A 121,682-nucleotide genomic window follows, 5' to 3' on the forward strand; every position below is an offset into this window, starting at 1 on the left:
ATCGTTTCCTTCTCAGCTTCTACAAGCGCTGCAACAACATCTTCCCAGACTAGTTCCACATCAACAACGTCACCAACTAGTACAAGCGAAACGTTCCCGACAACTACTTCCTCTATAGCAACAAGTAGCAGCCCAACAAGCACGTCGACTCAGTCTACAGGCACTACAACACAGGAGACTAGCTCTTCAGCGGCAACAACGAGTACAATTGGGACTACAACTACAGGTACGCCAACAACGCTGTCGGAAAGTACAACGTCAGAGACAACAACGCCAACGATCTCATCTACATTGGAAACCTCAACAACTTCGGTTCCATCCACAACGTCTCCAAGTACAAGTACACCATTGACAACAAGCACGTCGGCGACATCTACTGCATCTAGTACTACTTCCATACCAAGCGAAACAACAACTAGTAGTAGCAGCACCACCTCATCGACTCCAGAGACTGCCTCTACCACAGCTACAACAGGTACATTGTCTTCTTGATATGCTTTTCTATTCTTCATTGAAATCGACCAACCCACATTTGCCCACATTGAACATGATTTAATGAAAATGATAGCACCATTCAAAGCTTTCCTTTGAAAACCTCTTTTTGGCATCTGTATGATAAGTATAGAGCTTAATGCGACTTCCCACAATGTCGGTAATTCTCCCTGAATAAGCCGTTCGAGCCCAGGCTAAAGATTTGAAAATAGAAATTACAAACACAGAGATTATTAACATGGCATCATAGGACATTGATGTCTAGATATCACACAAGGGGTCAACAATAAGGGCAGAAAGACTAAATATGCATACAATGTTAGTCCAATCGAATCGATCTGGAAAGGGGATCGCACATGTTGGTGACTGATGCGGACATATACAGACTTAATATTTTTATGGAATACATTCGTCACAAAGGTCATCGAAGATATTTCTTTTTAAAGTAGCTTGACTCATACTTACGACATATTGTTTGTATGAACAAGCAAGAGAAAAGCTTGTCTTTAATCTCTGTATTAATATAAACCTTTGGAAAAGTAAATATTTACTACGTTAGCTTTCATAAGCCATTTTCTTTGTTCTATCGAAACGGCACAATACTTGAATGGTAAGCATGATGAAAAGAATGTGACTTTAACTAGAGCGAATGGATAGTTAAAATTAAAAGAAATTTAATTTAAATCGCGCAATGCATGTATGAATGGAATCGATGTAAATTAGTAATATCAAGACCTGAGCTGTCATGTTCGACTTTGATAGAATGAACAAATCTCATCACTCGTTAGAACCTTACAATGTTTCAGAATTTTCACAGGAATTTAAGCTTTCATTGTATCATGGAGCTTACTGACATACATTGAGAAAATAGAAACGACTTTATATGTCTTATGAAGATTGAGATCACCAACATTTTCCATCTTAGGAGTGAATGGGTGTAGTGAGCACAGAAATGCATATCATTTATAGACAGTAATGAAATGGGCATTTTGAGATGCTTAAATATAAAATAAATTTGCCTAATTGAAAGTCATTCAAGATTCAGTGGTTGCAGAACACGTCATTGCAAATTGATCGTCTCTTTCACAGTTTCTACAAGTGCTGAAACAACTACTTCTCAGACTAGTTCCACATCAACAAGTTCACCAACAGCAACTAGCACAATCGAGACGTCTACAACATCGTTGCCGACAACAACGTCCTCTATAGCGACAAGAAGCAGTGCAACAAGCTTGTCGACTCAGTCTACAGGCACTTCCACACTGGAGACTAGCACTTCGACGGTAACAACGAGTACAATTGGGACTACAACTACTGGTACGCCAACAACGCTGTCGGAAAGTACAACGTCAGAGACAACAACGCCAACGACCTCATCAACATTGGAAACCTCAACAACTGCGGTTCCAACCACATCTTCTCCTTTAACGACATCTACTAGTCGAACAACCGTCTCTTCTCCAAGTACAAGTACAGGTACACCACAGACAACCAGCACGTCGGAGACGTCCACGACATCTAGTACTACTTTCATACCAAACGAAACAACAACTAGTAGCAGCGGCACGACCTCATCGACTCAAGACACTGCCACTACCACAGTTACAACAGGTATATTTTCTTCTTGAGATGCTTGTATATTCTTCATTGCACTCGACCTGCCCACCTTTGTCATTGTTCACATTGTACTTTATTTGATGAATAATTTAGCACTATTCTAAGCTGTAGGTTGAAACTCTTGTGTTCCTATCTGTTATTTTGGAAGAGAGTTGAATGCGACTTACATCGATCGCAATAATGCTTCTTACACAAGTCCCTTCGTCCTTCTACAATACAAACTAACGATCTGAAAATATTAAATTACAAACAGAAATTAGTAAAGTTGCATCCAAGGATAGTACCTGCCGACATATCACACGGAAATCGCCAGTTACGGCAGTATGGAATGACATTCAGACAATCTTTCTCCAACTGAGTCGATCTGACAAGGGGAACGCTGAAATTAGTGATCGATGTGGACATAGATAGAGCTTCATTTTCTTTGAAGGGTCTCGTCACAAAAGTCATCGGATGTATTTCGTGGTAATATATTTTGAGTCTAATTTGTGATCTATCGTTTGTAAGTTTGCAAATGAGACGCGCAAAAATGAATTCTTTCATTAATATAGATCTTTGGAAAGGTATGTTTGACCAAATTATCTTCATCAATGCAGGTCTTCTAATGTGAAGGGGACGAGAAAGAACACTCGTAGGAACAATAATAAGAATATGACACTAATTAGAGTGCATGGATGCTTTAAATAACAGGAAATATACTTTATCTCTTGATACGCATGTATGAACGAAGGACTGTAATTTAGGAATATCCAGATCTTAGCTGTGGAGTTCGGTTTAATTTCACGTTTCTGTGAGAGAGAACGAAAAAATCTTCTCCGTCGGAAAGTAATAAGGTTGTTACCATAGGGGCACAAGAATACAAGCTTTCAGTATAATCTTGAGACAATTATAGAAAGTTAGAAAATAGAAAATAATTAAAATGTGTATTGAAGATTAAGAACACCAAAATTTGTTAGCTTAGAAGTGAATAGGTGGAGTAGGGCATATAAATAGGCATCATTTAATCGACACTAATGAAATCGTCAAGGTGAGATACTAAATTCTTAAGCTAATTTTCCGAAATGAAAACCATTAAAGACGCAGATATGATGTTTGCTGAGGCAGTCATTCAAATATATCGTTTCCTTCTCAGCTTCTACAAGCGCTGCAACAACATCTTCCCAGACTAGTTCCACATCAACAACGTCACCAACTAGTACAAGCGAAACGTTCCCGACAACTACTTCCTCTATAGCAACAAGTAGCAGCCCAACAAGCACGTCGACTCAGTCTACAGGCACTACAACACAGGAGACTAGCTCTTCAGCGGCAACAACGAGTACAATTGGGACTACAACTACAGGTACGCCAACAACGCTGTCGGAAAGTACAACGTCAGAGACAACAACGCCAACGATCTCATCTACATTGGAAACCTCAACAACTTCGGTTCCATCCACAACGTCTCCAAGTACAAGTACACCATTGACAACAAGCACGTCGGCGACATCTACTGCATCTAGTACTACTTCCATACCAAGCGAAACAACAACTAGTAGTAGCAGCACCACCTCATCGACTCCAGAGACTGCCTCTACCACAGCTACAACAGGTACATTGTCTTCTTGATATGCTTTTCTATTCTTCATTGAAATCGACCAACCCACATTTGCCCACATTGAACATGATTTAATGAAAATGATAGCACCATTCAAAGCTTTCCTTTGAAAACCTCTTTTTGGCATCTGTATGATAAGTATAGAGCTTAATGCGACTTCCCACAATGTCGGTAATTCTCCCTGAATAAGCCGTTCGAGCACCAGGCTAAAGATTTGAAAATAGAAATTACAAACACAGAGATTATTAACATGGCATCATAGGACATTGATGTCTGGATATCACACAAGGGGTCAACAATAAGGGCAGAAAGACTAAATATGCATACAATGTTAGTCCAATCGAATCGATCTGGAAAGGGGATCGCACATGTTGGTGACTGATGCGGACATGTACAGACTTAATATTTTTATGGAATACATTCGTCACAAAAGTCATCGAAGATATTTCTTTTTAAAGTAGCTTGACTCATACTTACGACATATTGTTTGTATGAACAAGCAAGAGAAAAGCTTGTCTTTAATCGCTGTATTAATATAAACCTTTGGAAAAGTAAATATTTACTACGTTAGCTTTCATAAGCCATTTTCTTTGTTCTATCGAAACGGCACAATACTTGAATGGTAAGCATGATGAAAAGAATGTGACTTTAACTAGAGCGAATGGATAGTTAAAATTAAAAGAAATTTAATTTAAATCGCGCAATGCATGTATGAATGGAATCGATGTAAATTAGTAATATCAAGACCTGAGCTGTCATGTTCGACTTTGATAGAATGAACAAATCTCATCACTCGTTAGAACCTTACAATGTTTCAGAATTTTCACAGGAATTTAAGCTTTCATTGTATCATGGAGCTTACTGACATACATTGAGAAAATAGAAACGACTTTATATGTCTTATGAAGATTGAGATCACCAACATTTTCCATCGTAGGAGTGAATGGGTGTAGTGAGCACAGAAATGCATATCATTTATAGACAGTAATGAAATGGGCATTTTGAGATGCTTAAATATAAAATAAATTTGCCTAATTGAAAGTCATTCAAGATTCAGTGGTTGCAGAACACGTGATTGCAAATTGATCGTCTCTTTCACAGTTTCTTCAAGTGCTGAAACAACTACTTCTCAGACTAGTTCCACATCAACAAGTTCACCAACAGCAACTAGCACAATCGAGACGTCTACAACATCGTTGCCGACAACAACGTCCTCTATAGCGACAAGTAGCAGTGCAACAAGCTTGTCGACTCAGTCTACAGGCACTTCCACACTGGAGACTAGCACTTCGACGGTAACAACGAGTACAATTGGGACTACAACTACTGGTACGCCAACAACGCTGTCGGAAAGTACAACGTCAGAGACAACAACGCCAACGACCTCATCAACATTGGAAACCTCAACAACTGCGGTTCCAACCACATCTTCTCCTTTAACGACATCTACTAGTCGAACAACCGTCTCTTCTCCAAGTACAAGTACAGGTACACCACAGACAACCAGCACGTCGGAGACGTCCACGGCATCTAGTACTACTTTCATACCAAACGAAACAACAACTAGTAGCAGCGGCACGACCTCATCGACTCAAGAGACTGCCACTACCACAGTTACAACAGGTATATTTTCTTCTTGAGATGCTTGTATATTCTTCATTGCACTCGACCTGCCCACCTTTGTCATTGTTCACATTGTACTTTATTTGATGAATAATTTAGCACTATTCTAAGCTGTAGGTTGAAACTCTTGTGTTCCTATCTGTTATTTTGGAAGAGAGTTGAATGCGACTTACATCGATCGCAATAATGCTTCTTACACAAGTCCCTTCGTCCTTCTACAATACAAACTAACGATCTGAAAATATTAAATTACAAACAGAAATTAGTAAAGTTGCATCCAAGGATAGTACCTGCCGACATATCACACGGAAATCGCCAGTTACGGCAGTATGGAATGACATTCAGACAATCTTTCTCCAACTGAGTCGATCTGACAAGGGGAACGCTGAAATTAGTGATCGATGTGGACATAGATAGAGCTTCATTTTCTTTGAAGGGTCTCGTCACAAAAGTCATCGGATGTATTTCGTGGTAATATATTTTGAGTCTAATTTGTGATCTATCGTTTGTAAGTTTGCAAATGAGACGCGCAAAAATGAATTCTTTCATTAATATAGATCTTTGGAAAGGTATGTTTGACCAAATTATCTTCATCAATGCAGGTCTTCTAATGTGAAGGGGACGAGAAAGAACACTCGTAGGAACAATAATAAGAATATGACACTAATTAGAGTGCATGGATGCTTTAAATAACAGGAAATATACTTTATCTCTTGATACGCATGTATGAACGAAGGACTGTAATTTAGGAATATCCAGATCTTAGCTGTGGAGTTCGGTTTAATTTCACGTTTCTGTGAGAGAGAACGAAAAAATCTTCTCCGTCGGAAAGTAATAAGGTTGTTACCATAGGGGCACAAGAATACAAGCTTTCAGTATAATCTTGAGACAATTATAGACAGTTAGAAAATAGAAAATAATTAAAATGTGTATTGAAGATTAAGAACACCAAAATTTGTTAGCTTAGAAGTGAATAGGTGGAGTAGGGCATATAAATAGGCATCATTTAATAGACACTAATGAAATCGTCAAGGTGAGATACTAAATTCTTAAGCTAATTTTCCGAAATGAAAACCATTAAAGACGCAGATATGATGTTTGCTGAGGCAGTCATTCAAATATATCGTTTCCTTCTCAGCTTCTACAAGCGCTGCAACAACATCTTCCCAGACTAGTTCCACATCAACAACGTCACCAACTAGTACAAGCGAAACGTTCCCGACAACTACTTCCTCTATAGCAACAAATAGCAGCCCAACAAGCACGTCGACTCAGTCTACAGGCACTACAACACAGGAGACTAGCTCTTCAGCGGCAACAACGAGTACAATTGGGACTACAACTACAGGTACGCCAACAACGCTGTCGGAAAGTACAACGTCAGAGACAACAACGCCAACGATCTCATCTACATTGGAAACCTCAACAACTTCGGTTCCATCCACAACGTCTCCAAGTACAAGTACACCATTGACAACAAGCACGTCGGCGACATCTACTGCATCTAGTACTACTTCCATACCAAGCGAAACAACAACTAGTAGTAGCAGCACCACCTCATCGACTCCAGAGACTGCCTCTAAAACAGCTACAACAGGTACATTGTCTTCTTGATATGCTTTTCTATTCTTCATTGAAATCGACCAACCCACATTTGCCCACATTGAACATGATTTAATGAAAATGATAGCACCATTCAAAGCTTTCCTTTGAAAACCTCTTTTTGGCATCTGTATGATAAGTATAGAGCTTAATGCGACTTCCCACAATGTCGGTAATTCTCCCTGAATAAGCCGTTCGAGCACCAGGCTAAAGATTTGAAAATAGAAATTACAAACACAGAGATTATTAACATGGCATCATAGGACATTGATGTCTAGATATCACACAAGGGGTCAACAATAAGGGCAGAAAGACTAAATATGCATACAATGTTAGTCCAATCGAATCGATCTGGAAATGGGATCGCACATGTTGGTGACTGATGCGGACATGTACAGACTTAATATTTTTATGGAATACATTCGTCACAAAAGTCATCGAAGATATTTCTTTTTAAAGTAGCTTGACTCATACTTACGACATATTGTTTGTATGAACAAGCAAGAGAAAAGCTTGTCTTTAATCGCTGTATTAATATAAACCTTTGGAAAAGTAAATATTTACTACGTTAGCTTTCATAAGCCATTTTCTTTGTTCTATCGAAACGGCACAATACTTGAATGGTAAGCATGATGAAAAGAATGTGACTTTAACTAGAGCGAATGGATAGTTAAAATTAAAAGAAATTTAATTTAAATCGCGCAATGCATGTATGAATGGAATCGATGTAAATTAGTAATATCAAGACCTGAGCTGTCATGTTCGACTTTGATAGAATGAACAAATCTCATCACTCGTTAGAACCTTGCAATGTTTCAGAATTTTCACAGGAAATTAAGCTTTCATTGTATCATGGAGCTTACTGACATACATTGAGAAAATAGAAACGACTTTATATGTCTTATGAAGATTGAGATCACCAACATTTTCCATCGTAGGAGTGAATGGGTGTAGTGAGCACAGAAATGCATATGATTTATAGACAGTAATGAAATGGGCATTTTGAGATGCTTAAATATAAAATAAATTTGCCTAATTGAAAGTCATTCAAGATTCAGTGGTTGCAGAACACGTCATTGCAAATTGATCGTCTCTTTCACAGTTTCTACAAGTGCTGAAACAACTACTTCTCAGACTAGTTCCACATCAACAAGTTCACCAACAGCAACTAGCACAATCGAGACGTCTACAACATCGTTGCCGACAACAACGTCCTCTATAGCGACAAGTAGCAGTGCAACAAGCTTGTCGACTCAGTCTACAGGCACTTCCACACTGGAGACTAGCACTTCGACGGTAACAACGAGTACAATTGGGACTACAACTACTGGTACGCCAACAACGCTGTCGGAAAGTACAACGTCAGAGACAACAACGCCAACGACCTCATCAACATTGGAAACCTCAACAACTGCGGTTCCAACCACATCTTCTCCTTTAACGACATCTACTAGTCGAACAACCGTCTCTTCTCCAAGTACAAGTACAGGTACACCACAGACAACCAGCACGTCGGAGACGTCCACGGCATCTAGTACTACTTTCATACCAAACGAAACAACAACTAGTAGCAGCGGCACGACCTCATCGACTCAAGAGACTGCCACTACCACAGTTACAACAGGTATATTTTCTTCTTGAGATGCTTGTATATTCTTCATTGCACTCGACCTGCCCACCTTTGTCATTGTTCACATTGTACTTTATTTGATGAATAATTTAGCACTATTGTAAGCTGTAGGTTGAAACTCTTGTGTTCCTATCTGTTATTTTGGAAGAGAGTTGAATGCGACTTACATCGATCGCAATAATGCTTCTTACACAAGTCCCTTCGTCCTTCTACAATACAAACTAACGATCTGAAAATATTAAATTACAAACAGAAATTAGTAAAGTTGCATCCAAGGATAGTACCTGCCGACATATCACACGGAAATCGCCAGTTACGGCAGTATGGAATGACATTCAGACAATCTTTCTCCAACTGAGTCGATCTGACAAGGGGAACGCTGAAATTAGTGATCGATGTGGACATAGATAGAGCTTCATTTTCTTTGAAGGGTCTCGTCACAAAAGTCATCGGATGTATTTCGTGGTAATATATTTTGAGTCTAATTTGTGATCTATCGTTTGTAAGTTTGCAAATGAGACGCGCAAAAATGAATTCTTTCATTAATATAGATCTTTGGAAAGGTATGTTTGACCAAATTATCTTCATCAATGCAGGTCTTCTAATGTGAAGGGGACGAGAAAGAACACTCGTAGGAACAATAATAAGAATATGACACTAATTAGAGTGCATGGATGCTTTAAATAACAGGAAATATACTTTATCTCTTGATACGCATGTATGAACGAAGGACTGTAATTTAGGAATATCCAGATCTTAGCTGTGGAGTTCGGTTTAATTTCACGTTTCTGTGAGAGAGAACGAAAAAATCTTCTCCGTCGGAAAGTAATAAGGTTGTTACCATAGGGGCACAAGAATACAAGCTTTCAGTATAATCTTGAGACAATTATAGACAGTTAGAAAATAGAAAATAATTAAAATGTGTATTGAAAATTAAGAACACCAAAATTTGTTAGCTTAGAAGTGAATAGGTGGAGTAGGGCATATAAATAGGCATCATTTAATAGACACTAATGAAATCGTCAAGGTGAGATACTAAATTCTTAAGCTAATTTTCCGAAATGAAAACCATTAAAGACGCAGATATGATGTTTGCTGAGGCAGTCATTCAAATATATCGTTTCCTTCTCAGCTTCTACAAGCGCTGCAACAACATCTTCCCAGACTAGTTCCACATCAACAACGTCACCAACTAGTACAAGCGAAACGTTCCCGACAACTACTTCCTCTATAGCAACAAGTAGCAGCCCAACAAGCACGTCGACTCAGTCTACAGGCACTACAACACAGGAGACTAGCTCTTCAGCGGCAACAACGAGTACAATTGGGACTACAACTACAGGTACGCCAACAACGCTGTCGGAAAGTACAACGTCAGAGACAACAACGCCAACGATCTCATCTACATTGGAAACCTCAACAACTTCGGTTCCATCCACAACGTCTCCAAGTACAAGTACACCATTGACAACAAGCACGTCGGCGACATCTACTGCATCTAGTACTACTTCCATACCAAGCGAAACAACAACTAGTAGTAGCAGCACCACCTCATCGACTCCAGAGACTGCCTCTACCACAGCTACAACAGGTACATTGTCTTCTTGATATGCTTTTATATTCTTCATTGAAATCGACCAACCCACATTTGCCCACATTGAACATGATTTAATGAAAATGATAGCACCATTCAAAGCTTTCCTTTGAAAACCTCTTTTTGGCATCTGTATGATAAGTATAGAGCTTAATGCGACTTCCCACAATGTCGGTAATTCTCCCTGAATAAGCCGTTCGAGCACCAGGCTAAAGATTTGAAAATAGAAATTACAAACACAGAGATTATTAACATGGCATCATAGGACATTGATGTCTAGATATCACACAAGGGGTCAACAATAAGGGCAGAAAGACTAAATATGCATACAATGTTAGTCCAATCGAATCGATCTGGAAAGGGGATCGCACATGTTGGTGACTGATGCGGACATGTACAGACTTAATATTTTTATGGAATACATTCGTCACAAAAGTCATCGAAGATATTTCTTTTTAAAGTAGCTTGACTCATACTTACGACATATTGTTTGTATGAACAAGCAAGAGAAAAGCTTGTCTTTAATCGCTGTATTAATATAAACCTTTGGAAAAGTAAATATTTACTACGTTAGCTTTCATAAGCCATTTTCTTTGTTCTATCGAAACGGCACAATACTTGAATGGTAAGCATGATGAAAAGAATGTGACTTTAACTAGAGCGAATGGATAGTTAAAATTAAAAGAAATTTAATTTAAATCGCGCAATGCATGTATGAATGGAATCGATGTAAATTAGTAATATCAAGACCTGAGCTGTCATGTTCGACTTTGATAGAATGAACAAATCTCATCACTCGTTAGAACCTTACAATGTTTCAGAATTTTCACAGGAATTTAAGCTTTCATTGTATCATGGAGCTTACTGACATACATTGAGAAAATAGAAACGACTTTATATGTCTTATGAAGATTGAGATCACCAACATTTTCCATCGTAGGAGTGAATGGGTGTAGTGAGCACAGAAATGCATATCATTTATAGACAGTAATGAAATGGGCATTTTGAGATGCTTAAATATAAAATAAATTTGCCTAATTGAAAGTCATTCAAGATTCAGTGGTTGCAGAACACGTCATTGCAAATTGATCGTCTCTTTCACAGTTTCTACAAGTGCTGAAACAACTACTTCTCAGACTAGTTCCACATCAACAAGTTCACCAACAGCAACTAGCACAATCGAGACGTCTACAACATCGTTGCCGACAACAACGTCCTCTATAGCGACAAGTAGCAGTGCAACAAGCTTGTCGACTCAGTCTACAGGCACTTCCACACTGGAGACTAGCACTTCGACGGTAACAACGAGTACAATTGGGACTACAACTACTGGTACGCCAACAACGCTGTCGGAAAGTACAACGTCAGAGACAACAACGCCAACGACCTCATCAACATTGGAAACCTCAACAACTGCGGTTCCAACCACATCTTCTCCTTTAACGACATCTACTAGTCGAACAACCGTCTCTTCTCCAAGTACAAGTACAGGTACACCACAGACAACCAGCACGTCGGAGACGTCCACGGCATCTAGTACTACTTTCATACCAAACGAAACAACAACTAGTAGCAGCGGCACGACCTCATCGACTCAAGAGACTGCCACTACCACAGTTACAACAGGTATATTTTCTTCTTGAGATGCTTGTATATTCTTCATTGCACTCGACCTGCCCACCTTTGTCATTGTTCACATTGTACTTTATTTGATGAATAATTTAGCACTATTGTAAGCTGTAGGTTGAAACTCTTGTGTTCCTATCTGTTATTTTGGAAGAGAGTTGAATGCGACTTACATCGATCGCAATAATGTTTCTTACACAAGTCCCTTCGTCCTTCTACAATACAAACTAACGATCTGAAAATATTAAATTACAAACAGAAATTAGTAAAGTTGCATCCAAGGATAGTACCTGCCGACATATCACACGGAAATCGCCAGTTACGGCAGTATGGAATGACATTCAGACAATCTTTCTCCAACTGAGTCGATCTGACAAGGGGAACGCTGAAATTAGTGATCGATGTGGACATAGATAGAGCTTCATTTTCTTTGAAGGGTCTCGTCACAAAAGTCATCGGATGTATTTCGTGGTAATATATTTTGAGTCTAATTTGTGATCTATCGTTTGTAAGTTTGCAAATGAGACGCTCAAAAATGAATTCTTTCATTAATATAGATCTTTGGAAAAGTATGTTTGACCAAATTATCTTCATCAATGCAGGTCTTCTAATGTGAAGGGGACGAGAAAGAACACTCGTAGGAACAATAATAAGAATATGACACTAATTAGAGTGCATGGATGCTTTAAATAACAGGAAATATACTTTATCTCTTGATACGCATGTATGAACGAAGGACTGTAATTTAGGAATATCCAGATCTTAGCTGTGGAGTTCGGTTTAATTTCACGTTTCTGTGAGAGAGAACGAAAAAATCTTCTCCGTCGGAAAGTAATAAGGTTGTTACCATAGGGGCACAAGAATACAAGCTTTCAGTATAATCTTGAGACAATTATAGAAAGTTAGAAAATAGAAAATAATTAAAATGTGTATTGAAGATTAAGAACACCAAAATTTGTTAGCTTAGAAGTGAATAGGTGGAGTAGGGCATATAAATAGGCATCATTTAATAGACACTAATGAAATCGTCAAGGTGAGATACTAAATTCTTAAGCTAATTTTCCGAAATGAAAACCATTAAAGACGCAGATATGATGTTTGCTGAGGCAGTCATTCAAATATATCGTTTCCTTCTCAGCTTCTACAAGCGCTGCAACAACATCTTCCCAGACTAGTTCCACATCAACAACGTCACCAACTAGTACAAGCGAAACGTTCCCGACAACTACTTCCTCTATAGCAACAAGTAGCAGCCCAACAAGCACGTCGACTCAGTCTACAGGCACTACAACACAGGAGACTAGCTCTTCAGCGGCAACAACGAGTACAATTGGGACTACAACTACAGGTACGCCAACAACGCTGTCGGAAAGTACAACGTCAGAGACAACAACGCCAACGATCTCATCTACATTGGAAACCTCAACAACTTCGGTTCCATCCACAACGTCTCCAAGTACAAGTACACCATTGACAACAAGCACGTCGGCGACATCTACTGCATCTAGTACTACTTCCATACCAAGCGAAACAACAACTAGTAGTAGCAGCACCACCTCATCGACTCCAGAGACTGCCTCTACCACAGCTACAACAGGTACATTGTCTTCTTGATATGCTTTTATATTCTTCATTGAAATCGACCAACCCACATTTGCCCACATTGAACATGATTTAATGAAAATGATAGCACCATTCAAAGCTTTCCTTTGAAAACCTCTTTTTGGCATCTGTATGATAAGTATAGAGCTTAATGCGACTTCCCACAATGTCGGTAATTCTCCCTGAATAAGCCGTTCGAGCCCAGGCTAAAGATTTGAAAATAGAAATTACAAACACAGAGATTATTAACATGGCATCATAGGACATTGATGTCTAGATATCACACAAGGGGTCAACAATAAGGGCAGAAAGACTAAATATGCATACAATGTTAGTCCAATCGAATCGATCTGGAAAGGGGATCGCACATGTTGGTGACTGATGCGGACATATACAGACTTAATATTTTTATGGAATACATTCGTCACAAAAGTCATCGAAGATATTTCTTTTTAAAGTAGCTTGACTCATACTTACGACATATTGTTTGTATGAACAAACAAGAGAAAAGCTTGTCTTTAATCTATGTATTAATATAAACCTTTGGAAAAGTAAATATTTACTACGTTAGCTTTCATAAGCCATTTTCTTTGTTCTATCGAAACGGCACAATACTTGAATGGTAAGCATGATGAAAAGAATGTGACTTTAACTAGAGCGAATGGATAGTTAAAATTAAAAGAAATTTAATTTAAATCGCGCAATGCATGTATGAATGGAATCGATGTAAATTAGTAATATCAAGACCTGAGCTGTCATGTTCGACTTTGATAGAATGAACAAATCTCATCACTCGTTAGAACCTTACAATGTTTCAGAATTTTCACAGGAATTTAAGCTTTCATTGTATCATGGAGCTTACTGACATACTTTGAGAAAATAGAAACGACTTTATATGTCTTATGAAGATTGAGATCACCAACATTTTCCATCGTAGGAGTGAATGGGTGTAGTGAGCACAGAAATGCATATCATTTATAGACAGTAATGAAATGGGCATTTTGAGATGCTTAAATATAAAATAAATTTGCCTAATTGAAAGTCATTCAAGATTCAGTGGTTGCAGAACACGTCATTGCAAATTGATCGTCTCTTTCACAGTTTCTTCAAGTGCTGAAACAACTACTTCTCAGACTAGTTCCACATCAACAAGTTCACCAACAGCAACTAGCACAATCGAGACGTCTACAACATCGTTGCCGACAACAACGTCCTCTATAGCGACAAGTAGCAGTGCAACAAGCTTGTCGACTCAGTCTACAGGCACTTCCACACTGGAGACTAGCACTTCGACGGTAACAACGAGTACAATTGGGACTACAACTACTGGTACGCCAACAACGCTGTCGGAAAGTACAACGTCAGAGACAACAACGCCAACGACCTCATCAACATTGGAAACCTCAACAACTGCGGTTCCAACCACATCTTCTCCTTTAACGACATCTACTAGTCGAACAACCGTCTCTTCTCCAAGTACAAGTACAGGTACACCACAGACAACCAGCACGTCGGAGACGTCCACGGCATCTAGTACTACTTTCATACCAAACGAAACAACAACTAGTAGCAGCGGCACGACCTCATCGACTCAAGAGACTGCCACTACCACAGTTACAACAGGTATATTTTCTTCTTGAGATGCTTGTATATTCTTCATTGCACTCGACCTGCCCACCTTTGTCATTGTTCACATTGTACTTTATTTGATGAATAATTTAGCACTATTCTAAGCTGTAGGTTGAAACTCTTGTGTTCCTATCTGTTATTTTGGAAGAGAGTTGAATGCGACTTACATCGATCGCAATAATGCTTCTTACACAAGTCCCTTCGTCCTTCTACAATACAAACTAACGATCTGAAAATATTAAATTACAAACAGAAATTAGTAAAGTTGCATCCAAGGATAGTACCTGCCGACATATCACACGGAAATCGCCAGTTACGGCAGTATGGAATGACATTCAGACAATCTTTCTCCAACTGAGTCGATCTGACAAGGGGAACGCTGAAATTAGTGATCGATGTGGACATAGATAGAGCTTCATTTTCTTTGAAGGGTCTCGTCACAAAAGTCATCGGATGTATTTCGTGGTAATATATTTTGAGTCTAATTTGTGATCTATCGTTTGTAAGTTTGCAAATGAGACGCTCAAAAATGAATTCTTTCATTAATATAGATCTTTGGAAAAGTATGTTTGACCAAATTATCTTCATCAATGCAGGTCTTCTAATGTGAAGGGGACGAGAAAGAACACTCGTAGGAACAATAATAAGAATATGACACTAATTAGAGTGCATGGATGCTTTAAATAACAGGAAATATACTTTATCTCTTGATACGCATGTATGAACGAAGGACTGTAATTTAGGAATATCCAGATCTTAGCTGTGGAGTTCGGTTTAATTTCACGTTTCTGTGAGAGAGAACGAAAAAATCTTCTCCGTCGGAAAGTAATAAGGTTGTTACCATAGGGGCACAAGAATACAAGCTTTCAGTATAATCTTGAGACAATTATAGAAAGTTAGAAAATAGAAAATAATTAAAATGTGTATTGAAGATTAAGAACACCAAAATTTGTTAGCTTAGAAGTGAATAGGTGGAGTAGGGCATATAAATAGGCATCATTTAATAGACACTAATGAAATCGTCAAGGTGAGATACTAAATTCTTAAGCTAATTTTCCGAAATGAAACCATTAAAGACGCAGATATGATGTTTGCTGAGGCAGTCATTCAAATATATCGTTTCCTTCTCAGCTTCTACAAGCGCTGCAACAACATCTTCCCAGACTAGTTCCACATCAACAACGTCACCAACTAGTACAAGCGAAACGTTCCCGACAACTACTTCCTCTATAGCAACAAGTAGCAGCCCAACAAGCACGTCGACTCAGTCTACAGGCACTACAACACAGGAGACTAGCTCTTCAGCGGCAACAACGAGTACAATTGGGACTACAACTACAGGTACGCCAACAACGCTGTCGGAAAGTACAACGTCAGAGACAACAACGCCAACGATCTCATCTACATTGGAAACCTCAACAACTTCGGTTCCATCCACAACGTCTCCAAGTACAAGTACACCATTGACAACAAGCACGTCGGCGACATCTACTGCATCTAGTACTACTTCCATACCAAGCGAAACAACAACTAGTAGTAGCAGCACCACCTCATCGACTCCAGAGACTGCCTCTACCACAGCTACAACAGGTACATTGTCTTCTTGATATGCTTTTATATTCTTCATTGAAATCGACCAACCCACATTTGCCCACATTGAACATGATTTAATGAAAATGATAGCACCATTCAAAGCTTTCCTTTGAAAACCTCTTTTTGGCATCTGTATGATAAGTATAGAGCTTAATGCGACTTCCCACAATGTCGGTAATTCTCCCTGAATAAGCCGTTCGAGCCCAGGCTAAAGATTTGAAAATAGAAATTACAAACACAGAGATTATTAACATGGCATCATAGGACATTGATGTCTAGATATCACACAAGGGGTCAACAATAAGGGCAGAAAGACTAAATATGCATACAATGTTAGTCCAATCGAATCGATCTGGAAAGGGGATCGCACATGTTGGTGACTGATGCGGACATATACAGACTTAATATTTTTATGGAATACATTCGTCACAAAAGTCATCGAAGATATTTCTTTTTAAAGTAGCTTGACTCATACTTACGACATATTGTTTGTATGAACAAACAAGAGAAAAGCTTGTCTTTAATCTCTGTATTAATATAAACCTTTGGAAAAGTAAATATTTACTACGTTAGCTTTCATAAGCCATTTTCTTTGTTCTATCGAAACGGCACAATACTTGAATGGTAAGCATGATGAAAAGAATGTGACTTTAACTAGAGCGAATGGATAGTTAAAATTAAAAGAAATTTAACTTAAATCGCGCAATGCATGTATGAATGGAATCGATGTAAATTAGTAATATCAAGACCTGAGCTGTCATGTTCGACTTTGATAGAATGAACAAATCTCATCACTCGTTAGAACCTTACAATGTTTCAGAATTTTCACAGGAATTTAAGCTTTCATTGTATCATGGAGCTTACTGACATACTTTGAGAAAATAGAAACGACTTTATATGTCTTATGAAGATTGAGATCACCAACATTTTCCATCGTAGGAGTGAATGGGTGTAGTGAGCACAGAAATGCATATCATTTATAGACAGTAATGAAATGGGCATTTTGAGATGCTTAAATATAAAATAAATTTGCCTAATTGAAAGTCATTCAAGATTCAGTGGTTGCAGAACACGTCATTGCAAACTGATCGTCTCTTTCACAGTTTCTTCAAGTGCTGAAACAACTACTTCTCAGACTAGTTCCACATCAACAAGTTCACCAACAGCAACTAGCACAATCGAGACGTCTACAACATCGTTGCCGACAACAACGTCCTCTATAGCGACAAGTAGCAGTGCAACAAGCTTGTCGACTCAGTCTACAGGCACTTCCACACTGGAGACTAGCACTTCGACGGTAACAACGAGTACAATTGGGACTACAACTACTGGTACGCCAACAACGCTGTCGGAAAGTACAACGTCAGAGACAACAACGCCAACGACCTCATCAACATTGGAAACCTCAACAACTGCGGTTCCAACCACATCTTCTCCTTTAACGACATCTACTAGTCGAACAACTGTCTCTTCTCCAAGTACAAGTACAGGTACACCACAGACAACCAGCACGTCGGAGACGTCCACGGCATCTAGTACTACTTTCATACCAAACGAAACAACAACTAGTAGCAGCGGCACGACCTCATCGACTCAAGAGACTGCCACTACCACAGTTACAACAGGTATATTTTCTTCTTGAGATGCTTGTATATTCTTCATTGCACTCGACCTGCCCACCTTTGTCATTGTTCACATTGTACTTTATTTGATGAATAATTTAGCACTATTCTAAGCTGTAGGTTGAAACTCTTGTGTTCCTATCTGTTATTTTGGAAGAGAGTTGAATGCGACTTACATCGATCGCAATAATGCTTCTTACACAAGTCCCTTCGTCCTTCTACAATACAAACTAACGATCTGAAAATATTAAATTACAAACAGAAATTAGTAAAGTTGCATCCAAGGATAGTACCTGCCGACATATCACACGGAAATCGCCAGTTACGGCAGTATGGAATGACATTCAGACAATCTTTCTCCAACTGAGTCGATCTGACAAGGGGAACGCTGAAATTAGTGATCGATGTGGACATAGATAGAGCTTCATTTTCTTTGAAGGGTCTCGTCACAAAAGTCATCGGATGTATTTCGTGGTAATATATTTTGAGTCTAATTTGTGATCTATCGTTTGTAAGTTTGCAAATGAGACGCGCAAAAATGAATTCTTTCATTAATATAGATCTTTGGAAAAGTATGTTTGACCAAATTATCTTCATCAATGCAGGTCTTCTAATGTGAAGGGGACGAGAAAGAACACTCGTAGGAACAATAATAAGAATATGACACTAATTAGAGTGCATGGATGCTTTAAATAACAGGAAATATACTTTATCTCTTGATACGCATGTATGAACGAAGGACTGTAATTTAGGAATATCCAGATCTTAGCTGTGGAGTTCGGTTTAATTTCACGTTTCTGTGAGAGAGAACGAAAAAATCTTCTCCGTCGGAAAGTAATAAGGTTGTTACCATAGGGGCACAAGAATACAAGCTTTCAGTATAATCTTGAGACAATTATAGAAAGTTAGAAAATAGAAAATAATTAAAATGTGTATTGAAGATTAAGAACACCAAAATTTGTTAGCTTAGAAGTGAATAGGTGGAGTAGGGCATATAAATAGGCATCATTTAATAGACACTAATGAAATCGTCAAGGTGAGATACTAAATTCTTAAGCTAATTTTCCGAAATGAAACCATTAAAGACGCAGATATGATGTTTGCTGAGGCAGTCATTCAAATATATCGTTTCCTTCTCAGCTTCTACAAGCGCTGCAACAACATCTTCCCAGACTAGTTCCACATCAACAACGTCACCAACTAGTACAAGCGAAACGTTCCCGACAACTACTTCCTCTATAGCAACAAGTAGCAGCCCAACAAGCACGTCGACTCAGTCTACAGGCACTACAACACAGGAGACTAGCTCTTCAGCGGCAACAACGAGTACAATTGGGACTACAACTACAGGTACGCCAACAACGCTGTCGGAAAGTACAACGTCAGAGACAACAACGCCAACGATCTCATCTACATTGGAAACCTCAACAACTTCGGTTCCATCCACAACGTCTCCAAGTACAAGTACACCATTGACAACAAGCACGTCGGCGACATCTACTGCATCTAGTACTACTTCCATACCAAGCGAAACAACAACTAGTAGTAGCAGCACCACCTCATCGACTCCAGAGACTGCCTCTACCACAGCTACAACAGGTACATTGTCTTCTTGATATGCTTTTATATTCTTCATTGAAATCGACCAACCCACATTTGCCCACATTGAACATGATTTAATGAAAATGATAGCACCATTCAAAGCTTTCCTTTGAAAACCTCTTTTTGGCATCTGTATGATAAGTATAGAGCTTAATGCGACTTCCCACAATGTCGGTAATTCTCCCTGAATAAGCCGTTCGAGCACCAGGCTAAAGATTTGAAAATAGAAATTACAAACACAGAGATTATTAACATGGCATCATAGGACATTGATGTCTAGATATCACACAAGGGGTCAACAATAAGGGCAGAAAGACTAAATATGCATACAATGTTAGTCCAATCGAATCGATCTGGAAAGGGGATCGCACATGTTGATGACTGATGCGGACATATACAGACTTAATATTTTTATGGAATACATTCGTCACAAAAGTCATCGAAGATATTTCTTTTTAAAGTAGCTTGACTCATACTTACGACATATTGTTTGTATGATCAAGCAAGAGAAAAGCTTGTCTTTAATCTCTGTATTAATATAAACCTTTGGAAAAGTAAATATTTACTACGTTAGCTTTCATAAGCCATTTTCTTTGTTCTATCGAAACGGCACAATACTTGAATGGTAAGCATGATGAAAAGAATGTGACTTTAACTAGAGCGAATGGATAGTTAAAATTAAAAGAAATTTAATTTAAATCGCGCAATGCATGTATGAATGGAATCGATGTAAATTAGTAATATCAAGACCTGAGCTGTCATGTTCGACTTTGATAGAATGAACAAATCTCATCACTCGTTAGAACCTTACAATGTTTCAGAATTTTCACAGGAATTTAAGCTTTCATTGTATCATGGAGCTTACTGACATACATTGAGAAAATAGAAACGACTTTATATGTCTTATGAAGATTGAGATCACCAACATTTTCCATCGTAGGAGTGAATGGGTGTAGTGAGCACAGAAATGCATATCATTTATAGACAGTAATGAAATGGGCATTTTGAGATGCTTAAATATAAAATAAATTTGCCTAATTGAAAGTCATTCAAGATTCAGTGGTTGCAGAACACGTCATTGCAAATTGATCGTCTCTTTCACAGTTTCTTCAAGTGCTGAAACAACTACTTCTCAGACTAGTTCCACATCAACAAGTTCACCAACAGCAACTAGCACAATCGAGACGTCTACAACATCGTTGCCGACAACAACGTCCTCTATAGCGACAAGTAGCAGTGCAACAAGCTTGTCGACTCAGTCTACAGGCACTTCCACACTGGAGACTAGCACTTCGACGGTAACAACGAGTACAATTGGGACTACAACTACTGGTACGCCAACAACGCTGTCGGAAAGTACAACGTCAGAGACAACAACGCCAACGACCTCATCAACATTGGAAACCTCAACAACTGCGGTTCCAACCACATCTTCTCCTTTAACGACATCTACTAGTCGAACAACCGTCTCTTCTCCAAGTACAAGTACAGGTACACCACAGACAACCAGCACGTCGGAGACGTCCACGGCATCTAGTACTACTTTCATACCAAACGAAACAACAACTAGTAGCAGCGGCACGACCTCATCGACTCAAGACACTGCCACTACCACAGTTACAACAGGTATATTTTCTTCTTGAGATGCTTGTATATTCTTCATTGCACTCGACCTGCCCACCTTTGTCATTGTTCACATTGTACTTTATTTGATGAATAATTTAGCACTATTCTAAGCTGTAGGTTGAAACTCTTGTGTTCCTATCTGTTATTTTGGAAGAGAGTTGAATGCGACTTACATCGATCGCAATAATGCTTCTTACACAAGTCCCTTCGTCCTTCTACAATTCAAACTAACGATCTGAAAATATTAAATTACAAACAGAAATTAGTAAAGTTGCATCCAAGGATAGTACCTGCCGACATATCACACGGAAATCGCCAGTTACGGCAGTATGGAATGACATTCAGACAATCTTTCTCCAACTGAGTCGATCTGACAAGGGGAACGCTGAAATTAGTGATCGATGTGGACATAGATAGAGCTTCATTTTCTTTGAAGGGTCTCGTCACAAAAGTCATCGGATGTATTTCGTGGTAATATATTTTGAGTCTAATTTGTGATCTATCGTTTGTAAGTTTGCAAATGAGACGCGCAAAAATGAATTCTTTCATTAATATAGATCTTTGGAAAAGTATGTTTGACCAAATTATCTTCATCAATGCAGGTCTTCTAATGTGAAGGGGACGAGAAAGAACACTCGTAGGAACAATAATAAGAATATGACACTAATTAGAGTGCATGGATGCTTTAAATAACAGGAAATATACTTTATCTCTTGATACGCATGTATGAACGAAGGACTGTAATTTAGGAATATCCAGATCTTAGCTGTGGAGTTCGGTTTAATTTCACGTTTCTGTGAGAGAGAACGAAAAAATCTTCTCCGTCGGAAAGTAATAAGGTTGTTACCATAGGGGCACAAGAATACAAGCTTTCAGTATAATCTTGAGACAATTATAGAAAGTTAGAAAATAGAAAATAATTAAAATGTGTATTGAAGATTAAGAACACCAAAATTTGTTAGCTTAGAAGTGAGTAGGTGGAGTAGGGTATATAAATAGGCATCATTTAATAGACACTAATGAAATCGTCAAGGTGAGATACTAAATTCTTAAGCTAATTTTCCGAAATGAAAACCATTAAAGACGCAGATATGATGTTTGCTGAGGCAGTCATTCAAATATATCGTTTCCTTCTCAGCTTCTACAAGCGCTGCATCAACATCTTCCCAGACTAGTTCCACATCAACAACGTCACCAACTAGTACAAGCGAAACGTTCCCGACAACTACTTCCTCTATAGCAACAAGTAGCAGCCCAACAAGCACGTCGACTCAGTCTACAGGCACTACAACACAGGAGACTAGCTCTTCAGCGGCAACAACGAGTACAATTGGGACTACAACTACAGGTACGCCAACAACGCTGTCGGAAAGTACAACGTCAGAGACAACAACGCCAACGATCTCATCTACATTGGAAACCTCAACAACTTCGGTTCCATCCACAACGTCTCCAAGTACAAGTACACCATTGACAACAAGCACGTCGGCGACATCTACTGCATCTAGTACTACTTCCATACCAAGCGAAACAACAACTAGTAGTAGCAGCACCACCTCATCGACTCCAGAGACTGCCTCTACCACAGCTACAACAGGTACATTGTCTTCTTGATATGCTTTTATATTCTTCATTGAAATCGACCAACCCACATTTGCCCACATTGAACATGATTTAATGAAAATGATAGCACCATTCAAAGCTTTCCTTTGAAAACCTCTTTTTGGCATCTGTATGATAAGTATAGAGCTTAATGCGACTTCCCACAATGTCGGTAATTCTCCCTGAATAAGCCGTTCGAGCACCAGGCTAAAGATTTGAAAATAGAAATTACAAACACAGAGATTATTAACATGGCATCATAGGACATTGATGTCTAGATATCACACAAGGGGTCAACAATAAGGGCAGAAAGACTAAATATGCATACAATGTTAGTCCAATCGAATCGATCTGGAAAGGGGATCGCACATGTTGGTGACTGATGCGGACATATACAGACTTAATATTTTTATGGAATACATTCGTCACAAAAGTCATCGAAGATATTTCTTTTTAAAGTAGCTTGACTCATACTTACGACATATTGTTTGTATGATCAAGCAAGAGAAAAGCTTGTCTTTAATCTCTGTATTAATATAAACCTTTGGAAAAGTAAATATTTACTACGTTAGCTTTCATAAGCCATTTTCTTTGTTCTATCGAAACGGCACAATACTTGAATGGTAAGCATGATGAAAAGAATGTGACTTTAACTAGAGCGAATGGATAGTTAAAATTAAAAGAAATTTAATTTAAATCGCGCAATGCATGTATGAATGGAATCGATGTAAATTAGTAATATCAAGACCTGAGCTGTCATGTTCGACTTTGATAGAATGAACAAATCTCATCACTCGTTAGAACCTTACAATGTTTCAGAATTTTCACAGGAATTTAAGCTTTCATTGTATCATGGAGCTTACTGACATACATTGAGAAAATAGAAACGACTTTATATGTCTTATGAAGATTGAGATCACCAACATTTTCCATCGTAGGAGTGAATGGGTGTAGTGAGCACAGAAATGCATATCATTTATAGACAGTAATGAAATGGGCATTTTGAGATGCTTAAATATAAAATAAATTTGCCTAATTGAAAGTCATTCAAGATTCAGTGGTTGCAGAACACGTGATTGCAAATTGATCGTCTCTTTCACAGTTTCTTCAAGTGCTGAAACAACTACTTCTCAGACTAGTTCCACATCAACAAGTTCACCAACAGCAACTAGCACAATCGAGACGTCTACAACATCGTTGCCGACAACAACGTCCTCTATAGCGACAAGTAGCAGTGCAACAAGCTTGTCGACTCAGTCTACAGGCACTTCCACACTGGAGACTAGCACTTCGACGGTAACAACGAGTACAATTGGGACTACAACTACTGGTACGCCAACAACGCTGTCGGAAAGTACAACGTCAGAGACAACAACGCCAACGACCTCATCAACATTGGAAACCTCAACAACTGCGGTTCCAACCACATCTTCTCCTTTAACGACATCTACTAGTCGAACAACCGTCTCTTCTCCAAGTACAAGTACAGGTACACCACAGACAACCAGCACGTCGGAGACGTCCACGGCATCTAGTACTACTTTCATACCAAACGAAACAACAACTAGTAGCAGCGGCACGACCTCATCGACTCAAGACACTGCCACTACCACAGTTACAACAGGTATATTTTCTTCTTGAGATGCTTGTATATTCTTCATTGCACTCGACCTGCCCACCTTTGTCATTGTTCACATTGTACTTTATTTGATGAATAATTTAGCACTATTCTAAGCTGTAGGTTGAAACTCTTGTGTTCCTATCTGTTATTTTGGAAGAGAGTTGAATGCGACTTACATCGATCGCAATAATGCTTCTTACACAAGTCCCTTCGTCCTTCTACAATTCAAACTAACGATCTGAAAATATTAAATTACAAACAGAAATTAGTAAAGTTGCATCCAAGGATAGTACCTGCCGACATATCACACGGAAATCGCCAGTTACGGCAGTATGGAATGACATTCAGACAATCTTTCTCCAACTGAGTCGATCTGACAAGGGGAACGCTGAAATTAGTGATCGATGTGGACATAGATAGAGCTTCATTTTCTTTGAAGGGTCTCGTCACAAAAGTCATCGGATGTATTTCGTGGTAATATATTTTGAGTCTAATTTGTGATCTATCGTTTGTAAGTTTGCAAATGAGACGCGCAAAAATGAATTCTTTCATTAATATAGATCTTTGGAAAAGTATGTTTGACCAAATTATCTTCATCAATGCAGGTCTTCTAATGTGAAGGGGACGAGAAAGAACACTCGTAGGAACAATAATAAGAATATGACACTAATTAGAGTGCATGGATGCTTTAAATAACAGGAAATATACTTTATCTCTTGATACGCATGTATGAACGAAGGACTGTAATTTAGGAATATCCAGATCTTAGCTGTGGAGTTCGGTTTAATTTCACGTTTCTGTGAGAGAGAACGAAAAAATCTTCTCCGTCGGAAAGTAATAAGGTTGTTACCATAGGGGCACAAGAATACAAGCTTTCAGTATAATCTTGAGACAAGTATATGCCTTACCCATAGAAAGTTAGAAAATAGAAAATAATTAAAATGTGTATTGAAGATTAAGAACACCAAAATTTGTTAGCTTAGAAGTGAATAGGTGGAGTAGGGCATATAAATAGGCATCATTTAATAGACACTAATGAAATCGTCAAGGTGAGATACTAAATTCTTAAGCTAATTTTCCGAAATGAAAACCATTAAAGACGCAGATATGATGTTTGCTGAGGCAGTCATTCAAATATATCGTTTCCTTCTCAGCTTCTACAAGCGCTGCAACAACATCTTCCCAGACTAGTTCCACATCAACAACGTCACCAACTAGTACAAGCGAAACGTTCCCGACAACTACTTCCTCTATAGCAACAAGTAGCAGCCCAACAAGCACGTCGACTCAGTCTACAGGCACTACAACACAGGAGACTAGCTCTTCAGCGGCAACAACGAGTACAATTGGGACTACAACTACAGGTACGCCAACAACGCTGTCGGAAAGTACAACGTCAGAGACAACAACGCCAACGATCTCATCTACATTGGAAACCTCAACAACTTCGGTTCCATCCACAACGTCTCCAAGTACAAGTACACCATTGACAACAAGCACGTCGGCGACATCTACTGCATCTAGTACTACTTCCATACCAAGCGAAACAACAACTAGTAGTAGCAGCACCACCTCATCGACTCCAGAGACTGCCTCTACCACAGCTACAACAGGTACATTGTCTTCTTGATATGCTTTTATATTCTTCATTGAAATCGACCAACCCACATTTGCCCACATTGAACATGATTTAATGAAAATGATAGCACCATTCAAAGCTTTCCTTTGAAAACCTCTTTTTGGCATCTGTATGATAAGTATAGAGCTTAATGCGACTTCCCACAATGTCGGTAATTCTCCCTGAATAAGCCGTTCGAGCACCAGGCTAAAGATTTGAAAATAGAAATTACAAACACAGAGATTATTAACATGGCATCATAGGACATTGATGTCTAGATATCACACAAGGGGTCAACAATAAGGGCAGAAAGACTAAATATGCATACAATGTTAGTCCAATCGAATCGATCTGGAAAGGGGATCGCACATGTTGATGACTGATGCGGACATATACAGACTTAATATTTTTATGGAATACATTCGTCACAAAAGTCATCGAAGATATTTCTTTTTAAAGTAGCTTGACTCATACTTACGACATATTGTTTGTATGATCAAGCAAGAGAAAAGCTTGTCTTTAATCTCTGTATTAATATAAACCTTTGGAAAAGTAAATATTTACTACGTTAGCTTTCATAAGCCATTTTCTTTGTTCTATCGAAACGGCACAATACTTGAATGGTAAGCATGATGAAAAGAATGTGACTTTAACTAGAGCGAATGGATAGTTAAAATTAAAAGAAATTTAATTTAAATCGCGCAATGCATGTATGAATGGAATCGATGTAAATTAGTAATATCAAGACCTGAGCTGTCATGTTCGACTTTGATAGAATGAACAAATCTCATCACTCGTTAGAACCTTACAATGTTTCAGAATTTTCACAGGAATTTAAGCTTTCATTGTATCATGGAGCTTACTGACATACATTGAGAAAATAGAAACGACTTTATATGTCTTATGAAGATTGAGATCACCAACATTTTCCATCGTAGGAGTGAATGGGTGTAGTGAGCACAGAAATGCATATCATTTATAGACAGTAATGAAATGGGCATTTTGAGATGCTTAAATATAAAATAAATTTGCCTAATTGAAAGTCATTCAAGATTCAGTGGTTGCAGAACACGTGATTGCAAATTGATCGTCTCTTTCACAGTTTCTTCAAGTGCTGAAACAACTACTTCTCAGACTAGTTCCACATCAACAAGTTCACCAACAGCAACTAGCACAATCGAGACGTCTACAACATCGTTGCCGACAACAACGTCCTCTATAGCGACAAGTAGCAGTGCAACAAGCTTGTCGACTCAGTCTACAGGCACTTCCACACTGGAGACTAGCACTTCGACGGTAACAACGAGTACAATTGGGACTACAACTACTGGTACGCCAACAACGCTGTCGGAAAGTACAACGTCAGAGACAACAACGCCAACGACCTCATCAACATTGGAAACCTCAACAACTGCGGTTCCAACCACATCTTCTCCTTTAACGACATCTACTAGTCGAACAACCGTCTCTTCTCCAAGTACAAGTACAGGTACACCACAGACAACCAGCACGTCGGAGACGTCCACGGCATCTAGTACTACTTTCATACCAAACGAAACAACAACTAGTAGCAGCGGCACGACCTCATCGACTCAAGAGACTGCCACTACCACAGTTACAACAGGTATATTTTCTTCTTGAGATGCTTGTATATTCTTCATTGCACTCGACCTGCCCACCTTTGTCATTGTTCACATTGTACTTTATTTGATGAATAATTTAGCACTATTCTAAGCTGTAGGTTAAAACTCTTGTGTTCCTATCTGTTATTTTGGAAGAGAGTTGAATGCGACTTACATCGATCGCAATAATGCTTCTTACACAAGTCCCTTCGTCCTTCTACAATTCAAACTAACGATCTGAAAATATTAAATTACAAACAGAAATTAGTAAAGTTGCATCCAAGGATAGTACCTGCCGACATATCACACGGAAATCGCCAGTTACGGCAGTATGGAATGACATTCAGACAATCTTTCTCCAACTGAGTCGATCTGACAAGGGGAACGCTGAAATTAGTGATCGATGTGGACATAGATAGAGCTTCATTTTCTTTGAAGGGTCTCGTCACAAAAGTCATCGGATGTATTTCGTGGTAATATATTTTGAGTCTAATTTGTGATCTATCGTTTGTAAGTTTGCAAATGAGACGCGCAAAAATGAATTCTTTCATTAATATAGATCTTTGGAAAAGTATGTTTGACCAAATTATCTTCATCAATGCAGGTCTTCTAATGTGAAGGGGACGAGAAAGAACACTCGTAGGAACAATAATAAGAATATGACACTAATTAGAGTGCATGGATGCTTTAAATAACAGGAAATATACTTTATCTCTTGATACGCATGTATGAACGAAGGACTGTAATTTAGGAATATCCAGATCTTAGCTGTGGAGTTCGGTTTAATTTCACGTTTCTGTGAGAGAGAACGAAAAAATCTTCTCCGTCGGAAAGTAATAAGGTTGTTACCATAGGGGCACAAGAATACAAGCTTTCAGTATAATCTTGAGACAAGTATATGCCTTACATATAGAAAGTTAGAAAATAGAAAATAATTAAAATGTGTATTGAAGATTAAGAACACCAAAATTTGTTAGCTTAGAAGTGAATAGGTGGAGTAGGGCATATAAATAGGCATCATTTAATAGACACTAATGAAATCGTCAAGGTGAGATACTAAATTCTTAAGCTAATTTTCCGAAATGAAAACCATTAAAGACGCAGATATGATGTTTGCTGAGGCAGTCATTCAAATATATCGTTTCCTTCTCAGCTTCTACAAGCGCTGCAACAACATCTTCCCAGACTAGTTCCACATCAACAACGTCACCAACTAGTACAAGCGAAACGTTCCCGACAACTACTTCCTCTATAGCAACAAGTAGCAGCCCAACAAGCACGTCGACTCAGTCTACAGGCACTACAACACAGGAGACTAGCTCTTCAGCGGCAACAACGAGTACAATTGGGACTACAACTACAGGTACGCCAACAACGCTGTCGGAAAGTACAACGTCAGAGACAACAACGCCAACGATCTCATCTACATTGGAAACCTCAACAACTTCGGTTCCATCCACAACGTCTCCAAGTACAAGTACACCATTGACAACAAGCACGTCGGCGACATCTACTGCATCTAGTACTACTTCCATACCAAGCGAAACAACAACTAGTAGTAGCAGCACCACCTCATCGACTCCAGAGACTGCCTCTACCACAGCTACAACAGGTACATTGTCTTCTTGATATGCTTTTATATTCTTCATTGAAATCGACCAACCCACATTTGCCCACATTGAACATGATTTAATGAAAATGATAGCACCATTCAAAGCTTTCCTTTGAAAACCTCTTTTTGGCATCTGTATGATAAGTATAGAGCTTAATGCGACTTCCCACAATGTCGGTAATTCTCCCTGAATAAGCCGTTCGAGCACCAGGCTAAAGATTTGAAAATAGAAATTACAAACACAGAGATTATTAACATGGCATCATAGGACATTGATGTCTAGATATCACACAAGGGGTCAACAATAAGGGCAGAAAGACTAAATATGCATACAATGTTAGTCCAATCGAATCGATCTGGAAAGGGGATCGCACATGTTGATGACTGATGCGGACATATACAGACTTAATATTTTTATGGAATACATTCGTCACAAAAGTCATCGAAGATATTTCTTTTTAAAGTAGCTTGACTCATACTTACGACATATTGTTTGTATGATCAAGCAAGAGAAAAGCTTGTCTTTAATCTCTGTATTAATATAAACCTTTGGAAAAGTAAATATTTACTACGTTAGGTTTCATAAGCCATTTTCTTTGTTCTATCGAAACGGCACAATACTTGAATGGTAAGCATGATGAAAAGAATGTGACTTTAACTAGAGCGAATGGATAGTTAAAATTAAAAGAAATTTAATTTAAATCGCGCAATGCATGTATGAATGGAATCGATGTAAATTAGTAATATCAAGACCTGAGCTGTCATGTTCGACTTTGATAGAATGAACAAATCTCATCACTCGTTAGAACCTTACAATGTTTCAGAATTTTCACAGGAATTTAAGCTTTCATTGTATCATGGAGCTTACTGACATACATTGAGAAAATAGAAACGACTTTATATGTCTTATGAAGATTGAGATCACCAACATTTTCCATCGTAGGAGTGAATGGGTGTAGTGAGCACAGAAATGCATATCATTTATAGACAGTAATGAAATGGGCATTTTGAGATGCTTAAATATAAAATAAATTTGCCTAATTGAAAGTCATTCAAGATTCAGTGGTTGCAGAACACGTGATTGCAAATTGATCGTCTCTTTCACAGTTTCTTCAAGTGCTGAAACAACTACTTCTCAGACTAGTTCCACATCAACAAGTTCACCAACAGCAACTAGCACAATCGAGACGTCTACAACATCGTTGCCGACAACAACGTCCTCTATAGCGACAAGTAGCAGTGCAACAAGCTTGTCGACTCAGTCTACAGGCACTTCCACACTGGAGACTAGCACTTCGACGGTAACAACGAGTACAATTGGGACTACAACTACTGGTACGCCAACAACGCTGTCGGAAAGTACAACGTCAGAGACAACAACGCCAACGACCTCATCAACATTGGAAACCTCAACAACTGCGGTTCCAACCACATCTTCTCCTTTAACGACATCTACTAGTCGAACAACCGTCTCTTCTCCAAGTACAAGTACAGGTACACCACAGACAACCAGCACGTCGGAGACGTCCACGGCATCTAGTACTACTTTCATACCAAACGAAACAACAACTAGTAGCAGCGGCACGACCTCATCGACTCAAGAGACTGCCACTACCACAGTTACAACAGGTATATTTTCTTCTTGAGATGCTTGTATATTCTTCATTGCACTCGACCTGCCCACCTTTGTCATTGTTCACATTGTACTTTATTTGATGAATAATTTAGCACTATTCTAAGCTGTAGGTTGAAACTCTTGTGTTCCTATCTGTTATTTTGGAAGAGAGTTGAATGCGACTTACATCGATCGCAATAATGCTTCTTACACAAGTCCCTTCGTCCTTCTACAATTCAAACTAACGATCTGAAAATATTAAATTACAAACAGAAATTAGTAAAGTTGCATCCAAGGATAGTACCTGCCGACATATCACACGGAAATCGCCAGTTACGGCAGTATGGAATGACATTCAGACAATCTTTCTCCAACTGAGTCGATCTGACAAGGGGAACGCTGAAATTAGTGATCGATGTGGACATAGATAGAGCTTCATTTTCTTTGAAGGGTCTCGTCACAAAAGTCATCGGATGTATTTCGTGGTAATATATTTTGAGTCTAATTTGTGATCTATCGTTTGTAAGTTTGCAAATGAGACGCGCAAAAATGAATTCTTTCATTAATATAGATCTTTGGAAAAGTATGTTTGACCAAATTATCTTCATCAATGCAGGTCTTCTAATGTGAAGGGGACGAGAAAGAACACTCGTAGGAACAATAATAAGAATATGACACTAATTAGAGTGCATGGATGCTTTAAATAACAGGAAATATACTTTATCTCTTGATACGCATGTATGAACGAAGGACTGTAATTTAGGAATATCCAGATCTTAGCTGTGGAGTTCGGTTTAATTTCACGTTTCTGTGAGAGAGAACGAAAAAATCTTCTCCGTCGGAAAGTAATAAGGTTGTTACCATAGGGGCACAAGAATACAAGCTTTCAGTATAATCTTGAGACAATTATAGAAAGTTAGAAAATAGAAAATAATTAAAATGTGTATTGAAGATTAAGAACACCAAAATTTGTTAGCTTAGAAGTGAATAGGTGGGGTAGGGTATATAAATAGGCATCATTTAATAGACACTAATGAAATCGTCAAGGTGAGATACTAAATTCTTAAGCTAATTTTCCGAAATGAAAACCATTAAAGACGCAGATATGATGTTTGCTGAGGCAGTCATTCAAATATATCGTTTCCTTCTCAGCTTCTACAAGCGCTGCAACAACATCTTCCCAGACTAGTTCCACATCAACAACGTCACCAACTAGTACAAGCGAAACGTTCCCGACAACTACTTCCTCTATAGCAACAAGTAGCAGCCCAACAAGCACGTCGACTCAGTCTACAGGCACTACAACACAGGAGACTAGCTCTTCAGCGGCAACAACGAGTACAATTGGGACTACAACTACAGGTACGCCAACAACGCTGTCGGAAAGTACAACGTCAGAGACAACAACGCCAACGATCTCATCTACATTGGAAACCTCAACAACTTCGGTTCCATCCACAACGTCTCCAAGTACAAGTACACCATTGACAACAAGCACGTCGGCGACATCTACTGCATCTAGTACTACTTCCATACCAAGCGAAACAACAACTAGTAGTAGCAGCACCACCTCATCGACTCCAGAGACTGCCTCTACCACAGCTACAACAGGTACATTGTCTTCTTGATATGCTTTTATATTCTTCATTGAAATCGACCAACCCACATTTGCCCACATTGAACATGATTTAATGAAAATGATAGCACCATTCAAAGCTTTCCTTTGAAAACCTCTTTTTGGCATCTGTATGATAAGTATAGAGCTTAATGCGACTTCCCACAATGTCGGTAATTCTCCCTGAATAAGCCGTTCGAGCACCAGGCTAAAGATTTGAAAATAGAAATTACAAACACAGAGATTATTAACATGGCATCATAGGACATTGATGTCTAGATATCACACAAGGGGTCAACAATAAGGGCAGAAAGACTAAATATGCATACAATGTTAGTCCAATCGAATCGATCTGGAAAGGGGATCGCACATGTTGGTGACTGATGCGGACATATACAGACTTAATATTTTTATGGAATACATTCGTCACAAAAGTCATCGAAGATATTTCTTTTTAAAGTAGCTTGACTCATACTTACGACATATTGTTTGTATGATCAAGCAAGAGAAAAGCTTGTCTTTAATCTCTGTATTAATATAAACCTTTGGAAAAGTAAATATTTACTACGTTAGCTTTCATAAGCCATTTTCTTTGTTCTATCGAAACGGCACAATACTTGAATGGTAAGCATGATGAAAAGAATGTGACTTTAACTAGAGCGAATGGATAGTTAAAATTAAAAGAAATTTAATTTAAATCGCGCAATGCATGTATGAATGGAATCGATGTAAATTAGTAATATCAAGACCTGAGCTGTCATGTTCGACTTTGATAGAATGAACAAATCTCATCACTCGTTAGAACCTTACAATGTTTCAGAATTTTCACAGGAATTTAAGCTTTCATTGTATCATGGAGCTTACTGACATACATTGAGAAAATAGAAACGACTTTATATGTCTTATGAAGATTGAGATCACCAACATTTTCCATCGTAGGAGTGAATGGGTGTAGTGAGCACAGAAATGCATATCATTTATAGACAGTAATGAAATGGGCATTTTGAGATGCTTAAATATAAAATAAATTTGCCTAATTGAAAGTCATTCAAGATTCAGTGGTTGCAGAACACGTGATTGCAAATTGATCGTCTCTTTCACAGTTTCTTCAAGTGCTGAAACAACTACTTCTCAGACTAGTTCCACATCAACAAGTTCACCAACAGCAACTAGCACAATCGAGACGTCTACAACATCGTTGCCGACAACAACGTCCTCTATAGCGACAAGTAGCAGTGCAACAAGCTTGTCGACTCAGTCTACAGGCACTTCCACACTGGAGACTAGCACTTCGACGGTAACAACGAGTACAATTGGGACTACAACTACTGGTACGCCAACAACGCTGTCGGAAAGTACAACGTCAGAGACAACAACGCCAACGACCTCATCAACATTGGAAACCTCAACAACTGCGGTTCCAACCACATCTTCTCCTTTAACGACATCTACTAGTCGAACAACCGTCTCTTCTCCAAGTACAAGTACAGGTACACCACAGACAACCAGCACGTCGGAGACGTCCACGGCATCTAGTACTACTTTCATACCAAACGAAACAACAACTAGTAGCAGCGGCACGACCTCATCGACTCAAGAGACTGCCACTACCACAGTTACAACAGGTATATTTTCTTCTTGAGATGCTTGTATATTCTTCATTGCACTCGACCTGCCCACCTTTGTCATTGTTCACATTGTACTTTATTTGATGAATAATTTAGCACTATTCTAAGCTGTAGGTTGAAACTCTTGTGTTCCTATCTGTTATTTTGGAAGAGAGTTGAATGCGACTTACATCGATCGCAATAATGCTTCTTACACAAGTCCCTTCGTCCTTCTACAATTCAAACTAACGATCTGAAAATATTAAATTACAAACAGAAATTAGTAAAGTTGCATCCAAGGATAGTACCTGCCGACATATCACACGGAAATCGCCAGTTACGGCAGTATGGAATGACATTCAGACAATCTTTCTCCAACTGAGTCGATCTGACAAGGGGAACGCTGAAATTAGTGATCGATGTGGACATAGATAGAGCTTCATTTTCTTTGAAGGGTCTCGTCACAAAAGTCATCGGATGTATTTCGTGGTAATATATTTTGAGTCTAATTTGTGATCTATCGTTTGTAAGTTTGCAAATGAGACGCGCAAAAATGAATTCTTTCATTAATATAGATCTTTGGAAAAGTATGTTTGACCAAATTATCTTCATCAATGCAGGTCTTCTAATGTGAAGGGGACGAGAAAGAACACTCGTAGGAACAATAATAAGAATATGACACTAATTAGAGTGCATGGATGCTTTAAATAACAGGAAATATACTTTATCTCTTGATACGCATGTATGAACGAAGGACTGTAATTTAGGAATATCCAGATCTTAGCTGTGGAGTTCGGTTTAATTTCACGTTTCTGTGAGAGAGAACGAAAAAATCTTCTCCGTCGGAAAGTAATAAGGTTGTTACCATAGGGGCACAAGAATACAAGCTTTCAGTATAATCTTGAGACAAGTATATGCCTTACCCATAGAAAGTTAGAAAATAGAAAATAATTAAAATGTGTATTGAAGATTAAGAACACCAAAATTTGTTAGCTTAGAAGTGAATAGGTGGAGTAGGGCATATAAATAGGCATCATTTAATAGACACTAATGAAATCGTCAAGGTGAGATACTAAATTCTTAAGCTAATTTTCCGAAATGAAAACCATTAAAGACGCAGATATGATGTTTGCTGAGGCAGTCATTCAAATATATCGTTTCCTTCTCAGCTTCTACAAGCGCTGCAACAACATCTTCCCAGACTAGTTCCACATCAACAACGTCACCAACTAGTACAAGCGAAACGTTCCCGACAACTACTTCCTCTATAGCAACAAGTAGCAGCCCAACAAGCACGTCGACTCAGTCTACAGGCACTACAACACAGGAGACTAGCTCTTCAGCGGCAACAACGAGTACAATTGGGACTACAACTACAGGTACGCCAACAACGCTGTCGGAAAGTACAACGTCAGAGTCAACAACGCCAACGATCTCATCTACATTGGAAACCTCAACAACTTCGGTTCCATCCACAACGTCTCCAAGTACAAGTACACCATTGACAACAAGCACGTCGGCGACATCTACTGCATCTAGTACTACTTCCATACCAAGCGAAACAACAACTAGTAGTAGCAGCACCACCTCATCGACTCCAGAGACTGCCTCTACCACAGCTACAACAGGTACATTGTCTTCTTGATATGCTTTTATATTCTTCATTGAAATCGACCAACCCACATTTGCCCACATTGAACATGATTTAATGAAAATGATAGCACCATTCAAAGCTTTCCTTTGAAAACCTCTTTTTGGCATCTGTATGATAAGTATAGAGCTTAATGCGACTTCCCACAATGTCGGTAATTCTCCCTGAATAAGCCGTTCGAGCACCAGGCTAAAGATTTGAAAATAGAAATTACAAACACAGAGATTATTAACATGGCATCATAGGACATTGATGTCTAGATATCACACAAGGGGTCAACAATAAGGGCAGAAAGACTAAATATGCATACAATGTTAGTCCAATCGAATCGATCTGGAAAGGGGATCGCACATGTTGATGACTGATGCGGACATATACAGACTTAATATTTTTATGGAATACATTCGTCACAAAAGTCATCGAAGATATTTCTTTTTAAAGTAGCTTGACTCATACTTACGACATATTGTTTGTATGATCAAGCAAGAGAAAAGCTTGTCTTTAATCTCTGTATTAATATAAACCTTTGGAAAAGTAAATATTTACTACGTTAGCTTTCATAAGCCATTTTCTTTGTTCTATCGAAACGGCACAATACTTGAATGGTAAGCATGATGAAAAGAATGTGACTTTAACTAGAGCGAATGGATAGTTAAAATTAAAAGAAATTTAATTTAAATCGCGCAATGCATGTATGAATGGAATCGATGTAAATTAGTAATATCAAGACCTGAGCTGTCATGTTCGACTTTGATAGAATGAACAAATCTCATCACTCGTTAGAACCTTACAATGTTTCAGAATTTTCACAGGAATTTAAGCTTTCATTGTATCATGGAGCTTACTGACATACATTGAGAAAATAGAAACGACTTTATATGTCTTATGAAGATTGAGATCACCAACATTTTCCATCGTAGGAGTGAATGGGTGTAGTGAGCACAGAAATGCATATCATTTATAGACAGTAATGAAATGGGCATTTTGAGATGCTTAAATATAAAATAAATTTGCCTAATTGAAAGTCATTCAAGATTCAGTGGTTGCAGAACACGTGATTGCAAATTGATCGTCTCTTTCACAGTTTCTTCAAGTGCTGAAACAACTACTTCTCAGACTAGTTCCACATCAACAAGTTCACCAACAGCAACTAGCACAATCGAGACGTCTACAACATCGTTGCCGACAACAACGTCCTCTATAGCGACAAGTAGCAGTGCAACAAGCTTGTCGACTCAGTCTACAGGCACTTCCACACTGGAGACTAGCACTTCGACGGTAACAACGAGTACAATTGGGACTACAACTACTGGTACGCCAACAACGCTGTCGGAAAGTACAACGTCAGAGACAACAACGCCAACGACCTCATCAACATTGGAAACCTCAACAACTGCGGTTCCAACCACATCTTCTCCTTTAACGACATCTACTAGTCGAACAACCGTCTCTTCTCCAAGTACAAGTACAGGTACACCACAGACAACCAGCACGTCGGAGACGTCCACGGCATCTAGTACTACTTTCATACCAAACGAAACAACAACTAGTAGCAGCGGCACGACCTCATCGACTCAAGAGACTGCCACTACCACAGTTACAACAGGTATATTTTCTTCTTGAGATGCTTGTATATTCTTCATTGCACTCGACCTGCCCACCTTTGTCATTGTTCACATTGTACTTTATTTGATGAATAATTTAGCACTATTCTAAGCTGTAGGTTGAAACTCTTGTGTTCCTATCTGTTATTTTGGAAGAGAGTTGAATGCGACTTACATCGATCGCAATAATGCTTCTTACACAAGTCCCTTCGTCCTTCTACAATTCAAACTAACGATCTGAAAATATTAAATTACAAACAGAAATTAGTAAAGTTGCATCCAAGGATAGTACCTGCCGACATATCACACGGAAATCGCCAGTTACGGCAGTATGGAATGACATTCAGACAATCTTTCTCCAACTGAGTCGATCTGACAAGGGGAACGCTGAAATTAGTGATCGATGTGGACATAGATAGAGCTTCATTTTCTTTGAAGGGTCTCGTCACAAAAGTCATCGGATGTATTTCGTGGTAATATATTTTGAGTCTAATTTGTGATCTATCGTTTGTAAGTTTGCAAATGAGACGCGCAAAAATGAATTCTTTCATTAATATAGATCTTTGGAAAAGTATGTTTGACCAAATTATCTTCATCAATGCAGGTCTTCTAATGTGAAGGGGACGAGAAAGAACACTCGTAGGAACAATAATAAGAATATGACACTAATTAGAGTGCATGGATGCTTTAAATAACAGGAAATATACTTTATCTCTTGATACGCATGTATGAACGAAGGACTGTAATTTAGGAATATCCAGATCTTAGCTGTGGAGTTCGGTTTAATTTCACGTTTCTGTGAGAGAGAACGAAAAAATCTTCTCCGTCGGAAAGTAATAAGGTTGTTACCATAGGGGCACAAGAATACAAGATTTCAGTATAATCTTGAGACAAGTATATGCCTTACATATAGAAAGTTAGAAAATAGAAAATAATTAAAATGTGTATTGAAGATTAAGAACACCAAAATTTGTTAGCTTAGAAGTGAATAGGTGGAGTAGGGCATATAAATAGGCATCATTTAATAGACACTAATGAAATCGTCAAGGTGAGATACTAAATTCTTAAGCTAATTTTCCGAAATGAAAACCATTAAAGACGCAGATATGATGTTTGCTGAGGCAGTCATTCAAATATATCGTTTCCTTCTCAGCTTCTACAAGCGCTGCAACAACATCTTCCCAGACTAGTTCCACATCAACAACGTCACCAACTAGTACAAGCGAAACGTTCCCGACAACTACTTCCTCTATAGCAACAAGTAGCAGCCCAACAAGCACGTCGACTCAGTCTACAGGCACTACAACACAGGAGACTAGCTCTTCAGCGGCAACAACGAGTACAATTGGGACTACAACTACAGGTACGCCAACAACGCTGTCGGAAAGTACAACGTCAGAGACAACAACGCCAACGATCTCATCTACATTGGAAACCTCAACAACTTCGGTTCCATCCACAACGTCTCCAAGTACAAGTACACCATTGACAACAAGCACGTCGGCGACATCTACTGCATCTAGTACTACTTCCATACCAAGCGAAACAACAACTAGTAGTAGCAGCACCACCTCATCGACTCCAGAGACTGCCTCTACCACAGCTACAACAGGTACATTGTCTTCTTGATATGCTTTTATATTCTTCATTGAAATCGACCAACCCACATTTGCCCACATTGAACATGATTTAATGAAAATGATAGCACCATTCAAAGCTTTCCTTTGAAAACCTCTTTTTGGCATCTGTATGATAAGTATAGAGCTTAATGCGACTTCCCACAATGTCGGTAATTCTCCCTGAATAAGCCGTTCGAGCACCAGGCTAAAGATTTGAAAATAGAAATTACAAACACAGAGATTATTAACATGGCATCATAGGACATTGATGTCTAGATATCACACAAGGGGTCAACAATAAGGGCAGAAAGACTAAATATGCATACAATGTTAGTCCAATCGAATCGATCTGGAAAGGGGATCGCACATGTTGATGACTGATGCGGACATATACAGACTTAATATTTTTATGGAATACATTCGTCACAAAAGTCATCGAAGATATTTCTTTTTAAAGTAGCTTGACTCATACTTACGACATATTGTTTGTATGATCAAGCAAGAGAAAAGCTTGTCTTTAATCTCTGTATTAATATAAACCTTTGGAAAAGTAAATATTTACTACGTTAGCTTTCATAAGCCATTTTCTTTGTTCTATCGAAACGGCACAATACTTGAATGGTAAGCATGATGAAAAGAATGTGACTTTAACTAGAGCGAATGGATAGTTAAAATTAAAAGAAATTTAATTTAAATCGCGCAATGCATGTATGAATGGAATCGATGTAAATTAGTAATATCAAGACCTGAGCTGTCATGTTCGACTTTGATAGAATGAACAAATCTCATCACTCGTTAGAACCTTACAATGTTTCAGAATTTTCACAGGAATTTAAGCTTTCATTGTATCATGGAGCTTACTGACATACATTGAGAAAATAGAAACGACTTTATATGTCTTATGAAGATTGAGATCACCAACATTTTCCATCGTAGGAGTGAATGGGTGTAGTGAGCACAGAAATGCATATCATTTATAGACAGTAATGAAATGGGCATTTTGAGATGCTTAAATATAAAATAAATTTGCCTAATTGAAAGTCATTCAAGATTCAGTGGTTGCAGAACACGTGATTGCAAATTGATCGTCTCTTTCACAGTTTCTTCAAGTGCTGAAACAACTACTTCTCAGACTAGTTCCACATCAACAAGTTCACCAACAGCAACTAGCACAATCGAGACGTCTACAACATCGTTGCCGACAACAACGTCCTCTATAGCGACAAGTAGCAGTGCAACAAGCTTGTCGACTCAGTCTACAGGCACTTCCACACTGGAGACTAGCACTTCGACGGTAACAACGAGTACAATTGGGACTACAACTACTGGTACGCCAACAACGCTGTCGGAAAGTACAACGTCAGAGACAACAACGCCAACGACCTCATCAACATTGGAAACCTCAACAACTGCGGTTCCAACCACATCTTCTCCTTTAACGACATCTACTAGTCGAACAACCGTCTCTTCTCCAAGTACAAGTACAGGTACACCACAGACAACCAGCACGTCGGAGACGTCCACGGCATCTAGTACTACTTTCATACCAAACGAAACAACAACTAGTAGCAGCGGCACGACCTCATCGACTCAAGAGACTGCCACTACCACAGTTACAACAGGTATATTTTCTTCTTGAGATGCTTGTATATTCTTCATTGCACTCGACCTGCCCACCTTTGTCATTGTTCACATTGTACTTTATTTGATGAATAATTTAGCACTATTCTAAGCTGTAGGTTAAAACTCTTGTGTTCCTATCTGTTATTTTGGAAGAGAGTTGAATGCGACTTACATCGATCGCAATAATGCTTCTTACACAAGTCCCTTCGTCCTTCTACAATTCAAACTAACGATCTGAAAATATTAAATTACAAACAGAAATTAGTAAAGTTGCATCCAAGGATAGTACCTGCCGACATATCACACGGAAATCGCCAGTTACGGCAGTATGGAATGACATTCAGACAATCTTTCTCCAACTGAGTCGATCTGACAAGGGGAACGCTGAAATTAGTGATCGATGTGGACATAGATAGAGCTTCATTTTCTTTGAAGGGTCTCGTCACAAAAGTCATCGGATGTATTTCGTGGTAATATATTTTGAGTCTAATTTGTGATCTATCGTTTGTAAGTTTGCAAATGAGACGCGCAAAAATGAATTCTTTCATTAATATAGATCTTTGGAAAAGTATGTTTGACCAAATTATCTTCATCAATGCAGGTCTTCTAATGTGAAGGGGACGAGAAAGAACACTCGTAGGAACAATAATAAGAATATGACACTAATTAGAGTGCATGGATGCTTTAAATAACAGGAAATATACTTTATCTCTTGATACGCATGTATGAACGAAGGACTGTAATTTAGGAATATCCAGATCTTAGCTGTGGAGTTCGGTTTAATTTCACGTTTCTGTGAGAGAGAACGAAAAAATCTTCTCCGTCGGAAAGTAATAAGGTTGTTACCATAGGGGCACAAGAATACAAGCTTTCAGTATAATCTTGAGACAAGTATATGCCTTACATATAGAAAGTTAGAAAATAGAAAATAATTAAAATGTGTATTGAAGATTAAGAACACCAAAATTTGTTAGCTTAGAAGTGAATAGGTGGAGTAGGGCATATAAATAGGCATCATTTAATAGACACTAATGAAATCGTCAAGGTGAGATACTAAATTCTTAAGCTAATTTTCCGAAATGAAAACCATTAAAGACGCAGATATGATGTTTGCTGAGGCAGTCATTCAAATATATCGTTTCCTTCTCAGCTTCTACAAGCGCTGCAACAACATCTTCCCAGACTAGTTCCACATCAACAACGTCACCAACTAGTACAAGCGAAACGTTCCCGACAACTACTTCCTCTATAGCAACAAGTAGCAGCCCAACAAGCACGTCGACTCAGTCTACAGGCACTACAACACAGGAGACTAGCTCTTCAGCGGCAACAACGAGTACAATTGGGACTACAACTACAGGTACGCCAACAACGCTGTCGGAAAGTACAACGTCAGAGACAACAACGCCAACGATCTCATCTACATTGGAAACCTCAACAACTTCGGTTCCATCCACAACGTCTCCAAGTACAAGTACACCATTGACAACAAGCACGTCGGCGACATCTACTGCATCTAGTACTACTTCCATACCAAGCGAAACAACAACTAGTAGTAGCAGCACCACCTCATCGACTCCAGAGACTGCCTCTACCACAGCTACAACAGGTACATTGTCTTCTTGATATGCTTTTATATTCTTCATTGAAATCGACCAACCCACATTTGCCCACATTGAACATGATTTAATGAAAATGATAGCACCATTCAAAGCTTTCCTTTGAAAACCTCTTTTTGGCATCTGTATGATAAGTATAGAGCTTAATGCGACTTCCCACAATGTCGGTAATTCTCCCTGAATAAGCCGTTCGAGCACCAGGCTAAAGATTTGAAAATAGAAATTACAAACACAGAGATTATTAACATGGCATCATAGGACATTGATGTCTAGATATCACACAAGGGGTCAACAATAAGGGCAGAAAGACTAAATATGCATACAATGTTAGTCCAATCGAATCGATCTGGAAAGGGGATCGCACATGTTGATGACTGATGCGGACATATACAGACTTAATATTTTTATGGAATACATTCGTCACAAAAGTCATCGAAGATATTTCTTTTTAAAGTAGCTTGACTCATACTTACGACATATTGTTTGTATGATCAAGCAAGAGAAAAGCTTGTCTTTAATCTCTGTATTAATATAAACCTTTGGAAAAGTAAATATTTACTACGTTAGCTTTCATAAGCCATTTTCTTTGTTCTATCGAAACGGCACAATACTTGAATGGTAAGCATGATGAAAAGAATGTGACTTTAACTAGAGCGAATGGATAGTTAAAATTAAAAGAAATTTAATTTAAATCGCGCAATGCATGTATGAATGGAATCGATGTAAATTAGTAATATCAAGACCTGAGCTGTCATGTTCGACTTTGATAGAATGAACAAATCTCATCACTCGTTAGAACCTTACAATGTTTCAGAATTTTCACAGGAATTTAAGCTTTCATTGTATCATGGAGCTTACTGACATACATTGAGAAAATAGAAACGACTTTATATGTCTTATGAAGATTGAGATCACCAACATTTTCCATCGTAGGAGTGAATGGGTGTAGTGAGCACAGAAATGCATATCATTTATAGACAGTAATGAAATGGGCATTTTGAGATGCTTAAATATAAAATAAATTTGCCTAATTGAAAGTCATTCAAGATTCAGTGGTTGCAGAACACGTGATTGCAAATTGATCGTCTCTTTCACAGTTTCTTCAAGTGCTGAAACAACTACTTCTCAGACTAGTTCCACATCAACAAGTTCACCAACAGCAACTAGCACAATCGAGACGTCTACAACATCGTTGCCGACAACAACGTCCTCTATAGCGACAAGTAGCAGTGCAACAAGCTTGTCGACTCAGTCTACAGGCACTTCCACACTGGAGACTAGCACTTCGACGGTAACAACGAGTACAATTGGGACTACAACTACTGGTACGCCAACAACGCTGTCGGAAAGTACAACGTCAGAGACAACAACGCCAACGACCTCATCAACATTGGAAACCTCAACAACTGCGGTTCCAACCACATCTTCTCCTTTAACGACATCTACTAGTCGAACAACCGTCTCTTCTCCAAGTACAAGTACAGGTACACCACAGACAACCAGCACGTCGGAGACGTCCACGGCATCTAGTACTACTTTCATACCAAACGAAACAACAACTAGTAGCAGCGGCACGACCTCATCGACTCAAGAGACTGCCACTACCACAGTTACAACAGGTATATTTTCTTCTTGAGATGCTTGTATATTCTTCATTGCACTCGACCTGCCCACCTTTGTCATTGTTCACATTGTACTTTATTTGATGAATAATTTAGCACTATTCTAAGCTGTAGGTTAAAACTCTTGTGTTCCTATCTGTTATTTTGGAAGAGAGTTGAATGCGACTTACATCGATCGCAATAATGCTTCTTACACAAGTCCCTTCGTCCTTCTACAATTCAAACTAACGATCTGAAAATATTAAATTACAAACAGAAATTAGTAAAGTTGCATCCAAGGATAGTACCTGCCGACATATCACACGGAAATCGCCAGTTACGGCAGTATGGAATGACATTCAGACAATCTTTCTCCAACTGAGTCGATCTGACAAGGGGAACGCTGAAATTAGTGATCGATGTGGTAATAGATAGAGCTTCATTTTCTTTGAAGGGTCTCGTCACAAAAGTCATCGGATGTATTTCGTGGTAATATATTTTGAGTCTAATTTGTGATCTATCGTTTGTAAGTTTGCAAATGAGACGCGCAAAAATGAATTCTTTCATTAATATAGATCTTTGGAAAAGTATGTTTGACCAAATTATCTTCATCAATGCAGGTCTTCTAATGTGAAGGGGACGAGAAAGAACACTCGTAGGAACAATAATAAGAATATGACACTAATTAGAGTGCATGGATGCTTTAAATAACAGGAAATATACTTTATCTCTTGATACGCATGTATGAACGAAGGACTGTAATTTAGGAATATCCAGATCTTAGCTGTGGAGTTCGGTTTAATTTCACGTTTCTGTGAGAGAGAACGAAAAAATCTTCTCCGTCGGAAAGTAATAAGGTTGTTACCATAGGGGCACAAGAATACAAGCTTTCAGTATAATCTTGAGACAATTATAGAAAGTTAGAAAATAGAAAATAATTAAAATGTGTATTGAAGATTAAGAACACCAAAATTTGTTAGCTTAGAAGTGAATAGGTGGAGTAGGGTATATAAATAGGCATCATTTAATAGACACTAATGAAATCGTCAAGGTGAGATACTAAATTCTTAAGCTAATTTTCCGAAATGAAAACCATTAAAGACGCAGATATGATGTTTGCTGAGGCAGTCATTCAAATATATCGTTTCCTTCTCAGCTTCTACAAGCGCTGCAACAACATCTTCCCAGACTAGTTCCACATCAACAACGTCACCAACTAGTACAAGCGAAACGTTCCCGACAACTACTTCCTCTATAGCAACAAGTAGCAGCCCAACAAGCACGTCGACTCAGTCTACAGGCACTACAACACAGGAGACTAGCTCTTCAGCGGCAACAACGAGTACAATTGGGACTACAACTACAGGTACGCCAACAACGCTGTCGGAAAGTACAACGTCAGAGACAACAACGCCAACGATCTCATCTACATTGGAAACCTCAACAACTTCGGTTCCATCCACAACGTCTCCAAGTACAAGTACACCATTGACAACAAGCACGTCGGCGACATCTACTGCATCTAGTACTACTTCCATACCAAGCGAAACAACAACTAGTAGTAGCAGCACCACCTCATCGACTCCAGAGACTGCCTCTACCACAGCTACAACAGGTACATTGTCTTCTTGATATGCTTTTATATTCTTCATTGAAATCGACCAACCCACATTTGCCCACATTGAACATGATTTAATGAAAATGATAGCACCATTCAAAGCTTTCCTTTGAAAACCTCTTTTTGGCATCTGTATGATAAGTATAGAGCTTAATGCGACTTCCCACAATGTCGGTAATTCTCCCTGAATAAGCCGTTCGAGCACCAGGCTAAAGATTTGAAAATAGAAATTACAAACACAGAGATTATTAACATGGCATCATAGGACATTGATGTCTAGATATCACACAAGGGGTCAACAATAAGGGCAGAAAGACTAAATATGCATACAATGTTAGTCCAATCGAATCGATCTGGAAAGGGGATCGCACATGTTGGTGACTGATGCGGACATATACAGACTTAATATTTTTATGGAATACATTCGTCACAAAAGTCATCGAAGATATTTCTTTTTAAAGTAGCTTGACTCATACTTACGACATATTGTTTGTATGATCAAGCAAGAGAAAAGCTTGTCTTTAATCTCTGTATTAATATAAACCTTTGGAAAAGTAAATATTTACTACGTTAGCTTTCATAAGCCATTTTCTTTGTTCTATCGAAACGGCACAATACTTGAATGGTAAGCATGATGAAAAGAATGTGACTTTAACTAGAGCGAATGGATAGTTAAAATTAAAAGAAATTTAATTTAAATCGCGCAATGCATGTATGAATGGAATCGATGTAAATTAGTAATATCAAGACCTGAGCTGTCATGTTCGACTTTGATAGAATGAACAAATCTCATCACTCGTTAGAACCTTACAATGTTTCAGAATTTTCACAGGAATTTAAGCTTTCATTGTATCATGGAGCTTACTGACATACATTGAGAAAATAGAAACGACTTTATATGTCTTATGAAGATTGAGATCACCAACATTTTCCATCGTAGGAGTGAATGGGTGTAGTGAGCACAGAAATGCATATCATTTATAGACAGTAATGAAATGGGCATTTTGAGATGCTTAAATATAAAATAAATTTGCCTAATTGAAAGTCATTCAAGATTCAGTGGTTGCAGAACACGTGATTGCAAATTGATCGTCTCTTTCACAGTTTCTTCAAGTGCTGAAACAACTACTTCTCAGACTAGTTCCACATCAACAAGTTCACCAACAGCAACTAGCACAATCGAGACGTCTACAACATCGTTGCCGACAACAACGTCCTCTATAGCGACAAGTAGCAGTGCAACAAGCTTGTCGACTCAGTCTACAGGCACTTCCACACTGGAGACTAGCACTTCGACGGTAACAACGAGTACAATTGGGACTACAACTACTGGTACGCCAACAACGCTGTCGGAAAGTACAACGTCAGAGACAACAACGCCAACGACCTCATCAACATTGGAAACCTCAACAACTGCGGTTCCAACCACATCTTCTCCTTTAACGACATCTACTAGTCGAACAACCGTCTCTTCTCCAAGTACAAGTACAGGTACACCACAGACAACCAGCACGTCGGAGACGTCCACGGCATCTAGTACTACTTTCATACCAAACGAAACAACAACTAGTAGCAGCGGCACGACCTCATCGACTCAAGAGACTGCCACTACCACAGTTACAACAGGTATATTTTCTTCTTGAGATGCTTGTATATTCTTCATTGCACTCGACCTGCCCACCTTTGTCATTGTTCACATTGTACTTTATTTGATGAATAATTTAGCACTATTCTAAGCTGTAGGTTAAAACTCTTGTGTTCCTATCTGTTATTTTGGAAGAGAGTTGAATGCGACTTACATCGATCGCAATAATGCTTCTTACACAAGTCCCTTCGTCCTTCTACAATTCAAACTAACGATCTGAAAATATTAAATTACAAACAGAAATTAGTAAAGTTGCATCCAAGGATAGTACCTGCCGACATATCACACGGAAATCGCCAGTTACGGCAGTATGGAATGACATTCAGACAATCTTTCTCCAACTGAGTCGATCTGACAAGGGGAACGCTGAAATTAGTGATCGATGTGGACATAGATAGAGCTTCATTTTCTTTGAAGGGTCTCGTCACAAAAGTCATCGGATGTATTTCGTGGTAATATATTTTGAGTCTAATTTGTGATCTATCGTTTGTAAGTTTGCAAATGAGACGCGCAAAAATGAATTCTTTCATTAATATAGATCTTTGGAAAAGTATGTTTGACCAAATTATCTTCATCAATGCAGGTCTTCTAATGTGAAGGGGACGAGAAAGAACACTCGTAGGAACAATAATAAGAATATGACACTAATTAGAGTGCATGGATGCTTTAAATAACAGGAAATATACTTTATCTCTTGATACGCATGTATGAACGAAGGACTGTAATTTAGGAATATCCAGATCTTAGCTGTGGAGTTCGGTTTAATTTCACGTTTCTGTGAGAGAGAACGAAAAAATCTTCTCCGTCGGAAAGTAATAAGGTTGTTACCATAGGGGCACAAGAATACAAGCTTTCAGTATAATCTTGAGACAAGTATATGCCTTACCCATAGAAAGTTAGAAAATAGAAAATAATTAAAATGTGTATTGAAGATTAAGAACACCAAAATTTGTTAGCTTAGAAGTGAATAGGTGGAGTAGGGCATATAAATAGGCATCATTTAATAGACACTAATGAAATCGTCAAGGTGAGATACTAAATTCTTAAGCTAATTTTCCGAAATGAAAACCATTAAAGACGCAGATATGATGTTTGCTGAGGCAGTCATTCAAATATATCGTTTCCTTCTCAGCTTCTACAAGCGCTGCAACAACATCTTCCCAGACTAGTTCCACATCAACAACGTCACCAACTAGTACAAGCGAAACGTTCCCGACAACTACTTCCTCTATAGCAACAAGTAGCAGCCCAACAAGCACGTCGACTCAGTCTACAGGCACTACAACACAGGAGACTAGCTCTTCAGCGGCAACAACGAGTACAATTGGGACTAAAACTACAGGTACGCCAACAACGCTGTCGGAAAGTACAACGTCAGAGACAACAACGCCAACGATCTCATCTACATTGGAAACCTCAACAACTTCGGTTCCATCCACAACGTCTCCAAGTACAAGTACACCATTGACAACAATCACGTCGGCGACATCTACTGCATCTAGTACTACTTCCATACCAAGCGAAACAACAACTAGTAGTAGCAGCACCACCTCATCGACTCCAGAGACTGCCTCTACCACAGCTACAACAGGTACATTGTCTTCTTGATATGCTTTTATATTCTTCATTGAAATCGACCAACCCATATTTGCCCACATTGAACAAGATTTAATGAAAATGATAGCACCATTCAAAGCTTTCCTTTGAAAACCTCTTTTTGGCATCTGTATGATAAGTATAGAGCTTAATGCGACTTCCCACAATGTCGGTAATTCTCCCTGGATAAACCGTTCGAGCACCAGGCTAAAGATTTGAAAATAGAAATTACAAACACAGAGATTATTAACATGGCATCATAGGACATTGATGTCTAGATATCACACAAGGGGTCAACAATAAGGGCAGAAAGACTAAATATGCATACAATGTTAGTCCAATCGAATCGATCTGGAAATGGGATCGCACATGTTGGTGACTGATGCGGACATATACAGACTTAATATTTTTATGGAATACATTCGTCACAAAAGTCATCGAAGATATTTCTTTTTAAAGTAGCTTGACTCATACTTACGACATATTGTTTGTATGATCAAGCAAGAGAAAAGCTTGTCTTTTATCTCTGTATTAATATAAACCTTTGGAAAAGTAAATATTTACTACGTTAGCTTTCATAAGCCATTTTCTTTGTTCTATCGAAACGGCACAATACTTGAATGGTAAGCATGATGAAAAGAATGTGACTTTAACTAGAGCGAATGGATAGTTAAAATTAAAAGAAATTTAATTTAAATCGCGCAATGCATGTATGAATGGAATCGATGTAAATTAGTAATATCAAGACCTGAGCTGTCATGTTCGACTTTGATAGAATGAACAAATCTCATCACTCGTTAGAACCTTACAATGTTTCAGAATTTTCACAGGAATTTAAGCTTTCATTGTATCATGGAGCTTACTGACATACATTGAGAAAATAGAAACGACTTTATATGTCTTATGAAGATTGAGATCACCAACATTTTCCATCGTAGGAGTGAATGGGTGTAGTGAGCACAGAAATGCATATCATTTATAGACAGTAATGAAATGGGCATTTTGAGATGCTTAAATATAAAATAAATTTGCCTAATTGAAAGTCATTCAAGATTCAGTGGTTGCAGAACACGTGATTGCAAATTGATCGTCTCTTTCACAGTTTCTTCAAGTGCTGAAACAACTACTTCTCAGACTAGTTCCACATCAACAAGTTCACCAACAGCAACTAGCACAATCGAGACGTCTACAACATCGTTGCCGACAACAACGTCCTCTATAGCGACAAGTAGCAGTGCAACAAGCTTGTCGACTCAGTCTACAGGCACTTCCACACTGGAGACTAGCGCTTCGACGGTAACAACGAGTACAATTGGGACTACAACTACTGGTACGCCAACATCGCTGTCGGAAAGTACAACGTCAGAGACAACAACGCCAATGACCTCATCAACATTGGAAACCTCAACAACTGCGGTTCCAACCACATCTTCTCCTTTAACGACATCTACTAGTCGAACAACCGTCTCTTCTCCAAGTACAAGTACAGGTACACCACAGACAACCAGCACGTCGGAGACGTCCACGGCATCTAGTACTACTTTCATACCAAACGAAACAACAACTAGTAGCAGCGGCACGACCTCATCGACTCAAGAGACTGCCACTACCACAGTTACAACAGGTATATTTTCTTCTTGAGATGCTTGTATATTCTTCATTGCACTCGACCTGCCCACCTTTGTCATTGTTCACATTGTACTTTATTTGATGAATAATTTAGCACTATTCTAAGCTGTAGGTTGAAACTCTTGTGTTCCTATCTGTTATTTTGGAAGAGAGTTGAATGCGACTTACATCGATCGCAATAATGCTTCTTACACAAGTCCCTTCGTCCTTCTACAATTCAAACTAACGATCTGAAAATATTAAATTACAAACAGAAATTAGTAAAGTTGCATCCAAGGATAGTACCTGCCGACATATCACACGGAAATCGCCAGTTACGGCAGTATGGAATGACATTCAGACAATCTTTCTCCAACTGAGTCGATCTGACAAGGGGAACGCTGAAATTAGTGATCGATGTGGACATAGATAGAGCTTCATTTTCTTTGAAGGGTCTCGTCACAAAAGTCATCGGATGTATTTCGTGGTAATATATTTTGAGTCTAATTTGTGATCTATCGTTTGTAAGTTTGCAAATGAGACGCGCAAAAATGAATTCTTTCATTAATATAGATCTTTGGAAAAGTATGTTTGACCAAATTATCTTCATCAATGCAGGTCTTCTAATGTGAAGGGGACGAGAAAGAACACTCGTAGGAACAATAATAAGAATATGACACTAATTAGAGTGCATGGATGCTTTAAATAACAGGAAATATACTTTATCTCTTGATACGCATGTATGAACGAAGGACTGTAATTTAGGAATATCCAGATCTTAGCTGTGGAGTTCGGTTTAATTTCACGTTTCTGTGAGAGAGAACGAAAAAATCTTCTCCGTCGGAAAGTAATAAGGTTGTTACCATAGGGGCACAAGAATACAAGCTTTCAGTATAATCTTGAGACAAGTATATGCCTTACCCATAGAAAGTTAGAAAATAGAAAATAATTAAAATGTGTATTGAAGATTAAGAACACCAAAATTTGTTAGCTTAGAAGTGAATAGGTGGAGTAGGGCATATAAATAGGCATCATTTAATAGACACTAATGAAATCGTCAAGGTGAGATACTAAATTCTTAAGCTAATTTTCCGAAATGAAAACCATTAAAGACGCAGATATGATGTTTGCTGAGGCAGTCATTCAAATATATCGTTTCCTTCTCAGCTTCTACAAGCGCTGCAACAACATCTTCCCAGACTAGTTCCACATCAACAACGTCACCAACTAGTACAAGCGAAACGTTCCCGACAACTACTTCCTCTATAGCAACAAGTAGCAGCCCAACAAGCACGTCGACTCAGTCTACAGGCACTACAACACAGGAGACTAGCTCTTCAGCGGCAACAACGAGTACAATTGGGACTACAACTACAGGTACGCCAACAACGCTGTCGGAAAGTACAACGTCAGAGACAACAACGCCAACGATCTCATCTACATTGGAAACCTCAACAACTTCGGTTCCATCCACAACGTCTCCAAGTACAAGTACACCATTGACAACAAGCACGTCGGCGACATCTACTGCATCTAGTACTACTTCCATACCAAGCGAAACAACAACTAGTAGTAGCAGCACCACCTCATCGACTCCAGAGACTGCCTCTACCACAGCTACAACAGGTACATTGTCTTCTTGATATGCTTTTATATTCTTCATTGAAATCGACCAACCCATATTTGCCCACATTGAACAAGATTTAATGAAAATGATAGCACCATTCAAAGCTTTCCTTTGAAAACCTCTTTTTGGCATCTGTATGATAAGTATAGAGCTTAATGCGACTTCCCACAATGTCGGTAATTCTCCCTGGATAAACCGTTCGAGCACCAGGCTAAAGATTTGAAAATAGAAATTACAAACACAGAGATTATTAACATGGCATCATAGGACATTGATGTCTAGATATCACACAAGGGGTCAACAATAAGGGCAGAAAGACTAAATATGCATACAATGTTAGTCCAATCGAATCGATCTGGAAATGGGATCGCACATGTTGGTGACTGATGCGGACATATACAGACTTAATATTTTTATGGAATACATTCGTCACAAAAGTCATCGAAGATATTTCTTTTTAAAGTAGCTTGACTCATACTTACGACATATTGTTTGTATGATCAAGCAAGAGAAAAGCTTGTCTTTTATCTCTGTATTAATATAAACCTTTGGAAAAGTAAATATTTACTACGTTAGCTTTCATAAGCCATTTTCTTTGTTCTATCGAAACGGCACAATACTTGAATGGTAAGCATGATGAAAAGAATGTGACTTTAACTAGAGCGAATGGATAGTTAAAATTAAAAGAAATTTAATTTAAATCGCGCAATGCATGTATGAATGGAATCGATGTAAATTAGTAATATCAAGACCTGAGCTGTCATGTTCGACTTTGATAGAATGAACAAATCTCATCACTCGTTAGAACCTTACAATGTTTCAGAATTTTCACAGGAATTTAAGCTTTCATTGTATCATGGAGCTTACTGACATACATTGAGAAAATAGAAACGACTTTATATGTCTTATGAAGATTGAGATCACCAACATTTTCCATCGTAGGAGTGAATGGGTGTAGTGAGCACAGAAATGCACATCATTTATAGACAGTAATGAAATGGGCATTTTGAGATGCTTAAATATAAAATAAATTTGCCTAATTGAAAGTCATTCAAGATTCAGTGGTTGCAGAACACGTGATTGCAAATTGATCGTCTCTTTCACAGTTTCTTCAAGTGCTGAAACAACTACTTCTCAGACTAGTTCCACATCAACAAGTTCACCAACAGCAACTAGCACAATCGAGACGTCTACAACATCGTTGCCGACAACAACGTCCTCTATAGCGACAAGTAGCAGTGCAACAAGCTTGTCGACTCAGTCTACAGGCACTTCCACACTGGAGACTAGCACTTCGACGGTAACAACGAGTACAATTGGGACTACAACTACTGGTACGCCAACAACGCTGTCGGAAAGTACAACGTCAGAGACAACAACGCCAACGACCTCATCAACATTGGAAACCTCAACAACTGCGGTTCCAACCACATCTTCTCCTTTAACGACATCTACTAGTCGAACAACCGTCTCTTCTCCAAGTACAAGTACAGGTACACCACAGACAACCAGCACGTCGGAGACGTCCACGGCATCTAGTACTACTTTCATACCAAACGAAACAACAACTAGTAGCAGCGGCACGACCTCATCGACTCAAGAGACTGCCACTACCACAGTTACAACAGGTATATTTTCTTCTTGAGATGCTTGTATATTCTTCACTGCACTCGACCTGCCCACCTTTGTCATTGTTCACATTGTACTTTATTTGATGAATAATTTAGCACTATTCTAAGCTGTAGGTTGAAACTCTTGTGTTCCTATCTGTTATTTTGGAAGAGAGTTGAATGCGACTTACATCGATCGCAATAATGCTTCTTACACAAGTCCCTTCGTCCTTCTACAATTCAAACTAACGATCTGAAAATATTAAATTACAAACAGAAATTAGTAAAGTTGCATCCAAGGATAGTACCTGCCGACATATCACACGGAAATCGCCAGTTACGGCAGTATGGAATGACATTCAGACAATCTTTCTCCAACTGAGTCGATCTGACAAGGGGAACGCTGAAATTAGTGATCGATGTGGACATAGATAGAGCTTCATTTTCTTTGAAGGGTCTCGTCACAAAAGTCATCGGATGTATTTCGTGGTAATATATTTTGAGTCTAATTTGTGATCTATCGTTTGTAAGTTTGCAAATGAGACGCGCAAAAATGAATTCTTTCATTAATATAGATCTTTGGAAAAGTATGTTTGACCAAATTATCTTCATCAATGCAGGTCTTCTAATGTGAAGGGGACGAGAAAGAACACTCGTAGGAACAATAATAAGAATATGACACTAATTAGAGTGCATGGATGCTTTAAATAACAGGAAATATACTTTATCTCTTGATACGCATGTATGAACGAAGGACTGTAATTTAGGAATATCCAGATCTTAGCTGTGGAGTTCGGTTTAATTTCACGTTTCTGTGAGAGAGAACGAAAAAATCTTCTCCGTCGGAAAGTAATAAGGTTGTTACCATAGGGGCACAAGAATACAAGCTTTCAGTATAATCTTGAGACAAGTATATGCCTTACCCATAGAAAGTTAGAAAATAGAAAATAATTAAAATGTGTATTGAAGATTAAGAACACCAAAATTTGTTAGCTTAGAAGTGAATAGGTGGAGTAGGGCATATAAATAGGCATCATTTAATAGACACTAATGAAATCGTCAAGGTGAGATACTAAATTCTTAAGCTAATTTTCCGAAATGAAAACCATTAAAGACGCAGATATGATGTTTGCTGAGGCAGTCATTCAAATATATCGTTTCCTTCTCAGCTTCTACAAGCGCTGCAACAACATCTTCCCAGACTAGTTCCACATCAACAACGTCACCAACTAGTACAAGCGAAACGTTCCCGACAACTACTTCCTCTATAGCAACAAGTAGCAGCCCAACAAGCACGTCGACTCAGTCTACAGGCACTACAACACAGGAGACTAGCTCTTCAGCGGCAACAACGAGTACAATTGGGACTACAACTACAGGTACGCCAACAACGCTGTCGGAAAGTACAACGTCAGAGACAACAACGCCAACGATCTCATCTACATTGGAAACCTCAACAACTTCGGTTCCATCCACAACGTCTCCAAGTACAAGTACACCATTGACAACAAGCACGTCGGCGACATCTACTGCATCTAGTACTACTTCCATACCAAGCGAAACAACAACTAGTAGTAGCAGCACCACCTCATCGACTCCAGAGACTGCCTCTACCACAGCTACAACAGGTACATTGTCTTCTTGATATGCTTTTATATTCTTCATTGAAATCGACCAACCCATATTTGCCCACATTGAACAAGATTTAATGAAAATGATAGCACCATTCAAAGCTTTCCTTTGAAAACCTCTTTTTGGCATCTGTATGATAAGTATAGAGCTTAATGCGACTTCCCACAATGTCGGTAATTCTCCCTGAATAAGCCGTTCGAGCACCAGGCTAAAGATTTGAAAATAGAAATTACAAACACAGAGATTATTAACATGGCATCATAGGACATTGATGTCTAGATATCACACAAGGGGTCAACAATAAGGGCAGAAAGACTAAATATGCATACAATGTTAGTCCAATCGAATCGATCTGGAAAGGGGATCGCACATGTTGGTGACTGATGCGGACATATACAGATTTAATATTTTTATGGAATACATTCGTCACAAAAGTCATCGAAGATATTTCTTTTTAAAGTAGCTTGACTCATACTTACGACATATTGTTTGTATGATCAAGCAAGAGAAAAGCTTGTCTTTTATCTCTGTATTAATATAAACCTTTGGAAAAGTAAATATTTACTACGTTAGCTTTCATAAGCCATTTTCTTTGTTCTATCGAAACGGCACAATACTTGAATGGTAAGCATGATGAAAAGAATGTGACTTTAACTAGAGCGAATGGATAGTTAAAATTAAAAGAAATTTAATTTAAATCGCGCAATGCATGTATGAATGGAATCGATGTAAATTAGTAATATCAAGACCTGAGCTGTCATGTTCGACTTTGATAGAATGAACAAATCTCATCACTCGTTAGAACCTTACAATGTTTCAGAATTTTCACAGGAATTTAAGCTTTCATTGTATCATGGAGCTTACTGACATACATTGAGAAAATAGAAACGACTTTATATGTCTTATGAAGATTGAGATCACCAACATTTTCCATCTTAGGATTGAATGGGTGTAGTGTGCACAGAAATACATATCACTTATAGACAGTAATGAAATGGGCATTTTGAGATGCTAAAATCTAAAATAAATTTGCCTAATTGAAAGTCATTCAAGATTCAGTGGTTGCAGAACACGTCATTGCAAATTGATCGTCTCTTTCACAGTTTCTACAAGTGCTGAAACAACTACTTCTCAGACTAGTTTCACATCAACAAGTTCACCAACAGCGACTAGCACAATCGAGACGTCTACAACATCATTGCCGACAACAACGTCCTCTATAGCGACAAGTAGCAGTGCAACAAGCTTGTCGACTCAGTCTACAGGCACTTCCACACTGGAGACTAGCACTTCGACGGTAACAACGAGTACAATTGGGACTACAACTACTGGTACGCCAACAACGCTGTCGGAAAGTACAACGTCAGAGACAACAACGCCAACGACCTCATCAACATTGAAAACCTCAACAACTGCGGTTCCAACCACATCTTCTCCTTTAACGACATCTACTAGTCGAACAACCGTCTCTTCTCCAAGTACAAGTACAGGTACACCACAGACAACCAGCACGTCGGAGACGTCCACGGCATCTAGTACTACTTTCATACCAAACGAAACAACAACTAGTAGCAGCGGCACGACCTCATCGACTCAAGAGACTGCCACTACCACAGTTACAACAGGTATATTTTCTTCTTGAGATGCTTGTATATTCTTCATTGCACTCGACCTGCCCACCTTTGTCATTGTTCACATTGTACTTTATTTGATGAATAATTTAGCACTATTCTAAGCTGTAGGTTGAAACTCTTGTGTTCACATCTGTTATTTTGGAAGAGAGTTGAACGCGACTTACATCGATCGCAATAATGCTCCTTACACAAGTCCCTTCGTCCTTCTACAATACAAACTAACGATCTGAAAATATTAAATTACAAACAGAAATTAGTAAAGTTGCATCCAAGGACAGTACCTGCCGACATAGCACACGGAAATCGCCAGTTACGTCAGTAAGGAATAACATTCAGTCAATCTTTCTCCAACTGAGTCGATCTGACAAGGGGAACGCTGAAATTAGTGATCGATGTGGACATAGACAGAGCTTCATTTTCTTTGAAGGGTCTCGTCACAAAAGTCATCGGATGTATTTCGTGGTAATATATTTTGAGTCTAATTTGTGATATATCGTTTGTAAGTTTGCAAATGAGACGCGCAAAAATGAATTCTTTCATTAATATAGATCTTTGGAAAAGTACGTTTGACAAAATTATCTTAATCAATGCAGGTCTTCTAATGTGAAGGGGACGAGAAAGAACACTCGTAGGAACAATAATAAAAATATGACACTAATTAGAGTACATGGATGCTTTAAATAACAGGAAATATACTTTATCTCTTGATAGGCATGTATGAACAAAGGACTGTAATTTAGGAATATCCAGATCTTAGCTGTGGAGTTCGGTTTAATTTCACGTTTCTGTGAGAGAGAACGAAAAAATCTTCTCCGTCGGAAAGTAAGAAGGTTGTTACCATATGGGCACAAGAATACAAGCTTTCAGTATAATCTTGAGACAATTATATGCCTTACCCATAGAAAGTGAGAAAATAGAAAATAATTAAAATGTGTATTGAAGATTAAGAACACCAAAACTTGTTAGCTGAGAAGTGAATTGGTGGAGTAGGCATATAAAAAGGCATCATTTAAGAGACACTACTGAAATCGTCAAGGTGAGAGACTAAAATCTTAAGCTAATTTTCCGAAATTAAAACCATTAAAGACACAGATATGATGTTTGCTGAGGCAGTCATTGCAAATATATCGTTTACTTCTCAGCTTCTACAAGCGCTGCAACAACATCTTCCCAGACTAGTTCCACATCAACAACGTCACCAACTAGTACAAGCGATACGTTCCCAACAACAACTTCCTCTATCGGAACAAGTAGCAGTCTACCAAGCACGTCGACTCAGTCCACAGGCACTACAACACAGAAGACTAGCTCTTCGGAGGTAACAACGAGTACAAATGGGACCACCACTACTGGTGCGACAACAACGCCGTCGGAAAGTACAACTTCAGAGACAACAACGCCAACGATCGCATCCACATTGGAAACCTCAACAACTTCGGTTCTATTCACGTCGTCTTCATCTACTATTTCACCAATGACAACAAGCACGTGGACGACATCTACTGCATCTAGTACTACTTCCATACCAAGCGAAACAACAACTAGTAGTAGCAGCACCACCTCATCGACTCCAGAGACTTCGTCTACCACATATACAACAGGTACATTGTTTTCTAAATATGGTTTTATAGTCTTCATTGAAATCTACCGACCCACATTTTACCACATAGTACAGGATTTAATGAAAATGTTAGGACCATTCAAAGCTTTCCTTTGAAAATCTCGTTTTTGCATCTGTATGATAAGAATAGAGCTTAATGCGACTTTCCACTATGTCGGTAATACTCCTTTGATAAACTGTTCGACCACCAAACTAAAGATTTGAAAACAGAAATTAGAAACACAGAGATTATTTAAGTGGCATCATAGGACATTGATGTCTAGATATCACACAAGGGGTCAACAATAAGGACAGAAAGAATAAATCAGCATACAATGTTAGTCCAATCCAATCGATCTGGAAAGGGGATTGCACATGTTGGTGACTGCTGCGGACATAGACAAACTTAATATTTTTATTGAATATATTCGTCACAAAAGTCATCGAAGATGTTTGGTTGTAAAGTAGTTTCACGTATAGTTATGACATATTGTTTGTATGTTCAAGCAAGAGAAAAGCTTGTCTTTATTTTCTGTATTAATATAAACCTTTGGAAAAGTAAATGTTTACTAAGCTAGGTTTCAGAAGCCTTGTCTTTGTCCTGTGGAAATGGCACAATACCTGACTGGTGAGCATGATGAAAAGACTTTGACTTTAATTATGGCACATGGATGGTTAAAATGAAAAGAAATTTAATGTATCTCCTGGATGGCATGTATGAAAGAAATTAATGTAAAATAGCAACTTCACGACCCGAAATGTCATGATTGTCATTGATAGAATGAGCAAATGTCATCAGTCGTGATTCTTTTATCTTCCTCATTGCAATCGACTGGCCCACCTCTGTCTTTGTCCACATTGCACTATACTTTATGAATATGTTAGCTTAGCACTATACTAAGCTCTTGTTTGGGACTCTTGTGTTCCTTTCTGTAATTTTGGAAGATAGTTGAATGCGACTTACATCGATATCAATAATGCTCCTTACATAATTCCCTTCGTCCTTCTATCATACAAACTTACGATTTGAAAAAATTAAATTACAGACAGAGATTAGTAAAGTTGCATCAATGGACAGTAATTGACGACATATCCCACAGGAGGTAGCCAATTACGACAGTAAGGAATGACATTCGGGCAATGTTTCTCCAATTTATCCATCCGACAAGGGTAACTCTGAAATTAGTGATCGGTTATATCTTACATAGATTTTCATTTTCTTTGAAATCTCTCGTCACAAAAGGCATAGGGTGTATTTCGTGGTGATATATTTTAAGTCTAATTTTTGATGTATCGTTTATAGGTTTGGAAATGAGACGAGCAAATATGAATGTTTTCTAACATTACTGATCTTTGGAAGAATAAGTTATGCAAATTTTCTTCGAACGTAAATGGCAGGATAAAAACATTCACTATAAATTGCCATCGTTGTTAAATGACTCAGATTGTTATTGTTAAGTTAAAATTCCACGACAAACACAGACTGCTTTATCTCTTCAGACTCTTGTGATCCTTTCTGTAATTTTGGAAGATAGTTGAATGCGACTTACATCGATATCAATAATGCTCCTTACATAATTCCCTTCGTCCTTCTATCATACAAACTTACGATTTGAAAAAATTAAATTACAGACAGAGATTAGTAAAGTTGCATCAATGGACAGTAATTGACGACATATCCCACAGGAGGTAGCCAATTACGACAGTAAGGAATGACATTCGGGCAATGTTTCTCCAATTTATCCATCCGACAAGGGTAACTCTGAAATTAGTGATCGGTTATATCTTACATAGATTTTCATTTTCTTTGAAATCTCTCGTCACAAAAGGCATAGGGTGTATTTCGTGGTGATATATTTTAAGTCTAATTTTTGATGTATCGTTTATAGGTTTGGAAATGAGACGAGCAAATATGAATGTTTTCTAACATTACTGATCTTTGGAAGAATAAGTTATGCAAATTTTCTTCGAACGTAAATGGCAGGATAAAAACATTCACTATAAATTGCCATCGTTGTTAAATGACTCAGATTGTTATTGTTAAGTTAAAATTCCACGACAAACACAGACTGCTTTATCTCTTCAGACTCTTGTGATCCTTTCTGTAATTTTGGAAGAGAGTTGAATGCGACTTACATCGATATCAATAATGCTCCTTACATAATTCCCTTCGTCCTTCTATCATACAAACTTACGATTTGAAAAAATTAAATTACAAACAGAGATTAGTAAAGTTGCATCAATGGACAGTAATTGACGACATATCCCACAGGAGGTAGCCAATTACGACAGTAAGGAATGACATTCGGGCAATGTTTCTCCAATTTATCCATCCGACAAGGGTAACTCTGAAATTAGTGATCGGTTATATCTTACATAGATTTTCATTTTCTTTGAAATCTCTCGTCACAAAAGGCATAGGGTGTATTTCGTGGTGATATATTTTAAGTCTAATTTTTGATGTATCGTTTATAGGTTTGGAAATGAGACGAGCAAATATGAATGTTTTCTAACATTACTGATCTTTGGAAGAATAAGTTATGCAAATTTTCTTCGAACGTAAATGGCAGGATAAAACATTCACTATAAATTGCCATCGTTGTTAAATGACTCAGATTGTTATAGTTAAGTTAAAATTCCACGACAAACACAGACTGCTTTATCTCACAGGCGTTTGAACGTGTATACATAATTCACACTGACGAGAGTATGACATTGACAAAAACCGGTTTCCTCGTGTATATAGCTAACCGACTACAACTATTTATTGTTTTCCTTGCTTTAACTAATTTAGAATGAGGAAAGTACGGTGTTTTCACCAGCTTTGCATGAAATAATGTCACTTAGTACACTTTGTGAAGTCTTTCTTGGTTTTTTAATACTTTCAGGGCTCCGCGAATTATGTGATGCTGAAATCAATAGCCTAGATTGTACATAGAATCTGACAGCTACGTTTTACCGAAAAATTCAGAAAATAAAACTTTGGAAAATGTGGTATTCAAAATTGGCAAAAATATAATTAAAAAGTCCGTTTGTTTGTTTAGTAATTGGTATAAAGAACTCTGAACATTCTTGTTAATTTCTTTATGCACATTCTTTGTTTCTGCATGATTTCAAAGAGACTCGGTTTCCCTCATTAACAGTTTCATTTTGTTCCTATATTGGATTTTGATCTTCTTGTAGCTTCCTTCATACATTAGCAAGTAACTTCTGATACAGAGAATCCACCAAAAATTGGTTTATGTTGCTTCTATTTGTCATACGTGCTAAAACAGTATATTTATACAGTATGCTTCTACTTGCAAATCCAAATCCCTTTAGTAGTTTAAACTATGTTATTCATTCTTTAGGGGGTTTTTTTTCTAAGATTTTCCATATGTTAACCAAACACATAATTATTCATCAGTTTACATAAATCTTTATGAATCTTATTGGCTGCTTTTTGTCTAATAGATTTATTTAGCTCTTTGTATAGTTATAAATCATGTTTTATTTATCGAATGCATTTAATCAGCTTTATTACTTAACATACAACTTTAACTACAACACCCGATATCTTATAGATCGTTGATATTTTAACGTGCACAACAATTTAGCTAATACAAGTATTTTGCCCTTTCGTGCTTCTATCGGCTTTTTGTCATTTAGTAATACAACAGATCAATTAGGATTTTTATATTATGGTGCTAAATGGTAATCTTTATAATATTCAAACTAATAAGCTGATATTTCAAACCTACCTTAAAATTCCTCCAAACTTTTCATAATCATTCAAAGACGAAAAATCGTGTTCCAATATTTGTAAGTGTTGCCCGTTGGCACATTTGATGGGGAAGGGATAATTAATATTATTTTCCATATGGAATAGCCATGTTCAGAATTTCATTATTGCAGTTACAACTTATCCTACTACATCAGCAACAACCGACCATACACCATCAACAACTACTATCGCAACTATAAGAACCGCGAACACCACAACAACATCTAGACCTACGTCAGGGTCGTCATATTCAGCTACTTCAACACCTACTATCGCAACTACAAGTGTGAACACTACATCAACACCTAGACCTACGTCCGTATCAACGTATTCAACAACATCAACACCAACTGTCACAACTACAGTAAGTGCGAACACCACAATTACTACGTCCGGATCAACGTATTCATCAACCTTAACACCTGCTGTCACAAATTTAACAAGTGCAAGTACCATAACTACCACTAAACCTACGTCCGGAACAACTTACTCAACTACCTCAAAACCTACATCCCCGCCATCAACAAGTCAAACACCTACTTCAACAACGACGTCTATCCCGCCTGCCAGCGCTACAGGTAAATTATGTGTGTGTCTGTAAATCTATCCTATTTCCTATTGTCGACTTATTTGTGACATTCATATCACTATTGTTGTTGTTGGATTTTAACGATCATCGCGATCGACGTCTTTTCAGAATTGTGTGTCGCATATATATTTTATATAACAAATATTATGAACAGGTGCATAACAATCATACAACGGAATAGAAATGTATTTTCATAAAATATTGATTGGCGGGGGATTAGTTGAAAATTGGGCCTGAAGCTAATTTTTGAGTATCTTTACCTTTTAACAATCGGAGCATTCGCTTTTGAAAACAAAAATATTTTACTGTCAGTCTTATTAATGTAGCTACATGATGCATGCTGAAGAAAATATAATATTGAAGGAAACAAGTTTCCTCTTTTCTATACCTATTACACTGCAAGTATTTGCGGTTACCTTTTATTTTAACTAATTCAGAAAGAGAGAAACATCGTGTTTTCATCTGCTTTCCATGACAAAGGTCACTTAGGGCACTATGCATAGAGTTCATTAGTTCTTTTATACTTTCAGGGATCTATACCAATTATTTGATTACTTACATATTCCTTGCGCATTACATCATATCAGTCATAAAGTTTATACAAAATTCCATTGACTAACTTCAACAAATGTACAATAGTCCTTTCGAAACTAAAGTGTTGTCCAAGTATTATCACATATTCTAAATTGTTGTTCAATCATTATTATTTATTCTTCTCTACAATCAAGCAATAATTAAGTTTAAATAGATCAGATCTGAATTGTTGTGTCTGAACATAAACACATACATATAAAATGTGTTTTCGTATAACTTGATGCACAGTTAGCTATTGAAATATTGATATCATTTTTGGCATTTTTATACATTTGAATGAGTACTTATGTTTTGGGATATTCACAGTGTAATTATTCCATTGTATTATTAATACTAGTTTCTTATTATACATTATATGCCTCCTTAAAGTTCCATTGCTATCGTCATTTATTTCGGTACAAATTCTTGTTTCTAATGTTAATGATTTCAATTCAAAATTCCTTGCAAGCGACATTAATTTTAAGTTACAGTTCCATTGCAATCGTTATTAATTTGAATTTAAAATCCCACTGATAATATCATTACTTTCAATTCAAAGTCCCATTGCTATCATCATTAATTTGATTTCAAGGTCCCATTGATATTTCGTCATGAATTTAAATTTATTAGCGTAGTATGGGGTCAAAATGCAAAGTCATGGATTTGTGTTGATATGTATAATATCTTTGTCATCATTTTGTTAAGACTAAATGGGAAAATGTTGAGGTGTGAAGTGTTAAATATTCTGCATGATTCTGATAGTTGTTCTCACTGGGACAGCACTCCGGAAACTCTCTGAAGTACTTGAATTTATGCATGTTGGGCATGTTGGTTAGTCGTTATGTGTTTAACGCCATTTTGTGTTTAACGCCATTTCGCAGAACATAAAAGGCAGTTCTCAAGTGAAAACAGACGATTGCCTGTATACGGAGCGCCACCGTGTGGACAAAGTAGAAGTAATTCAAGAGTTACGTCCCTTTGTATATACAACGTATAGACAGAGACTTTTATGATAGTAGGGACACAGAGCAGAAGCTCGAAAACGATACGTGCGTCTATTTTGGTACGCCTTTTATAACTACAATCCAATTATCCGCCCACAAACTTTAACAGGTGGTGAAGGACAGTTTTCATAAAATCGTTCACAAAATCTGGCAGCAACACCTCACTGCTTATTTTAAACTAATACCGGTGTTTTTCGAGGCTACTGAGTAAAGATTAGATGAAGGTACCCTTCAGAGATATACGCATAATACATTTAGAAGAAATCCAATAGTTAAATTGTAATTGCAAATTCATATGGAATAATACAACCGTACCTCTTGTCACCATTTCGAATTTCACGTCTACATCAAGATGTTCCATCGGACCCAGCCACCTAGCAAATGCGACTTTTGCCCATTTGACAAAATCGCTTGATTTGTTCATGTGACTCGACCTTACAAATAGTATCAGCCATATTTGTATCAATTTTGTCCGATATAGATTTAAATGAACTGAATGAGAAATCTACTAAAACGGGTAATGTGAAATATATTCACCTGTTGTCCATATATTCTTGCTTCCTAGTGCAGAGGAGTCACGTGACAAATTAAACAATGCCCGATCTGAGTTATATGATCAAGGCGACCTGTCATATGCATATATTTATGTCAATTATGTAGTGGCACATCAGCACAATCCTGAATATTTAGTGACTATTAAACGTACATATAAAAACATGTAATACACTGTAAATATACAGCCTTAGTCTTGAATGACAAACAACTGAACTTAGTAGGAATCATACACACAAGCATTCAGGACTTTGGACTTAATAGTGTTGATTATTACTGAATGTTAAGAGAACCTGACCTTTTTTACTATTATCAGAACTTGTTGCTTTTGGATTGACGGAGGGTGATACATTATTGGTCATGGAAAATAATGGATTCTCGATAAGATTATCTACTCCCATTGGAATCCGATGCTCTTCACAGTGTACGGAAGCCGTATCGCATTCGATTTATGTAAGTAGTGCATTGTATATCCGAAACTGTTTAGGAAAGTGAATGTATTTGTAACTTTATATACGAAGAAATTATTTATCTGTGAACTTATTCATGTAAGCACTATGTTAAGGTACCTTACAACTTTTATGATTGCTTGTATAATCATAGTCCACGTGTGGTTAAATAGGTTGTACGGTTGGAAAGCTTACATGTGAGATACCTTGCGAAGGCTTAGAAAAGAAAATAATTAGCAATTCTCAGTACGTTCTCAAGTAGATGAGTTTTATGAAAGTCGTATACCACTGATAATAGCGACGTATAACCAATCAGAAAGTGTGTAACATTATAGATGTGTTAAAACATAAGCAGTTTGACGTTTACTATGTCATGTTCATTTTGATTATCAAGTCTATATAGCTTGCAAATATCCCTAATTTCTACCTACAGGTTCATCAGAACATGTTTGTCATACTCGACGATGGTGATTTTGTTCCACCATATTATGTCCCTGATGATATTCCGTTCAGGAAAAGCGATGGAACAATACCAAAGATCATCGCACCTTTATGGACCCGAGTTGGGACTTCCTCCTTCACAAAAATCTGGTACCATTTGTATTACAAAAATAGCATCACGAATTCTACATTTCCATCATCAATTAACAGGATATTCAAGGCTAGCAACAATCGAGTGGACCAGTTGCTGGAAATACTTCAAGCTATTGTGATAACCTGGGAAAAGATGGTGCCCTATGGTGCAACGAATAATTTAGAGGTAATGGAGAGCCTATACAATACGTTGTAATATTATACAGTGTTTACGCCAATAATACACACATACAACCCAAAGATTGTATTTTTCATACTCAAATTTAGTCTCACTCGTAATTTTGACTGTTTGTTCGCCAATTGTCAAATCACCGTCCAAGCATACGTCACATTGTTCGGTGAAGGTTCACTTTGAGTATGATACATTTTTGCGTTCTTTTGTAACTTATCTACATCGCAGAATGGATTTATACTCACTGCATTAAGTTTTGGATAAAGCGAAACACTGGCACTCATATATGCCTGTCTATGTTAGGAAGAGCGCACACCCATTTACGCAGGTTTACTATGCATATGTGGAAGATCTAGATCTGCCAGCGTAATATGCAAAAAGGGTAGACCCATAACTGCCCGGTTTATCATTGGAAACAGCATAGTTATGCTAATGTCCGTCTGTTTCTAAGCCCTTCAGATTTAAGCCAAAGTATGCACTAAAATATATAGTAATTCTGCCCTCTACCACCTTGTCTGTTTTAGGAGATTGAGTGCTAAAGGCAACCTGCAATTGCCAGTAATTTTCTTTCCACGGTAGTATCTTTCTTCAATACTGAGCTATTTTTAAACATTTGTTTAAAAATGTTGTATTTGTCTCAAAACGGTTTGTTACGTATGTTTCGCCCCAGACTCTGCTCGCAATATTTTGAACTATATGGTCGTAATTTTTTTATTGTTTTGTTTTGCAGTGCAAAATTTGTCATCCTCATTAAGTTAAAGGGTTAGTGGCAGTATTAGTAGTTGTAGTAGTAGTAGCAGTAGTAGTAACAGAATAATTGCGAACACATATAAATAAATAGTTTTCTATATTATGTCGATTTTTTAAGGTTGCCACGATACAGCTTGTTATCATCACAACCTCTATTGAGACCTACGTAAATTTTTACGCCAAGGACGTAACCTGGCAGGAGAAACAGGTACCGCAAGGCGCAATATTTTTCCAGTGTGACAAATATATGTACTACAGAGAGGCAGGATCTAACACTCGACAAATATTCACCAGGATTAAAACTCACAAAAATTCCGGTACTGTATGTTTCTATGCCAGTGTGTTATTGTGTTTTGTCTTTTCATAATGTAAGGTGAGGCTCAATAAACCTAGACTTTTGATATTCCTTAAACTTTCTGAATTCCTCAGCTCTGCTTTTCGAAGACACTTCCACAGTGAGTGTGTTGCCTTGGACATATCGTCGTAAAATGTATTAAATTAAGGACACTATAGCCCAACACATTCTTGAATGTAAAAGACGTTCATCTAGTTTAACTTACAAGCGCAGCTGATTAATAACGGATAGTAAATTTATTTACTTTTGACGAACTATGTTTTTTCTTTGCAACCGAGACCAAATGTTTCAATTTTCATTCAAAAGACAAACGAAAACAAAACCCATAGGAATACAAATAATTCAATAAATCAATATAAGTAAAATGACCAAATTACACATTTTGTAGAAAAACTGTATACAAGGGATTCTAAATCTACCCCATATTTTGTCTTATGTTGTTGTCATTTATACAGACGTTGAAATGAATGTGGGACAAAGGTTATATAATGATGTTGTGAAAGGTTTAGTCTCCGCCATCCAAACAAGAAAGATTATATCCACTGTTAGCCAAGTGTGTCTTCTGAATATTTGTAATAATGCGCAATAATACGTACGTGTTTCTTTATGATCAGGAAGGAGTCTGATAAGGTACGACATAGAGATACGTTCAAGTCATCATGTCATGACTTATTCATGCGCCGTATGAAACGAGTTCTTTTCTCTGCCTTGAACAAAACACATGCGTTATATATATATATATATATATATATATATATATATATATATATATATATATATATATATATATATATATAATCTGCATGGAATTTAAAACGGTTTGGGAATATAAAATTCATCGAGTTAATCTTTCTATGGATAAGGAACGTAAAATATTTACCTTCTGAGTGTCAGATATGGCCATGTGGATTGAATATACATATTGAAAGTCTGTCAACCATCCCAGATTAATGAATTTCTAATAAAGATAACAAATTCTATGTCGGATGCATTACTTAGTAATTAACTGGTTTTGTTTTACAAACTCATACAGGACTCCGTCGGAATCAATCACAGTGTCCCATGCTTATCCTTGACAAGAAATGTTACGGAGATTACAGGAATGACCGCGTAATTTACAACATTATCATATGACAAGAATACGCTGCAGCTTTGTACTGAAATTTTATACTAAATTTTCTTACATGTTTGTAGGATTCTTACATATGGCGATTTTATTTGTTTTTTTAGATTCAAGGGTGCCTGGAACGTGGACATTTAAAATCGACACCTGCTCTGAGTCAGTCCTTTCAAACCTGCCTAATGACGAGGATAAATGTAATGTGTGGATTAAAAAAGAGAGGCAATTGCCTCCTCTTTCTTATATCCCATGTCCATGTAGTTATTTCCAGGCCATCTGGGATCCTCGATTCATTTGGTATCAGAGTCCGCACAGCAATTCGTTTTGTTACATGCATATAGCTTGGTGGACAACTCAAGGGCGGGTGAGTACATTATCTATGATGTGTCGGCTGTCAAGTAGAAAGATAGACCTAGATGCCAATTTTACATACTACGGCCACATCATATATTTTGACAGTACAAGCTTAATAATTATGCAATACACATCTTTGCGTGTTTTCATGTACGTAGCTTAATTTCGTATTATTGCTCAATATGGTTTCATATAGAGACATTTAATGGGTATATCTTAATGAGAACATATAATTATCTGTGTTATTTGTATGTTTAATAAAGTTTGAAGCTAATTTATAATGTCCAACCACGGTTTCGAACCAAATGGTTTAGTATAACGGGTGCGGGGTAGATATTTGGGATGGGGCAGAGGTTGTGGTATTTAAGATCTGTACTTACCTAGCTATGGATACGAAATTTAGAAAGCACGGGGATGTTGCTGTGTAGTAAAATTCGTCTCATAACATATTAGTCATACATCAGCGGCAGTATTCTTAATTCTGTAAACAATTTTCACGTTTTTCAGAAGGATTCACTTTATCTTCGAAATAAAAGAAATTGCTCTTAAAATAATTTCTTTCGAAATCCAAATATTATGTATCTGCAAAAGTATAAATTGTAAAAGGTATATGTATGTATGTATGTATGTATGTATGTATGTATGTATGTATGCATGCATGCATGCATGCATGTATGTATGTATGTATGTATGTATGTATGTATGTATGTATGTATGACTTCTGACGCTGAATATTACTTTTCGCATTCATATTTTTCATAATAACTCCTGCTTCATTTGTTATATTTTTTAACTACAGGAATGTTGTTATAACTTGCAAACGTATACATTGGACACCAGTCTCACGGGTGCTGGCTTTATGAGCAGATATAATCCAATATTTAGTTTCTATGACGATGACTTTCAAAGAAATGATTTACAACCATTCCATAACTGTCGGAAGGCAGGAAACTTACGAGCCTTTTTCGCACACCGTCGTATCAACTCGTGCACAGGCTATTTCCCAATGTTTTTTGGTACGTATTAATCTGTCTATATTCATATGTCTGTAATGTACAATCGTTCTTGCAGAATTAGGCATGTGACGAAGGATGTACAAAGTTAATATAAAAGCAAGTAAGTAAGTACATGAATAAGGAAGTAATACATTATTTTAAAGGAGAAATGAAATTCTTATATTACATGTTTAGGCCGAATAAAATGTAACACAAAAAAGTGAAAACAACAATCTTTTAAAAAATATAATAATTTGTATCCCTGGAAATAGTCTGTACAAATGAGAAATAAATGAAAATGAACTTACGGTTTTAAGAATCAAATCTAAAAGGAATTTCCAAAAATAGACAGCGAATAAAATTTTAGAAATCCTAATAAAAAATGTTCTAATGATTTGAAGTTCGAGTCAAGACGAAAAATCCAAGATGGAAGACGATGAAGTGTGATGTAACCTGTAGTGTTGAAGTCCATAGTTTTGGAAATCTGAATAAATTTGTATAATAGCTGTCTTTGTTCAAGAATCTCATATGAGCACACGTATTTTTTAGGAACAATGAATGAATCCTTTTGAATCCAAATAATCTGAAATAATTCCAAACAGCACAACAGTCACTTTCCAGTTTAATAGCCCAGCTGAGATTATTTCTATAAAACAAAGGTTATATCGTATTCTACAATGCAGCTTCGAAAATCCTCAAGTTGTGAAATCGAAAAAGATGGCCACGTGGTCGTGTTTATATCACGTACACCTAACATGACCCTGACGAAAACCAGTCATTTTACTCTAGAAAATAAAATATAAAACATTGTTTACTTTTTAATCACGCAGTCCCTCATAAACTTGACAGCAACCAATTATTTTAAAATAAAAATAGACCTTAGTACGTGGCTGCTACTAATTTTGAATCAGGTTTAAGATCCAGGTCAACAGCTGGTGTTTACTAAAACGAACTGTCAAGGTCAATCTATTCTCTGGGAAAAAGTATTACAATAGCATGTGATGAAAAATAAAATAAAAACTTTTAAACTGGCAAACAAACAATTAAATTGAAATAAATATATATTAAATCAGATATATTTAAATAAAATATACACAGCAAAAAATAAATGTATATGTTTGAGTAGCTATGAAAGGATGCGTGAATTACTGATATGTCTGTAAATCAATCTTAATTCTTTCCATGCCAAAGAACATTGTAAGGTTATGTTGATACTGACTCTATCATAAGGATATAAAACGCGTAGTCAATAGTGATTTGAGCATTTACTACATACGCCGAAATTAGCGATTTAAGAATAATTATGTTTAATATTTCAACGTTGGCGCTTAGTAATATAAGGGAATATATATATATATATATATATATATATATATATATATATATATATATATATATATATATATATATATATATATATATATATATATATATATATATATATATATATATATATATATATATATATATATATATATATATATATACACTTGCTAACATAATATTTTTAAGGTATATGTGTGCGATGTATGCGACTTATGCAGTACGCCTTACATAAATGAAAACAAACCTGTGATATATGGACAGGTCTCACACAAAAGCTTTTCAGAGAAAACACCAGGTGCTCATAACATCTGTTCAGTTGTTTTAAACTTTTAAAATTTAGCCTAACTAAACAAACAAACTCTGAAACGCCCTGAAAGTTCTATCAATTTGATAGCAATTCCAGCGAATAAAGACGGATACAAGTTTTCAGTGGATGTCTTGTTTATTTTTCAGTCTAAGTTATTTCAATATCAGCTAGTGACAGTCGAGAACAATAAATACAGCAACAAGTTTAAGCAGACAAGTTGAGAACATAAATTAGTTAACGTTTCTAAGGGAATGGGCTTCGAAGATCTGCATACCGATCTGATTATCAGTTACTTTTAATTTATCTCGTCCGTACCCTGAACAATACACATCGGTTGGTACATGCGTGCAAACCTTTTATCCTCTATTTAATATTTTTCACAGGATGGAGCTGGGGGGATCCACATATCGTTACGCTAGATGGGTTCCAGTACACATTTAACGGTTTAGGAGAGTACACGCACATGCTTATCACTAATCCGGACGGTTCCAAAGTTTTTGAGATCCAGGTGAGAACGGAAAAAGTGACAAATTCTGCTGGAAATGAAATTGACGCCACGGGTTTTTCTGCAATAGCTGCCCATGACTATGCAAATGAAAATGCTCATTTCCAGGCTTCAGTCAATAAAGATAAAGATGGTATGTTTGTGACTGATCTAACAAATTCATTCAACGAAACTTGCATACATACGCACGTAAAAGAAATTCAAGTAGTGCTGAAGTGTGTTTCATTGTATTTAATTTATTTTCTAATGGAACAAGTCAATAATAGTTGATTATTAAATTTATTTTATCTGTTTCTTCCAAGCTTTATATTACTCAACAGTTTTTTGAAGATGTGATTCGTTTTTTTTTTTCTTTACGGCAGATTAGCAGATTCCATGCGGCGAAAGATTTCGGCAATAAATGTTATGGAAGATACAATGTTCTTAAAGGATGTTTTATGACGTTTGGTGAAACTATTGACCCCTTTGATGGATCAATGCAAGAGATCTAAGTCATATACTTGCTGCTTGACGCAAAGGATAACACGTCAGAAACTCAGTCGAAAAAAAGTTACTTTAACAAATACTAGTGCAAAAAAATCAGCCTATATACGTTTAATCGATATCTCACCCCAATGTTTACCAGGAAAGTATATTTACCGCAAACATGGTATTCACTGATGCAATACAACGTTATAAAGTAGGGATTATTACTGATATGTTATTGTGGGTGCTAGATGACATGTTCATAAAATGGGAATACGTTTTTATTTTTACAGGAATGCTGGTTTGGGCGAATGAAATAGACCAGACGAATAATTTCATCAATACATCGTTTCTCTATGTATCACCTAATAAAACGTTAACTGTATCGAAAACAGCGCCAGGGAAATACCTGACGTCTTTCACTAGCGGTAAGATGTTTCGTTGACTAATGCAAAGATTTTATCGTTCACTGATTGTAACAAATTTCCAATATTTAATTTTTGAATAGATGTATTATCTTTTTAAGCGGGTAGTTGATTCTTGAAAAATAATGCAATAGATATTTATATTATAAACATTATTTATATTATTTTAATCCAATACATTGAAATAAATCCAGATTTTATGCGCAGAATGACTTCTTCATTGTTGATTATCTAAGCTAATTTGGTTTACATTATTATACATAAATAATAGGTACTTTTGTATATACGTATAAATTGTTTTGTTTCTGTTTTGCTTTTTGCGTTTAGAAAATGCATTGTTAATACTTGTCTATATGGCAGAGGATGAATGCGTGACTTGCGGTGACTACATTACCCGGGCAAAGGCACTTAACGCACATGTCATCTGTCCTGTCCATCTGTACTTATTTATATCCGTCTTTTCGTCCGTCGGTCACTCTGTCCGTTAGTTAGGTGCTGCATCTCCTACAGCAATAAAGATGGCATTCAGTCATATTTCTGATATGATTGGAGGTTGTCGTGTATATGTGTATATTAAAAACAACGGCTTTGAAATTCTGAAATAAACAATCTGATTGAGGCAATGGGTGTACTGATATCGATTTTTAAGTATCTTATTTTAAAATCTCAAACAATTTATATAGCAATGTTCGTAGATATCTGAACGTTTGTGTTTTTTCGTCAAGACCATGGATATACCATATATCTCATGATATTACCCTCGAGTTTCACCCCAGGCACGTTGGAACAGTGTATTTAGTTGATGCTGGGAAACAGATGAGATGCCTATCATAGATATGTCTAAAACTTAGACAAAAATAGTTGCTGTTTCGTACAAGGATAATCTACTGCATATTAACTCTAAGCAGAAAAGTAAGGGGGTAAGTGGGTATTTACGTTTGATAATTCCCGACTCATGATTGCATATACACCGAACTACTGATATAGGTAAGCTCGCTCCTAAATAATGTCTTTAGCTCGAAGTAACTTTTACTCGATTGCATCCTAAACTATCTGGGGGCTTAGAGTTGTAGGAAAGGTGAGACTTAAGACCAAGGGAGACGAAAATTTACAAGATCTAATATCTCATGGTGGAACTCGTTACCCTAATTGCATATTGCATTGGCATTTATTGATTGCGTTGTTCTTATCGTAACTATTAAATGAACAGAAGCAAAAGAAGTAACATTATCTACTAGATAATGTTATTACTTCTTGTATGACTGCTAGCAGTAATTTTGACAAAAAGGCCCGATTCAGTGGGGCTGGGGGGGGGGGGTGAGAACGAATTGGGACACAATTCCATTGGTCACCTTGGTTACCTTGGATAAAGGTAGATGTGTTTAAATAAAGGACATATCAGACTAAAATGTTTGCTACTAAGCATACTCGTGCTCTAATAATTGTACACAGGTAAATTAAATTTTAAGTGCTGATTTCATTTCGAATAATTATCCACAGGTAAAGGAAATTTTAAGGGCTGATTTCAGCTCTAATAATTATATACAAGTAAAGGATATTTAATGACTGATTTCAAGTCTAATATTTATAGACAGGTAAAAGACATTTTAAGGGCTGATTACAGAATGTATCTTTAGATTTATTGGGGCCTACTTTGTTAAGTGATTCGGGTCATATTTTCCTTTTTGATTCAAGCGAAACGATAATGGGCATTATCATAGCACGGTTCTTGTATATATATATATATATATATATATATATATATATATATATATATATATATATATATATATATATTAACATACCTTCGTTTAGGAGCACGTCAACATGTGTACAATAGCTAAGTTCGATATAACTCATTCCAGTTATAACCCTTATTAGCGGTTAGATAGACTCATGGACGAAACATTTTTTTTTCTGTTTGATATTTCTGCATCTGGGGAGACATAAATTCACAAGAAAGATAAAACTATATATCGATTCAAAAATAAATATCTTCACCCAATGCCTTATATACATATCGTTTGCCTTATCGCCTGATTTTAGATCACCCTATAATCGCGCCAAATTTATTTGCTTGAATAATCTCATTATTTCATATAAATTAATAATGTTTCTGTTCTGTTATGTTCGCAGGGGTTGCTATTGAGACATCCTTTGCTTTTAGATTTCTCTCCATCAACATACGTGTCAGTCCAAGTTTGGTACAAAATCGAACCCTCAGAGGGCTAATGGGAAATATGGATAATGATAAAACTAACGAGTTCGTCAAACCGTCAGGTGAAATACTCCCAGCAAATTCTAATGAGTCAACCATATTCAGCAATTTTGGGGAGCTATGTAAGTAAAACCTAAAAAATTTGTCACTATAGCCTATATCTATCTATCTGTCTATCTATCTTGATAGATAGTTATATCTATATATCTGTCTGTCTTTATATATATATATATATATATATATATATATATATATATATATATATATATATATATATATATATATCACGAGATTAGATAATGTTAAGTGTAAATACTAGAAAATACCAAAGAACAGCTACTGACCCAAACACCGAGATTGCTGCGAAATTCTTTGCCATCTTGAAACAGCGCCAAAAATATATCAAAGAATTTTGTTTTAAAGTATGAGTACCCGTTACTTTTGTTGTCCCGCTACTACTGTTTAGAATAATGAAGTTAATATGCTACATTCTTTTTCTTCCAGGGAGAACAAACCTTAACGACAGCATCTTCGTTTATGAAAATGGAGCAAATCACGCCTCATACCAAAATACGTCGTTTCTTCCTATATTCAAGGACTCCTATAACAGTACACACATAGCCGCTGCTGAAAAGACGTGTGGGGGACCAGAATACGTAGCTTGTGTTTATGATTATTTAACAACAAACAACACAAAATTTGCAGAAAACACAAAGGAAACAAATGAAACATTTACAGTTTCATCAGCTTTGGCAGGTACGTGATGTTGATTCTTTTTGCTGAGCAAATGGTTTGAATAAAGCACTTTAATCAAATGGTTTACTCTCAAATTGGTTATATATACGTACGTGTGTGTGTGTGACGGAACTACAAAAATAAATGACATTAAAATACAAAATTACAAAATACTTTTCTCTGAATTATCGTTTTACAAGTATTATCAGCTCTGAAAAGATAGGGCGCGAAAGTCAATAAATATTTAATATGATTATAACGCATAGCTATCATTTTATATTGCTAACTGAATATATCCAAATGTATGATGCAAATGACGATACATGTAATGTGAACTAATAACTACTGTCAACATCATGTAACATCATCGTCTATACAACGACAGTACGCAAATTGACAATTTTGCCAATGGAATTTAAGAAAAATTCGTTAATTTTTGGAAACCATTTTGACGTAGTGACTATCACTCTGATGGCGTGACGAGGAGGGTTGTATATTATGCTGATTTAAACAAAGAATTATCAGTAGCCATTTAGAATGGGGATGGAGAATTTGTGTTTTAATATATGAGGTCAGTAATGACGGTAGGAGTGTAGGAAATATTAGGGGGCAGGGTCCAGTTTTTATGTACAAATTTAATGCCGCAATCAGCGACCTAGTATAAAAAAATCATAAAAAATCAAATACACAAGTGAGGTCAAAAAGGTCCATATTTTTAGATACCTATATTAAAACAAAGCATAAGAATAGTATTCACTTGACCAGAGAAGTCAATGTCAGTTCATAGCAGAAGAGGTTTATGCACCCCAACCCCTATTTTATACATGCATTTTTCACATCCAAATGACATTTTTGACAGCATGTGGTGCTCACAGTGCAAACGCAAGCCCTTTCCCTGTATGAAAATTTTGAAAAACATTGTCTACTAAATAGTTTGATGCAATTCAGAATAGTTGTCATCCAAGCCGTTTTTGAGATACTCTGCTTGCCTTGAACCCATGTGTCTACTGCTATGGGAGGCTAGCTCTTCTTCCTAGCCAACTATTGGTATTTCACTATCAACATACTGCAGAGCAACTATGGAAGGTGTACATGACTGACATCAATTTCAAGAACAACACAAGCCCAAAACACCTATTTCACAAATATATCCATATCTATAAATAGTAAACAATAATTGCTGAAAAAGTCACACCATAGCCTTAAGTTAAGAAATTTGCCAGGGATCAATTTACGAAACTGGACCCTGCCACCTTAATTTCTCCCGGTTCAGCTGACGCGCCACCAATAACACTGGAAAGTATAGGCATCATTCGGTAACATCCTAAAAGGCTGAATTCAAAAGATATTAACCCTTAAAATAAGCCAAACAAACTAAATGTATAATTTGTATTGGCTTAGTAATAGACCTTGAGACACTATCCGATGAGTTACTTATTACTACGTGCCATGGGTCCTTCTTCCTCATCTCATATCTACCATTACATTTTATAGATATTGCCACCGTAGAAAAAGAGAACATACTGTCAAAACAAAGTCTATCAGTCTTCCCATATTTGTTTTATAACGTATTAGAACTAAATGAGAGGGCAGTTTTGGCGCGAAAACTAAAAGCAATGGAGTAGAAAAGGATATAATAGCTTCAGACAGAAAAAATCCACACACAACTCTCATCCCTCCCTCACAAACTGGCTCTCTCATTCTATATATATGCTACTGTCTCCATATATATATATATATATATATATATATATATATATATATATATATATATATATATATATATATATATATTTGTGTGTGTGCATTCTAAAGTAAAATGTGTCTGATCATCAAAAGTAACCATGCATCAAAGTAACCATGCATCAAGCCAAAGCCGATTAGCTTACACATATTTTGTTTCATAAGTTTGTACTTATAAATACACAGTGAATGAAGGATCAGAACAAATGGAATTGTCTTATAATTTTATTCTTCATAGGCCATACACACATGTAAAAAAAAAGTGAATATATGACAAAATTATTAAATTCTTGAATAGTTAAAGTGACAAGTCTTTTATTCAAGACAGTTTAGCAAATGTACATAAACAGAATTTTTTTTTGACTGTGGTACTAACCATACTGATTAATGTTTCAGAAAACAATGTGCCAACTGTTACGTCTTCATTGGAAAAGATTGAGGCTGTGACTGGGCAGAACATTAATATTACAGGCACTGCAACTGATGCAGAAAATGACCCAGTTATAATCTATCTGGATGGAGCGCATATAATGTCTTATAACGGAAAAGGGAATGCATCCATCACGTATTCATTGACAATAAATGACACCAATCCGTTCAATCTCAGGTAATCAATCATATCCAAACGTTGATCTATTTTATTATTCGATTTTATATTCAGTGATATAGAGAGTTTGGGCAAATGTGGCCATGCTCATGGATAGATTACTATGTATTGTCAAATAATATTTTACGTCTTGCGCACACATAATGTATAGATTTTTTTCAACGATAAATCTTTTTAAGCTTCGCTTTCATTTTAACTAATGCTGGTCTTGTGATGATTTATTTTGTTATACATTTACATTTGATGTCGTCTCATGTAGTTACTCTACGATCAATAAACCGCTAAAATGTCTTATATCTTAACTGATATATAATATATTTGATCTTTACATATTACAATTTTATTCAGAGCAGCTACAGCTTCAAATAACATTAGTATAGCCTTGTATTGCGTCATAACGTGTTCATTGTGCTCTGTATTTAATGGAAAAACGAGCTGATTTCGACAAACCGATTGCACTAATCGATAATATGAAGGTAAGTCGATTTTGACCAATGTTTGGCTTCATCACACGTGTCAGGAAATGATTCTCAATTTTCTCGCATAAGTGGAAACGTAACCCAAGCGCGAGACATACGATGTAATTACATTTGCGAACTCTACACTTGTAACAGCAATAACTGATCTTACTTGTGACATGCGGTCGTTGATTTAAGTTTTACAAGATGACGGTACAAAGTAACTCGAAGTTTTCATAGTTGTTAGAATGATCGGATTTAATATGGATGTTACGCGATTTTGCCTGAAAAAAATAATTACATCGTAAGAGTATCGCAGTATCCTGATAACATTTTGAATTTACACAACGACAATACCGCACTATAGTGAAATGCAACATACACACAATGGATAAATTGCATCTAAATAGACTGAGAGACACGAAGAGTTAGATCGTTGGATACATGTTACAATATACAATGCGAAAAACACTTCCGTAGTTAGTGCCGTTGTTTCTAAGAATATGACAGGCATGTTGTCCTATGCAAACACAATTTACCAACGCAAACATGCGAGTTCTGACATTTGTTTTACACAAGTAAAATTTATATTCACAGTAATAAAATTCATAAAATGAGAAACAATAGAATGACTTACACACAATTTAATCTTCTTTCTCCTAATACGTAGCAAAAGTTAACAGTTTTGGCTCGTTTGTTAGGTAGCGTGTTGAATACAACAACTTTATAAAAACAGTCCAATATCTACATTGATCTTCTAGCACGCCTACAACGCGAAGCAAAGCTCTCGGCCACCGAAGGTTTGACGCAGTTGTTGTCGAATCTCCATATCCAAATAAGTGTATATCCATACCTCATATTAGTAACTGTGTTGATGCAGATGTATGGACTATTTAGATAGCTGGTATGCAAAATAGCTACTGGCCTGATCTGTGCATTGAATAGTATTACACATATCCGAATGCGTGAAATGTAAAGACATGACATGTTATTCAAATGACAGTTATCTTAAAATGTTTCAACATTTCAGCTTCTACGCAATAGATGCCAAGAACGGTACGTCCTCGTCTCTTAGTATTCCAGTATTTGTGTGTTCGGGGTGTTCCAATGGAAATGGTAAATGCGATTACTCCGTAGATCCGGGCACGCGCCAGTTTGTTGTCGTTCCGTGTATCTGTGACATAGGATGGACAGGCAAGAAATCAAAACATTTTCTCATAGAACAGTTGATATCTCATCCATTATTTTCCAGGGTCAATGTTCTTTAGTCGAATCTATATTGGTTATAGATGGTATATGATGTAGAGGTAATTAAGTCAAGTAATAGCTGAAAATAGATTTTTCAAATGAAATCAAAGTTCTAATGAATAATGGATTCCTGAGTTCTGAATTGGTCGATATGCATTGTCCTTGACATAATACTTGTTAGGGTACATTCCGATTTTATGGTTTGTATTCAAGCCAACAATTTCATTGGTGCCTTTTGCTAAATTCAACAACACAGTTTTATAGGTAATCTGTGAATCAAACGGACATTTACTTTGTTTTATTGTGATTTAGACCTATACCATTTTAGCTTTACGAATGCAGATTCAGATCATGTATATTTGTTTTGTTTTTCTCTTCTCTTATTTTTTCTTAATATGAGTATTCCACGCTGAATTATATAATTAGTCAAAGCGATTCAATGGAACAATTGTTCAAAGTATGGATGTATGATAATGGCATTAATGACTCGTATGTTACAAATTCCTTTATATTCGACGAATCTAGAATTTTATATTATTTAACTTGTTTATTATTTATTTACTGCAGGAACGAACTGTGAAACGGATATTAATGGGTGTCAGAATAATCCGTGTCCAACTGGTGCTAATTGTACAGACAATATCCCAGCCAAGGAGAATGCCACGTCACAGGCCTATGTTTGTAGCGCCTGTCCGACTGGGTACAAGTTAGACGTCAAAGGGACAGGGTGTGATGGTAAGTACATTGCACATATACATGTGTGATGATTTCTTGTTATTCTCGTATACTTGCTTGTATTCAAATATCATTAAAAGCGTCCGCTTAATCCTGATATTTTGTCTAAATTACAAAGGATTTTAGGGGCCCCGAGTGGCCGAGTGGTCTAAAGCGCTTTCCGTTACGGACCACTGTCATCTCACCTCTGCCATCGCGGGTTCGAGTCTAGGATTCGGCTAACGTGGGTATGTGAGAAAGCTTGCCAGAAGCTTCTCGTGGGTCGGGGTTTTCCCGGGTTCTTCCTCCACCATTAATACTGGCCGCCATGCATAGCGTATCGTGTGCTGAAATATGGCGTTAAACCCCACAACAACAACAACAAAGAATTGCACTTGTAAGTACTGCTAGTCATAGGTGTGCAGGTAAACAATACGTCACATGCCAATGTGTGCAGTGATTGTTGTAATAAATATAATGATGAAGATCTAGCACATTTATACAAATGTGTATTATTCGCCCATATGTCAAGAAAAACCAACGGCGTCACCAATCCTTCATATATAACATATTTTGTAACACACATTGAAATGTATCCGTTATTAAGGTAGCAAGAGAACACGTCCTTTATGTATTATATTTTCCACGCCTAAAAGCAATAAAAAATAAAACAAATATCATTATATTCATACTTTAGCTGATTAATTTTTTCAAAGTATGTAATCCTGCCACAGTGTATATTTATTTTGTCATTTGCACCGTGATATTTTCACCAGTTCTTTTCGGTTTTTACTATTCTCACCTTGTGTTTAAATGTTCGATGTATACAGTTCAAATATAATGTATTCAGTTTCTTCCAACAGATGTCAACGAATGCTTGGATCGAGCCAACAATACCTGTGACCAAAATTGTATAAATACATTGGGAACATATGTTTGCTCCTGTTCAGTTGGCTATCGTGTCAGTGATAAGCGATGCATAGGTATGCCTTCGTTTATTACGTATCATTGAGATCAACTCAGCACTCTATGTTCTTTAAACATTTCAATTTAGATTTTCTCACAAATTGCGATTTTTCATTTTAGATACATACATACATACATACATACATACATACATACATACATGCATACATGCATGCATGCATGCATACATACATACATGCACGTGCTTAATTGGATTGCTTGTTTGATTGAATGCTTAAGATTGACTGAATGAATCACTGATTGATTAACTGATATAAGCATTCAATCATATTTGCATTCATTGTGACATATATCCCTGTGAGAGATATAGAAGAGACTTTTACATTTCCTTTGTCTTTCATCAGACATCGATGAATGTAAGGAGGGAACCAGTGGCTGCCAGCAAAACTGCTACAACACACCAGGGTCATTCAGTTGTACCTGTAGAGATGGATATATTCTAAGCGCAGATGGGAAAACCTGCACTATTTTAGGTAACACTATATTAAATGTATATTCAATGTGCATAGAAGAAACGTGTACATCATTACGACATTTTAATCAGTTACATAACAAAGAATAGCATTATCAGGAATCATGTTATATCTGTGTTAAATGTTTTGCGTTAACGTTTTGCAAGTTAAATCTGCAATGTGATACAATTGTTTTAAAAAAAAATCGTTGTTACATGTAACTTTTTATAGCATTAGTTAAAGGTGTACAGTATGCCATACATTTTTCACCAACAAGATCTCTGAAATTTGTTCCTTTTAAATTCGAACTTTAATCAGAAATGTGAAGAACCAGAACGAATGGAACCTTCATTAACGGTATATATATATATATATATATATATATATATATATATATATATATCTGCTGTCTAAAGTCTTCAAACTCCAATATACTTCTGTAATAATGATGAGTAAACTCTCCCCGAAACAGAAATCTCGTGTTTTAAAATGTGTATTATTATTATATTACTATTATTGTTATTATTATTATTATTATTATTATTATTTCAGTCAATCTGAGTGCAGCATGTTCTATGTCGAACTGCAGTCATGGTTGTAGTGTAGTCAACAATGTAGTATCCTGCTTTTGTGACTCAGGCTATGAGCTGGATGCGGATAACAAAACCTGTAAAGGTAAGATAAACATAAATAATCAATCAAAATGTTTACCTTATTTTAAACATTAGCTGTATGTCTTTATCATTGATGGAATGCACACTACTTAGAACTTTTGTTCAGTAATCTCTAGGATCTACAGCTGGAGCTAAAGAGGTCTGAAGTAAAAGAAATCAGAATCTCTGTGAAAGTCCACCACTTGTGTATGGGGAACCATGAACCCTTTCATGTACAGCCTCCCAGATAGTGTTCGGGATTTCACATTTGTTTAAAAGTAAACTTCTTATTTGGGCCTTGTAGATTATGTAATTACCACAAACACAGGTTAGTTATCCAATGATATTTAAGGTCGACAGCATGGGCAAAGTCGCAGGTAAATGGTACAATAACAATGCAACATTTACTGGAAACTTCAACTCCCGTTAATGTTACTATCACCGGGAAACTACATACCTAGACATTGTGGAGTTTTCCGGGAGATGCAGCACTTTCAGAATCAGCAATGTGTGTCGTAGGCTCATTAAATGTCAAAAACGTTCGTAAATGTAACATATGACTTTGAAGAAAAAATATTGCAACACAAGCTGAAAGTAACACGAAAACATGTCGTCCTTCTTACGAAAATATGCATTACTTTGCATCGTAAGCAAATGAATTTTCATTTAGTCAATACAGCAGATTTCTGAATGTTCATAGCGAATATTTACATTGTCATATTTAAATATATTTTAGACGGTTTCAGTAATGCACAGAATTTAATTCGTCCATAATTGTCTTGGTTATTGTACTGGATAAATTACTATTGTGCATTTATCAAGGTTACAGTATGATATCAAGCCATATTATTTGTTAGATTTCTACCAAATGTACTGTAAGTCGGTAACGATAAACTCGTATGGAGTTGATGCACATTCTGCCTTTAACTTCCAGAGTTACGGTAAGTAGTTTGGTAATGATGTAAACTGCGCAACTCATTGTGTTTCCTTTGTATTTATTATTCTCGAACGGTCAAAATGAACATTAATAATTGCATTTATAAGATCTCTAGGCCAACTGGACAGTCGGAAACTCACTGAAGCTATGATTGAGAATGCAGTTCACAAACTTAAATATAGAGCTTTCTTGTCCTGAGACGAATGTGTTGATGGTAAATGTAGTATAGATTACCGTCTGGCAGTTGACGCAATTAGCAAACACCGATTTGAAACGATGCTGCACATACAATACATGATATTTACCCTTAAATCTGCACTTAAGCAATAGTAATTGTCACAATTTGTGCCACTTACAGATACAAAATGTGACATGGAAAGTTGACGTGTCAGATTATTTATTTCTTGCATCACGGACTTTAGAATCACCAGCATTGTTACATTATCAAGCATTACGGCTACTTTACATGCGATGTAACCTTTGAATGCCAGCGTGACATCCACTGTCTTAATGTGACATTTGCAGGTAATACATGGTCTTCAAGCAAAAGAACCCTATGTTCATGTAATTAGCTTCCTGGACATTGCACAAAACAAAAAGTGTTTCAGCTGAATTTCATGTTCTAAAATCTGAACGTTATTCCATGTTTGACGTTTCCAAGCTTTCCGTGGTTTCAGTGATATATTGATGCTTTAAACTGGAGGGTTGATTCTGAATACGAGTCTCAATATAGGAACAAATAATGAGTGACGATTTTAGACTTTTAAAGGTTGGACATTTGTACAATTGTTGAACTGCGTTCTCCAATTATCCTTTACAACAGTATGAAGGAATAAAGTTTCATTCGGCATGGCCAAACAAGTGCTTCTTTTTAATACATGTATGTTCCACTTTTAAACGATTAGTTCAACACTTTCTTTGTCTAAATATTAGGTGTCCATGTGTGTGTTATGGATTTTTAACGCAGCTTTAACATTTTTTCAGTCATATCTTTACGATGTCAGCAGCGTGGCAGTTTATAGCAATATCCAGCATCAATAGGAACCATGCCTCAACCATGACAATTATGCAAAGTTGTTAATCAACATGTACACTATAGTACATCTGTATTCGGTCTATTTCTAAGCTTCGAGTAGATGAAATAATTTATTCATAAGGATCTAATCGGAATGTTTCTCTTTTAACTACACATCTGGCTATGATCATTATGCCAGTCCTCCAGTTATGTATTAATCATTGTAAAGTTTTTCACCCAGGAATTTGTTTTGCTTTGAATTGAACAAAAACGTTTGAAAACCCACATAAATTCTTCAATCACACACAGGTTGTTTCATCCCATTATTTTTCAATGCATACACACACAGTTAGAATTTCTTGTGTTGTTTCCAATGGGACTTTCATTCCAAATAAATACAAATGGACCACTCTTCTTATAATTAAACATCCTAATTGCAGATATCAACGAATGTAACAGCGTAAACAACGTCTGCCCGCAAGTCTGTAATAATACCTTTGGAGGCTTTACCTGCAGCTGCAATCTCGGATATTTTCTACAAAACGACAAAACCAGTTGTGAACGTAAGATAGCCATATTACAAAGCGTAGTTACACTGCACTATCGAAGCTTTGATAAACACTTAAAATGTATGTTCCTTTTTCATATTTTGAAGATATATTCCTTGTAAAGATGAACACGTCTAATTCAAATTTAAACTGACATTAAACGAACACATGTACATTGAATATTGGTAGGTTTAAAAATTGTCTTGGCTAGTGATTTATTTGATTGTCTCATTCATGAATGCCAGCATTGTAAAGCATCATGCATTTATTACCAACTCAATCGGAATTTAGTTAATACCATTATTAAGAAACAACTGTAAAGACTCGGAAAGTATATTGGTAAAGATTTTAAACAAATCACACACCCAATGCCTCTACATGTCATGCTAGGGGTATATTGATTAATGAACAGTGAGGAGGAAACTGAAGCACTCAACTCTGCTGAATGTATATGTGACCAGTACACATAAATGTGTATCCTTTCAGTGACATTACATCATGCACGTAATGTAAATCAGATACAACTTCAATTAGTTACTTGTCTTCAATATCATTTAATTAATATTCACCAGAAAATAAAGATGGTTATTCGAATGATACTGAATTTCAAAATATGTACCAAAAAAAGATTAAAACATCTAATCATTTAAATATATCGCTGTCTAATAGAAGTTTTAAGATATGGATATAGTTTCCAATTAAATACTATAAAATCAATATTTATGTATCGATATTTCATATTATATTGCTTCACCCGTTTCAATATAGCTGTGAATAAAAAGATTTTTATTCTTCTCCCAAATAGCATGTGATCCAGATCACTGGGGACCAAACTGTTCAAATAATTGTACCTGCTCCACAACAGCGGTGAAATGTGATGCCCGGAAGGGATGCATATGTCGCACGGGCTTTACAGGGCCTACTTGTAACGACGACATAAACGAGTGCACGATCGGTACTGGCACGTGTGGAGTACTGGAGACGTGTGTTAATACAATAGGCTCCTTCGCATGCATTTGTAACAGCGGATATGAGAGGAATGGGACTGGATATTGTACCAGTAAGATGAGATAAAAATTCAAGCATTAGATATAATTAACAGAACGAAAGAATTTAATTGTACTACAAAATACATCTTCCATTTGGTTGAAATTCAATCAAATTAGGTTCAGTACAATATTTGTTTATTTAAATTCACGCAGGCCTTTGAAAACCAAGGATTGTGTTTTTTATAGCTATTCTGGTTGCCATTCTTGTCGTGGGATTTTGTGTTCGATGCTTAAATAACCCTAGACAGTTTGAACTGGAAAACACAACAGCTGGCTTCAGAGCAAATCCATACAAAGTTCACCTCCTTATCGTCTTAGTATCAGTAACTACTAATATTTGTGCTTTTCTCTGTAGCAAGTGTTAATACAAAATAAGCATTTGTTCTTGTTTTTATTATCTTACTTCATGAACGCTGTGTGCCAGGTTATGCGGTACCACTCTGGAGTGACACTTAGCAATGTCACGAACTGAAGTAAGTAAGTATGCCAAGACGCTTCAGTTTAAAGATAAGCGTGATCCGAAATGCGGCCTTTTCTACCAAAGGCATGGAACGCTATGAATAATGCAATATGACATTATATGTAGACAACTAGTTGCACATATAAATAATCGATTCACTTCGTAAAAGCTCATTTAAACTTGAGCAGGTTATCCCTCCCCCACCCCACCCCCAGTAAACATTATAGCTACATGTCAAAATTATGCGTCACTGCTATAACGGAGAGTTAAAGAGTCTCTGAATATTTTGCAAAACATAAGACTTGCTGCCACACATATTTTAGAATTTTGCAAAACATAACACATATTGATATATATACATTACTATTTTGCAGGACATACGACATTCTGCCAAATATATCTCAATATTTTGCAAGACAAACGACATGCTGCCAAATAAATTTTAATATTTCAGATGTTAATGAATGCCTATATGGTGGAGGAAGCACCTGCAATGTACATGCAGACTGCATTGACCTCACACCTAATTTTACGTGCGAATGTAAACCTGGGTACGTTGGAGATGGTGTCACTAACTGCACAGGTAAATGTGTTCTCTAAATTTCAATGTTCTTAGTAACACCTTTTATAATTATTGCACACTAACTGTATGTATGCTTACAAAATCTCATACATACATACATACATACATACATACATACCCTATAATATCAAATGTCATTATGTCAGTCATTTATAAATACCGTAGCAGTTCAAACATTCAATATACTTTTTGAGCCTAAATTGCTTGTTCCCTTAAGTTGTCTCCCTTACAGCTGGATTGAATAAGTCCTTCATGAGACTACATGTCAGCAGGTGGTAGGACTTGGGTTATATGTGCTTTATTGAAATAATGTTCTATATTTGTTTGATCATTAAGTATATAACTTTATTATGTAACTACTGATCATATGGTGACTTTAACCCTTAATGTTTATTTCTCTAAATCGTGTAAGCCATTTTGCATTTATTTTTTATTTATTTACCTAATTGCACGTTAAACAGTTTTGTTGATATCTAAGAAATTTAAAGTATATATACCACATTTCAAGATCTTTTGTTACAATAGCGACTGGAAGTTAGGCCTGAACGTAACTGTTCAGCTGTCAGTTTATAAACGTACCGATTTCCACTCCACAGATATAGATGAATGTCAGCTTTCTGTTCCATGTGAACATAAATGTACAAACATGGAAGGATCCTACAACTGTGAATGTTACCAAGGTTACATTTTGAACGATGACCGAGTGTCATGCTCGTTCGGTTGGTATATTCTTTTTCTACTAATTTATTTTTTGTTTGCAGTACACGATACAATATTCACATATCAATTAATGATATTAATGAATTATAAGGGCTACAGGCCGGTATTTATTTTCAGCATGTTGTATGTTATTTGGAACTTCATATATGCGTGCCATTAGTTAAGTCAGGATTATCGAAAGCACGTTTTGTTAATTAAGAAACAAACAAACAAAAAAAAAAACGTGAAACTGTAGCACGTATAAACAAACAAATAAATTAAAACCAGAGCCAAATCAATTGCTAAAATTGCATCAAAGCTAATATTGTGGATATATGAAGACTATTAAAATTTTCACCTGCAAATAAATTAGATTTCCAGTTGTGTTATGCAGATTTCTATAGATCAGAGAATGAGATGTAAGCAATTATCCCGCTGAAAGTTTGAACGAATATTTTCAATACTGATATAGCTTTAGTGAAACTATTATGAAGCGTCATACGTTTTGATTCAATAATTGCAAATCGCTGTATAATTAATTGGTCCGTCTCTTTAGTGTGGTTGATCATGGAAACTAACCTTAAGCAACAAGAGAAAATATTATCATCAAATTAAAATGTATGGCTTTTCCGCACATTACCAAATATATACCGCATACTTCCACAATTATATTCGCCAACATTAACTGTGCTGGTTATTTGTTTTTGTAAATCCAGTTCTCATAATGTAAAGTGTATTACATATTGTTCTATTGTTTTCAACAGATACTGATCCGTGTGGAGCTAACTCTAATCTAACAACAAAGCAATGCAATGCAAAAGGTTTCGACGGCTGTATTGTATCTAACGCAAGCTCTAACGAATGTTTCTGCAACCGTAGTCGAAGTTTTAATGGAACAGTATGTGCAGGTATTGAATAGCATTATATCCCGTCAGTATTAATCCGTATACATCCATTGTAACATCGTAGGATACAACCTACCGTTGTACATCCTGTTATAACAAGTTTATGTAGATCCTGATCCTTTGGTAGTCTAGCGGATACTATTTTTGGCATGCAGTAGGAAATATACATCATACAATACAGTTGATACACTACTTTTAATATGTATAATACTTCATCGATATAAATCGAAGAACTTTCTAGCATACTCTGAGAATATGGAAGCCTTTGATGTTGGTTTGTGCTCATAATTATATTTTTTTAAGATATTTTTGTAATTCACGACATTTTCGTGCGGTTTAATTCTTGAAGATTTAAATAGTGAACGTTATCTTTCAATTGAAATGTTAAGTTGATGTATAAATAATTGGATCATATCAGTAAAAGGTATCTAAGCAACTTTTCATCTTTCTAACTAAATTCCCAAAAATTTATTTCTGTCAAATTGTGCAAGTTTTAATAGTCATTTTGCACTGAACAAGCTCAATAAGAGGCTGTCTCTATGACAATCACAAAACATATGTTGTGTAGCTGGGGCCCCGAGTGGGCCGAGTGGTCTAAAGGGCTCACCGTTACGGATCACTGCCATCTCACCTCTGTCTGCCTGAGTTCGAGTCTCAGGCTCGGCTAACGTTGGTACGTGAGAAAGCCTGCCAGTAGCTTCTCGTGTGTCGGTGGTTCTTCCCGGGGTTTTGCAGGGTTCTTCTTCCGCCAGTTATACTGGCCGCCATGTATAGCCTATCCTTGCTGAAAAATGGCATTAAACCCTACAACAACATGTTGTTTAGCTAATAGTCATTAATTAAGAAATCGATTTCAGTTCTTCCATCATAACTTTTCATGCAAATAATTAAACACTGACGCCATAGTTTCCATTCCGAAGACGATATAGTGGAGAAATTAATTTAGTCTAAACACAAAATTACCCACCATCTTGTGAGTACGTAAACATGAGGCAACGCAGCATGCACTGCACATATTATAGAGGTAAATATGTGACGTATAATTGTTTCGTTCATGGATCTCATCACACGTCATCGAAAACCGAATCTAATACTCAATGCGTTATAAAATGACATTTTATTTTCTCATAAGTAAGAAAATAAGATTTTATTTACACGCATGACCGCAATTCAGTGTTAATCCTAATAACATCTAACATATCGATAGTGTACCAGTCAGTTGACACGAAAGTAGCTTGTAGTTTGTTTCCTACACATAACTTGGATTTTGTCCCGGCGATTCATCGCTATGGCCATATAACTCGTTTTGCAATAAAGTAAATCGGATCTGTTTGATCCAGAACAGAGATTAATGAAACATATAGCATATGAAAGGCAGGTCACAATGTTTCCACTGACAAATACTAATACAAGATAAAACCCTTTTTATTACACGTTTGATCTTGCACGATGTTAGTGTCCAATGTACACATAAATGATTGACGGGCTTTTCTACGCATCTAAGGTTTCCGTCACCAACTGTGGCGCAAAACGCATACAAAGTTCGACCGATCGATGAAACTAAAATACTGCAAATCTCGCCATTTTTGAAAAGCGGCCATTGTCACGAGAACATCCTGTTCAAAATTATACTAAATTTGACCACACGGGATACTACCCTTATGTTTTAATGACTCGCGATATGTATGCCTACCCTGCTCATGGCTTTGAAAAGAGGTAATGTTTATGCATCGGCTACGGAAATGAAATGTATTACTTTGGAAGAACTAGCCGAGGAACTAGGTCCGGTATATAGCTGTTTATACAAAATGCAACTTAACAATGTCACTAAATGGCAATATATATATATATATATATATATATATATATATATATATATATATATATATATATATATATATATATATATTAAACAAACTAAACCAATCTTGTAAAAAAAATAGTAAAAGTTCATCATTTCATGAAATTAAGTTTTTATGATGGGGAGAAACAACCATGAATAAAACGTAATGTGTTTACAAATCTCGTTTATGGGGAATATAGTATTAAAGAATTTAGAAACAGACTATTTGACTTGGAATTGCTTGACAATCCTTTCGTGCGGCAGGTTGACAAGTTGGATAGAACACGATAAAGGTAGGTGTGACACAACATTTTGCAAAATTTAAACCCTAGATTAAGATGCAGCATTGTTCGCAGGTAAAGGTAAAAGTTCTCTTTCAAATAACGTTTTTATTTATATAATTCTAAATGATAAATATTAATTTGTTTTTTCTGGATTGCAAGTTTCAGGAAGGTAGTGGGGTCTTCATACTGGCATTTAGAAATGATATTTTCATATGCATTTAAATTAGAAATGTTGTATATTTTTGTACGCTTTATGAATGTCACTTAACTAAATCAAAGGACGATCGTTCCGTCTTCATGAAATTTGGATATTCGACCAAAAACACTACGCGTTTACACAAATGACGTATCGTTGGGTAGGATTACATGACGCCCACAATAGACTGATACGGTGGGGATATTAGTAGGATTCAAAACATCAAAATATGCACGTTGTTTCGTCCTTTTCAGATGTAAACGAATGCATTCAGAACAGTGGTAAAGGACCCTGTTCACAAAACTGTATAAACAAGAACGATGGCTACGAATGTATGTGCAACGTTGGGTATTTTCTTTCCAGTGATCAAGTATCATGCGAACGTAAGGAATCATCGTCGCTGTCATACATACATGCATACATACATACATACATACATACATACATACATACATACATACATACATATACATATACATACATGCATGCATGCATGCATACATACATACATATACATATACATACATGCATGCATACATACATACATACATGCATACATACATACATACATACATACATACATACATATAATAGTAATCCATCTGCATGCAAAAGAAAAATTATGGGAAATATTTTCTAGATAAGGCAAACTATATACATTAGAATATCAATTTCTCGTACAGGAACATAACCTAAAAAGTTTGACAGAATTATTATTCCAGTGAATCAGGTTTAATAAAAATGTAATGTTTGATGCCGGCTGTTAACATCACCTCTTCCAGACAAATGTTGTGGAGCCTACTTCCAATCTTGACGCTGCCATATGATTGGACATTGTTCACAATATTTGGATTTTATATCTCAGATATTAAGGTGATATGATACGAATAAGACCCTCATCATTTGCGGTGAGTTGATTGATTGACAAATGTGTGTTTTGTTATCACAAAATTTAGAATTTGTTTAAAGATATATTTGTTTAGTCAAAATTGGTAACATTTTAATAAAGATGCACATAAAATAATTAACTGTTAGTATGTTCATACAAATGATCAATAAACATATCAACATACAATGTCATTGTATGGTTTTCAGCTTGTTCAAGCAAAGGTCTCTATGGCAATAATTGCAACAAGACATGCAAATGTGGAGCCGGTGCGATTGATTGTAACACAGTAACGGGATGCATCTGCAAGTCAGGATGGACAGGGGAAAGATGTGACATAGATGTAGATGAGTGTAAAGGCAATCCCTGCAATTCTTCATTCATATGTAATAATACCTTGGGCTCCTATAAATGTGTCTGCGCAGAATACAATGAATCTACATCAGACGGCAGCCAATGTACAGGTAAAACAGTTATTGATGATATAGCCCGGCAGGCACAAACAGTGTGAAAGCTAAATTTTCTCTGTTTTCTTATATGTTTAGAACCGTGACTGCAACTTAAACTCGATGTCTACACAATGTCTTACTCTCCGACTTTAATTAGGCTCGTAAGACGTACAAAGTCTTTCTTAGTTTATATATTAGGTATATCAATTTTAGTGACGTACATATCATCTCAAATTTTTAAGGATTTAGCTTGAGGTTTTGTTCTTTTCTCGAATTGCTTTCAGATACAGACATGATATTGATAGTGACATTTTAAAATGTATATTCATATATTCCTATAAGAAGTAACATTCTGACACATGATTGCATTCTTAGCTAGTAAATAAAACTAGCTTTACCACCTAAAAGTTGTTGCAAGGCTTAATGATTCACAATATGGCACTAAATATAAGTTTCAAGTAGATCAAAATGAGATTTTCTTTAAATGAATGTCTCAGTTCGCGATAAACTATCAGGTTCAAAGGTCGCTGGGCTTTGCTTTGTACGCATGAACACTTTTAATGTGTATTTGTTTACATATGATCGTGTAGTACATTGAAGTAAAGCAAAAATTACATTATTTTGTTGCTTGAAGTGTTCTTTCTTATAATTTAGCCTTATTAGAAAGTAAATCGAGTATGTAATGAAACGGTTACCTTAGTTTTATAAGAAAGTATGAACTCGGTTATTCTCATAGTTTCCTGTACAGACACAGTAACCTATAAATAGATAACAATATTGTCAGCAGCTTCAAAAATGTGGTTGTTTAATTTCAAACATTCTGGTGGATATTCTGAACTAAGAATGCCTGCATATAAGTTTTAGTTGTTATGTCGCTGGGTTATTCATCATGCAAGATCCTCGATGCGTTGCGGTATCGAATCAGTGTTGCAAGAAAGTTGAATACCAAACAATTGGAAACAAATATCGCATGAAACAAAGATTTTAAAGAGTAAAATAAATACAGAAGATGAATGTACATTAAGGTGACTTGCAAGGAAACAGGATTACAGAACAAACTTTAATTTTATGCAAGCTACTCGTGTAGTCTACATATATTAACTACGGCAAAGTGGCTTTTACTCAGTTCTAACGATCAGGAAGGCACAGCTAAGGTATATACATTTTAATATATAACTCAAAGTATACAAGAGTTAAAATTAGACTTATTCATATGACAAAAAGGTAGAGTAGATTTCAAGAGATTGTCAGTATGTCCATTAACCAGAATTGCCTATGCAACGTACGGTACAGATTACAGAAAAATGGAGGAATTACAAACTTCGCGGCATCCTATGATTCGTTGAAGCGAGAAGGTATCCGTTATTAAAGGCATGTATTCCATATTGTCAGTAAGTATCCAGTTATTATACATTATAGACGGAATAAAACTTGTTTGCCAAAAGCTGTTCGTTTTCGTTTAAACGTAGAAAGTGGCGAGTCATTTTACGAAGTGAGATCGTTACAGTGACTAGCTCATAGGTAATGTAATACTAATTAAATTTACATTTACTAGCTCATTGGTAATGTAACACTAATTAAAGTTACAGTTATTAGGTCATATGTAATGTAACACTAAATAAAGTTACTGTTACTAGCTCATTGGCAATGTGAGACCAATTAAAGCTACAGTTACTAGCTAATAGTTAATGTAACACTAAATAAATTTACAGTGACTAGCTCATTGCTAATGTTACACTGAATAAAGTTACAGTGACTAGCTCATAGGTAAAATAACACTAAATAAAGTTACTGTCCCATTACAGTTACTTGCTCATTGGTAATGTACCACTAATTACAGTTACAGTTACTAGCTCATTGGTAATGTAACACTAAATAAAGTTACAGTGACTAGCTCATTGGTAATGTAACACTAAATCAAGTTACAGTCCCATTACAGTCCCATTACAGTTACTAGCTCATTGGTAATGTAACATTTGTTACAGTTAGAGTTACTATCGCATTGATAACATAACACTAATTATAGCTAGAATTACTAGCTCATAAGTAATGAAAAATAATTACAGTTGAAGTTACTAGCTCATTGGTAATGTAACACTAATTACAGTTAGAGTTACTAGCTCATTGGTAATGTAACACTAATTACAGAGTTACTTGCTCATGGAAGTGTAACACTAATTCCAGTTAGAGGTACTAGCTCATAGGTAATGTAACACTAAATAAAGTTACAGTCCCACTACAGTTGCTATCTCATTGGTAATGTAACACTAATTACAGTTAGAGTTACTGTCTCATTAATAATGTAACAGTGAATAAAGTTACATATACTAGCTCATAGGTAATGTAACACTAAAGTTGGAGTTACTAGCTAATTGGTAATGTAACACTAAGTATGGCTTGAGTTACTAGCTCATTGGTAATGCGGCACTAAATAAAGTTACAGTTACTAGCTCATTGGTAATGGAACACTAATGATACTTAAAGTCCCGTTGCAGTTACTAGTTCATTTGAAATGTAAGACTAATTAAAGTTACAGTCCCATTACAGTCACTAGCGCATTGATAGTAAAACACTAATTAAAGTTACAGTTACTAGCCCATTGATAATGTAACAATGATTACAGTTAGAGTTACTAGCTCATTGGTAATGTAACTCTAAAAATGTTACAGTGACTAGCTCATTGGTAATGTAACACTAATTACTGTTAGAGTTACAAGCTCATTGTTAATGTAACACTAAATAAAGTTACAGTGACTTCCTCATTGGTAATGTAACACTAATGCAAAAAACAGTTACTATCTCATTGGTAATGCGACATTAATTAAATTTACAGTTACTAGCTCTCGGTAACACTAGTTACCGTTAACGTCTCATTACAGTTACTAGCTAATTGGTCATGGAACACTAACTAAAGTTACAGTTACTAGCTAATTGGTAATGTAACACTAAATAAAGTTAGAGTCCCATTACAGTTACTAGCTCATTGCTAATGTAACACTGAATAAAGTTAAAGTGACTAGCTCATAGGTAAAGTAACACTAATTAAAGATACAGTCCCATTACAGTTACTAGCTCATTGGTAATGTAACACTTATTACAGTTAGAGTTGCTAGCTCATTGGTAATGTAACGCTAATAACAGTTAGAGTTACTAGCTCATTGGTAATGTAACACTAAATAAAGTTACAGTGACTAGTTCATTGGTAATGTAAGACTAATTACAGTTAAAGTTACTAGCTCATTGGTAATGCGACACTAATTAAAGTTACAATTACTAGCTTTCGGTAATGTAACACTAATTACAGCTAAAGTCCCATTACAGTTACTAGCTCATTGGTAATGTAACACTAATTAAAGTTAAAGTCTCATTTCAGTTTGCCACTTCATTAGTCAATCAGTCGCTTGCAAACTTTAAAAAAGTCTGTCATTGGTTTTGATATCTTTTCCGTCATATACTAATACGGTTACTCTTCCATAAACAGCAGCTTTGCAGAATCAAATCAAATTCAACAAACGTGCACTTTATACGTATTCATTATCGTAGTTTTTATTTAATTTACACCAGGCCTCCATTTGTATGACAACTAGATAAATTAACTTGGTTGTACTCCATATGTTTACCTGCCTGATTTTTAAAGCATTTTGCTTACACGGAGCAGTATCAATTTTGTTTGAATTAGAAACAGTTTGAATCGAGTTACTGATTGCAGCTAGTAACCATTGCCTTAATGTCTTATTCGTGGACCAAATTCGTTCGTCCAATTCACTGAAAAGCGTTTTCATATAGTACAGCAAGAAGTACATAACTCAACTAGGCAAACGATGTTTCTTTCGTGCATCATCGTGGTGGTAGACAATGAGTGTTTCTTTTATATTTGTCTATACTGTATTATGTTTTGTTTGTATTAGACATTAACGAATGTGAGAAAGGTACAGCCCTCTGCAATCATCGATGTATCAACATGATGCCAGGATACAATTGCAGCTGCGAAAGCGGGTACACGTTTAAAAATGGATCAACAACAGAATGCGAAAGTATGCGTTTGCTTGCTTATTGCATTTAATGAAAGCTCAACTGTTCCTTGCTTGTTATTTCAACTTAGAAAACGCGCTGTTAATATATATGAAAAATCAAATACTGAAAGACATAGTAACCGTCAAGAGTCTGTAATATCAAATCCATGCAAGTTAAAAATATTTTGAAGTATTTATTAAAACTTTCTTCATTTTTTCTTCTTTTTTTTCAAGCTACATTTTATCTTATAAGTAATGCTTCGTGATGCAACAAATACGTTATTCTTATTTATTGTTGATTTCACACTTCGGTGATCAATATCGCTTCACATTGCAATTGAGATGTAACAGCAAGCAATTGCCGAGTTTAGTAGTAAATAAATGAGATCGAACCAACTCATTTTCCGCGCGGAAAAGTAAGATCTGTGTTGTTTATATCATTAATTTTAACTTCCCAGTTCGTCTAACTTCTATTTCAATTGCTCCATGCTACTAACATATGTCAAAAAAAATTAAAGCTAATCACGTGTACCTTTGGCCCTGCATACAAGGAAACTTATGTAAAAGTTCCCATTCACTGTGTTAAGAATTAATAATAAGTATCCTGTCTCTCATATCTTCGGACGCAGCAGATGATTTGGCGTTTTCCTTAGGAATAGTCATTGTTTATTTCATGAAGGAATAATATGTTTATATTTATTTACTGACTCGTATTTATAGTTATCTTCGTTACGAACAACATCTGAACTAAACGAACTTTTAATTGATTGCGTTACCTCCTTTTTAGATATCAACGAGTGTTTATCCACACACATGTGCGAGCAGATATGTGTTGACACCTTTGGTAGCTATTACTGTGCATGCAGCAGTGGTTTTATTCTCAATACCGACCTTCAAACATGCGCTAAAGGTAACATTTGTGTCACATACGTCATTTTATAATCCAAAAATTAATAGAATGCTAATTGACATTTGAATGGTTTATATCATGATCTACCAATCAAGACCAGTGCTTAACAGTTCCTTAAAGGTTTTGAAAGCATACTACTCTCCGGGTCAGTGGTTCCGTTAACGATATATTTGATAGAAATATAAAGGGTCTACACCACTGTTGAATAGGTCTTTAAAGGTTTAGATTTATCAGAATTGAAAATTGACTGTTCCACTGTTGAAAGGTTTCAATTAGGGTTAATGCAAGAAGGATGATTTTGTATGGTTACCGTATTCTTTAATCAAGAAGTAATGTTGTTTTATACTAAAATTGTGAGCAAGTTAAGTGTTTTGACTTGCTTCACTTCTATATGCCTCTGATATTTAACAGATGTCTAGTGTAATGTCAGCTTGTAATGTCAACCGGTTTAATACATAACTGGAAATCTATTTTTAAAAAGACACCTAATTTACACCTTCTTTACATAGAATAAATACAATGTATTCACATAACGTCGCACATTTTGAGTTTGATTGTCGCAATGGATGAAATGTGTCAAGATCTTGTTATAATGACGAATGTGTCTTCTGTTGATTGCAGATAATGTCACAGATCCGTGCCGAAGTTTCAGTTTCAGTATTTTTTTAAGTCTAAAATATTATCCAAATGTTCTAAAACATGTATTACTAATGACGTTTTAAGACATTACCCATTCTTCCTTGCCACACACTTAACAATTTGAGAAACGTTCACATTTAACACATTATCTTCATTTTTGTTTTATGCAATTCATTTATATTATATTTTATTGTATTCAAAAGTGTTCTCTTGCTTTCTGTGATATCACGTATTCTAGTACACTTTTTATTATTTTGTCTTCGTATCTACTTTTACTCAGATCGTAAAAATAAGGTAAATGTTACGATCGTGATGGATGATGTGTATGATACAACATACAATAACAAAGCCTCCACTGAGTATCGGCAAAGGAGCAGTGACTATTTGGGTGCTGTGAGTAACATTATATAAATTAATTTGTATAAATTAGAGACTATACGTGTTCATAATTTTGCATTATACATTATATTCCTCTAATTCACAATTGTCGTCATGTGTTTTATTTTTATTTTCTTTTTCTTCTCGTCTTTTGCATTCTATAGAAACAATTATCTAAGACATTGCATTGTGTACTATGCTAACAGTAATTATCAATTTAATTAAAACTGTTCATATTACCATATACGGCATACGTCAATTCAACAGTAAGTTAATATATTTGTTTCATGGATAAAACAACTGTACTAGCAGAGGTTTCAATCGGCATTTATTGTGACTGTAAAGAAGTAGGATAGGGCGAGTTCGCTTGCTTGCATTTCAGCCTTAGCAAATCAGAGAAAGTTAAATACTGCAGCAAAAACAAAGCAGTGTCCTAAACCGTTTTGTAAAAGTTATGAATGTTACTCTAAATGGACCAGAGGGTCATTATATAACATGTCCTATTTGATTTAAAATTCGGTCATTACTGGCTGTTATTAAATCAAGTAGACCACAGCATTTAAAGTTATATGCACGTGCAAAGCTTTAAGGTACTGATTACTTTATTGATGATACCTTTTATGTATTTAATTGATTAATCATCTTGATATGCTTCAGTTGACAAGGCTCTATGGGACGGCAAATATATCGAACTACACTGACGTTGGAATAACTGAGCTCAGGTGAGTGATCAACGGATTCAGTTTAATCAGTTCCCAGTTCCTTCTTTAACAGAATATTATTCATACTATCAGTGGGTCCTAATTCTATACATATATTCGTATGCAAGCAACATACACGCCCTCGATACATATAACCAGATTAAAGTCACGAGTAAGAGACAGTTGTTCGTGAGCACGCTGGGTCAGAATGAACAGATTCCAATAGTGGACAGACCTACGTTAAAACATCATGCATTGTTTGATGTGTTAAAAAACAATTTCGACTGAGAGAAGGAAACATTACGAAGGAAGACGGATTAGGCAATATAATTACCAGAGTGGCTTTCAAACTCTGCAACAAACAATAATACAGGTAGCTGAGTTCGGCTTTTATTTAAGAGACATATAATCTAGGTTTTCAGGATCTGAAGATTAATGATTTTTACCGTTGCAAATCTAGCTTAAACCTGACATTTTCATTTCAACACACTATGAAATTGCATTAGTTACATTATCGTATTAGTGGGGTTTTAAATTTTCATTTCGCAACATCAAAAGACTGTATCCTTTATGACAAAGTATATCTCTATTTTGACTTGTACTTAGCTAGGTGGACTGGCAACAAACCAGAAAATACGATACCACAATAGATATGTTAGGAGAACATTGGTATCAGACTGATTCAGGCATTAGACTTTCAGTCAGTAAGTAACTTAGTTGGTTATGACCAGCGTGTTATGGGGTCATAACACTTAACAGTTTCCTCCAACAGCTATATGACCTGATTATACAAATTCACATAGTAATATGTCAAACATGCGTCATCACCACAAATTATGCCTATCATCAATGATCGTTGGTAAAATACACTACCAAATAGTATATACAATATATGGCTCACAACTTATATTTAATGTATATAAATGCTCTTCTTTAACAGATCTGGATCTCTCGTGGTTGAGCACTTTGTCATATTTGATAAGGACAATATAGACCTTCCAGAATATAAACAATTAGCAACAGTTTTGAGAGATGCCCGACAAAAGACCGGTTACCTTACTGTTGTTGCAGAAAACAAGCGTTTCGTAATGGAGCCACGTATTGCAGGAACAAGTAACTATCTGCCGTAACTAAAGTCATGTCAAATGTTCATACTCTTTCATATCAGTGGTTTTGAAGCCATTGTAATATTCAGGTTAAGACAAACACATCCGTTCAAATGATAGAGGCAAACACATTAATTTCGGGGGAAGGGAATTCCATTGTCTTGTATCCACGAAGACGTTTCATATTCAATATATTAAGTTATCTTAAATAATACGATAATTGAAATATTACAGCCAGTCTTTCTTAAACTATATCTGAGTTTATATTTAGAATTCAAAATAAACATTTTTAAGAATAATAGTGATTACATAATAATTGACTTCATGAGGTGACGTTCTATGTCCTTCTTAGTGCGTTGATTACTTTGTTTATTTACAAGTACGAAGGATTAATTATTGCCTTATCCAAAATAATATTTTCTTGTCGGACTATCTTTTTAAACGTCATAGGGAAAGTTCCATCACAACAGCATAACTATTTTACAAGTCAGGTACGATGTAAAGGAAATTATTTTGCCCGACAAAACCCGTCTTTATTTCTTTTATTCATGTACAGCAAATTATTTTGTGTATCTGCCTCATACGAAGTAAAATAGCCATCTAAATGACAGGAATAATCTTATTATTTTCGATATCATGTCCCGTTACGAAATATTATGCTTACCTGGGGGAAGGTAGGTGATAACGCTGATGTAAAGTTTTTAAATCAAAATACATACTCCATAAGGAAACTAAAAATACCTTGATTCAAACAATGAGATTTTAGTTTCTCCGCAGACAGTTTATTTCAGTCAAACACGGAATTACGATTATCAGCACGAAAACATCAAACACTTTACGATCAACTCTAAAAGAATGTGTGCACATTTTAATAATTAATGTTATGTAATTATCAAATAATTTGTCGGGGGACTGAAATTTTCTTTTAAACAATGGGTTGGTGTTTTTCTTGAACCTCAAGATAATTGCAAACCGGACTATTTTTAAAGAATCCCATGCTCCCCTTATTTATGTACACTTCCCAAGGAAAATTAAATAATCGGTCCCTCAGAGAGCACAGCTTAAAAAAATTGTAAATTGTACTTTGACTTTGCATCTTCTGATTGAATCAATTTGTGCAAAGATCGTAAAAATAAAATCATATCAATGTTAACCGCGCGACATAAGTTTAATAGAGGTTGCATAGAGTGTCAGTCTTAGGCATCGTTGTTTCCAAGTCTAAAATAACAGCTTGACTGGAATAATACGGTCATATGAAATGTATTATTCCGCCCAGAATTGTTGTCAAGATGGCGTAGTCCAGAATCCTATGAATATTTCACAACAGTTCCTGAATATAGCATAGTCCAAATATCGAGCACATTCTGTTTTATCTGAATAGTCCAAACAATTTGTTTTCTTCTCAAATAATTTCTAAGTACAATATAAAACGCGTCAGCAAACTCACAACAGGAAAGCAAGAAATGAGGATGACTCCAAAATAGGAATGAATCTGGATCATCTGTCCCCTCTTTAATTTATACATTCTATTACGACCATATTTCACAACATACCCACGTTACTGATCTTACTAATCATTTTGCCTCGAAACTGCCTATTCATGTGACCTAGTTCAAACAAAGGGATGTTACTGAAGTCTTCTACAACAGTTCAAACCCCATCAGCCAATGAAAATTAGTCCAAAGGCGCCATTAAATTGTCAACACACGTCAGAAGCTAGTTATAGATCCTATGCTATTTTATTCCCATAGATGACCCAATTCAACCATGAATAAAAATTTTACTTAAATTACAAAAAAGCGAGTACTATACTATGAATTACAACATATCTATATACATATGCAAACATATATATATATATATATATATATATATATATATATATATATATATATATATTTAGGGCTAGCCACGTGTCTGCTATGTGCCGCAAATGAGGTTTGCCTGTTAGAAGTTGCAAGAAGCGATATATACTCTTGCAGGCGGTTACCAAGTAAGTATTTTGATTGTATTGGCATAACTGGCATTTTTTACAGTTAAGACAGTTAAATATAACTTTAAGCACTTATGAATTTACTAATTTTTGAGTGATAATTTAATTGAATAAGCTATACATTTTGTGCCAATAATTGATAATGTTGACTCTAAATTTACAAACAGCTATATTATTTCTATATCATCGACATCTATTTTAAACATAATATATACCTTATACATCCAGGATGCATGAAACGATTTGTATCTAAACTATTATAAACGAAAAGGAAAAATAAAAATGAGAAAGATCCGGAGTCGCGTTGATTGATCCGCTTAACAGAGTTACTCAAGCCTTGGTGGTTGTACATAGAATAGTTAATTTATTACTTAAACTGTACGCGATCAATTTTAATAGAAGTCGTGCTGTGTGCCATTCCCGAAATTTCAGAAATATATTTCACTATAATGCTGTCCTTTCATAGAGATATGGTATGAATATACTAATGAATGTTCATAATTATAGACTGGTGATTACTGACGGTCGATATATAATTTTAATTGAGTAACAGAACTATATGTTTTCGGTCGTTTGGTCAACAGAAAGTAAGGTTTTGTGAAACGTTTTTATATGCGTAATAATTTGTTATGAGATGTGTCGCCACCTAAAAATATATTTGTTTCTCCCATCTAGAAATACGCAAGACAATCAACCCAACATTTTCATTTCTTAAATTTTAGATGACACAAATACCATTAAGTTCACATTGGTAGTAAGAGCAAACTATTCGTCAGACTACAACAACCCACTCTCCGCAAGCTACACAGAATTAAGGTCATCTGTGGAAAGCATAGTAAGTACTGTTTCATTTACTTTGTTTCACCGCCTGAAAAGTGTATATGATATTTATTATGACGCTTACTGCTTTTCTAATGCGGGACATAGATTCATGTGGAATTGTTGTACAAAGTCTTAAGCAGGACCGGTCTGGATGGTATCTGTATTTAAGAAGGGCCAAACAAACTCTTGAGAAAATTTAACGAACAGCTACGAGAAAGAGCAAAGGCCTTCTGTGTATTGTACTGTTATGTAACACTTGTGATTTATGATCTATAATTGTTTCTCTTTTGTATCTATTTTGCTCTGCTCTTTCATCTCCCTTTCATCTCTCTCTCTCTCTATGTATGTGTATATATATATATATATATATATATGATATCCAAAACAAATATTAATACCTAGATAATATTTTCGACGTTAATATCGGATATATCTTAGAATGAGGTAAACACACAGTGATATATAAATGACTTCTAAAGCTAAGAGTTCAAGTATATTTAATACCACAAGATGAAATATGTCCGGTATTTACCTAGGAACAAAACTCCATTTGTATTATATACTGAACGGACTCCTGATATGTTGATGAATTCGTTATTTAGCACACATCTCCTATATCCTTTTCACACATCCCATCATCCCATTCAAATCTCCTGCTTCTAAACGTTAACCTCAGCTTCAATATATATATATATATATATATATATATATATATATATATATATATATATATATATATATATATACAGATAGATACTATCTATCTATCTATCTATCTCACCAATAATGTTATATAGTAATACCAAGACGTAAAATAAAATATTGTGTTTATAACGCAGACGATATTTCAGCATTTCTTAAATCAGTTTCAGATTTCACCATATTCGTATTTCTTTATTTGTATTGGCTTTTCACGAATGTCACTGCCTGTTTCATGCATATTCATATTTCAACGTAAGTCATCATGTATAGGTCATTGAGATGATATCAACAATTGTTGTTATGCATATCCCACAATATCAACATGGTCGTATTGTTATGTATATCCCATACTTTCAACATGGTTTTATTGTTATGCATATTCCACACTATTAAAATGGTCGTATGGTTATACATATCATACACTATCAGCATGGTAGTATAGTTATGTGTATCACACACTATCAGCATGGTAGTATAGTTGTGTATATCACACACTATCAGCATGGTAGTATAGTTGTGTATATCACACACTATCAACATGGTCGTATGATTATGCATATCCCACACTATCAACATGGTCGTAGTGTTATGTATATCCCACACTATCAACATGTGCGTAGTGTTGTGCATATCCCATACTATCAACATGGTCGTATTGTTATGCATATCCCACACTGTCAACATGGTCGTATTGTTATGCATATCCCACACTGACAACATGGTCGTTTTTTATGCATATCTCACACTATCAACATGGTCTTATTGTTATGCGTATCCCACATTATCAACATGCTCATATAGTTATGCATATCTCACACTATCAACATGGTGTGGCCCAGAGTGGCCGAGTGGTCTAAAGCGCTCTCCGTCACAAATCACTGCCATCTCACCTCTGTCTGCGTGATTTTGAGTCTGGGGCTCTGCCAATGTGGATATGTGATAAAGCTGGCCAGTAGCTTCTCGTGTGTCGATGGTTCTTTCCGGGGTTTTCCCTGGATTTTCCTCCACCATTAATACTGGCCGCCACGTATAGCCTATCTTGTGCTGAACAATGGCGATAAAAACCCCTTAACACCAACAACAACTATCAGCATGGTCGTAGTGTTATGTATATGCTACACTATCAACATGGTCGTATTGTTGTGCATATCCCACACTATCAACATGGTCGTATTGTTATGCATATCCCACACTATCAACATGGTTGTATTGTTATGCATATCCCACACTGAAAACATGGTCGTTTTTTGTGCATATCTCACACTATCAACATGGTCGTATTGTTATGTGTATCCCACACTATTAACATGGTCGTATCGTTTTGCATATCCCACACTATCATTATGGTCGTATAGTTATGCATATCCCACACTATCAACATGGTCGTATTGTTATGTATATCCCACACTATCAGCATGGTCGTAGTGTTGTGCATATCCCGTTATATCAGCATGGTCGTATTGTTATGCATATCCCCCACATTCAATATGGCCGTATTGTTATGCATATCCCACACGATCAACATGGTCGTATTGGTGTGTATATCTCTTACTATCAACATGTTCGTAGTTTCAACTATAAGCGTGAACAAAAATCTTCTACGATCAGTGCATGCCTTAGAATGGGTGTGAATATTTCATTTATGTACATGTATACACTTTGTGGAGCTGACGTTATCAAAACGTTTTCACTGTTAAATATTATGTGTAATGTACATTATAATTCATTTGATAAGTCTCCAGGTATACTTAAACATATATGTGCGTTCTCTTGTTATTTTCTTTCATCGTTTTGTTTTGTTTGGTACTTTACGGCACATCAAAACAAATAAAACTTTTAATACCAAGGAATTGACAAAAGTGCCTTGACACAAAACAGTAGAATACCAAGGCTGTGTGATGGCAGAATTTGAACGGTCGTATACATACAATTTTAATGTATTTATTTTTTATTATTTTATATAGCTGACGAATCTCTCGCTTGGATTGTATAACTTCGCCAGAGTGGTGGTAACGGAATTCAGGTATTTCTTATTTCGCTTCCATCAATGTGTCGTTTCATGATTTTTTTTAAATAACCTGTAACTGCAGATGCTCCCACCCCGCAAACGAGATAATAAAGATGTGAGCAAACTTAAGATATCCTGATTAAGCACTTGATGCTATGTTATTGGGACAATAAACGGAAATTTCCTCGCAAATTGCCTTTTCGAATTAGACTAGTCCCATTCGCAATTTATTTTTCATGGTTGGATGGGACAAACGTCTCAGTTTGTGCACATATTTACAACAGAGAATGTGCATATACCGGATGATAACGGGAATAATGTAAACATTAGCTTGTTTTGTTTTATTAGTAATAAAATCAAAATAAATTTGAAAACATAAATTAAGCCAGTAGATGCTGGAATTCTGGAAACATGATAATTTTAATAATATGGTTTTGATCATGAAAAGAAATCCGAATTTTTCGGATTCCATCCGCTTATTCGCTACTATGATGACAGCTCCGTATAATGTATAGAAGCTCCTAACTCCGGTCATCGTGGGTTCTTTATCTTAAAGATTCTGTTTCAGTCAGACTCAGTTTCATACCAATATAAAAAGCATATTCCTTTTATGTCACAAATGCCCAAACAGAATCGACCTTGGGCGTCCGGATGGGTTTGATTAACTCACCTATTGCGGAATGAAAGAAGTAATTGTTATATGTCATCTTCACTAGCCAAGTGTCCGATATGATAACATTTGCTAAAAGTTCGCGGATCTAACATATATTTTAGTGCTTCGTCCCTGCGACATCTATTGGATTTTATGAGTTGCCTCCCTTAGTATGTAATGCCAATTAACCAACAACGTGTAACAGCGGTGCATTGTGCATTGGCCGAAAATGGTGGAGGCAATTAACTTAAAGAGGTTACTTTGTATGTTTAGTATCAAAATTATGATTACTTACTAGAGGAAATCATTACAGGTTTATTTGAGTGAAAGGTTTTTGTTCAAACACGGACCGGCAGTGGAAAATTGATTATTGTTTTGTCCATTCAAATTGTCTGCTCACCTTGTCTTGATCATAAAGGAACAGTGTTCAGATCTGAACAACTTAATTTTGTTTGGATGCGCTAGCTTGACGCCACATCCAATGAAATTCACAGACCCGTGCACATACATATCTGCTCGTTACGCCAAAGTGTAGATGGGGTTATCATATCGGAACCTTGACTAACGAAGGTTAGTTATATGTAATAACGCGAATGAGTTTTAAACTGGAATCCAGTTTGTAAACATGCACAGTGCTCATATAATTGTCTTTGCTCTTATTTTATCCAAATGCGATTTCTGAGGTCATAACTTTTTCGGAACTGTCATTATTAGTCTAATAAGTGATACTGGGTCTATGTAGGCACGTGCGACATACTTGGTTTCGCCAACCCTTAAATTTAGTATTAATAGATTTTGTTACTATAAAATTTGCGGTGATTTATCCACACGTGCATGTCGAGGAACGTACTAAAAATTATTCTTCTCGTTTTCATATTACTTCGTTTGCAAAATGAGCAGATAGATCATCCAAAGTTCTTCCTCTTTAGTTGTTCTTGTTGTTTTTGTTGCTGGTGATTTGATTTAGAAATATGCTACCTATTTGTTCCAAACGTACTATATTTTACTTATTATTTTTAGGAGGGATGCACGGATTTGTCTCACCTGCATATTAATTTTAAGATGTTTACGCCATGTCATAGGTGCACGCAGTCTAAATATGTACATTTTCATTTTCACATGTCTGCTAAATTCTTTTCATATTGTGAACAATTATATTGCCACCCAATGATAGTTTCCATTATGAGGTGTGTATTTTTGTTTCAAGGTATATGATCTAAAAGTAATCCCAGCAATAAGGACTGTATTCATTCTTTGTATGGTCTCAAGGTGCGAGAATTCAGCATAATGGTAATTAATATATCCCTATTAAACAAAACTAGACTTACAGAGTTGAGCTGTCATTGTCACTATTACATCTCTTTCTAACAACACCTTGGCTATCTTTAGTTGAGGCTTTACTGGTGATCAAGCTGATGGTTTTTATTTTTATTTTTCCTTGTTCACATACTAAATAGCTAATATATATATATATATATATATATATATATATATATATATATATATATATATATATATATATATATATATATATATATATATTCTTTACAGAAAAGGCAACACATCCGAAAGTACGATCATTATTGCCGCTATGGAGTTCAATAGCACCACAACAGAGGAAGATAAAATAAAACTCGCTCAGATGCTTGTAAAAGTAGAGAATGGAGGTTGCCTAAATACATCCTACTCGTGTTTGCCTCTTCTGGATGTCATCTATATCAATGACTCTCAAATAGGTGCGTTTTCGTCCACACGTTATCACAAGTATTGTAGTCACTATTGGTTCATGGCTGAATTCCCTCACACCCTTCCTTCTCAAACACCACTGCCACCACTACCACCAAGAATGCGTGGATTTTCTTACAGTCGTGTATTGTTTGTTGTATGTGCTGGAAAAGTCAATGCTATATTGAAAGTTAATTAAGACAAAATTATATGATTTTAACTATAAAGTCTGAAATAATGAAAATGCCAGAGATTTATCAGTGCGTCAGTAGCAAGTCATATTTATCAATGTTCATAAATTTGAGTCTCGTGGTCAAATTACTGACCGCCATATATATATGTGTGTGTGTGTGTGTATTCTGACTATATGTTTTGTTCTAATTATGCTTGTGTGTGGTTCTCTACCTAAAATGTTACTGGCATAGTTTGTTTCAGTTGGAGAAATATACGGGTAGATGCTTAACAGAAGAACTACAGAATAATTGTTGTAACCTGTAAAAGTGAGTTTAAGTTTGCTGACAGGGATATTTTGACAATTAAACATCGTTTTTACTGCGTCCAAACAGCCGTATGTGTCAGTTATAATGAGTTACGTATCATATATATTTTAACCCTATCAAGCAATGACGCAATAATGTATAGATTTACTCAGTTAGTAACGGTGCAAAATATAAATCTCATTTCAGCTCGTTGTCTAACCTGCTCAAGTGGGGAGAGTTGTGTGAAGGATGTAGAAAGTGGCGGAGGATACAGCTGCGTGTAAGTAATTTAACCTACTTTGCTATCGATACGTATTATATAAGATAAAATATTTAAATCTATGTACAGTATCCAAGTAAATTGATTGTATAATATCGTCAATAATTATGTAACAGCAAACAAAAGAGAGATTATGAAGATATAAATAGCATTAATTAATAGACGTGCTGAAAACCTTTACCTGCGTCACAGTTATTAATCTGATATTTTATAATCTTGCAGGAATACGCCGAGCACGCCAAGGACACCTTCAGGTAAATGAAAATTGACGTACTATGATCTGTCTTATATATCTGCGTCAGTAGCAAGTCATATTTATCAATGTTTGTAAGTCTGAGTCTCGTGGCCAAATTACTGACCGCCATTTAGTAACTATTGTTTTATTTCAATCAATACGTTTTGTCCAAGTCAAACTATGTCTTAACCATAGCTTAACGGCATATATATATATATATATATATATATATATATATATATATATATATATATATATATATATATGCCGTTAAGCTAGGGTTGTATCAGAACAGTTAGCAAACCGAAGATAGTAAGGGGCTTTCGTGTTTAGTGCTCTTGGCACTTCAGTATTCGGACAAATCAAGTCTGTTTGTTTGTCATTCTGCGCAAACGTCCTCAGGCTGGACTTGTTAAACATCTTATTTTCTTTTCAGATTTTAATGAATTTAGGAAAAAAAGCTTAACTATTATATTGGACTCATGTATTTTACCTATACTTTAAGCAGGTCGCTAAATACATGTTAATAATCCCTGTAAAGTAATAAGGTAATCTTGAGAGTCGACTGTGAACATGTATCAACAAAAGTGTTCACTGATATCCACTGATATGCACTTGCTACCAGAGACAGGCTACTGAATGCTTCATTTTACATCACATGACTCTCAGCTTAGATTACTGCCTTGGCATATATACTGGAGCCTGGATTAAACCGGAGCCGCGGTAGATCATTTTGTACAAAGGCTAACTCGCAATCCAATGGTAGCCAGTTCGATACACGAACTGATCCGTCTTGGTCGGCTGCTTCAGTGTATCCTTGACGGAGGCAATAAGCTCGCATTTCTTATACCTGTCATAGCTTTTAATATGTTCAACAGCCTGTTTAAAGCAACAAGACAACACAAACTGGCGAACAAGGTCAATCCTTATGGAGGAAAATTCAATTTAACTGTGCAAAAAAGTTTTAATGTTGGAACAGAGACACTCAATGCATATTTAGTCAATATGGGCAGCGTTCGACATAATTTCAAGGTACAGCTTCACTGTTTGGGCCAGTCACCAGTTATTGCATTGTATTGGAGTCCATAAGAAAATCAGAATTTCATTCATATGTAGACAGTTTCAGAAGATGTATCATAGCTTGTGCACATTTGTGTGGATATGCTGTGTCCAAGGTTGTGCCTATCATATGAGTGCATATGAGATTATTAATAACGCGCCGTAATTCATCGAACAATGTCAAAACGTGAACGAATGCAATTAGTGCACTAAGCCTTTAATTATATATGTTTTCTATATTGTAGTAAGCGATTCGCGCTATGTGTGAGATATTCGACTCTCACTATGCAAGGAAACTGCGATGGAGTTTAAAAGAAAATAAACCCATATGCCACTGTTACCATAATTGATAGACTTCTTTCTCATTTTGCTACACATTAACCCACATTTATTCAGTCAATCAAGATTTCCTCATAAGTTGACCAGATCGTTTCTGTGTGTATCTAATGCAAACAAACTGACGCAAAGGAAGCTATCAAACGAATCTGCATGGCACAGAAAACAGAGACAGTTTACATCCTTTTGTTTTCATTATTCAACATGCAAAAGCAGCTTTCCGTACAAGGTCAGGAAGTATAAAGCGTATAAACTTGTAATTATTAAAATACGTAAATTTGCATATTAGTTAGTGATAAGCAGATCAGGCAAAGTATGCATTATGTTTTTGTGTTACATTTCTGAGGCACACACACACACACACACATACACACACACACACACACACACACACACACACACATATATATATATATATATATATATATATATATATATATATATATATATATATATATATATATATATGAATGTATATTTGTATATATAATTGACGTATTTGTCTTGCTTCTTTGTAGATAATCAGAATTTAATATTAGGGCTTGGACTGGGAATACCGCTTTTCATTATCATGTGTATCGTCTGCCTGGTTTTTGTGTTAATCTGCCGAAGAAAACGTCATGGATCAGTCATATCAGAGGGAGATTCGGATCCGTAAGTTCAAATATTCCTTACCTTAGAAACACATCAGACAAAAGATATAATTTCTTGTGCTTATTCTTTTCATAGTGTTCTAAAGCTGACCGTAATACTCTTCCCAAAATATTAAACGGTTGGAGTAGATTTAAGTCTTTTTTGCTACTTATCTTATAGGATGTGTCCTGAGACATTCAAATAAGATTTAACATCGAGTATGACTTTTAGATTTGACGTATTCCAATTTGATACCAATGTTTATGCTTAGCTTCTTTCTTTTATCTAACTCGCGTATTTTCTAAACTTTCCTCTACATTATCTTGCTTGTCGTACTGATATAACTCCTTGTAAGATATTTCCTTAACATTATCTGACTTTAGGTTTTCTAATTTATATATTTCATGGTATCCTCAAATTATTTCTTTCATTAGAAAAACAACTCTTCCGTGGTATTATCAAGATATCCTTTTAACATAAAATAGACTTACATTGTCACATATTTCACCTATGCTGTATTTGGGCGTTTTACGGGCGACTGTTGTAAAATAAGATAATAGATTAATAAATACATTTAATTTATTTTCTTCGTTGCCATCTTCATCTGAAGACAAATATTGGAATTTAATACATCCATCAGTAAGTTTTGTAATATGTCTCAGGGATTTAGAAATCAACTTGTCCGACTCCCGAAAAAGCTGAAATTCGCCCTGGGCAAGATCAAGTTTCCAATCTATTTGCCCACGGGCAAGTAAAACAATATTGAGTTAGGGAGTGTTAGTGTTCCGTCTGCAATGCCACAAGAAATATTTGCATCTTGTAGTCAATGATAAGATCACTCGCAAATACTCTCTCAGGCATGATAATGTGAATATTTTCCAACTGAAGCCAGCTTTTTATAAGTAATGAATAAATATTGATATTCTAATATATAAGTTACATTTTAGCAATATTTTTACGTATCTGGGATTTACTGACGTTCATGTTCCTAACTTAGCCTCGAGCAGTTTTTTGTTGTTGACCTTGTCTAAACAGAACAGAACAAAACTTGTATTAATAAAAATAAATCTCTGACCAAATATATGTAGCATATGCGAATACTAACACAGAGGCAAACGCATTAACTTACGGAGGTACAAATCACATCATAGGTCAACATTTATAAGCATAGCAAGACTAAACATTCGGACGTTTGTGAGATCATTTGGGTACATAAATGTAACATTGTTTTTGTAGAGCACAATGCTTCTCATGGAGTGTACAACGTACAACAGTTGTAAGAGAGAGAGAGAGAGAGAGAGAGAGAGAGAGAGAGAGAGAGAAACATATTATATTCTTGTAAAGTATGGCACATTTACGCTTCCACAGATACCAGAAAATTTATGATAGTTTTTCATTACTACAGTAACAAAAGATTTTTTATGCAAGTCGCCGTTATTGGTTTAACGCGACGTTAATGGCTAATAATATAACGTGTGAGATTTCATTGACAGGTGTGTTGGGAAATAACGGGCACTAGTCACTAGCAATTAACCACCAGGATTTCATTGACGGGTGTGTTGGGAAATAACGGGCACTAGTCACTAGCAATTAACCACCAGAATTTCCTTCAAAGCATGATCGATGAACAGAAAAACACCCATACGCGGTGTTTATAATCTGTTGTTTATGAAATAATTAACAGGAGCCTGATACGTAAAAACTGCGCAGCAAACACTTAAATAAAAAGAATTATTATTATCAATCTCAAAGATTCCGTTGTTAAATATTTTGATGCAACTCGGTGATTTCAAGGTGACTAGATTATAAATACATAGAATATTGACACAATCAGTGTTCACACATGTTTGATTTACGAGTATTCATTAATAATTACAAAGAGTGTAATTATAATTATTATCGATGTAGTTGATGAAACGAGTCTGCTATATAATACATGCAGGAACAGTAAATTTTATAAAGCTTCTAGTTCTGGTTATACAGAAAATTAAACAGTATGCTCTTGCTAAACCTGACAGAAAGTTTAATTCATCGTGGATTAATGAATATCCATGGCTAGAACAATCAGCAAATTATTTTATGTTCCGCAGCCACTGGAGACCATGTCTCAGTTTTGTGACTATTTCAGTGATGAACTCATTTTTACCTACTTTTCCTACTGGATGCATAATTAAGTCGGTATGATCGTTTGAAATTTAACTGGAAAGAAAGGGAACAATATGAATGAAAACATGATAAAAACTAAACAGATGCAGCTAAGTTACTGACTGTTCTCTCTCTCTCTCTCTCTCTCTCTTAAAAATCTAGCTATTTCGAAATTATTCTCCACCTAACCATATTTGGGCAAGCTTAATTGTCCCTGGTGGAAGACTAATTCTTCAGTTTGCTTGCTCTGCAAGCCAACGTTTAAAAAATGTGTAAATCCTTGTATCTACACATTGTCGTCTTTAATTAGCAGAATTATCATAATATTGCCACATTTTAGTCCGAATAGTTTCATCAAATTTTTCAGTTACATACACTATTTTGTCTCTAGAGTAGAGTCATGTCCGATTTTCTTCCCTTGAGTGTTAAGCTAGAAAATTACTTTCTTACTTATCTTCATCGAACAGCGCTAGTAGGTTTGCCCTCTTCAAGTATTTCTCTAAAGGCGTTGCGTATTACATTCCATAGTCATTGACATTACTGTTTCTTAATTTATGGAAGCTCTTTGCATAATTGGGTTTGTGTTCCCGCTGGCTCACTTGCGGACTTATCTGGAAAATGGCAGGATTTTTAGCACTGTCCTTCCTATTGTTTGTGCAGATGAACATATCCTCCACATTGCCTTAAAACAATTGTGTTTTTTCTTATTATCACTTTGTATGGAAATAGATGTATTCCTTTAATTTAAAAAATGTCTGCAATATCAAGAAAAATATTCATAATCCTTAGTAGTGCTTAAACAGGAATTAAAGCTTAATGAATTTTTCCGGACTCAGTGTTTTCCCATGGTATGTACATATCATTTTCGTTTTATACTTAGATTCCACGTTGGATCAGGATTTGGTAGCATTGGATCGAGCCTCACCGGTAAACGACATTACAACTTTGCTGGTTTATATGGACCTGAGTATTTGCATCGCACGCACGACAGCAGCGACGTCTTTGTTGAAAACTTAGACTTTGGTGAGTGATTAATCCATTTAAGCCACTTTTCAATAAAAATATGAACTGTTAAGAAAACGCGAATTTCCGATGCAATTAAGTTTAAACATTACCTTCGTACATAATGTAAAATTCTAAAATGTACGATATAGAAAGTAAAATATAGCTAAGGAAGTGATAAGTTTTATTTGAAATGAATAACGTCTGTGTGTACTTTTTCTGTTATATGGGCGTAGCACTTGTGGAAAATACCATTATAATTATTTGAAGAAACAAAATCGTGCTTGTAACACTCATCCATCACATTAAATGACACTACACACATATGGATAACTAAACAAATGAATTAACTACTTTAATCGTAAACATCATCAGAAAAGCCTATATTCATAGTATAAGCTGTTGGCCATTGGGCATAATAATGAGCTTATCGTTATTGTCACGTTCACGTGAGTTTATTACCCAGAAACGATTATGCAAATGAAACTAGAAATACACAGAGACTCCTTCTTACTGTACTTAATCTACACGGTACTTGCTGTGCGTATTTACAAACCGGTACAATGAAATAACAAATATAATGAGCAAGGCTAATCGATGTTGAACCTTATTACTTTTGAAGTTGCATTCTGAAGCAGTTTTATTTTTTTTTACAAAGGACTCCAGAAGGTAACGTAGGCAAGTTGATCAGCAACACAAATATTTACACCATCTAATGACCAATTAGAACTTTTTATCCCAGATGTGTTGAGCCGGTTGTTTCGAAAAATGTATACAGGATAGTTCTGAGCGCTTTCGACTCTTATTGAGTCTTTTTCAGGAAACCAGGAAAGAAAATAAATCTTACAGGATACGCCGCCTTAGAACGTTAACACCAAGTGGCTTAAACAAGGAAGACTAGAATAAGACAGCCATTCACAAATAAAATCATCTTCTTGCAGCCGACATATTTTCTTATAACTAATTCTCTAAATTTGCTTATCAGTCACCCAATAACCTATAATTACAACTATAACAATGAAATATCCGGGATATAATTTGCGCATACATAAATTTACATAAAATAGCAGCTGTCGATATGGCTCATCAATTTCTAGGTCAATATAAAGTAGCTTCTAGCATCCTCAACAAGTCATAGTCATGTGAAGATTTGCAAACATAAGTTTTTTTTTTCTGTTTTATTTGTTTGTCTTGTCTATGTTTTGTATTAGCCTTTGAAAAAGACACATTAAGGACACACGGTACTATACGGAAGAACTGTGAACCAGTCTAGAAATGGGTGAACAAATCATATAGTATTTACGGGTTTGGTGGTCCATAATTGGTTAAGAATGAAAATTAAAATTTTAGTAAAAATATCCTTTGAGAGCTTATCCTATATGTAATTTAAAAAAAATAGACAAATTTCTACTGATGCAATTTTAGCATTCTTACAGGCTTGACTCAGGAGTACTCAGTAATGAAAGTAGCACCTGATTCATTTGGTGCAGAATCAATAACATGTGTTTCATGCACATGTATGTAAACAAAATGCCGCGGCTCATATGGTGTTCTCCACACATAAGCTTGCACCAAGGTTAGATGTGCATGGAGAACTATAGGTCTCATCATCAGCACCCAGAAATTTTAAGTTATTGAATTTTGAATATGATGGTGTTTCCATATGTTTACTATTGGAGTTGAATTAGTACCGTGTGTCCTTAAGAGTCGAAAGAGCTCAGGCTAATTAGATACTAGTTTTGCACAGTTCGAAGTCAGTTTATTACATTAATTTTAATCAAACGCTGACAATTTTTATCCCTTGCTGGAGCCAGTGCACTCGAAAGGACTGTTATTCGCCATATGCTTTGCATTCTTTATATATATATATATATATATATATATATATATATATATAAACAAAGTGACAGAAGGAAGCAAACTAACAAGTTAATATATATATATATATATATATATATATATATATATATATATATATATATATATATATATAGAGAGAGAGAGAGAGAGAGAGAGAGAGTTTTGTGGTTATATGCTACAAATTACTTACTAAGTACCAACATACTATTTATTTATATAATGATACATATTTGCACATCAACATCATGCAATGCTAATCTGTTTACAGGTACACAAAGATACATGAGCGACAGCGTATCAGACCGGTTCAGATCCGATTTCTCATGGGACTATATGTATAGGCTTAATCCCGACACAGAGGTGAACACTTTTGTTTTTTGATGTCTATGATTCGTACATTATAAATTATACTTACTACGTCAATGTTGTTCATTGAAAAGAAGACAGAACATAATTGAAGCATGAGATTGTGGTGGTTTCAATTGTTGCTGGTAAAATAGGACCACCTCTGACATGCCTGCTTAAAAATATATCCATTTGCGTTGATAACTGTTGCTTGAGATACGATTTTCTCAGATAGATAGATAGATAGATCGTTGGCTATGATACGGTCCTATTAGCTTTAAAAATGTCAGGATGTTCTGGGTGACAGGATGTTTGATGTGCGATAGATATTTGGTCAGCGTATTTTAGCAGTAATCACAAAGATAGGCCAGAGTTAATCCTTTGTATATCAGCCACTAAAGACATGTTTTCCTCAGACGTAATTCTTCACTGATTTGTTTTTGTTAAATCAAAACTCTGCCTGTGCTAAAGTGAAATTTAGATCTTCAAAGTCACTTCATCCCAATGCTGTAAATTTGATTAAAACTGAACCTTTGCTCCACTCTTTTAGTTAATCTTTTCGCTGTAAATTTGGCTAAAGCGCAAGTGTGGGTGCTAACAGTTAGTGAATCTTATCGCTGTAAATTTGATTAAAACTGCAATGTCGGTCCTCACAGTCCTCACAGTTAGTGAACGTAATCGCTGTAAATTCATATGTAGTGTTGTTCCTCACATTCAATGAGTCTTAAGCTGTAACATTTATAAAAAAACTGAAATTTTGGTCTTCATATTTATTGTACATTATCGCTGTAATTTGAATAAAACGGAAATGTTGACCGTCACAGTCGCTGAATCGTATCGCTCTTAATTTGTATGAAATTTTGCTCGAAACATTTACTACGTTTGTTTGTTGTTGTTGCAAATGTGTTTAAAAATGAAATGTTGGCCACGCTCTCGTTGCATCGTATCACACTAAAATCGGATATAAAAGTAATCTTGTGAATCGAGATTGGTATGTCTTTTTTGTCTTAAGGTATATATTTTACGCCACCTCCAGACCAAATTATATAATAGAAACCCATCCCAGAAGCCATCGCACTTAAAGTATTGGTTGTAACCCCTTAAAGTCCATTTTTACTCAGTCAATAATATCGTTATGTCTTTGAAGAAGAAATCTCGTATCATTGAATTTGCCTGGCATTTGATAAATAGTGGTATTTGCCTATGAGGAATATGCCAAGGAATATGTCAAACATAACCCTTTTAAGTCAAATATATCAGTTTGTTTTAATACTTACTGAATTTATAAAACCTTTTTCGTTATTTTCATTTCAGTTTAAAATAAAAAGGCCTATATTCGAGCACCAAGCAGATAGAATATACAGGGTAAGTATGGCTTTTTAAAGTATTCTGTCTTGCATGAGTCATGTTTAGAAAGTTAGTAGCAGCCTTATGTCATATGAAGGAACATTTTAAAGGATTGTTGTAATACGTATTCGTGTACATATTCTTGAGTCTCTCATAAAGTTTTCACATTTTGCTTTGATTTTATTTTGTATTGTTTGGACACGCCAGTATATATTCAAATTGTATATATTATTACATTGTTCAAGAAGGGTCAGAACTGGATCCTTCTGCGATTGGTACGAAACATTTCTCTGATGTGACTGTAATAAAATTTGATGTAATGTCGTGTTAGTCCATTCCATCAAAACGTCAACAACGTCAGTGAACTCAGCTACCTCCGATGATCTCTGTCAAATGTTATGTGTGTGTACATTATTGTATAATGGTTATCTTATTCTTTGTCGAACGTCATCTACATGATTTCTTTATAAAGGTTCAAAATATTGATAGTACACATGGTGAGATATTATGTGTAGGTTGGTTCCATTTATTTATGCCACATACCTATGGCATTTTAGGAAACAATCTTAGGGTATATGTATCTCCACAGCTCTCCTGACAAAGAAATATACTCCACTTTATGCTCATTGTGCTTCGAAACAGTGAGCACGCTGTTTGAGTTTGACTTGAACCCCTTGTTGTTTACCCTATTTCCAATGCGATCAAAACAACTGTCGTTTCCAGTCTAAGGTGATCTTAAAAAGCAGTCCAACATAATATCATCTAGTTAAACAAACAGTCACAAATTTACGCAACTCAAAATCCACACATGTATGAACCTTCGATTTATTTGTACGCGTTTTTAAGTCAGTGATGGATATTGCGTTCCACGTATTACGATAAGGGACCAAAGTACTTAATACAAATAATTATTCCTACTTCAAATTGTTAAGTACCAATAGGTGAGATTATCCCATATAATACAGATTTTAGGAAAAAGTTGAAATACGAAATTTCAAAATGCTAATCCATGCTATCATTAAATCTAGTAAAAGCTTTCTTTAAATAGCTCACTGCCTTATTAATTTAGTTAATTTTCTAATTGTTTGGTTTAATAAATAGTTTAAAACTTAAATTCTCAATAATGAAATAAAGCAGATAATAATATCTAACGATTTAAAAGGAATAATCAAATACTAATATCACATACATGTTTGATTATATGCATACATACTTTACTGAATACTTAGAATAATAAAAAACATGAAATAAAAGTGGCATATACAAAATTGAATGATGTTCAACTGTGCCAATATAGTTGATATGTAGATAGCTTTTACAAATAAAGCCTTTGCTTTGCGAATACCATTTTCTTGGCTTCACTCTTTTCTACTCAGTCTGCTACTCGTCAAATCAAGTGTTACTTTAACTAATTGTGCTAAATTCCTCCCAATAAAATTTGCTCTAATCTCAGTACAAAAGAACTTGATATTATCATTAGAATAAAATGCAAGATCATTTCAATGAAGTAATATGCTATTATTATTCTTCCAGGATCCAGATACAACGGCGTAATTTTTTCTAAATTGATGATGGAGAAGGCGGATATCCTTGGAATAATATCAAACATGGATGTTTCAAATTTAGCTTGTGTATTAGGAAAAAGAAATCAGAACGCTATGCAGGATGAAACAAAGGACATATGTGAAATCTTCTTCTCTTTATGGAACGGATATTATAAATATCAGCCAAAAGACAATTTTCATGGTACTTACTTTACATGCGCACAATACATGGAGATATATATATATATACATATATATATATATATATATATATATATATATATATATATATATATATATATATATATATATATATGGGGGGAGGGGCTTTAAATCATGTTTCGTCGCAGTTAGTGCCAATGTGCTATTTGTTAATCAACGATTCCGGAACTTTTTGTTCTCTAAAACAAAGATTTATATGCTGGTATGTTATCTTCATTTTTATATAATCAATTCCTTTTATGTACTTGCTTTGTTTGCATGTCCAATGAGATTTTAATATTGAGTTAACTCTGTTTGAATCCATATGTTATCCTCATGTGACCTATCCCAGTGCCACTTATGAACATTTATAGAACATTCCAATGCAGTGACAACGGTCAATTGTTTATTTCATCAAAGTGAGGCATTGTATACGCTTGAAAACTTCCTATATCTTGAGTGGATTCAAGTTAAAATGCATATATATATATATATATATATATATATATATATATATATATATATATATATATATATATATGGAACACTGCAATTTCAGTAGTCGTCCTACGTTGTCTAGATACATGTTTGCTTCCATTGAAAGAGTCAGTTAAATGGTATATTGTACAAACGTTAAAAACAAATTGATTATAATCTGTAATCAGATTACGATATCATCTAATTTATTTTTATTTTATTAATCTGCCAAGTCTGGCCTTTCGAATGCGTCACAATGTTTGTTGTACACATGTACTGGACTCGTGTAGTTATATCTTATACCAAATTTACAGCTGCCAATTATATATATATTTTCATTTCCTAAATGCTGCCATATCAACAAAATATCAAGTGGCAATATTCCTATGGATAGTGCTAAATATCGGAAGTATATTGCGTGTATTTATGTGATATATGAGAGTTTATGGCTGCCAATTCTATGTAGATTTGTTCCAAGTGATGCAATATTTGTCATTACTAAAATGTTTAACAGCAATATTGTTAGGGATATTGCCACAAATTGGCAATATATTTATCGTGGGTTTTGTATTTGTACTAGATTCGTATACGTTGTTATGAAAGAAATATGAATTTAATTACAATATTTCTGCTGTTTGTCTTTTTACTATCGATTCTGATGAATGCAAAAATATGAACACTTGTCATATAAGGTAATTGTTAGATGTTTGCAAGATTTCAGAGGCGTTGGCATGCTCTTTACCAAAAAAGGACACTTTGTCTTAACTTTTCGAATGCAGTATGAAAGGCGATATTTTATCTCCTTTGACAAACAAGTACATTTTATTTCACTTTTAATGGGGATACATGACATGTCTGTAGGGCGTTAATTGTACGTAATAAACTACTTTTTCTAAATCTTACTAAGTGTTATCTTACCCAACCGCATGTATTATAGGTTTAGAGCGGATGACTAAAGTGTATTTTATGTGCAAATGGTATGAGATTTACACATAAACGTACCATAAAAGCACTCACAAAGTTAAATCAGGTTCACTTTAGTATTATGTTCATATAATATTATTGTAATAGGTAAAATTACGTGTGCAAAAGTTAACACAAGGTGAAAGAGCAGTTAAAAAATTGAAATACATTTCTAACCCACATATCAACATAAATAAATAGAAACAGTATTTTGCAACAGCACATTTGGCTTACTCTCCTTCTATCCCTTGCTAATGAGAAACTGAAGTTGGTAACTTCTTCAGTGTCATTGTGCTTCATGCGAATTAGGAGTGCATTCTTATGTTGGATTTATACGGCCCGACTTGGTCAATACCATACGATGCAGCTGAAATGATGATCATACGATGTTCCGGAATTTTAAATTCTACAAGGTTTAGGAATTAAACAATACATTATGTTTGATACTTAAGACAGGGACACACAATTTTGGATGGTTGAAGCAATGAACCGGACAGATGTCAAAT

At 36.1% G+C, this 121,682-nt stretch overlaps 1 protein-coding gene across 1 annotated transcript; it reads left to right on the top strand.

Annotated features, from left to right (window-relative positions):
- Window positions 1-56,565: 56,565 nt before the first annotated feature.
- On the top strand, window positions 56,566-121,110 carry LOC149791499 (uncharacterized). Its single transcript, XM_089970028.1, has 41 exons — window positions 56,566-57,045; window positions 58,197-58,655; window positions 62,549-62,995; window positions 65,452-65,588; window positions 66,018-66,344; window positions 67,219-67,417; window positions 68,686-68,939; window positions 69,729-69,945; window positions 71,941-72,195; window positions 72,821-72,955; window positions 75,089-75,292; window positions 75,675-75,926; window positions 78,045-78,255; window positions 79,744-79,907; window positions 80,529-80,696; window positions 81,539-81,658; window positions 82,007-82,135; window positions 82,667-82,789; window positions 85,160-85,282; window positions 86,073-86,327; window positions 87,231-87,359; window positions 87,956-88,078; window positions 88,823-88,966; window positions 91,541-91,669; window positions 92,382-92,636; window positions 96,530-96,655; window positions 97,422-97,544; window positions 98,464-98,576; window positions 99,219-99,283; window positions 100,203-100,375; window positions 102,272-102,361; window positions 103,084-103,196; window positions 105,850-105,908; window positions 108,097-108,281; window positions 108,957-109,029; window positions 109,252-109,283; window positions 111,178-111,313; window positions 114,318-114,460; window positions 116,568-116,659; window positions 117,959-118,009; window positions 119,525-121,110. Exons 2-41 carry the CDS (start codon window positions 58,529-58,531, stop codon window positions 119,543-119,545), a joined length of 6,222 nt encoding a protein of 2,073 aa, XP_089826154.1. The 5' UTR covers window positions 56,566-57,045; window positions 58,197-58,528; the 3' UTR covers window positions 119,546-121,110.
- Window positions 121,111-121,682: the final 572 nt, after the last annotated feature.

The sequence above is a fragment of the Sinohyriopsis cumingii genome, chromosome 9 (genome assembly GCF_028554795.1).
Source record: "Sinohyriopsis cumingii isolate HCF-2022 chromosome 9, ASM2855479v2, whole genome shotgun sequence".
In the NCBI taxonomy this organism is placed as follows: domain Eukaryota; kingdom Metazoa; phylum Mollusca; class Bivalvia; order Unionida; family Unionidae; genus Sinohyriopsis; species Sinohyriopsis cumingii.

Coding starts and splice junctions, on each gene's coding strand:
- LOC149791499 (XM_089970028.1), top strand. CDS start 58,529: ATGACAACAAGCACGTGGACGACATCTACTGCATCTAGTACTACTTCC. Junction 75,293..75,674: donor CAGCAATTTTGGGGAGCTAT/GTAAGTAAAACC, acceptor TTTTTCTTCCAG/GGAGAACAAACCTTAACGAC. Junction 82,790..85,159: donor GGATAACAAAACCTGTAAAG/GTAAGATAAACA, acceptor TCCTAATTGCAG/ATATCAACGAATGTAACAGC.